Raw genomic sequence first — 144179 nt, forward strand, 5'->3', positions numbered from 1 at the left:
GTGTGTGTACACACTGAACCTGACCCACAATGCCATTTAGTCAGACGTCATTGGACTCCTCATGGACTTTCAATATTGAACGTGTGATGTCAGAACCAGGAAACACGACAGCTTGGATAAGACTCGGATTAAACAACTGAGAATACCGATGAACTACTACATGTGTGTCGAGTTTCATCAAGGGTTGTTGCTGATGTGATGCCTGGTTGCTGAGATGTAATGGAGGATGATGTCTATGAGTAGAACGCATGTATTTCGACATCCAGTGAAAAATGTTAGATATGTTGTATGTATGCCAGCCACAATAAGGATGCTGCTAATATGCTGTTTGTATCTGACATCCAGATAGTTCGTTAGTGTGCCTGATAGTATCCAGATAGACCGTTACTGTGCCCGCTAGTATCCAGATAGACCGTTACTGTGCCTGAAGGGATCCAGATGGTTCGTTATTGTGCCTGCTGGTATCCAGATGGTTCGTTATTATGCCTGGTCATCGCCAGATGGTTCGTTATTGTGCCTGGACAGACCCAGATAGTTCGTTATTGTGCCTGGTCATACCCAGATAGTTCGTTATTGTGCCTGGTCATACCCAGATAGTTCGTTATTGTGCCTGGTCATACCCAGATAGTTCGTTATTGTGCCTGGTCATACCCAGATGGTTCGTTATTGTGCCTGGTCAGACCCAGATGGTTCGTGTGCCTGGTCAGACCCAGATGGTTCGTTATTGTGCCTGGTCAGACCCAGATGGTTCAGATGGTCAGACCCAGATATTGTTGCCTGGTCATACCCAGATGGTTCGTTATTGTGCCTGGTCATACCCAGATGGTTCGTTATTGTGCCTGGTCATACCCAGATGGTTCGTTATTGTGCCTGGTCAGACCCAGATGGTTCGTTATTGTGCCTGGTCATACCCAGATAGTTCGCTATTGTGCCTGGTCATACCCAGATAGTTCGCTATTGTGCCTGGTCATACCCAGATGGTTCGCTATTGTGCCTTGTCTGACCCAGGTGGTTCGCTATTGTGCCTGGTCAGACCCAGATAGTTCGTTATTGTGCCTGGTCAGACCTAGATAGTTCGCTATTCAATTGTTCATTTGTTTCATTGTTGTTCATATTGAGGACGTTTGTTCGTTTGTACTAAATGAAGGAAGTACAAATGTTAGGTGTTTTATACATATGCTAGTTCTACCAAGCACTTTGCCTGTGCACATGGAACAATTTCATCTGGTGAACGTCTGTGCGGTGGTTCTTGTCTTATAGTGTAAGGGCTACGTTGGCCAACCGGAAGTCTATCTGCGCCCAAGTTGCCGTCAGCAGAGTTGTAATTCAGTTGGACAAAGGCATACACTGCATATGAAACATGGTGATGGGAATGGAGAAAGAACCGACAGAATACTAACCTCTGCATCACGATACAGATTTCATTTTCATACTCTCACTTCTGAGACACGAAATACATACATTAAAATAATAGAAAAATGGTTCAAACCATCATCACATGGTGATGTTACAACATGAGAACAACTCTAATACTTTCCTTACACTGAGCCATACATGATACCGGGGCCATTAGCTGAACTACATGCTTCATTAGCTTCCGGCACAACGCTTCAGTGATTTAGTCAAACTACTTGAGGATTTTGTAATCCAGATTTAGTTAACTAATTGCTGAGTGCGACATTAACCAACAAACAAGCCTTCTACATGCATTACATTACCAATTGTTACTGAACATAAACAGTGCGGATCTGTTTAATCAATATGGGTTTCACGTATATGTACATCTGTACTGTCAACCCGGGCCTAGACAGTCGAAGCTCTCTTAGTGTTATTGTTAACAAAGTCGTAAGTGCCATAGATTAACATTAACTTATGACTATCTTAGCGCTAAGAGAGCTTCGAAAATCCAGGTCCTGGACAGAAACTCTCCTGTAGTCCCCGCCGTAAACACAATAACACAACTGTGAAATCCTATGACATCCCAGCTGTTGAAGTTTCAGGTGACTGCACATCACACAACTAGTTCTACAAGTGGCAGGCGCAGTCCCCGGAGTCTGGCTTTGTTGTTTATACATACAAATACAACATGTTTATTAGGTCAATATGTCTCAATAGGGACCAGCTGTCATCAACGTCTCATTGACCTCCAGGTCCTTTCACTCTCATATCAAACGTTGATTGGTTAATATTCCCGACGAGTTGATGACGTCAGACTCCGTTGTCCCCATTCACTCATATCCATAACATCATGTGATACAATCTGTACACATGCACTATGAGCTATTCCGTCTGTACAGTTGTCACGTGATACACATTACAGCGCAAGTACAATGAAGGTCTTGGAATACCGGTAGTAGCATCTGACGTGTGGTAGTTGCTTGTCAGGTTGATGGAGCAGATGCAGCGCTGTAGATGCTGGCGGGGAGCTTGTCCTAGCGTTATATGGGCGGGAGGTGCGGGGGAGGAACTGCACCCACGGGCGGAGTCGGGGGACACATAGCTGCAACAGAGAACATTCATTATAATGCAGTCTGGGAAGGTGATGTGTTGTGATGTACGCGATATTTATTTATCACTGCTTCAAACAAATCTGAAACATTCTATCTCACAACATAGTTCTACAGGACAACCAGAACGTGCTACTAATAATGTTTGGTTGGAAAGCATATATTATTAAGCATAATAAAGCATAAAAATTAAATTTGAATGCAAAAAATCCCATCTATCCAATGTTATCAACACGTTGGTAAGTTTCATAACTTACGGTGCGAATGTAAGGTCCAAAAAAGCCTGTTCAATTATAAAATGTAAGTGTAGCATCAAACGATGTTCATAAGGGGTGAAAATGACGACAATCTGTACATAATTGAATCTGGACCAGTGACCAACATCGAGCATCGATCTACGCAATTGGGATACAATAACATGTGTCAACTAAGTCAGTAAGCCAAACCACCCGATCCCGTTAGTCGCCTTTTCGGCAAGTATGGGTTGCTGAAGACCAATTCTAACCCGGATCTTCACGGATCTGCTGGTCTGCTTTGTGATAATTGGCCAAACGATGCACAAAAGATGATGGACATGTATCTCAACATAGAGGAGGACGGGTACAGCAACTGAACTGAATTCATCCTATTTATCTGCATCTCTGAATTTATCTGATCTCTGAATTCATCCTATTTATCTGAATTTTATCTGCATCTCTGAATTCATCCTATTTATCTGTATCTCTGAATTCATCCTATTTATCTGCATCTCTGAATTCATCCTATTTATCTGCATCTCTGAATTCATCCTATTTATCTGCATCTCTGAATTCATCCTATTTATCTGCATCTCTGAATTCATCCTATTTATCTGCATCTCTGAATTCATCCTATTTATCTGCATCTCTGAATTCATCCTATTTATCTGCATCTCTGAATTCATCCTATTTATCTGCATCTCTGAATTCATCGTATTTATCTGCATCTCTGAATTCATCCTATTTATTTGCATCTCTGAATTCATCCTATTTATCTGCATCTCTGAATTCATCCTATTTATCTGAATCTCTGTCAGTGTTACCCGTGAAACATACCTCGTACACATCACAAGGAAACAAGGGTGGTTGTCTTCATCACCTGATGTCATGTGCCAGTATAGGGCCCGTAAGTAGGCCACGGTACTTTGCGAGACTTTAGTACTTCCGGTGACAAACAATGTTTTACGGCAATGACAATAGCGCTGTTACAAGGGGCATGTCCTGGCTAAATCACACCCTGCACACGCTGTCTGACTCAGAAAACTATAACATACAACAGGCTACAAAACCACTTGGGCTATGTTGCATGAATAGCACGTGTATATCTGTCAACAGCTGTGCAGCCAAGCGTGGTTGTACACTTAGTCCAGTCTAGTGAAGTTATATTCTGCGTCGAGCAAATTTGGAAGCAAAACTGACTCTTGAATACATGTATGTCACCGGAAATCTATTACTGTAAGTAGAGAGTTACAGGTCCTATTATTCCGTGTGTTGTATTTGTACAACATGGTTTCAGATTGAGCAGTGGGCAGTGATATCTAGACTGGAAGACAAAGAGTAATCTGGAACCCTCTGGGACAGCCTGAATAATCCAGCTACGTTCTGGAAACTTATCCTATGTTTAAAGAAATGGGCTTAACACAATGTAACCCTGTAGTGAATCGAACCCGGGTCTTCCGCGTAACGAGCGAACGCTTTTACCGCTGGGCCACCTCACCGCCAAACCCGGTAAAGAGCACACCTAATCCTCACCTGTAACTGCTTGCCCTGTAGGACTCACGGTCACGCCACTCAGATCCAGGTCGTCTTTCCCTGCAAGAGATCGGTGTCTGATTACCCTGTGCACAGTAATTACCAACCCCCTCAAGTAACAACATCCATTTCAGTAAGATGTTTTCTTCATACGAGCTATCATGTAACCTACCGACGCAGTGAAACAGATACTATCATCGCGCTGGAACTCTACGTCTGTAAATGATTGAATCAGAGCGATGAATACCCTGGGTTAATACTGGACGGATATCTAACCACAGCAGAAGACACCATTTATGTCTGATCACGCGAAAACTTGACATGTTCCGTGTTATATCTCATTTGAATGTAGAATGTGACGTGTGATCTGGATCTTAGTTGTATGAACAGTGTTTGGTACGATCTTTGTTAGGTAATGCTGTGTGAATACTTTAGGCGATCGCGTGTGTTATCGCTTGAGTTGAGATCTCAGTTGTTGAGTTGAGTTGAGTTGAGTTGAGCGTGACAGCTCTTGGATGAGATATCGACGATCTCAATATATATTTAGGTGAGATCTGTGCTGTCTGAAGATTCTGAGGTAAGATGTGTGAACAACTTTAGGTGAGATCTGAGTCTTGGTAATAGCTTTAGGTGCAATCCCATCATTATGAAGAGATTTTGGCAAGATCCGAAAATATGTGAATTGCTTTAGGCGAGACCTTTACTATGAGTGGTACAAGAGACCCGATGGCTCGTCTGTCTAATCAGCTTGAAATGTTGTTCATTGCGAGTGCAATGTAAAATTCATTAGATGTGATTTAGTGGTGATCTCTACCATTTGAGTGAGGGAGTGAGTGAATATAGTTTTACGCCGCTTTTATCAATATTCCAGCAATATCACGGCGGGGGACACCAGAAATGGGCTTCACACATTGTACCCATGTGGGCTCTACCATTTCAACATCCTTAGGTGCAGTTGTCATGTAAACTTGATGAACGGCTCACGATCGAACACAGACTGGATGAACTGATACAGGAAAGATATCAACAGGGTGAAAGAATGACTCACCTGATCTCTCCACGATGTCATCTCGACTGATTCGATAATTTTTGGCAGCTTCTGAAAATATAGAGCATTAGCAAAATGTGTATACTAGAGTCAACACAATCAGCCAGCGTGTTAGATTTAGCTTATCATGTATTATCTTGCTAGTCAGCCTTTGAAATGAAATCAAACAACAAGGGGACAACAGAATGTAGTTCTGGCATGGCGGGTTACGTTTCATTTAAGTTTTTCAGTATTCTTTTCAGATGAAATCAAATCAAATCAAAATAAAATAACCACATGATATAAATATTTATACTTACTAACTTGCTGGATGCGCTCAACAGAAACTGAGCTTTGTGGTCGTGTTGAGCTTTGTGGTCGTGTTTGTTTCTCTCGTCTACCTAGAAAAAGTAGTAGCGAGGTATAAAAGTTCTATAGCATACATAAACAAGTAAAGAAGTGATGGGCTTGTGTTGCCCATGTTATACGCCCACCATCATGTGATAGTTAACCATTATATAGCATTGTTGTAATGATGTCTCATGATCAGGCGACAATCATGATCTCTACAATAGTATGTCATGGCCAGTGTCTTTTAAGTAACGACCCGTGAAGATCTGGTGTAGAATTGGTCTTCAGTAACCCATGCTAGTCGTAATAGGCGACTAACGGGATCGGGTCGTCAGGCTCGCTGACTTTGTTGACACATGTCATCGGTTCCCAATTGCGCAGATCGATGCTCATGTTGTTGATCACTGGATTGTCTGGTCCAGATTCGATTATTTACAGACCGCCGCCATATAGCTGGAATATTGCTGAGTGCGGTGTAAAACTAAACTCTCTCACTCACTCAAACAAATCTGAAACATTCTATCTCAAATCATGGTTCATACTTTCATGGTTGGAAAGCATATTTTATCAGACATAATAAAGCATTAAAATTAAATTAGAATCCAAAAACTTTATGTAGCTGGAATATTGCTGTGTGCGGCGTCTAATCTCAAATCAATGAACTTTTAAGTAACACGCAGAGGAATCTGCATCGATATCTTAACACTCAAGAGAATGTTTTTTACAAAAACCATATGTACATAATTATATAACGGGAGGTGCCCCTGAAGCATGGCACAGAATGGGAGTTACTATCTATGTTAAACAGGTCATGGCCGGTGACGTCGCCAAATCTCACTTAAAGGACAATGCTGCAGAGATGTTGAACACTTTGGGGATCTAGATCTAGTCCGTACAATTCTAGGAATAAAACCATGTCCTTTGTATCCGCAGGATGAGAGAGTTTCAGTAAACGACTCGACGTAGGCCCCCATATATAAATACATTGACGGCATTTACAAAGATTCTCCGTCATACCTGTTAAATAAATAGTTCAAGGGCATTGAACATTTTGTCGAAATACAAATGTCTGAAGGCGAAGCTGGTGGTGAAGGTGGTGTCTGACAGAACGGAAATCAGTGTAAACATGAATGCAAACAAATTAATAATGGCAGGTGGGGTAAACGTTCTCATGCCAGCATCTCTTTCTAGAGCGGGGTGGGGTGGGGGTGGGGTGGGGGATGTGACTGTTAATAGTGATAAACCTTAGGGACCCTAGCGAGCGCTCTGACCAGTATGGAAATGTTTTTGATTGGCGGTTAGAGATTCCATGTGATGTGCTGAGAGTTATAGCATTGCCATGTAATACACATTTGTGAAGAGAATGTTCACTTCTTCACCAGAATAATATTGTACATAACTGGTAATCTACCTTCTGGGGTATAGCATTGCCCTGAAATCTCAGATTCAAAAATGACATTTTTTATCGTTACCTGCAGTTTACAACTATTGTAAACAATGGATGTGAATATTTTGCAGAGTGAACTATGCTCTTCGCAAGATTATCTACTAGCGGAACAATCTTTAGATAAAGAGCGCCGCCATATAGCTGAATAGTGCTGAATACGGCGCTAAACAACAACCCGTCATAGGAAGAGCAGCATGCACCTGCAAATTGTGAATCACAACTATAAGTCGATGAGCTGTCTTTATGAACATGCACCTGCAAATTGTGAATCACAACTTTAAGTCGATGAGCTGTCTTTGTGAACATGCACCTGCAAATTGTGAATCACCACTATAAGTCGAGGAGCTGTCTTTGTGAACATGTACCTGCAAATTGTGAATCACAACTTTAAGTCGATGAGCTGTCTTTGTGAACATGCACCTGCAAATTGTGAATCACAACTTTAAGTCGATGAGCTGTCTTTGTGAACATGTACCTGCAAATTGTGAATCACAACTTTAAGTCGATGAGCTGTCTTTGTGAACATGTACCTGCAAATTGTGAATCACAACTATAAGTCGATGAGCTGTCTTTGTGAACATGCACCTGCATATTGTGAATCACAACTATAAGTCGATGAGCTGTCTTTGTGAACATGTACCTGCAAATTGTGAATCACAACTTTAAGTCGATGAACTGTCTTCATGACCATGCACCTGCAAATTGTGAATCACGACTATAAGTCGATGAGCTGTCTTCATGACCATGCACCTGCAAATTGTGAATCACAACTATAAGTCGATGAACTGTCTTCATGACCATGCACCTGCAAATTGTGAATCACGACTATAAGTTGATGAACTGTCTTCATGACCATGCACCTGCAAATTGTGAATCACAACTATAAGTCGATGAGCTGTCTTCATGACCATGCACCTGCATATTGTGAATCACAACTTTAAGTCGATGAACTGTCTTCATGACCATGCACCTGCAAATTGTCAATCACGACTATAAGTTGATGAACTGTCTTCATGACCATGCACCTGCAAATTGTGAATCACAACTATAAGTTGATGAACTGTCTTCATGACCATGCACCTGCAAATTGTGAATCACGACTATAAGTCGATGAGCTGTCTTCATGACCATGCACCTGCATATTGTGAATCACGACTATAAGTCGATGAGCTGTCTTCATGACCATGCACCTGCAAATTGTGACTCACGACTATAAGTCGATGAGCTGTCTTCATGACCATGCACCTGCAAATTGTGACTCACGACTATAAGTTGATGAACTGTCTTCATGACCATGCACCTGCATATTGTGAATCACGACTATAAGTCGATGAGCTGTCTTCATGACCATGCACCTGCAAATTGTGACTCACGACTATAAGTCGATGAGCTGTCTTCATGACCATGCACCTGCAAATTGTGAATCACAACTTTAAGTCGATGAACTGTCTTCATGACCATGCACCTGCATATTGTGAATCACAACTATAAGTCGATGAGCTGTCTTCATGACCATGCACCTGCAAATTGTGAATCACAACTTTAAGTCGATGAACTGTCTTCATGACCATGCACCTGCATATTGTGAATCACGACTATAAGTCGATGAGCTGTCTTCATGAACACGCACCTGCAAATTGTGAATCACGACTTTAAGTCGATGAGCTGTCTTCATGACCATGCACCTGCAAATTGTGAATCACGACTATAAGTCGATGAGCTGTCTTCATGAACACGCACCTGCAAATTGTGAATCACGACTTTAAGTCGATGAACTGTCTTCATGAACACGCACCTGCAAATTGTGAATCACGACTTTAAGTCGATGAGCTGTCTTCATGACCATGCACCTGCAAATTGTGAATCACAACTTTAAGTCGATGAACTGTCTTCATGAACACGCACCTGCAAATTGTGAATCACGACTTTAAGTCGATGAGCTGTCTTCATGACCATGCACCTGCAAATTGTGAATCACGACTTTAAGTCGATGAGCTGTCTTCATGACCATGCACCTGCAAATTGTGAATCACCACTATAAGTCGATGAGCTGTCTTCATGACCATGCACCTGCAAATTGTGAATCACAACTATAAGTCGATGAGCTGTCTTCATGAACACGCACCTGCAAATTGTGAATCACAACTTTAAGTCGATGAGCTGTCTTCATGACCATGCACCTGCATATTGTGAATCACAACTTTAAGTCGATGAGCTGTCTTCATGACCATGCACCTGCAAATTGTGAATCACAACTTTAAGTCGATGAGCTGTCTTCTTGAACATGCACCTGCAAATTGTGAATCACAACTTTAAGTCGATGAGCTGTCTTCATGACCATGCACCTGCATATTGTGAATCACAACTATAAGTCGATGAGCTGTCTTCTTGAACATGCACCTGCATATTGTGAATCACGACTATAAGTCGATGAACTGTCTTCATGAACACGCACCTGCATATTGTGAATCACGACTATAAGTCGATGAGCTGTCTTCATGACCATGCACCTGCATATTGTGAATCACAACTATAAGTTGATGAACTGTCTTCATGACCATGCACCTGCAAATTGTGAATCACGACTATAAGCCGATGAGCTGTCTTCTTGAACATGCACCTGCATATTGTGAATCACGACTATAAGTCGATGAGCTGTCTTCATGACCATGCACCTGCAAATTGTGAATCACGACTATAAGTCGATGAACTGTCTTCATGACCATGCACCTGCAAATTGTGAATCACGACTTTAAGTCGATGAGCTGTCTTCTTGAACATGCACCTGCAAATTGTGAATCACAACTTTAAGTCGATGAGCTGTCTTCATGACCATGCACCTGCATATTGTGAATCACAACTATAAGTCGATGAGCTGTCTTCTTGAACATGCACCTGCATATTGTGAATCACGACTATAAGTCGATGAACTGTCTTCATGAACACGCACCTGCAAATTGTGAATCACGACTATAAGTTGATGAGCTGTCATCATGAACATGCATTGAACGTTGGGTGGGTTTTTAATTTCAGAATACATGTATATATTAGACCTTAAATGAAGAACAATTTCATTTTCCGGTAGTACACACAGGAGAAATATCATTTTATGCAAGATAGCGGGGAAAGGATTACCATCATGAACAAAAACATTGATTATGACAACAAACTGTCTCGAAGACATCAGGTTGTTGACAATTTCCATCTGGTACTGGGGTCTTGTCATTGGGTAGATATACAATGTCTGACAGACCTGAAGATCTGATAGTAGCTGGTTTACAGAGTTCATCCAGTAGGAATACCACGTTACTGGACATATATGATAGTCCTGCTTGATATCAGTCTATATATGATGATGTTTAGAAGTGGTATTTTAGGTCATTTGTAATGTTATTTTAGATTCAAGAAAATGATGAACATTAGTTATGTTTTCCCCAGAAAAATATAAGGTCATTTCTGGCAATTTCCTACCTTTTAACGTATTTTCATGTGTATTTTTTCAAGTTCTTATTCCCACCAGAGCTGTAAACTGTTTAGTTTTGGGGTAAGGATAGCACTGGACTGGGGGTACGAATATGACTGTACTCGGGGTAAGGATATCACTGTAATGGGGTAAGGATATATCACTGGACTGGGGGTAAGGACATCACTGGACTGGGGGTAAGGATATATCACTGGACTGGGGGTAAGGATATCACTGTACTAGGGGTAAGGGTATCACTGTACGGGGGGTAAGGGTATCACTGTACTGGGGGTAAGAATATCACTGTACTGGGGGTAAGGGTATCACTGTACTGGGGGTAAGGGTATCACTGTACTGGGGGTAAGAATATCACTGGACTGGGGGTAAGGATATATCACTGGACTGGGGGTAAGGGTATCACTGTACGGGGGTAAGGGTATCACTGTACTGGGGGTAAGGATATATCACTGTAATGGATGTAAGGATATATCACTGTACTGGGGTAAGAATATCACTGGACTGGGGGTGAGGATATATCACTGGACTGGGGGTAAGGATATCACTGTACTAGGGGTAAGGGTATCACTGTACTGGGGGTAAGAATATCACTGTACTGGGGGTAAGGGTATCACTGTACTGGGGGTACGGGTATCACTGTACGGGGGATAAGGGTATCACTGTACTGGGGGTATGAATATCACTGGACTGGGGGTAAGGGTATCACTGGACTGGGGGTAAGAATATCACTGTACTGGGGGTAAGGGCATCACTGTACTGGGGGTAAGGATATCACTGTACTGGGGGTAAGGGTATCACTGTACTGGGGGTAAGGGTATCACTGTACTGGGGGTAAGGATATCACTGTACTGGGGGTAAGGGTATCACTGTACTGGGGGTAAGGATATATCACTGTAATGGGTGTAAGGTTATATCACTGTAATGGGATAAGGATATCACTAGACTGGGGGTAAAGGTATCACTGGACTGGGGGTAAGGGTCTCACTGTAATTGGATAAGGATATCACTGTAATGGGGTAAGGATATATCACTGGATTGGGGGTAAGGATATCACTAGACTGGGGGTAAGGGTATCACTGGACTGGGGGTAAGGGTATCACTGTAATGGGATAAGGATATCATTGTACTCGGGGTATGGATATCACTGGACTGGGGGTAAGGATATATCACTGGATTGGGGGTAAAGGTATCACTGGACTGGGGGTAAGGATATCACTGTACTGGGGGTAAGGATATATCACTGGATTGGGGGTAAAAGTATCACTGGACTGTGGGTAAGGGTATCACTGTACTGGGGGTAAGAATATCACTGTACTTGGGATAAGGATATCACTGTAATGGGGTAAGGATATATCACTGACTGGGGTAAGGATATCACTGTAATGGGGTAAGGGTATCACTGTACGGGGGATAAGGGTATCACTGTACTGGGGGTAAGAATATCACTGTACTGGGGGTAAGGGTATCACTGGACTGGGGGTAAGATCACTGTACTGGGGGTAAGGATATCACTGTACTGGGGTGAAGGATATATCACTGGACTGGGGGTAAGGATATATCACGGGGGTAAGAATATCACTGTACTGGGGGTAAGGATATCACTGTACTGGGGGTACGGGTATCACTGTACTGGGGGTAAAGGGTATCACTGTACTGGGGGGTAAGAATATCACTGTACTGGGGGTAAGGGTATCACTGGACTGGGGGTAAGAATATCACTGTACTGGGGGTAAGGGCATCACTGTACTGGGGTAAGGATATCACTGTACTGGGGGTAAAGGGTATCACTGTACTGGGGGTAAGGGTATCACTGTACTGGGGGTAAGGATATCACTGTACTGGGGGTAAGGGTATCACTGTAAGGATATCACTAGACTGGGGGTAAAGGTATCACTGTACTGGGGGGTAAAAGAATTATCACTGTATGCGTGGATAAGGATATCACTGTAATGGGGTAAGGATATATCACTGGACCGGGGGATAAGGATATCACTAGACTGGGGGTAAGGGGTATCACTGGACTGGGGGTAAGGGTATCACTGTAATGGGATAAGGATATCACTGTGTACCAGGGTAAGGATATCACTGGACTGGGGGTAAGGATATATCACTGGATTGGGGTAAAGGTATCACTGGACTGGGGGTAAGGATATCACTGTACTGGGGGTAAGGATATATCACTGGACTGGGGGTAAAAAGTATCACTGGACTGTGGGTAAGGGGTATCACTGTACTGGGGTAAGAATATCACCGTACTTGGGGTAAGGATATCACTGTAATGGGGTAAGGATATATCACTGACTGGGGTAAGGATATCACCGTAATGGGGGTAAGGGTATCACTGTACTGGGGTAAGGGTATCGCTGGGGTATCATAAGGATCAATTGTACTGGGGGTAAGGGTATCACTGTACTGGGGGTAGGGGTATCACTGTACTGGGGGTAAGGATATCACTGTACTGGGGGTAAGGGTATCACTGTACTGGGGGTAAGGATATATCACTGTAATGGGTGTAAGGTTATATCACTGGACTGGGGATAAGGATATCACTAGACTGGGGGTAAAGGTATCACTGGACTGGGGGTAAGGGTATCACTGTAATGGGATAAGGATATCACTGTACTCGGGGTATGGATATCACTGGACTGGGGGTAAGGATATATCACTGGATTGGGGGTAAAGGTATCACTGGACTGGGGGTAAGGATATCACTGTACTGGGGGTAAGGATATATCACTGGATTGGGGGTAAAAGTATCACTGGACTGTGGGTAAGGGTATCACTGTACTGGGGGTAAGAATATCACTGTACTTGGGATAAGGATATCACTGTAATGGGGTAAGGATATATCACTGACTGGGGTAAGGATATCACTGTAATGGGGTAAGGGTATCACTGTACTGGGGGTAAGGATATCACTGGACTGGGGGTAAGGATATCACTGTACTGGGGGTAAGGCTAATGGTAGTACCATGTTCAAAGATGTACATTTTTCACAGAAAACTAATGAAGAGTGATTTTTATGATAATTAGTATCTCACCCTCGTGTCTTCTGAAATCAAATATATCAACACCCTTTGATAAAAGTAAAACTATTTGTAACTTTATCAACTCGTGGTGATATATTTGATATCAAAAGACACTGGAGTGAGATTCTCTATATAACATACATAAAGTCAGTACTTACGAACACCCCCCCTCCGACGTCTGATGACCACCGCCACGACGACAAGGACGACGATGATGGTGATGACAACTACGGCCACACATACCGCTATAGCTATGACGTATTTCCCCTCCATGTTTCTCTTAAGGTTCTGTTAAGAAGAGACAGCTTCTGCAAGTATTCCACAAGACATGCAGTAGAAACTGTACAACACTCGAAGTCAGTCTAAAGCAACAACGCCAGGTCAGCCTGATCGGATCCTCCTCCACCGACATAAAGACACACACACACACACACGCACGCACGCACGCACACACACACACACACACACACACACACACACACACACACACACCGAACAGAGGTGCACTGGGAAACTAAAACATCAACAACCAGTCACACTTACGCTTTCACAACCTACCTGTCTACCTGTAGGTGTTGCATGGGAAAGTACCCGAATGCAAAGATCCTACCCGGAAGTACTTAATATCTTTGTCGGTGAGAAACACAAATATGTTTTCGGATATGACGAACCCAATTTGTTCGTCGTCTTGGTGTGACGTCACATGTGGCGCTCCAGGCCTTGGGCGATCTGCAATGTTGCACAAGGGTCTTCAGACAGTGTATTGGTAGACGACTACAGCCCAGGGTTCGTGCAACTGCGGGAACGGACTAGCATTAAGACTGCCCACGGTACGCTCATGAAGCATGCTCGCACTTGTATTACATTTTTGAAAGAGTTTTCCTGTTTAGCAAAGTCTGTGTGCCTGCATTCCAAATGCATGTGTGTTGTGCACACATGTTGTTCCCTAAAACCTACAATGGTCATTGAAATCATGAATATCCGTGTTCATGAGAGAAGTAGTGCGTACGAAACACGTATGACGTGGTCACATAAGCTCCGCCCACTCATGTTTATTTATGATTAATGTGCACTGAAGACCATTGTAGGTTTTAGGGCACTACACACGTGCGCCTTAAGGTGACTCACTGCAGGTGATTGAAGTGTTTTGTGCTTTTTCAATGATTAATATGAAATCGGTCGTCAAGACCATGTTCAAACAGTTTACCTATCATGTTGTCATCGTATCACTGGATTGTCTGGTCCAGACTCAATTATTTACAGACCTCCCCCATATAGCTTGAATATTGATGAGTGTTGGGTTAAACAAACAAACCACGTCATGCATGGCACAACAAGGAACTTAACAGAATAACCCCTAACAGTTGGACGCAATGTTAAAAGGTCCCCATATACATTCTGTGATATGCCCAATTTGAATGTAATAATATTTCTCGCTGTTTATTTCGTAGATATAATAATTGCTACTTAATAAAGACCTGGCGCCATGCATATTCCTGCAAAGCACTTTATGCAAAGGAACCCGTTATCGCTATGCAGGTTAAACATAGACCATAGCTCTACAGGCACGTCATATATATTAATAGAGTACTCTGTACTCGCGTTTTGATTATAGAGTACTATGCTTAACCTTGATAGCGATAACGGGTTCATGTGACTTCATGACAGTCCTCGCCGTCATTCCAGTTTACGTTAAAGAATTTCGTAATCCGAATTTGGAGATAACAAATATCACTCATGCTTCACACTGTCGTTATCGGGGGACATGACTGGTCCTCATGGTAGGCTAAATGTGGGTTGGGTCACTGGACATGTTCCGTGCACGGACTGTATGGGTCAGTACTCCAAGTTTCTATCTCTCATGTTTCTGCTCCAGACTTGCCCTTCTCCAGGATTTATGTTGCTGACTATGGCGCTAACGAACATTCACTCACGAACTCACTTGAGGTTTTGTCTATAAACATACGTAATTCGATCGAGATAATATATAGAGAATCTCACCCAAGTGTCTACTGATATCAATTATATCAACACGAGTTGATAAAGTTACAAATATCCGAGGCTTGCCGAGGATATTTTTACCTTTATCAACGAGTGTTGATATAATTGATATCAGTAGACACGAGGGTGAGATTCTATTTATCATCAAAAATCATTCTTCATTAATTTTCAATGAAAAATGTACAACTCTCAACACTGTACTACCATTAGACTTGCAGTGCAGTGATGTCATAGCATTGTGACGCAGGGCATTGTACAAAATCTACTGTCAAAACGATATCTCCTAGGAGATATCATATGATCTCACACAAGCGATATCTCCTGTGGAACACAGTTTTGGATAATATATTGTTTTAACGGATTTATTTATGGCTGCTAATAGGATCGTTTTCAAAGAGCTATTCTATTTTTCGTATCGATAATATAAAGTGAAATAGTCGATCACGAATCTTGAACTGGTCCTATTATAGGTTCTTCATGTGAATTCAGTAGCGAAGCAGTAGGACCAGGCGCGATGCTTAGATACAGTACGATATCCTGTTACAGAAACAAACAGGATGACGACAGCAAACTGTATATCAATCATTCAGAACAATCAATAGTCATGACGATCTTACATGACACGTGGAACACGATATGCGTGCACCTGAAGTTTCTGGTATGTTACAAACACTCATCAAGCGCCCTATCCTGTAATCCTGCGGCCCATACGATGGATGATAAACAGCAAAATGCAATATCTAACCAGGAAGTGAAAAGTTGAGTTCCCATTCACCGACGATACTGAATAGAGAGTTACGGATACGTGAAGCCTATTGTGAGACCTCTGCAGACTGGGTGGACGCGTGTAGACATATCGATGTATTCAGAATCTGACACAAGGTTAATAAAGTCTACAAACTGATGGTATCAACCCATATTGCTCTAGGACTGACAGTGTGTTTGTTATTAGAAAACACGAAACACCTTCTGTAAATACCATATCCGGTCTCACACCTACATCTGCCCCATGAATACATACTTTCCCTACTATAACGTGTCACCCACCACACGTGTTCCACTGTAGCGTTTCATCAACGGTCCACACTATAGCATGTCGCCCCACCAATATTGCCCACACAAACGTGTCACCCACCCCATGTGTCCTACACACACGTGTCACCCATCCCACGTGGCCTACACACAAGTGTCACCCACCCCGCGTTTCATCAACGTTCCTCACTATAGCATGTCGCCCCACCAATATTACCCTCACACACGTGTCACCCACCTCATGTGTCCTACACACACGTGTCACCCACCCCATGTGTCCTACACTCACGTGTCACCCACCCCATGTGTCCAACTATAGCGTTTCATCAACGTCCCTCACTATAGCATGTCGCCCCACCAATATTACCCACACAAACGTGTCATCCACCCCATGTGTCCTACACACACGTGTCACCCACCCCATGTGTCCTACACTCACGTGTCACCCACCCCACGTGTCCAACTATAGCGTTTCATCAACGTTCCTCACTATAGCATGTCGCCCCACCAATATTACCCTCATACACGTGTCACCCACCCCACGTGTCCAACTATAGCGTTTCATCAACGTTCCTCACTATAGCATGTCGCCCCACCAATATTACCTACACAAACGTGTCATCCACCCCATGTGTCCCACTGAAGCGTTTCATCAACGGTCCACACTATAGCATGTCGCCCCACCAATATTGCCCACACAAACGTGTCACCCACCCCATGTGTCCTACACACACGTGTCACTCTGCCCACGTGGCCTACACACAAGTGTCACCCACCCCGCGTTTCATCAACGTTCCTCACTATAGCATGTCGCCCCACCAATATTACCCTCACACACGTGTCACCCACCTCATGTGTCCCCCACAAACGTGTCACCCACCCTACGTGTCCAACTATAGCGTTTCATCAACGTTCCTCACTATAGCATGTCGCCCCATCAATATTACCCTCACACACGTGTCACCCATCTCATGTGTACCCCACACACGTGTCACCCACCCTACGTGTCCAACTATAGCGTTTCATCAACATTCCTCACTATAGCATGTCGCCCCACCAATGTTACCCACACAAACGTGTCATCCACCCCATGTGTCCAACTATAGCGTTTCATCAACGGTCCAAACTATAGCATGTCGCCCCACCAATATTACCCACACAAACGTGTCATCCACTCCACGTGTCCCACTGTAGCGTTTCATCAACGTTCCACACTGTAGCATGTCGCCCCACCAATATTATCCTCATACACGTGTCATCCACCACACGTGTCCCAGAATAGCGTTTGTCACCGTTCCTCACTATAGCATGTCGCCCCACCATGTTACCAACACAAACGTCTCCCCAACTCCACGTGTCCCACTATAGCGTTTCATCAACGGTCCACACTATAGCATGTCGACCCACCCATGTTACCCACCCAAACGTGTCCCCCCCTCACGTGTACCACTATAGCGTTTCATCAACGGTCCACACTATAGCATGTCGCCCCACCCATGTAACCCACCCAAACGTGTCCCCCACCTCACGTGAACCACTATAGCGCTTCATCAACGTTCCTCACTTAGCATGTCGCACCACCCATATTACCCACACCAGCGTGTCACCAACCCCACGTTCCTCACTCTAACATGTCTCCCATCCCACTGCCTCCAGGACATAATCTCACCTACCTCACCCCAAACACCACATTCTATATCCATCATAATATGCCAAAAGAAGCACCATATCCCTCTAGACAATAGCAATGAATTCCTTTAGACGATAGCAATATATCCCTTTAGACAATAGCAATGTACCCCTTTAGACAATAGTAATGCATCCCTTTAGACAATAGTAATGTATCCATTTATACAATAGTAATGTATCCATTTAGACAATAGCAATGTATTCTTTTAGACAATAGTAATGTATCCCTTTAGACAATAGCAATGTACCCCTTTAGACAATAGTAATGCATCCCTTTAGACAATAGTAATGTATCCATTTAGACAATAGCAATAAATCCCTTTAGATAATAGCAATGTATCCCTTTAGACAATAGCAATATATCCCTTTAGACAATAGTAATGTATCCCTTTAGACAATAGCAATGCATCCTTTTAGACAATAGTAATGTATCCTTTTAGACAATAGCAATGTATCCTGTTAGACAATAGCAATGCATCACTTTAGACAATAGCAATGTATCCCTTTAGACAATAGCAATGCATCCTTTTAGACAATAGTAATGCATCCCTTTAGACAATAGCAATGTATTCTTTTAGACAATAGAAATGTATCCTTTTAGACAATAACAATGCATTCCTTTAGACAATAGCAATGTATTCTTTTAGACAATAGCAATGTATTCTTTTAGACAATAGCAATACATCCCTTTAGACAATAGCAATGTATTCTTTTAGACAATAGCAATGTATTATTTTAGACAATAGCAATGTATTCTTTTAGACAATAGCAATGTATCCTTTTATACAATAGCGATGTATTCTTTTATACAATAGCAATGTATTCTTTTAGACAATAGCAATGTATCCTTTTATACAATAGCAATGTATTCTTTTAGACAATAGCAATGTATTCTTTTAGACAACAGCAATGTATCCTTTTATACAATAGCAATGTATTCTTTTATACAATAGCAATGTATTCTTTTAGACAATAGCAATGTATCCTTTTATACAATAGCAATGTATTCTTTTATACAATAGCAATGTGTCCTTTTAGACAATGGCAATGTATCCTTTTATACAATAGCAATGTATTCTTTAAGACAATAGCAATGTATTCTTTTAGACAATAGCAATGTATTCTATTCTTTTAGACAATAGCAATGTATTCTTTTAGACAATAGCAATGTATTCTTTTAGACAATAGCAATGTATTCTTTTAGACAATAGCAATGTATCCTTTTAGACAATAGCAATGTATTATTTTAGACAATAGCAATGCATCCCTTTAGACAATAGCAATGTATTCTTTTAGACAATAGCAATGTATTCTTTTAGACAATAGCAATGCATCCCTTTAGACAAAGTAATGTATCCTTTTAGACAACAGCAACGTTGGGCGTAATAACCCAACTCACTCACTCACGAATTGACTGGCATTTCGTGCAATGAAAAGGATGATCAATTTCAAGTTGTTGGAGTATTTGTCAATAACCGGATTTTAAAACAAAAAATCTGAAACATATACCAGGACCTTCAATACAAGGTATTTGAGTTGTTCGCCTTGACTTTCAATACCAGTTTATGATTTTGAAATATATTGTTTCCAGGAACTGTATAATGCATACCCCGGCCATCTGTAATCGAGACAGTCACGAAGAGGAAACACTGGTCTACAGATTCTATTGATCGAAATAAATTTGATCTTATTGTACACAGAGAGTAGCATGAAGATATATACAACAGAAAGATACTCTACACAAAACGAAACGGAAAGGTAGAAAAATTAAATACTTGACTGAATAACAAGTCGAAAAATTAAATACTTGACTGACTCGTTGCAGCCCTATATATATTTTTTATCACGAGAGTCTGGACCAGAGAATCATGCTATCAACAGTATGAACATCAATCTACGCAACAGGGATACGAGGACATGTGTCAACCAAGTCAGCGAGCCTGACCACCCGATCCCGTTAGTCGCCTCTACGACAAGCATGGGCTACTGAAGATCAATTCTAACCCGGATAGAATCAGCTCACACGAGTGAAAAAATAACAGTGAAGACATATTCATGCACAACAGACCACAAGGAAAAGTTTTGGTTATATTACAAAGCGAACTGTGAACTCGGGCACATATTTACCGATGAGGAATGTTTTATTCAACAACATGATATCTGATAAGCAAATTTGACAGTGAAATCAGAATACAGTCCGACATGAGGGGCAGTCGTGTCAGTCTCCAGCTAAACAAACATCCTACTTGCAGCTCGCTGGCGTCAAGCAGTTGACAATACACTGATAACTGGAGGCCAGCCCTGATTAGTTGTTCGTTGTTACATATGTATACATATACATGCATATGGTTGTCATTTGCAGGTTTTTATAAATTTGGATAAGTAAAATACTTGATAAGTAAACAATTTTGGCGAGTCCCTTGAAGTTTTACTTATCAGGTTTCCACTGTATGTTATATTTGCCAGGAAGTGAGATCGGACATTTTTTAAAATTTATTTGTGAAATCAGTGTTGAGCAATTTCCTTCTTCCTCGATGGTGCAAATCGAGTTTGTCGATTGCTGGTGTTCCGCCCGCAGAGCGACATAGCCATCTGAGATCAATGATGCTGTGTATAAAACATACTTCCATAACAGGGGAATTACATAACAGGTTATAGATAGTGTTGAGTACAGAATGTTCAAGCTCACCCGAGCCAGTCATAACATGCGCACGTAAAATCTCTTACTGAGACGCCATTCAAAGTCACAATAAACCAGAGTCTTTTCAGGCAAACGGGCAGACTTACAGGAGAAGTAGTATCAAGTCATTTTAAGATTAAATTAACAGGCATTTAGATTTGTCAGATGTATATTTATAATATTGTCCATTTGAGGGATTTTATCACGTAAAACAATACTTATGTACGTGTCTACATGTCTTAACCTGGAGCACATATCTGATTCAACGGTCAAAAAGAAAAAAAAAAAAGGAAAAATACAAGAAAAAAACAACAACCCGAAACCAAACCAAACAAAACAAAACGACAACACGGAAACGATCTCTTAGAGGTATTTTTATGCAGTATTTACAAACTGACTGACTGACTGAGTTTAGTTTTACGCCGCTTTTAGCAATATTCCAGCAATATCACGGCGGGGGACACCAGAAATGGGCTTAACACATTGTGCCCATGTGGGGAATCGAACCCGGGTCTTCGGCGTGACGAGCCAACGCTTTAACCACTAGGCTACCCCACCGCCCCGTATTTACAAACACATATGCTCATCTCTTCGTGCTATTCCAATACAACGAAGTGAAATCCTTTCGGAAGTTAAGGATAAGGTGCAGGTAACTGGACATTCGCTACACTTTATTATACAAGTCAACGTACCCTGCTAGCGAGAATCATCATTTGTAACGAATGTCCACTAAAGCCTTCCCCAAAGCTGCAAATATACTGCGAATCAAATTCAAAATATTGTAACTTAAAATATATCAATGAATACATATAAATGAGTGGATCACAAACATTTTGAATATAATAAATTTCATATTTTTTATTACGTGTTGAAATGTGTGTTCCTTTCTTTTTGTTGTCATTTTTGATATTCCTTTTATACTTTTCATTTCTTGCTGCTGTTATTTCTTTTAGGGGAGGGTCATTCTCCGGAAGAAAGGGGCTTTAACTGAGTTCCTATGCAGTTAAGCCTCTGGCGTTGGGTTGGGTGGGGTGGTTCGAGGGTGTAGTAGGTGTCCCGAACCAGGCCTCTAAAGGCTATTTCGTCTGGCTGCAGTGAATTGGAGAATCAGTGCTCTTTTTATGCCGCAGTCCGAAATAATGTCGATAACCATCATGGCGGCCTGTATGTTTTATCAGGCCTTGAAGCCATTTCTGGTGTCCCCCGCCGTGATGTTGCTGGAATATCGCTAAAAGCGGCGTAAAACAAAACTCAGTCAGTCAGTCAATAGCATGTGGAAGCGACCATGTCAGTTAAATACAATGTCACAAATATTCAGCCAGCCATCTCTTTTGATCTTGGAAACAAGCATAGCATATGCATGGTGTCATGAATTATATTAATGTACAAATGGCAATAAACTGATCTATATTTGTCCAGCATTGTGGCGGCAGGGGTGCCAGGAATGGAAATGACACGTTCTATGCATTTTGGGAATCGAACCCGTGCCTTCGGCGTGATCAGCGAACGTTTACACATTGACATCTATTTATATGATCAGGATTTGTCTGCTCTGGAAAAGAGGGGAATTGTGAATAAAACTTCGTACTTAGATAATCTTGGCGGTAATGTACAATCAATTTGAAAAAATAGAAGACCTCTTTCCGTTTTAGAATTATTACTTTTTGTTTCATATTTTATATTTAACCGTCCTCTCGCTGTTTCTCGGGAGGCTCGTGACGAGATACAAGCATGGCGTCCGCCGTGAAGTTGAATGATATGACCGAGGGTTGGAATAAATGGCAGGTTGGATTAGTTGTAGGTGTTGGAGCTCTGGGGGTCGCCGGACTTTGGTATTACATGAGAAGGAAAGGAGAGGTCAAAGTCGATAAACTGGACATTGTCGATTCTAACCAAAATGCCAACAACAAGGCGTCTGCTAAACCGAAGGTAAAACGGGAATGGCGTAAATCCCCATGTTTATAAATAACCCCTTGGTTAATTTCAGATAATTTTATCTGAATGCGTGTTGCAATCAACTTGTACAGGCACTTACCAGTCATCTGTCCGACCCTATTCATATTTAGTATAGTACATGTACACCCTACAGTGAAACTACTGGAGACGAGTATCACATAGGATATCGTCTCAACATAAGTAATACATCTTCCCTTCCCTCACAATTTGGATGACAGTCACTGGGTATCCTAGTACATTTACTTGATAACACGATGCGACTAGTAATGCTACCTAATAAAGTTGGGATTGATAATCGGAAATATCGTCATGGTCTCTGATGTGAAGAATTATCAATGATTAACGTTATGACATTTGTGTCATTGATACTCATGTACATTAACTGTTGTGATGAAATGTAGTGCTAATTTACCTACACAATACAAAGCTATGTCTTCATTTCTGGACACTTTCTACATCATATTCAGGGTGCTCTTTAGTTCATAGTCCATGCATAAATATATCACCACTCACCAGTGATGTGGGGTAGCCTAGTGGTTAAAACGTTTGCTCATCACGCCGAAGACCTGGGTTCGATTCCCCACATGGGCTTCGATTCCTCACTCACTCACCAGTGATGTAAAAAATATGAGGATTTCGTACATACTTTGGGGGCAGTTTTGCTTAAAGATATTTTCTGAAATTCCTCGATAATCAATCAATATTTAGTTAATGATTTTGATCTCTTTAATCTATATCCATAGCAAGCCCTTCTAATTAACTCTCACTCACTGATCTCCCAGTCTCATCGGTGCTTAGCTTGGCTTTCATGATGATAAGGCAACTACCTGGTTCGGGTGGTCAGGCTTGCTGACTTGGTTGACACATCGTATACCAATTGCATAGATAGCTTATGCTATTGATCACTGGATCCACACTCAATTATTTACAGGCAACCACCATATAGCTGGAATATTGCTGAGTGTGGTGTTCAACAACAAATAAACAATCATAAAGATTAAAGTTTGGTGGTATATTGTTATTGTGATGATTGTGTGTTGCAGTCGAGGTGGTATATGGTTATATTAAGATGCTTCGTTTAAAGAACAAATAAACTTTGTTTTTTTGTACTCTTTTAACTATTACATATGAAAGATTTGTGGTTAGACTTATGCGGAACACCAAATTCATTCTTAAAAAACTTGTGGTTAATTAATACCGAGCGATTAAAAGTTGCCAAAAAGTCGCCTGCTTCACTCTCGCCCGCCAACGAAACCACAGACAGGTTACGTAACTCTGTCGCCAGAGCACTGCAGTGACGTCATATGAGGACTGATTTTCAGTTAGTTGTATAGAAAGTGTGTAGCACGCTCATCATTTTGATGATTTCTTGACATCAACGACGACATGCAGAATCGTTGCTTTGTCGTCAATTGCTCCGAGGGGTCGGGCGATGGTGTCACCATGCACAGATTTCCACAGGATCCCGCAGTTCGTGCTAAATGGGTTATGTTTGTGAGTGCGAAGCGAGCGTTGTGGAAGCCGGAAACCATATCTTACTTGTGTTCAGATCGCTTCACGGAAGTTAAAGAATCAAAACTACTTACTAGTTGTTGTAAAATATGTATATGATTGATGACCATAGTGATTTTCCATGACACAACTTGTAACATAACAATTTCTTCCTCGGAAGCGAGGTTGTGGTCGAAGTAACAATAATATTGTAAGTAGTATTATATTGACACCCACCTCGCTGCCACGAGAGAAATTGTTATGTCATGTCATGCAAAATCCTATTGGCCATCAATCAAATACATATTTTACTACTTGTAGAAAGTAGTTTTGATTTTGTAACTCGGTGAAAACAAACCTAAATAGCATTTATCCTCAGACTGGCGGATGTTCGCGACAGGGCGCCGCCATTTTTGAAAATCGTAAAGTGACGGGCTAAAGTCTGTTAGAATTAATGAGATTATGGTTTGTTTTCATCAAATTAGAAAATCAAAACTACTTTCTACCCGTAGTTAAATATGTATCGGAATCATAACTAAAAGGATTTTGCATGACACAACTTATAACATAGCGATGTCTTCCACGGAAGCGAGGTGGGGGTCGAAGTCACAAAACTGCGCGATACATTTCTTGCTACATTCACGGGGGCCGTGGGGTAGCCTAGTGGTTAAAGCGTTGGCTCGTCACGGCGAAGACCCGGGTTCGATTCCCCACATGGGCACAATGTGTTAAGCCCATTTCTGGTGTCCCCCGCCGTGATATTGCTGGAATATTGCTAAAAGCGGCGTAAAACTAAACTCAGGCAGTCAGTCAGTGCTACATTCACGTGGTTAATGTCCACTCACCAGTATGTAGATACTAGTCAATGTGCGTCTTTATATTTGGTCTTATAATCTTAATTAGTTTATTATCATACTTGTATGCATTTTGAAACTAAATAAAAAGCAGACGATCTGCTGATACTTATAGTGAATTTATAACAGAACTGTAATATCTAGACATTTTATAGTTTGCCAATGTGAATCATAATTCGCACACACACCCTAGTGTATGTTGTCTGTCTCATTACACTTCACGGCGAAAACAATGATTCTGTTGAATGCTACGACAAATGAATAAAAACAAAATGCAAATATTAAAATTAAAACAGATTAAAGTTATAGGAACACTGTCAGGCTATTACCTTGTTCGAGGAATGTATCCATCAATATCCACACAAACGGGTGATATGCCATTCATCTGCAGCTGTTCTAAATGATGTGTCTTTTAACAGTTTAATATACGAAAAAGTGATAAATCTTTTCAGGTATTTCACATTGGTGTATAGTCTCATTGGTCACCCAAGATAGCACACCTGGCAACTAATTGCATAATGTCCGCCTTTCTTTAAAAACAGTAATTTAGTTAGCCAATAATGGGCAATCAATTAATGTATTACCGGTTAATCCTTTGAAAGAAGGAAGTTGTTTTTATGCAAACACCGACACGACAGAGTGTATTCAGTATAGATTAGTAAATCTACATACATAAACACTATACCTTTTGACAAATCCGCTGTGTAAGATAAAAGTAATTAATCAATCAGCGTGTTATCAGTTTATCCTTTGATAGATGTTTACAATGTTGAATATTTACTCCAGACACAAGAAATGCCAAATGGGAACCTTTGTCGGGTAATCTAAGTGTGTTACCACTAATTATACCTGTTATAAATTCATTAATTGACCATCAAGTGAATGATGACAAATAACGTGTAGGTTTATACCACCTAACATGGGTTACAACAAGGGAGTATTAATTGCTGTATTGCATGTGAAAACTTATGGGCCGCACTGTTTTGAGAATACAAACAGATTTTTATATGACATGATTAAATATCGAGGTAAAAAAACACAGAAATGGGATCAATTTGGATCATTCATTATACAAATAAGGCCTAACGACACCAAGCGATTTTGACAGAATCGTCTATGAAAACAAGTTGTAACTCGGAAACTAGGCAAAGCAGGAGACAAAATTAATGACAGTAGATTGTGAGAACATATAGCTTTCATTTTCCACAACAGTTGTCATGATTTCAGGTTTATACAAACCTGTAAACAAGATAATTTACCCCCTCAAATGTAGATGAATTCTGCATCGGCTCTCTTATCTATTCCTCATATGACGTCACAGAGACGCCCCGCTCTGATTGGTTGAAATTTCGTTCGCGGGTGAGAATTGTGCACTGTTGTCAAAAAGGTCGATTTAAGTTAATTAAAGACCGGAGTGAGTAGTTTTAATGACGGGGTTTCATTTATAGCTATGCCAGTTAGTGATTTATGTATTTGTACCCCCCTAGAGTATATGTGATCTTTAAAGATCAAAGGAATCAACAGTATTTTGTCAGGTGCCATTCTAGCCCTTCCCCCTTGTAATCAATCATACCCTTGGTAACTGACATCACAATGCATGACAGTTGTCCAGTCACCTACAGTACTACTAACTCCATAGCACCCCATTTCTTGGTTTGCAGTTGCTTCAGTCGGCAAGTATCAGTGATGGAAGAATTATTTTCAACTTTTTTTATGGAAAATGTTGCATGACATTCAGGTTCATGTGGGTGTATTGGTCTAACCTTATATTGGAAATAGAAATGCAATGTTCATATTGAGTGATATGGTTTATGTTTATCTCAGATTCAGTTAGAAAAATATAGAGAAGATGGTTAACCCAAACATAAAACTTCTTCAAACTGTATGTCATTTGTTTAGAAAGGAACGTTATTGCTGGAATGTTGCTATAAGTGGTGTAAAAGTAAACTCACTCGTGTTAACATGCACATCAGTTAGTGAGTTAGCCCTGAACGAGGATTGTTAATTCAAGTCACCGACACTGTCGCTTTTCTGTTTGTTTTCTGCCTCACATCAATGGTTGGTAGGTATTGAATTCGGAATCTTAGTAAAGAAATACAGTTTGTTCTATCTCCATGTATAGTTATCGAACTGTATTTCCAAATTATGATGATTGTGTTTTGCCGTAAGTATGGTATAATGTTGTAATGATGATTGTGTTTTGCCGTAAGTATGGTATAATGTTGTTATGATGATTGTGTGTTGCCGTAAGTATGGTGTAATGTTGTTATGATGATCGTGTGTTGCCGTAAGTATGGTATAATGTTGTTATGATGATTGTGTGTTGCCGTAAGTATGGTGTAATGTTGTTATGATGATTGTGTTTTGCCGTAAGTATGGTATAATGTTGTTATGATGATTGTGTGTTGCCGTATGTATGGTATAATGTTGTTATGATGATCGTGTGTTGCCGTAAGTATGTTGTTATGATGATTGTGTGTTGCCGTAAGTATGGTGTAATGTTGTTATGATGATTGTGTTTTGCCGTAAGTATGGTATAATGTTGTTATGATGATTGTGTGTTGCCGTAAGTATGGTGTAATGTTGTTATGATGATTGTGTGTTGCCGTAAGTATGGTGTAATGTTGTTATGATGATTGTGTGTTGCCGTAAGTATGGTGTAATGTTGTTGTTGATGATGATTGTGTGTGTGTTGCCGTAAGTATGGTATAATGTTGTTATGATGATTGTGTGTTGCCGTAAGTATGGTATAATGTTGTTATGATGATTGTGTGTTGCCGTAATTGTTGTAATGGTATGGTGTAATGTTGTTATGATGATTGTGTGTTGCCGTAAGTATGGTATAATGTTGTTATGATGATTGTGTGTTGCCGTAAGTATGGTATAATGTTGTTATGATGATTGTGTGTTGCCGTAAGTATGGTATAATGTTGTTATGATGATTGTGTTTTGCCGTAAGTATGGTATAATGTTGTTATGGTGATTGTGTTTTGCCGTAAGTATGGTATAATGTTGTTATGATGATTGTGTGTTGCCGTAAGTATGGTATAATGTTGTTATGATGATTGTGTTTTGCCGTAAGTATGGTATAATGTTGTTATGATGATTGTGTTTTGCCGTAAGTATGGTATGATGTTGTTATGATGATTATGTGTTGCCGTAAGTATGGTATAATGTTGTTATGGTGATTGTGTGTTGCCGTAAGTATGGTATAATGTTGTTATGATGATTGTGTGTTGCCGTATGTATGGTATAATGTTGTTATGATGATTGTGTGTTGCCGTTAGTATGGTATAATGTTGTTATGGTGATTATGTGTTGCCGTAAGTATGGTATAATGTTGTTATGATGATTGCGTGTTTCAGTCACTGCAAGAACAAGCTCAGGAATCCAAGAAGGAAGGTAATGTTTTCTTCAAGAATGGCCAATACCCAGCTGCTATCTCCTGCTACACACAGGCCATCAAGATGTGTCCACAGGAACATTCTGGAGATATCGCCACATTCTACCAAAACCGTGCAGCAGCCTTTGAACAACTGGTAGGTTTTGTAATCTACTGATTATACTGATGGAAATATTTACCATGTTCAGAGAATTCCGAAATAGTTGGCATTGTTTGGACTATTTACATTGATCTTCAAATGGTTTCAGTTTAGGTGATTGTTACAAAAGAATTCAAGATAGTCCCAGATAAGCTGCGAATCCTGGTAAAATACGCATATAAAATTTCCAATTACGCATTGAAAAATAATTGTTGCATACCAATTACGCATTTAAAATGTATAAAAATCGCTTGTGTAATGAAAGACATCGATTGCTATCAAGTTGCACTGTTAGTATAGGACAAGTGTTGTACTGTCAGTATAGGATGAGTGATTTTTTATTAAATAATTTCCATTATATTTAAGTTGGTTTTCATTAGGTAAGACATAAGGCAGAACATACCTGTTTAGTAAACTTACTCAATGACATAATACCTAGGTGAGTAAAATGACTGAAATACGCACATATTCGAAAGTAGTGGGTAACGGAAAATGAAATACCCACTCAACATTCATAATACCCACTCCCCCAAAATGCAGTGGGTACAGTACCCACATGAGCTAAATCTTATCTGGAGCTCTGATATTATTATCACAAAGTTTGTTCAGGCTTGAATGTGTTGAAAAGGCTTTGAATTTAGCTGTTCAGCTTTGAAGAATTTGCCTTCAAAATGCCTTGAAGTTGTTAACACATGTGTTGTTAAATTTACAATTACTGTAAAGTGGCAAATTGAATGCCATGACATTATAAAGAATTGCTAACAATAGCACCAACTGTGGCGTTCTTCAAGGAGGAAGCGGGGTTATGAAATGGTAACTCTGTGTCAGTCAGTGGTTTTTAAACTATGGATTAAAATAAAAGTTTCTGATTTACACTTACAGTCTCTTTTTGTCAAATCTTGGTAAGATTATTCCAGAACTGAACACTGATTTGATGCCTTCATTTGAGCATTGAACAAAAGAAACACAAGTAAACCAGTTGAAAAGGATACAATGCATTATTGTCTTTATATTAACAAAAAGAAGCAATTCAAGTGTATAAGTACACAAGGAACAAAATATTAAGTAGCTAGTCATGATTTATTTTGCACATTTTACATATATATGTGACCCGTGAAGGTCCGGGTCTATTAGAATAGCCCTTCAGCAACCCATGCTTGCTTTAAAAGGCGACTATGCTTGTCGTAAAAGGCGACTAACGGGATCGGGTGGTCAGGCTCGCTGACTTGGTTGACACGTCATCGGTTCTCCATTGTGCAGATCGATGCTCATGCTGTTGATCACTGGATTGTCTAGTCCAGACTCGATTATTTACAGACCGCTGCCATATAGCTGGAATATTGCTGAGTGCGGCGTAAAACTCAACTCACTCACTCACTCACATATATATGCAGCTGATCTGGAGATCTGTACCTTTAATGTTTATGTTTCTTAGGGAGAGAAAAACAATGTCCTTGAAGACCTGAATCAGGCAATATCCCTCAACAAACGCTACCCCAAAGCACTTGCTCGTCGGGCCAGGGCTCACGAGATTGCAGAAAACTATGCATTGGCCCTAGAAGGTAAGATGTTACTTGACTGTAGGGCCAAATATCACTGATAACTGTCTGATTCATGTTTACGTTGACTGTACAATGTCTTTATGTACTAGACTTTGTCAGCGTGCATTTACAGTTCTTCACATTGTCATGGTTGACATGGGCAGATTGACATATTCACTGCCTAACATAACCAGTCACACATATACACTGTCTGACATGTCTTGTCTCACATGTACATGCTCTGACATGACTAGTCTCACATGCATACTGTCTGACATGACTAGTCTCACATGTATACTGTCTGACATGACTAGTCTCACATGTATACTGTCTGACATGACTAGTCTCACATGTATACTGTCTGACATGACTCGTCTCACATGTACACTGTCTGACATGACCAGTCTCATATGTACACTGTCTGAAATGACTAAAGTACTGTCGGAAATGCTTGAAAAATGCTTTTTGACTTATATTTAAAATTCAGAGGTATTACAGTTACTTAAATAACAAATATCACTTCAAGAAACATCTACCTAATGTAGACCGAGGGAATAAATTTTGAGATATGCTCTAAAATGTGTTTTTACTGATGAAAATACCAAAAACTTAGAAAAATAAGGGGTAGTGGGACCTTATTTGAAACAAACATTAACTGCCTGTGTTACGTCATCAGCATGCGCGCTTTCGACAGGTGAAATTGACACCTGAGCACACGCCCGGGCGAGGGGTCATCTCAATAGATGTTTTCTGCAAAATGTTGAATATGTGCATTATAGTATAATGACATCAGTTATGTAAGGGATCATTTGTGTTTGTGTGTTTGTTTTGAAATAAACATACGAATTACTGTACATTGAAAAGAATCCTATCACTTGTGTTATCTTATCGATTGATTGTAGAAATGTGCAACGTTTTAATAAATGTTTTGCATGTCAACAGATTATTTCAATGAAAAAATATGGATGTAATTCGGTCAGTTTAATCTAGTTGTGAACATTGGCCACAGATTTAAAGTCACTGGTGTAGCTTCTTTAGAATATATATATTTTTCTTCTCATAAAGTTTGTAGACCGCCCGTCTAAGCACTCCCTTGTCAAAGTTGTCAAGGATGGTTTTACGTCCCTGTTTTGCATTTGGGACAGTCCCTGTCTTGTCTGATTTGTTTACAATATTGTAAACTTGTTGGTTAGACATGCCAACAGCTCTACACGTTCTGTAATTAACCCTTTCTAAACTAATGAAAGGTTTACCTCTGTCTTTTTTAAGCAGAAAAAAACTGTAAACCTTTGCAACAATCGACTGCAAATCGTTGGCCATAGTGGATGCTGTGATAAAGATGTGCATGCATGACGGGAAACTTATTTATCAAGACTTAACATTTATATTAATATTTCTTCAATAAAGAAAACGATAATTAAGTAAAGTAACACAAACATTCAACATTTATTTGTTTAGGAAAAACGTTAATTCATATTTTTACACCACCTGTATTATTAGCATAAATGTAAAGACTATTTCAGATTTCTGTTGTTGAACTCTTAAGTTGCTGTTTTGGTACCAAATTCTATCCTGTAAACTACCCTTTAAATGCATCGGAATGTTAAATCGATTGAAATAAAAATTAGGTAGACAATAGGCGAGTTGATATATTGACAACATAGTACATGTATCACCTTTATAAAGATATTAAGGCTATAAAGCATTTTTCTAGCATTTCCGACAGTACTTTAGTCTCACATGTACACTGTCTGACATGACTAGTCTCATATGTACACTGTCTGACATGACCAGTCTCATATGTACACTGTCTAACATGACCAGTCTCACATGTACACTGTCTAACATGACCAGTCTCACATGTACACTGTCTGACATGACCAGTCTCATATGTACACTGTCTAACATGACTAGTCTCACATGTACACTGTCTGACATGACTAGTCTCATATGTACACTGTCTGACATGACCAGTCTCATATGTACACTGTCTGACATGACCAGTCTCACATGTACACTGTCTAACGTGACTAGTCTCACATGTACACTGTCTGACATGACTAGTCTCACATGTACACTGTCTAACATGACCAGTCTCACATGTACACTGTCTGACATGACCAGTCTCATATGTACACTGTCTAACATGACTAGTCTCACATGTACACTGTCTGACATGACTAGTCTCATATGTACACTGTCTGACATGACTAGTCTCACATGTACACAGTCTGACGTGACTAGTCTCATATGTACACTGTCTGACATGACCAGTCTCATATGTACACTGTCTGACATGACCAGCCTCACATGTACACTGTCTGACATTACCAGTCTCACATGCATATAAGTGTACACAACAAACGTGTCTCAAGAGACTTACATATGCAAGATCTCACTGGCCTAATGTCTCTCCCATCTCACACATTTCTCTCTCCAGACATCACAGCATGCTGTTTGTTGGAGGGCTTCCAGAACCAGCAGAGTCTGGTCGTGGCTGACCGTGTCCTCAAACTACTCGGCAAGAGCAAGGCCCGTGAAACATATTCTGTAAGTGTTATACTGTAAATTATCCACAATAATCATAGATTTCCAGTCACAGTGTTGGTAGTCAACAATGCTATGTTATAATTCCCACTAAGAGGATACAGGTTGATGTGAACCTTTGATTGGAGCTCACTAATTGTCTCCTCAGACACTGTTAGTAAGAAACACTTTTTGGAAATATTGTTGTGAAATACAAGTTTTGAAAATTGGTGAAGATCTTTTTGGGTTCCAAACCTTGCTTGTTCTCAATTCTGAACTTCATGAACCGTTTGCAGATAACCATGGTAACAGGAATGTAGTGGTGTTCCAATTAATTGAAATAATGGAATATTGTGACCAAACGACCAAACTCAGTCAGATTATCTAATAATCGGACACAAACTGTTTTAGTGTTTGAAATACTTGACAACTTGACAACAGAACATATCTTAGAAGTTGTCAGGGCCTGAGAACGTGTTATGTTCTTAGAAAACTCTCCACTCACTGAAAAGTCATGACTGAATATTTCTTGAAGACTCCAGGAAGTTTATGTTCATGATATTTTAGTCATCACTTTAAAGTAGCAAGTTGCATCATTTTACACTGGATGGACAATTTGCAAATGCAATTTGTAGTTTCCAAGTTTGAGTGTGGACTAAAGACTCAGTTGTCTTTGTTTATAAAGGTAAAACTTTCAGAAACTGCCATAAAGCAATTTTCACTGACTTTGTTCCTCAGAGTCGCACACCATCACTGCCATCACAGTTCTTCATGAAGAATTACTTTGCTGGCTTCTGTCACGACCCCATCTTCAAAACATCCAGTGCTGGGAAGGCTGAACCCCTGACGAAGCCGGAGGAAGGGGAGACAACTGAGGAACCTGTGCTTAATGGAGAAGCAGAGGGCACTACAAAAGAAGAAAGGTGAGGAAAATTCAATTCAGCCAATGGCCAAGATATTAAAATACCTGTGCTCCCATGGAATGTACTATCATTGGCTGATACATACTCACTCCCTATGGCTAGGAGAGTGATGATGTTTGGGGAGGGGAGGGGAGAGAAGAAAAGAAGAGTGTGTCACCCATTTTGTTCCTGGGGGATGTGTGTGTGCTGGTGTCATCAATTTTGTACACATGCAGTAGGGTGTGGTCAGCAGTTTTGTACATGACATGAAGGGAGGGGAGGGTCACTGTGCTGACACTATCTCTTCCAAATGAAATTCCTGGCCATAAAAAAAACCCCCACTCTTATCCAGGCCCCAACTACAGTAGATGGTTTGACAGGTTTCTGTGACAGTTGAATATGCCTGGTTAGCAGAATGTGGAAGGAAGACAACTAAATCAAATTTTTGCTGATGAATATTGTTCTAACATGGTATCCCTTTCACCAAGCCAAATAGCACGGTTCGCATGTTTTTGGATTAAATAGAAGATCGATATGAAGAAAATATTCATAGTGGCTGGTTGGTTGTTTCTTGTTTTACATTGCACTCAGCAATATTCCAGCAGTATAGCGGTGGTCTGTAAATAATCAAGTCTGGACCAGACACTCCCGTGATCAACAGCATGAGCATCAATCAATGCAATTGGGATACGATGACATGTGTCAACCGAGTCAGCGAGTCTGACCACCTGATCCTATTAGTCACCTCTTAAGATAAGCATGGGTTACTGAAGATCAATTCTAACCCATATCTACACGGTTTAGTCATAGTGAATAGTGTGGAGATTTATGGGTTTCAAATCCGGGCAGTGGGGTAGTCAGTGGTTAAAGTGAATAGAATCCCCGCATGGGTGTGAAGATTTGATGTTGCTGGAATATTTAAAACCAAACTCAATCAGTCAGTCAGTCAAATCCCTCTTAAATTTTTTTTACAACTAATGACTTTGCTGCACTCTCCTATTCATATTACAGTTTTGCTTATAGCATGTTATTCACATGAATACTGTTCAGCTTGTTTGTAACAGTGAATGGAATTATCTCCCTTTACTGTTGTTGCTTAGACAGCAGTTCGTGACAGTCATGATTGCATTGTGAGAGTGGTACTACCAATCCCATGGCTACCGATCTCTTGACAACCACAAGTTGGGTCCAATTTTAGTAAAATTCCTCCACTGCACCACTGTGAACAACTGACAACACAAATGTATATGATCTGTTATTTAACAACTGATCATATCCCTCCTCAGCCTCTTTGAGCAGGCCCAGCAACAGGTCAACCAGCAGCAGTATGGGCAGCTCATCGAACTGTGTACCAAGGAGCTGGAGCTGAAGGACACCCCCCACCGCCACAAGGCCCTACTGATGAGGGGTACCATGTATGTCCTGTACGGCCAGGGCGAGGAGGCCATGAAGGATCTGTCCACTTTGTTGGAGATGGAAGGAGTGGACACAAAGGTTAGTATGGTCAGGTTGACTCTGTGAATGATCTGTCCACTTTGTTGGAGATGGAAGGAGTGGACACAAAGGTTAGTATGGTCAGGTTGACTCTGTGAATGATCTGTCCACTTTGTTGGAGATGGAAGGAGTGGACACAAAGGTTAGTATGGTCAGGTTGACTCTGTGAATGATCTGTCCACTTTGTTGGAGATGGAAGGAGTGGACACAAAGGTTAGTATGGTCAGGTTGACTCTGTGAATGATCTGTCCATTTTGTTGGAGATGGAAGGAGTGGACACAAAGGTTAGTATGGTCAGGTTGACTCTGTGAAGGATCTGTCCACTTTGTTGGAGATGGGAGGAGTGGACACAAAGATTAGTATGGTCAGGTTGACTCTGTGAATGATCTGTCCACTTTGTTGGAGATGGAAGGAGTGGACACAAAGGTTAGTATGGTCAGGTTGACTCTGTGAATGATCTGTCCACTTTGTTGGAGATGGAAGGAGTGGACACAAAGGTTAGTATGGTCAGGTTGACTCTGTGAATGATCTGTCCACTTTGTTGGAGATGGAAGGAGTGGACACAAGATTAGTATGGTCAGGTTGACTCTGTGAATGATCTGTCCACTTTGTTGGAGATGGAAGGAGTGGACACAAAGGTTAGTATGGTCAGGTTGACTCTGTGAATGATCTGTCCACTTTGTTGGAGATGGAAGGAGTGGACACAAAGATTAGTATGGTCAGGTTGACTCTGTGAATGATCTGTCCACTTTGTTGGAGATGGGAGGAGTGGACACAAAGATTAGTATGGTCAGGTTGACTCTGTGAATGATCTGTCCACTTTGTTGGAGATGGAAGGAGTGGACACAAAGGTTAGTATGGTCAGGTTGACTCTGTGAATGATCTGTCCACTTTGTTGGAGATGGAAGGAGTGGACACAAAGGTTAGTATGGTCAGGTTGACTCTGTGAAGGATCTGTCCACTTTGTTGGAGATAGACCCTGTGGAGTTGATGGTCAGTCCTAGCATTCTGTGGTATTTTTGTTCAGGTGTTGTATACAATACCAAGCATAAAGACACATTGCAGCAGAGTTACAACTGATTATTGTTTTTGAAAGTACAATTTGTCATCAAGCCTAGTTAAGAGATTTAATACAAATATTAGATGCCTCTGAAAACAGTAGATGACACGATGGAAGGTTTGTAAGCTTTTTGGTGTTTTTCAGGTGCGAGTGAATGCCCTGGTCAAGATGGGGAGTCTGGTGATGCAGGCTGACAACGCACAGGAGGCTCTGGTGTGTTTCTCCACTGCTGAGAAGGAGGACAACAAGAACTCAGACGTGTTCCATCATCGTGGACAGGTCAGCCCATGTTTTGTCATTAAACAGATCATAGGTACCACCTCTGTCCTTTTAGGACCTTGTGTTTTTCACTGATACAGACTAAACTTTGAGTAAACCAGTTCCTGATCTTCCAATGAAGGTCACCTATTTAGATTCAAGAGCTGATAACAGTACACAGTGTTTGCCAAAACTGTTTGCTCTAACCAGGATTAACGGGTCACAGTGTTTGACGTGGATTGTCTTTTGTTATAGCACAAATGAGTGAGTGAGTTTAGTTTTACGCCGCACTCAGCAATATTCCAGCTATATGGCGGCGGTCTGTAAATAATCGAGCCTGGACAAGACAATCCAGTGATCAACAGCATGAGCATCAATCTGCGCAATTGGGAACCGATGACATGTGTCAATCAAGTCAGCGAGTCTGACCACCTGATCCCGTAAGTCACCTCTTACAACAAGCATGGGTTACTGAAGGTTCATTCTAACCCGGATCTTCACGGTTTGTCATAGCGCAACAACATGGGCCAAACATTTCATGTTATCAAAACTAGTGTGCGGACCACAGTCAAGATCTGGTGACATCGCTGAAGTATAACACATTGTCATTCATTGAGAATTACCACATGTCATGTTGCTGTGATATATCATTTGTGATGTTGCACGATATTACCGAGTTCATCACAAAGTGAACACAATTTCTTCTTATTTGATGTTACTGTGATCATGGTGATGGTGATGTTACAGTGTTGCAAATGATGTTGCCTTTCATTCCATTGAGGAGAATGAAAATTTTCATTGCCTGCCATTTGAATGATGACAGCTTGGCCATATTTTGATATCATTGAAATATAAAATTTGAGTTGGCTTTGACTTTTTTTAACCTAGCTCAATCTAAAATGTACAATAGTTGCTTATACAGTGTGCAGAGAAACACCATGATTTTAGTTCCTCTGACATTGTTTAACATCATGCCGTGTTTGTAAGTGCATGATTTGGAGTTCTGATGAAGTGACAATTCAAACAAGTTCACATTGATTTGGTATTGTGAAACTTTATTTGTTTTATTAGACTGGGATTAATTCTAAAACATCTTTCTGGAATTACTATGTTTGCATCTTTGAATATTAAATATACAAGTGACACAATGGATCAGCTAAAAATACAGTCTGTCCCAAGCAATGTTGCTGGGGATGATGCTGTGTTTTTGTGATGTTACTTTTTTGTTACTGATATAGAAGCAACACAGACATATTTAGTATGTTTCAAATGGAATGTTCTTTTCAGCAACTGCTTTTGGTGGAGAAACTAGATGATGCCATCAAGGACTTTGACATGAGCATCAGCCTGTCTCCAGACTTTGCCACATCCTATGTCCAGAGAGCCTATGCAGGTATGCAGCTACATATGCTTAGTCCTATTTCATATGCTGTTACTTAATGTAAAACCTGGCTTGCCTTGTCGGTGCTGGTTAGCCCAACCTGGATAATCATGGATCAAACATTGGTGACCGAAACATTAAACAACATACACTCATGTAATGATGGCTCAAGACACAAGCAGATATTACAGTTGTATGTATTTTTGGCTTAGAGTAAAGCTTTGTGTTTACTTTGATTTGTTACTTTCTTTAAGTTACAGTTAATTGTGATGTTACAGAGCACAGATCTGCGGTCACGCAGCAGAGTCCAATGAAACTGATGAAGGCCGACGCCAGCTTCAAGCAGGCTCTAGAGAAGTTCCCCAACTGCTCAGACATCTACTTGCTGTATGGACAGGTATGTCAAAGTCAGGGAAAGATGTTTATTGTAAGTTATACTGCAGACAGGGTCCCAGTACACCATTTCTGACAGTGTAGGTCCTCTGTACACCATGGGACCGCCTCCGTGGTGTAGTGGTTATAGCATCAGTCCGGAGAACGGAAGGTCGCGGGTTCGATCCCCGTCCGCGCCATACCAAAAGACGTTAAAATGTGGTGCTTGTTGGCCCCTGCCTGGCGCTCTGCATTAATGGGTACAACAAGGACTGGTCGGCTCTTAGTTGGTATACTGTGTCTGAGTGGGGTATTCATGCTTCACTGCGGCATGGTGTCTCAGTGGGCTAGCGTTATAAAACCAGCTTCAGTCTGGGCTAGTACAAGCAGCCTCACATACACACGCATGCACATCGTCATATGAGCGAAATATTCTCAAGTACGACGTTAAACCCCATTTCACCTCACTTTACCTGTATATCATGTCTGACAGTGTAGGTCCAATGTACACCATGTCTACAGTGTAGGTCCCATGTACACCATGTCTGACAGTGTAGGTCCCCTGTACACCATGTCTGACAGTGTAGGTCCCCTGTACACCATGTCTACAGTGTAGGTCCCATGTACACCATGTCTGACAGTGTAGGTCCCCTGTACACCATGTCTGACGGTGTAGGTCCCCTGTACACCATGTCTGACAGTGTAGGGTCCCCTGTACACCATGTCTACAGTGTAGGTCCCTGTACACCATGTCTGACAGTGTAGGTCCCCTGTACACCATGTCTGACAGTGTAGGTCCCCTGTACACCATGTCTGACAGTGTAGGTCCCCTGTACACCATGTCTACAGTGTAGGTCCCCTGTACACCATGTCTGACAGTGTAGGTCCCCTGTACACCATGTCTACAGTGTAGGTCCCCTGTACACCATGTCTGACAGTGTAGGTCCCTATACACAATGTATACAAAGTACAATGTAGGTCCCCTGTACACCATGTCTGACAGCGTAGGTCCCCTGTACACCATGTTTGACAATGTAGGTCCCTATACACCATGTATACAAAGTACAATGTAGGTCCCCTGTACACCATGTCTGACAGTATAGGTCCCCTGTACACCATGTACACCATGTCTGACAGTGTAGGTCCCTGCACACCATGTCTGACAATGTAGGTCCCTGTAACCATGTCTGACAGTGTAGGTCCCTATAAACCATGTATACAAATGTACAATGTAGGTCCCCTGTACACCATGTCTGACAGTGTAGGTCCCCTGTACACCATGTCTGACAATGTAGGTCCCTATACACCATGTCTGACAATGTAGGTCCCTGTACACCATGTCTGACAGTGTAGGTCCCTATAAACCATGTATACTGTACAAATTACAATGTAGGTCCCCTGTACACCATGTCTGACAGTGTAGGTCCCCTATACACCATGTCTGACAATGTAGGTCCCCTATACACCATGTATACAAAATACAATGTAGGTCCCCTGTACACCATGTCTGGCAGTGTAGGTCCCCTGTACACCCATGTCTGACAGTGTAGGTCCCTATACACCATGTATACAAAGTACAATGTAGGTCCCCCTGTACACCATGTCTGACAGTGTAGGTCCCTGTACACCATGTCTGACAGTGTAGGTCCCCTGTACACCATGTCTGACAGTGTAGGTCCCCTGTACACCATGTCTGACAGTGTAGGTCCCCTGTACACCATGTCTGACAGTATAGGTCCCCTGTACACCATGTCTGACAGTGTAGGTCCCCTGTACACCATGCACCATGTTGGTCTGACAGTGAAGGTAGGTCCCCTGTGCACCATGTCTGACATGTCTGAATAGGTACCCTGTACACTCTGTCAACCAGGATAGATTAAATGTTATGTTTTGCACTAGCTGTTGAGCAGCACATGAGGTTGTACCACCCCCAGTAAATGCTTGTGTTTGACAGGCCCAGTGTGATCAGGGAGACTTCACCCGTGCTGAGGAACTGTTCACCAGGGCCGAGAGCCTGGAGCCTGACAATGCCAACATCCTGGTGCATCGTGGGTAAGCAGTGCCATACTGGGATGATGACGACAAGTCGATTCAAGGGAGACAACTCAGCCAGTCAATCAATATTTCTTACTTATGGGTGTTGACTGAATGTGGAAAATTTGTCACTTACTTTAATTTGTTTGTACTTACATTCTGTACAAAACTATTTTATAAATGAAAGTACATATTGTGTATCTGAGAAATGTAATGCTCTATTAATTAGGCAGGTGGTATTCAAACTTGTCGATTCTACATTTTGGCTAGTGTGTATATTCTATGTTCATCAAGCCATGCTGGCTATTGTACCGTCAAGGATAAGTGAATCAATCAGATCAGCATTTGCTGAGTACGGTTTGTTCAGTCAGTACATGCAGTCGTCTGAGCAGTGACCGTTTCTTACCCAAGTTTCACACTTCACAGTGAGAATGGCACAATAGTGTGACTTGGACCTAACTCACATGTTATTACAAGCTTTTATTGAAGAGCATTATTTCAAATTGTTGTCAAGACTGTAGAAGACTAATATCAAATTTCTTAAACTGACCAATCAGATATGAAGACAGTTTAAAACATGGAAAGTTATTCAGAGCGAGACTAAATCTTACAATACTGTTACCTCACGGTTATAAATAATACAAATTGTATATTTGTCCCCAGGACCACCAGATTAAACTAAACCTCTCTCATTTACTGATTGTCCTTATCTAGTTTGGATACAAAGTTTATGCTCTTTGTCTGGTGTACATAGTTGCAAGGAATGGTATTTAATGACATTTGGCTGTGTATAATTACGTATCATGGATGTTTGAATCCCATCACATTTTCTTTCGGTCCCGTGGGATGCCGGTTTTCACAGGTTTCACTGTACTGATGGAAGAAAATCACTCAATCAATGACTTCCTAGAGTGTGGAGATATCTGAGTATGATATCAATGACTTCCTAGAGTGTGGAGATATGAGTATGATAGCAATGACTTCCTAGAGTGTGGAGATATCTGAGTATGATATCAATGACTTCCTAGAGTGTGGAGATATCTGAGTATGATATCAATGACTTCCCTGGAGAGTGAGTGGAGATATCTGAGTGGAGATATGATATCAATGACTTCCTAGAGTGTGGAGATATCGGAGTATGATAGCAATGACTTCCTAGAGTGTGGAGATATCTGAGTATGATATCAATGACTTCCTAGAGTGTGGAGATATCTCAGTATGATATCAATGACTTCCTAGAGTGTGGCCGCCAGATATCAGCCAATGACTTCCTAGAGCGTGGAGATAGCTGGAATATTGCTGAGTGCGGCGTAAAACTAAACTCACTCACTCACTCCTAGAGTGTGGAGATATCTGAGTATGATATCAATGACTTCCTAGAGTGTGGAGATATCGGAGTATGATATCAGGAAGAAGTAGGTTATGCTCTCTTATTGTTGTGTTGCTGGTGTCAGTCTCAGTGTCTGCTCCTCCAGGTTGCTGTGTCTGCAGACTAGCAAGGATCCGAACCAGGCCCTTGCCATCATCCGGCGAGCAGTGGAGGTCGACCCGCTCTGTGAATATGCACATGAAATCATTGGCACTATTGAGGTTCAGAGGTAAGGTTTTGAGCTGTAGTCCCTGACACTCAGTTGCTTGTTGTAAGATATACACCTGGATTAGTGATTCTACTGTGTAGGACATTTCTCTCTGGTGCAGGGGCTGTAGGGGCGGTGGGGTAGCCTAGTGGTTAAAGCATTCGCTTTCCCTCATGGGTACAATGTGTGAAGCCCAATTCTGGTGTCCCCCGCCATGATATTGCTGGAATATTGCTAGAAGCCGTGTAAAACTCAACTCACTCACTGGCTCATTCCCCCACTCTCTCTGGTGCACATCTGAATTTTACAGGCATATTTGAATTTGTAAGACTGCCCTATTTGAGTAGTCCCTGAACACAACAGCTGAGTATCAAGAGCTTCTGAACTTTCACCATGGTGGCACTGTAGTCCTCATGAGACTCAAACAACAAAGTTGACACAATTCAGTCAACAACACTGTTTCCATTGGATTGCCCTAAAGCCAGTGTTCATTACCCCAGATTCAAATATTGTGGAACCAAACCTCAATTGACAATGAATTCCCTGAAGTTCAACCTTTTGAGGATTCAGTGTTGGTAAATGTCCCAAGAAAACTATGCTGGTTTAAAGAGTCAACTCGATGAAGAGTTCTGGTGAATGTGTTACTTGTGTGTCATCATAACCTTACCATGCCATTTGTTGCTCCCCATATCAATCACTGGATCATCAAATTGTCAATTCATTTACAAGTTACTGTCAGATGGCGTTGGTTTGTGATAAGGGCATATGCCAAAATAACAAGCAAAATTGAAATGTATATAATTTTCGTGTTTCTCACAGAACCAACATGACGGCTGCTGAATACCACTTCAACAAGGCAATAGAGCTGTCTAAGTCCGAGGCCGAGATGGCGCACCTGTTCTCCCTGCTCCACGCCTCCCAGATACAGACCCGTGTCGCACAGAAGCTGGGCATCGAGGTCCCAACATTCGGACCCTAAACCATCTTGTTATACAGGTAAACAGGGCTTGTCATCTACCATAGGTATTCCATACAAGTTAGATAAACGTAATAATGGTTTTAATATTGTGAAAATATTTTGAAGGTATGGACTTACGGTCATTTTTGTTTATTAGAACAAGAATGATCTGATGTAATGTAGGGGAAGTAAGTGAATGGAATTTCATAGTGAAAGACTTTTACCAGGAGGTCTATGAATAATTTAGTTTTATGTGTGCATGATGTGAGCACCATATAATGTTATTAGTTTTGTTTGGATTAGAAGTGAGAAACATATAGAGATTATTACATGAGCAAGTGTGTCATAGGACTTATACGAAATGAGTGTGAAATGTTGTATTACACAATTTTGCACGAGTTTCGTATAAGTCGTGTGGCACACATGCGAGTGTAATAATTTCTTTATCATCCATTATATTCATGTACTTTTGTACAGTAAAACATGCTAAGCCATTGTGACTGTCCTGTTCATTGATGTCATGTTCAATTGTTTAATGACGTCGCAGACGACGAAATACAGAAGAAATGGTTGCTAGGCAAAAGTGATATATGCACATGTGCACATATGATATATATATTATATGACACTAGTTATGTTTCACCATATGGATAATAAATATTATTACGACAACCCTGTTTACTGAAGTACTGAATATTACTGTGTGATTGAATGTTAGAATTATTACTTTATAAGATAAGTTAAGAAAATGTAAGAAATGTTGTTGAACCATTCCAATGCATCAGATTAACCATTTTCTGATTATGTCTTGGAATTATATTAATTATGTAGAGAGAAGCACTTTGATTGGTAAATATCCTTATGCTGGTAGATAGGACCGAATTGAATTGTGATAGAAGCATGATTCAAGATGACTGGCTGTTGATGTAGATAGTTGACTTGCACTTGTAAATTATGGCTTGTTTTGTACCACTTTTATTACATTATGACAGTACTATCCGGGAGAGAATGACACAGTTGGAACTGTGACAGTGCTTGGTGGGATGTAAGCAGATGTCTGTGTCTGTGTCAGAATCCGCTTCTACAGATCCTCACCCATCCTCGATAATCTCCACGGTATACGTTCTGATAAATCTCCACTAGTACCCTGGATGCATATACTTCTTATATCTATTACTAATTGTATTAGCTTCCTTCGCTGGCTCCACCTTCTCACAGTAGCCAATCAGATAAACCATTACAACCAAGTTTACCAGTATCAACAAGGATGGTGGCTGCAGCCGCAAGTGTTTGCTCGCTGTGCGACTCAGGTTTAGGGAAAAAATAATACAGACAAACTGACAGGTCTGAAACCTTAAAAAAGTATATGCAAGAACTCCTCCTACCTCTTTCGGGGTATCTCTGCAACAATTGTGTTGCCAAGTTTAAATAAAAGAAGCGGAAGTGAGTTATGATAGAAGCCTTGTGATTGGTATGCTGAGCTTGCCAGCGTAGACACCTGATTGGATAAAATGCCAGCAAAGGGAGGTAAAAGCCAGCAAAGGGAGGTAATACAATTATGGGGTCATGTCGTAGATGCATCCAGGGTACTAGTGGAGAGTTATCAGAACGTATACCCTGGAGATTATCCAGGACGAACCTCTCCAAGACGTGAAACAATGTTTGTGTGTGTGTGACCATTTCAATATATATGCTTCATGATAATATGCCTAAGATAGAGGATGGTGCTTGCAATTAGTCATTTCAGAGAATCTTTGCATACATATATACATGCTAGGAGGAGGTAAGTTCGACTTAATATTTTGTCAACTTTATTCAGTTAGAAGGGTACACTGAGGTACAAGTAACTGTGATTATATAAATTAATTGACACCTGAAATTTATTAATGTGATGATATCCATCTATTTTCAACACCTGTCAGTACAGTTCAGAAGAGTAAAGAACACAAATATTACTAGACTGAAATTGCTGAAATAATGTTTTGCTTGTTCCTTTGAGTATGTACTGTGCACCCAGTCCAACTTGGCGGCGTCATCTTATGGATATATTTGTGTGTTATGTCTGGTTCTGTTGCCATGGTTTCTATGGATGGAGTGTGAAGATTAAAGTGTTATACCCCTATGTACACTTATATCACATTAATATATCAGCTAATTCCATTGATTTATGTTTGGTGTTGTTTTGAGTGTGGAGGCGATTATTGTTATTATACTTCATCATTGAGTGAGATAGTTCTTAGTCGATGGTGTGTTAGAGATACTGTGGTGTGTGAAACTGCAGGGTGATGTGAGGAGTTGCATGACTGGGTGAGAGAGTTGGTCATTACATACTATTAGAAACATGGGAATCAGTTTGTATGGTTAAGTGAAAACAAGGGAGACAACCCATGTTTGAATTTTAGAATGTGAGGACATGGAAATTAGGGACATTACTGACATTTAAACTGGTAATGAAAAGGTAGATAAATGTTTAGAAGAATTATTTGTAATTTGACAACATAAGACAACATGTCAAGATTGGTGCAAGGCAACTAATCAGGTCATGGGAAATGGTATCCAGTTTGACATGTTGATAATGACAGTGGACAGTCTGACACTTGGCTCATACATATACTAGTCAGTATTCAAATATAGACATTATTACATGGTTCAGGGTGTATGTCTTGTAAGGCATATTAGTCAACAATCATAGGGTCCTACAGCTCCTTATTATCAGTTTATATTTACTGTTTACCATGTCTGTGTGGCTGATATTTCCTGCAAATAATTTCTTTTTTTTTGTAATGTATTTCTTAGTGCTTGGTTATGTAAAGGATATGTGTATCCCATGTGACTGCCCCTAAACGTAAACAGGCAAACATCACCATCATGCTACGTGGTACATGCGAACAAAGATCAATCAGCTCACATTGAGCAATGGACAAAAACCATAGAGGACACACACTCTGACAAAGGGGCAAAACACCCATTTGGAAAAATGCCACAAACCATGCGGGAAACACACGGACAAATGCACAAAAGACCTTGAGGACATTCTCTGAGAATGAGGCACAAACCCTGGAGAACACACATTGAGACAGGGGTACAACCCCTAGAGGATACACACATTTAAAAAAGGGACACACGCTCTAGAGAACACAGATTGAGAAAGGAACAAGCGCCACAGAGAACACACATTGAGAAAAGGACACAAACCCTTGGAAGAACGCACTCAGGAAAAAGAATGTGCACAATTTTCTCGCTAGTTGACTCGCTTGTTGTGTGGCAAAACTCCACAACTGATTCAGTAGTTTGCATGTTGTGTGGCTTATATTTCAGTGATATTGCTGGAATATTGCTAAAAGCAGCGTAAAACCATATTCACTCACTGACTCCATGATGAACGTGGCTGTTATGCAGCATAACATTAAGTGTTGCGGTACTCTGTGTTGAGTCATGAACTCCCCTGTTGTGCAGTAGACCTGTAGGTGTGGCTTTACTTGTAATCAATTTGCCTGTTGTGTGGCAGTTTCCATAGTTTTGTCCTTATCGTGTGGCTGAACTGTAAGTGTGGCATTTTGTAATAAGTTTGCGAATAATTTGCCTGTTGTGTTGTAGAGCTGTACGTAGCTACATTCCATATTTGCCTGAACTTATGTGTAGTGTATGTGTAGATACATCATTGATGCCTGGTGTTAGGTGAGGTGAAATTGGATTTAACGTTGTGCTTGAGAATATTTCGCTCATATGCCGACGTGTATGCATGAGTATATGTATGTGTATGTGCGGCTGCTTGTACTAACCCAGACTTAAGCTGGTTTTATAGTGCTAGCTCACTGAGACACATTATACTGACTCCGAGCCGACCAGTCCTTGTTGTACTCATTAATGCCGAGCGCCAGACAGGACCAACAAGTACCCTATTTTAACGTCTTTTGGTATGACGCGGTCGGGGATCGAACCCGCGACCTTCTGCTCTCCAGGCGGACGCTCTAACCACTACACCACGGAGGCGGTCTGGTATGAGATATATGGTTTTCAATGTGTTTGTAATGCTATACTTGCATTTGTACCTTGTTTAGTACCATGTTTAATATGGTACCTTCAACTTATCAAACTTATGTGTCAAGTGTCAAACTCCCACTACCAAACTGAAACCAAGCATCCTGCCTTCTTGAACAGAAGAGTGAGTGGTAGAGTGTCATTCATGATCTCGTCTGGATCATCTGGCCATTTAGTTATGAAGTTGTCATCCAACATCTTGCCTACAGTATCAGAACATTTAATGATACAGCTCTCATTCAGCATCTGACTTCATTATCCGATCATTCAGTGGTAAAGTTGTCATCCAACATCTGCCTTTCTTCACCAGATGATTCAGTGGTAAATTTGTCAGTAAATGTGTTGTTGCCCTTATTTCTCAGACATTTCAAAATGACCGTTGTCATTCAACTTCTTGCCTACCTTTCAAACCCTACAAGCACATAATCTTCCCAGTCATTTATACAGTGAATGTGAATGGGTTTGTCAGTGCATGTGAACATCTAGCCCAACCATTCCTATTATGTGTATGTGAATGAATGTATGGATGAATGCAATCAGCTTGTGCTTCTGTGTGAGTGATGTCATTTTTTCAAATGCGACTTGTATTGTTCTTATGATTTTCCATAACATGTTGTTGCTATCTACCTTTAACTGTGGACATAGCTTGCAGAGACCTATACCCATGTTGTACACTGGGTTGTAACCTAGTGTCACAGACTTGTAACCAAGACTGTAACCTATTGTTGTACAGCATTGTCAACAGAGCGTAACCTATTGCTGTACAGAGCTGTTCAGCATTGTTAACCTAACTGGATCCTAATGTTGTACAGTGTTGTACAGCATTGTTAACCTGACTGGATCCTAATGTTGTACAGTGTTGTACAGCATTGTTAACCTGACTGGATCCTAATTCTGTACAGTGCTGTACAGCATTGTTAACCTGACTGGATTCTAATTTGTACAGTGTTGTACAGCATTGTTAACCTGACTGATTCTAACGTACAGTGTTGTACAGCATTGTTAACCTGACTGATTCTAATGTTGTACAGCAGCATTGTTAACCAGCTGTAACCTATTGCTGTACAAAGCTGTACAGCATTATTAGCCAGACTGGATCCTAATGTTGTACAGTTTTGTACAGCATTGTCAACCAGACTGTAACCTATTGCTGTACAAAGCTGTACAACATTATTAGCCAGACTGGATCCTAATGTTGTACAGTTTTATACAGCATTGTCAACCAGAGTAACTATTGTTGTACAACCTATGTTGTACAGAGCTGTTCAGCACAGAGCTGTTCAGCACTTACAACCAGACTGTAACCCATTGTTGTACAGAGCTGTACAGCACTGTCAACCAGACTGTAACCTAGAATGTTGTACAGCACTGTCAACCTGATAGTAACCTACTGTTGGAAAGTGTTGTACGCTAGTCTGTAACCTAATATACGGATTTGACTCCTAGCTGTGCACTCATCATGTTCTGCAAACATAATATTAAAAGTTGCACAGAGAATTACGTAACTGTCTGATACTAGATCATGCAATCCTCAGCTGGGAATGTTTAGAACAAACACATGACACATTCATCATAACCATACTCTATATTCCCGCCCATCTAAGATTAGTGGCCATGTTTGCTAACTAAAACATGGTATTCCATTCATCCATGTCAGTGAATATCATGTTCCTTGATCCTGTTGGAAGCAGGATATGTATCCAGTTGCCGACAGATATTCCAAATGTTACATTTGTCTAATAGTCAATGTGTTTCCAAAGCATGTTTGTAGTCAGTTCAGATATGCCAACCCTTACACTTTGGGCATAATTATTACCATTTTGACCATGCAATTGCGCCATTACACTTAATCTGCGGAAATTACGCTTTTCTACTCGTTTTAAGAAAATCCATAAAGTGGGAAAAAATTCACATTGAAGTGTTTCGTAACGTACCGGTACAGGGGTTCAGAAATGGTCTTACTCTTAGCATTGCGCTCATTCCAATTAACTTGTAAGGAATTAAAGTAGTTTGTGTCACCTGACCAACAATTTTCGATGTATGGAGCTTCATAATGATTGTTCATTGTGTATTTCTGTCTAGAATATTTCCTATTCATGTGAATAAACCTACTTACAAGTAATTTTAAAAAGTTATCACCTTTCAACTAAGTATATTTTTTTTAAGTATTACACTTTTTAGGTCCAAATTACACTTTTTGACCTCCAGTATTACACTTCGGCCCAAAATAGGGTTGGCATCTCTGTCAGTTCTAGATTTTTATTCTTTCTTTCTATTATTCCCGCTTGTGGACCTTCATCTATTAATATTTATAATCTGTGAGAATTAGATTTTGATATTTACAATGTAGTAAACTTTGGATGTTATCCGACTTTCTAAATGAATGTTGTATCTAATAGTTTCTTTGCATTCATATTGGGATAAGACTATATTTTACCAACTTTAAATCAACCATATTCAGTGATGAAACGATGGTTGTTTTGTTTGTATTGAAATAGTGTTTAGAGGCCATCATGTCTTGTCATCTGTACGGCCTGTACGCTGAGAGAGTGCAGACACCACCCCTGGCTGTAGTGCAGCATGGTGGGCGATGTGTATACGTGTATACAGTATGTGAGAGTCATCTGTGTAAATAGAATCATGTCACATGGAATAAACCACCCATGTGAACTGCAGTCTCAGTGTGTATCGTGTTATTTGTTATTTTTACAGATTCATTTATACTTTATCAGCTCATTGACCTGATAATTATATACATACTGACAGTGCACCACCCCACACCCTAACATGCGCAGAGTCGTCAATGAGTGTGATATCAAATTGGCTTTCTCTGCTGCTTGGAGAGAGGACAACCCAAGCTGCTTAATGAGGGCCTGGGTTAACAGTCACATTACCTTGTCATCCTAAACGGTACCGATGGGTACATCCTACTGTGTACCAAAGTCTCTGTCCGATGAGACACATGGAAGATATTACAGTGAGGGACTTGACCAAAGCTCTATTAGCAAGCATTTATGTGTGGATATGGCACAAAGGTGCATGTCTGTTATCGATTTTCATTAACTCTCGGGAGCCAAGCTTGCAAAACACTGTCACCAATCAATCCACTCTGAACTGCCAACGTGATTATAATTTTTATTTATTATAGGATATTTATATAGCACACATATCCATGTAACTAGTACATGCTCAAGGCACTGGTATTTTTTCCCTTGATCATTGGATGTCAATCTCAACGGCACATCGTATTATCAATCTCAACTCCTTGGGGGGATCATAAACTTTTTTCAGCCACTAGGCGCACCATGTTATTGCGGCTTTCCCATCCTTCCCTTTGGAACATTGCAAGATTTGTGGTCTGTGTGTTGTATATGTGGCCACAAGCTGCCAGAGTTATGGATTGAAAGACCAACATTAGAACATGGATACAGAGTTGTTAACGTTAACAGTCCAGTCACATCATGACAGCTGACAATAAGCTAGGTCACACTGTGGCGATAGGATCATCAGTCACAATAAGCTAGGTCACACTGTGACGATAGGATCATCAGTCACAATAAGCTAGGTCACACTGTGGCGATAGGATCATCAGTCACAATAAGCTAGGTCACACTGTGGCGATAGGATCATCATGACAGTTGACAATAAGCTAGGTCACACTGTGACGATAGGATCATCATGACAGTTGACAATAAGCTAGGTCACACTGTGGCGATAGGATCATCAGTCACAAGAAGCTAGGTCACACTGTGGCGATAGGATCATCATGACAGTTGACAATAAGCTAGGTCACACTGTGACGATAGGATCATCAGTCACAATAAGCTAGGTCACACTGTGGCGATAGGATCATCATGACAGTTGACAATAAGCTAGGTCACACTGTGACGATAGGATCATCATGACAGTTGACAATAAGCTAGGTCACACTGTGGCGATAGGATCATCAGTCACAAGAAGCTAGGTCACACTGTGGCGATAGGATCATCATGACAGTTGACAATAAGCTAGGTCACACTGTGGCGATAGGATCATCATGACAGTTGACAATAAGCTAGGTCACACTGTGGCGATAGGATCATCAGTCACAAGAAGCTAGGTCACACTGTGGCGATAGGATCATCATGACAGTTGACAATAAGCTAGGTCACACTGTGGCGATAGGATCATCATGACAGTTGACAATAAGCTAGGTCACACTGTGGCGATAGGATCATCATGACAGTTGACAATAAGCTAGGTCACACTGTGGCGATAGGATCATCATGACAGTTGACAATAAGCTAGGTCACACTGTGGCGATAGGATCATCATGACAGTTGACAATAAGCTAGGTCACACTGTGGCGATAGGATCATCAGTCACAAGAAGCTAGGGTCACACTGTGTATGATAGGATCATCATGACAGTTGACAATAAGCTAGGTCACACTGTGGCGATAGGATCATCATGACAGTTGACAATAAGCTAGGTCACACTGTGGCGATAGGATCATCAGTCACAAGAAGCTAGGTCACACTGTGACGATAGGATCATCATGACAGTTGACAATAAGCTAGGTCGCACTGTGGCGATAGGATCATCATGACAGTTGACAATAAGCTAGGTCACACTGTGGCGATAGGATCATCATGACAGTTGACAATAAGCTAGGTCACACTGTGGCGATAGGATCATCATGACAGTTGACAATAAGCTAGGTCACACTGTGGCGATAGGATCATCATGACAGTTGACAATAAGCTAGGTCACACTGTGGCGATAGGATCATCATGACAGTTGACAATAAGCTAGGTCACACTGTGGCGATAGGATCATCAGTCACAAGAAGCGTGGAGTACTGTGAACACCTACACAACTGTCTTATGGAATAAATACTGACTGTACAGTTCCAAGGTGGAGATGATTAACTTGTCACTTGTTAAATCAAAGAAAACTGAATGTTATTTTAATGCTTTTATTGAAAAACAGATCAATGTTTCATCATAAATGTGTGGTAAGTACACAGCTTCTATTTACAAAGTATTGCAACAATAACAGAAAACAGACATCGAAGAATTAACCAGCTACAACAACACATCATTTCAGCCCAAGGAATAAAATCTTTCAAACTAATTCCCCCTATAAAGTACAACAGTAGCAGTGTTTGAAACTAAACACGAAAACCAAGGACTCATGACACTAATATTGATACTAACTCTGTGATTACATCTATATAAACGCAGAAGGAGGCAGCATCAGGGAGATTGATACTAACTCTGTGATTACATCTATATAAACACAGAAGGAGGCAGCATCAGGGAGATTGATACTAACTCTGTGATTACATCTATATAAACACAGAAGGAGGCAGCATCAGGGAGATTGATACTAACTCTGTGATTACATCTATATAAACACAGAAGGAGGCAGCATCAGGGAGATTGATACTAACTCTGTGATTACATCTATATAAACACATAAGGAGGCAGCATCAGGGAGATTGATACTAACTCTGTGATTACATCTATATAAACGCAGAAGGAGGCAGCATCAGGGAGATTGATACTAACTCTGTGATTACATCTATATAAACACAGAAGGAGGCAGCATCAGGGAGATTGATACATTGTGTGTGTCAGTATGTGTATATTGAGTTGGGTTATTTCTACTCGTAACAACATTCCAGCTTTAGCACTGTGGGGGACACACTATATACAATTCACACTGTGTATCATGCATGACAAGTGAAAACTTTCACCACAAGATGGAGGTACTGTGTCACAGAATGCCTGTTACCTCCTCTTACACAGATCTGGGTTCTGAGTGCAAGGGAGCTTTCCGAGTTTTAAAATACTTTTCACATTAAATGCAAAAGATAACCAAAGGATTTGGAGATATGTTTTCAACAGCCAATAAAACACAAATCATGACTAACACTGACACAATTATTGACTAATATTTAGCTTCCTAATGCAAATTGCGTCCTGAATTATTTGCATTAAAAATCTGTTCATTTTATATGCACAACCATATCCAAATGCTGTCCATACAAGGTGTCACTGTTAGTTGATAGAGGTACAACATCCTGCAGGTTTAGCACCAAAGGAGACAAGCTGAGGACACACGACTCCATATTGTTCACCCATCACAGGAAGTGTTCATCAGAACATCACTCTCCTTCCTTGTCTTTATCAGTTGTGAAAGGTGGTTGTGAAGGAGGAAATATTTCATCTCTTGGAAGGCACAATGTTACATCTGAAACAGAGACGCAAGAAGAAAATATCTCTACTGTCTGATACATAAACATAAACATTTTCCTAAAAGTGGGAGGCTTGGCAAAATATACTACGGTGGTGACCCATCTCATCACCCCGAGCCCCACTCTTAACCCCACCCCTTCCCACCCTGTGAAATATTTACCAGTCCCTCATCTCCACCATTACCTTGTAACGTCTCACTTGTCCAACCCACTGATATTACTTACCCCAGTAAACCTCGCCCACTCCATGTTTTAGGAGTGACACTCAAGCGCAGGACCTGACCCTTCCTTCTGACTGACACACTCAAGGCTTTCTGAAACCACAAACAAATCTTGTCACAAACAAAAGACTGACTGACTGAGTTTGGTTTTACGCCGCTTTAAGCAATATTCCAGCAACATCACGGCGGGGAACACCAGAAATAGGCTTCACACAATGTACCCTTGTGGGGATTTGAACCCGGGTCTTCGGCGTGACGAGCCAACGCTTTAACCACTAGGCTACCCCACCGCCCCAGAAACAAGAGAAAGAGAGATATGTGTAATTAGATCCTATTTCATTTGTCACTGAATAAAATTACAAATAACTATTACCATTCTATTTTCATATTTTATCTGATTCAATGGGTCTATCTCTCCTCGCTGATATAGGCGGTATTGTCAATAATGTTGTCCACCCTTCAGTGAGTGAGTATTCCTCGACACCACATCATCAGTTTTGCAGATGCTTAGTGAGCATGTTACATTGTTATTTAAGAAATACAGTTCGCTCTACCACCATGTATAGTGTAATAAAACACACTTTTGCCCTGAACTATTATGACGTTAAAGCACTCGGACGCAAGCGTCCTCGTGCTTTAACTATAATAGTTCAGGGCAAAAGTGTGTTTTATTACACTATACATGGTGGTAGATTTAACTGTATTTCTTTTCTAAGATGCCAAATTTAATACTTTCTAAGGATAATTATGATTAATTTAAGGCAGAAAACAAACGACGGTGTCGGTGACCTAAATTAAGAATCCTCGCACAGGGCTAACTGGCGCGCTGTTCTATTGATGTGTCTGCCCACCTACGTTAAGACGAACATTACCAGAAAAACAAATGATAAACAGTTTCATGACGGTTTACGTTCGGATTAAATATCTTCTCTAAAGTATTTTAATTACATCTGTGATTAACGTAACCCATGTGAACGTCGCATTTCTACTACCAACGTAAGTTTAGATCAGTACATCCAGACGAAGCTGAGTAGTCAAGCGACAATTCCACGATTGCATTGTGGGAATGTAAACATTGTGAACGTTACTGTGTCGCTGAAAACTTGCGGTCGAATTGTCAGAAAACATAACCGTATTGTTTCCACCAGTGATGTTAGGTGAGTGAAGCAACTGCAAACCAAGAAACTGGATGCATCGGTGTAGTTTACTGTAGGAGGCCGTACGAGGCGATGACAACTGACATGCATCATGACGTCGTTTACATTGTGACGTAATGTAAAATGGTTCGATTACGAGGGGGCACACTAGAATGGCGCAGTGAGGGATAACGTCATTCAATTGTTACGTCATCAAAAAACTATACCTTTATTGTCTGATAATGTTTGTTTTTTTTATTGTTCTAAGCGCTAAGTATCTTAGAATGCAAGATCATTGATACAAAGAGGGCACTCACATCCTTGCTATGCTGTACTAGGGAGCCGATACTCTGCAGACCGGTGAAGTTGTCAGCCGTCACTGAGCCAAACATTACCACCTCATCCTCAACCTCAACACCCTGAAACACAGAAATATCCCCATGATACATCATCTACACAGTCCACCTCTCACTGACCAGCTGGCTTGTGGGTAGCCACCTTGGTTGATGAGTGAATAGATTTAGCTTAAACTTTAGGTGTAGACTGATGTGGTCTCACACCCTGATGTATTTGTGCAGAATGAGGTGTTTTACCAGAATTAGGTACTTGAGTCAACTGGTGTGTTTGAGCAGACAGAGCGTTTCAGTCGACTGAAGTGTTTGCGCAGTCTGGAGTGTTTGAGGAGTATGGGATTCACATCTCAGTAAGTCTATGTTCTCCTTACCCCCTGAGCTGCTGGAGAGTTGACCTCCACTCGGTCGATCTTGGCAAAAGCAATCCAAGGTTTCTCCTCCGGCTTCTCCTTGTCCACCTCCATGTCCTCCTCCCTGCTGCCGAGATGCTGTCTGGCCTGGGCGTGGATGTTGACCAGCTCCTCCTCGATCTCCCTCATCACTTCCTTGTGGTCGTTCTGCAGACCTGTAACGTGACCACAACAGTCAACATAAGCTTAAGGTACAAACACAAATAGAGTGGAGGTGAACTGATACCACTTGGATATAGTAGCAGCGTTCGAAATACCTGTCTGCTCGACTGCCCTGGACGGGTTATTTTCAACACGGACTGCCAGATTCTCAAATTCACCTGCCCGACGGTCGGGTTAAAATTTAGACATGTATTAATGAAGATATTTTGTGGGCAGGTAAGTTTTGGCCAGGGCTGTGGTTTGGCTGAAATTTTTGGGAGTTTCATACCCTGATAGTAGTGTCAACACAATACTGAAGGTTCCAGTTTACTGTGATCCATAAAACATAATATACACACTATCAGTCCATTTCACTTTTTTCAAACCCAAACTTGATTGCCATATCTACTTTAAACATTTTGGTAATTGCAAACATATATTTTGTACCTTATAGCTGTATATGTTACTTTCTAAAAATGCCCACTGACAATGACTGAGACTGATGCAATTTTCTATAAATGATGACCTCCAATATTTGATGTTGAATGAGAAGACAGAGTTCCTTCTGATTGGCTCCAAACATCAGCTCATAGAGTCGAAGACATCACCCTCACTTCGTATTGGTGACACAGACATCCTCCCATCAGAAAGTGCCAGGAATCTTGGTGTCATCCTCGATTCCAACATGTCAGTGGATGCACACATCACCTCCATCAGTAGGGCCTGCTATTACAACATCCCTAATAATAGTAATATCAGCAAGGTACGCCACTACCTGGATACTGACACTTGTAAACTTTTGATGCACTGTCTTGTCACTTCCAAACTCGACTACTGTAATTCACTATATGCCAACCTCTCTGCTACATCACTCCAGAAACTACAAAGAATCCAAAATTGTGCTGCAAGATGTATCACCACACACTCATCGTCATGACCATATCACCCCAGTACTACAGTCTCTGCACGGGCTCGCCATCTCTGCAAGAATTACCTTCAAAATCCTCATTCTGACTCATGACTGCCTCTACAACGATAACTTTCTTGTCTATCTGAAACATCTCGTCTCCGTGTATGTACCTGAGCGAGTCTCCGATCCTCCTCTGACTCTCTCCACACCCAACACAGATCTCCAAACCAATTGTCTGACCGAGCCTTCTCCTTTGCCAGCCCTAAACTGTGGAACTGGCTTCCAAAGGAAATCAGGAACACTTCATCGAAAGAAACTTTTAAATCTCTGCTAAAGACCCATCTGTTCACTGCTGCCTTTCTGTTAAGTTATATGAACTATTTCCTTCCCCAGTATTGTCACAGCATCACTGAGCATCTCTATGGTGGATATTAGGCGCTTTATAAATACATTATTATTATTTATAAATATTAGCATCTGCCGTGAAGTACAAGTTGTCGACCATTTCAATCAGAGGTGGCTGTTCTGATATCATATGTGATTGACCAATCATAATGGAGTAAATTCCAAGTTCAAGGTAGAATCTGCAATCCAAAAGGTCAAAATGACTTGTTTTAGGTTTGATAATGTGACAGAAATCTTATCAAATGTTTATACAACCAGGAACATATTCCAATACCACCGTTTGTCTGGCAAATCTACTGATATCTTACATTTCTCCCTCTATCGGGCCACAGCCCTGAGATGAAGGACACTGCACCTTCGAGCACCTGCTGGTCAAGAGTTCAGATTGATGGTTAGTTGACATCTGGCACAATAAATGTTTCGTTCATGCAGTTTGACACTTTTCAAACTTCACAAATTGAATTTTCAGATGATAAGTGTCGATATTACGGTAGTGTCGATCTCATGATATCCTGCGGCATTTTTCCATGGTATCAAAATGTCTGAAGCTGACCCAGCAGCACTTCTCTGCTGCGTGATACTATGTGAAGCTGACCCAGCAGCACTTCTCTGCTGCATGATACTATATGAAGCTGACCCAGCAGCACTTCTCTGCTGCGTGATACTATGTGAAGCTGACCCAGCAGCACTTCTCTGCTGCGTGATACTATATGAAGCTGACCCAGCAGCACTTCTCTGCTGCATGATACTATGTGAAGCTGACCCAGCAGCACTTCTCTGCTGCGTGATACTATATGAAGCTGACCCAGCAGCACTTCTCTGCTGCATGATACTATGTGAAGCTGACCCAGCAGCACTTCTCTGCTGCATGATACTATCTGAAGCTGACCCAGCAGCACTTCTCTGCTGCATGATACTATGTGAAGCTGACCCAGCAGCACTTCTCTGCTGCATGATACTATGTGAAGCTGACCCAGCAGCACTTCTCTGCTGCGTGATACTATCTGAAGCTGACCCAGCAGTACTTCTCTGCTGCGTGATACTATGTGAAGCTGACCCAGCAGCACTTCTCTGCTGCATGATACTATATGAAGCTGACCCAGCAGCACTTCTCTGCTGCATGATACTATATGAAGCTGACCCAGCAGCACTTCTCTGCTGCATGATACTATGTGAAGCTGACCCAGCAGCACTTCTCTGCTGCATGATACTATATGAAGCTGACCCAGCAGCACTTCTCTGCTGCATGATACTATGTGAAGCTGACCCAGCAGCACTTCTCTGCTGCATGATACTATGTGAAGCTGACCCAGCAGCACTTCTCTGCTGCGTGATACTATGTGAAGCTGACCCAGCAGCACTTCTCTGCTGCATGATACTATGTGAAGCTGACCCAGCAGCACTTCTCTGCTGCGTGATACTATGTGAAGCTGACCCAGCAGCACTTCTCTGCTGCATGATACTATATGAAGCTGACCCAGCAGCACTTCTCTGCTGCGTGATACTATATGAAGCTGACCCAGCAGCACTTCTCTGCTGCATGATACTATGTGAAGCTGACCCAGCAGCACTTCTCTGCTGCATGATACTATATGAAGCTGACCCAGCAGCACTTCTGCTGCATGATACTATATGAAGCTGACCCAGCAGCACTTCTGCCGCATGATACTATGTGAAGCTGACCCAGCAGCACTTCTCTGCTGCATGATACTATGTGAAGCTGACCCAGCAGCACTTTCTGCTGCATGATACTATGTGAAGCTGACCCAGCAGCACTTCTCTGCTGCATGATACTATGTGAAGCTGACCCAGCAGCACTTCTCTGCTGCATGATACTATGTGAAGCTGACCCAGCAGCACTTCTCTGCTGCATGATACTATATGAAGCTGACCCAGCAGCACTTCTCTGCTGCATGATACTATATGAAGCTGACCCAGCAGCACTTCTCTGCTGCATGATACTATGTGAAGCTGACCCAGCAGCACTTCTCTGCTGCATGATACTATGTGAAGCTGACCCAGCAGCACTTCTCTGCTGCATGATACCATGTGAAGCTGACCCAGCAGCACTTCTCTGCTGCATGATACTATGTGAAGCTGACCCAGCAGCACTTCTCTGCCGCGCGCATGATACTATGTGAAGCTGACCCAGCAGCACTTCTCTGCTGCATGATACTATGTGAAGCTGACCCAGCAGCACTTCTCTGCTGCATGATACTATGTGAAGCTGACCCAGCAGCACTTCTCTGCTGCATGATACTATGTGAAGCTGACCCAGCAGCACTTCTCTGCTGCATGATACTATGTGAAGCTGACCCAGCAGCACTTCTCTGCTGCATGATACTATGTGAAGCTGACCCAGCAGCACTTCTCTGCTGCATGATACTATGTGAAGCTGACCCAGCAGCACTTCTCTGCTGCATGATACTATGTGAAGCTGACCCAGCAGCACTTCTCTGCTGCATGATACTATCTGAAGCTGACCCAGCAGCACTTCTCTGCTGCATGATACTATCTGAAGCTGACCCAGCAGCACTTCTCGCTGCATGATACTATCTGAAGCTGACCCAGCAGCACTTCTCTCTGCTGCATGATACTATGTGAAGCTGACCCAGCAGCACTTCTCTGCTGCATGATACTATATGAAGCTGACCCAGCAGCACTTCTCTGCTGCATGATACTATGTGAAGCTGACCCAGCAGCACTTTCTCTGAAGCTGACCCAGCAGATACTGATACTATGTGAAGCTGACCCAGCAGCACTTCTCTGCTGCATGATACTATCTGAAGCTGACCCAGCAGCACTTCTCTGCTGCATGATACTATCTGAAGCTGACCCAGCAGCACTTCTCTGCTGCATGATACTATCTGAAGATGACCCAGCAGCACTTCTCTGCTGCATGATACTATGTGAAGCTGACCCAGCAGCACTTCTCTGCTGCATGATACTATGTGAAGCTGACCCAGCAGCACTTCTCTGCTGCGTGATACTATATGAAGCTGACCCAGCAGTACTTCTCTGCTGCGTGATACTATTTGAAGAAAATGGCAATACCAAAGCAAAGAAAAAGAGATGTGGTTGGACAATAGATTGGATTCTCCGTCGCCACATGCCAGAGCATACAACCATCTCATTAAAGAACTTGAAATTGAAGATAAACAACTGTGAAAAATCGAGGCGTGGTTTCGTGGATGTTTGGAAACATTTAGCACATGACACCAAAATGCAATTTGATTGGCCACGCCACATCCAACTTGCCGAAAAACTAGAACAGGTTTGAGCGGCCGATTTGTACCATTTGTTAAATTCGATTAATCACTCAGACGATACAACTTGGTTGAATTCAGCATATCAATTCAACAGGTCGACTCATGTGAGTCCACCTGAAGAGTCAACCAATAGCAGCCTATGAATACACAAACCCCATACAAAGTATGAGTAATGTTCAAGAGTAAGGTCATGCTGACATACAGGAAAAGGTGGCTACACCTTTCAAACTTATACTAGACAAGTTGTTTACAAACTCAAGCTTTTTGTGAGAACATTGTGCATACCAGATTGTACAGACTGACATATGGTTGGTGGGAAATGGAATTGCTCTCTTTTCTCAACAACATTTTGACCACTGCAGTGTTTCTTTCCTGCTACAGAATGATTTCGGTATTCATGAAAAATGAATATTTTTTTAGTTTGCCAGTGAGTCTTCATAAAGTTACATAAAACCCCACCTAAATGTAAGAGCGAGCGAGTTTAGTTTTACGCCGGACTCAGCAATATTCCAGCTGTATGGCGATGGTCTGTAATCGAGTCTGGACCAGACAATCCAGTGATTAACAACATGAGCATCGATCTGCGCAATTGGGAACCGATGACATGTGTCAACCAAGTCAGCGAGCCTGACCACCCGATCCTGTTAGTCGCCTCTTATGACAAGCATGGGTTACTGAAGATCAACATTCTAACCCGGACCTTCACGGGTCCTAAATACAAGACGTGATAACCGGACAACCATGGGGTTCTAGGAGGCCGTTACTGAATCTAGTCTACAATGTACACAGCGTATGAAATAAGGCCCGTCCGACAGCCTGAGACGGGCTAGATTTCTGACGGACGGACTAAATATACAGCTAGCCAGTCCGACAGTCTGGTAATTGTTTTTTTTTATGTTCCATACATCTGAGTAAATTCACCATATCTTGGTGTCTGGTCTGGTTAAATCCATTTTGGACTGGTAACATTTTTAAGTTACAATTTGGTAACATTTTTAAGTTACCAGCCCTGATGTCTGGCTGGGTTTTTGGCGTATTTCATACACTGATGTACATCATTGAAGGGTACAAGTGAACATACAAAACTCAACACTCACAGGCAATCTGGTGTCGGGCATGTCGGACTGAGTACACATCAATGTCAGATCGGGGAAAACCTTCCGTGTCAATGAGAGGGCCATCTGTTCCCACACTCTTCTGCTGTATAACAGAAAGATTAACAATAGTTTCAATAATAACAAAGTCACAAGGCACATACAGCGTAATTTAACAGTAAACGCAACATGACTAACTTCCTAAGACAGTTGCCTTCAAACAAACACTGGGTTACAGCCCAAACAGTACCTTAGTAACATGTCACAGCACTAGTGGTCATATACGCAACATAACCTCCAAGCAAATACGGCTCCTACTGACAGGTGGAAGAGGCACTTTATTAAACTGTTTTGTACTTTGGTTTTAACAACAGACAATGGGTGCTGGAAGGGTACCCGACTTTTCAAGCATCAACATTTCCACATCATATTAAAATTGTTCTAATAATTGTTTTATTTTATGAACATTTGCATCATATTCAAGTGAAAACTGATGATGATAAAACATGCATATTACGTATCTACCCTGGGAGAAATCAAACCGGCTAAAAAAAAAATCAGTATTCTCTCTGCCGATTCAAAGCGTACGCAGAAAAGCATATATGAGCAGGGGTGGAAATAACTTTAAAATTGCTAGTGAACTCCAGTACAGTGGCACATGTAAAATCACTTGCCCTGATAATTTTTCCACTTTACCGGCCGTTTTCTTGTTCAATTTTTTAAGTTAACAACATAATTAACATTGGAAAGTCAACTGGACACCGGTACAGTGTGATATACAAATTTGCTTGCCCGACAGAAAAAACACTGGACTTGGACGTCGGGCAATGGGTTATTTCCACCCTGATGAGTACATAGAAATTTACATGATCGAAAACATATGTACACACATGTGAAGACAAGTGGCTGATGATGATTGTTATGTAGAAGCATGCACAATGTGAATGACCCCCTTCCCCAACACCCTAAAAATTTAGGTACACAAGTGAACCCCCTGCATGTCATGTACAAAATCATCCCCCTCCTTCCCCATAATCATTAAGCATAATATTCTAATTCAACTTAGTATGTAACATGAGTTCTGATTGGTCAATGATATAAATTTCCGACCGTATAATCAGCATATATGGTTGCAATTTGAAAAACGATTCACCAAAACCTTTGTATCCCTACTCTATTGGGGTAACGCTGTTTTGCAGGACATTGTCATTTGCAGAAGCCATTGGTCAATTAACTCCCCTATCCAGCTAAAATCGGTGGAATTTGTGTTAAAAAAGACAAAACAGTATCATAAATTTAATTTTAAGTTCAAAGAACTTACTCGCAACGGGCTGTTGACCCAACACTGTTAGATCATGAAACAAGATTTATGACGTCATTATGGAGCGTGATGTCACCTGCTGTGACGTCATTTGACAACAGAACTGATAATGGCCCGTAGTTGAGGAATCAGCAGGCCGCTTATTTCTGTAACTAGAGGGCGGTTTCATCATAATTCTGTCCATTTTCTCTCTATAATACCATGATCTATTCATCATTGTCAGATTTAGTCTGTGTGCACACAATAAATGTGTGTAGTTTGAAAAGGGAACTACTTTTTCTGGCGATGGTGTAAGTTCAAGGAGTGATATGATTAACCTTTGACCTAGAGGAGCTTTGACCTGGTTCAAATAATGGATTTCTTTCACGAAAAAACAACGTAAAACGAGTTGAATTTGAATGGGGATAACTGTACTGTACTCTGTGTGTTTGTACGCTTACGCGTCGCCGATATAACTAAATTTGCGGCTATATAACCACCGGTATACGTCCCCAATTCGTCAAACACAGTACAGTTATCCCCTAATTTAAAAAAAATTGCTATGTACAAAATTGATGACCTCGCCAGTATAGGTCCGTCTCCTATTCTCGCGGTAAATACGTTTTCTGCTGAAATCGCTGATGCGTGACACTTAGCGGTTGTTTACATCATTGACTGGTAACTAAGAAGTGGACCAAGTCGGTGAATGATCAAAATCTTGCAGTGTCACAAATATTGGGGAGTTTATACCAACTTGGACATATTATTACTTTTTCTCGCCCTTTCCGACAGGATTGATCTTACATACACTCAATAACGTTAGTTCCTGGTAATACCGCGAGAATGGGAGAAGCCTCGTTTTGTCAATGGCGGATGGCATTGTTTATCACCGGGCTCACGAGTGGTAATTCACCTGATGGATCTGGCAGCTGATAGATGCAGATGTTAGAGGAGAAGGCCCTTCATTTAATAACAACAAGCAATCATACGATAAGAATTGTTTGTGTTATTTTTTCAGCCGATATCCGTAAGTACCGCAAGAATAGGAAACGTCTTCCTACATGTCATGTGCACAAAATTCGAACTAACCTGTAGAGGTTTAAGATTCTTTGAATATATTCCTCCTTTGGGTACTTATAAGCATTTAAATGTCCATTTAAATTCCCTATGACAGTTGTAACAATATTTGAATAAAATATTTACAAAACAAAAACTACGTTTTGTCTTGTGAGACCACCCTTACAGGGCCTTCCGGCCCCCTACAGCCAAGAGCAGGTAACTCTAGACCGTAACCTCGTACCTCACTTTCCATGCTGAACGAAGTCAGACAGAATGCGGGGAGGGGATGGTATTACTCAAGGAGGAACATATTCAAAGAATCTTAAACCTCTACAGGTTAGTTCGATTCTTTATATATTCCTCCTTGGGGTACTTTATAAGCATAAGACAGACTCCTAAAGACGGATCTCAGGAGCGGCATTCTGTCTGCTTAAAAACACCCGACAAGAAGTGGAATTTCCCAAGCTAATTATAGCAGAAAAGGCACACTTACCCGGTCGCGTGTCCACCAAAGCCAATCAGGCGGGGCATGAGCCAGGGTCAGGGTTAAACGTGATGCAAATTTGTCCAGCTTAAACCTCGCTAATGCAAGCTAACGAGACACACCCTCCCTCCTTCCCGTGATCTACTTCACTCGAAGTGAAGATAAGGGTCCTGCAATAAACCCAGAAAGCGAAATGCCGAATATGAACAGCAAAGTTTCCAAGGGCAGTTTAGTCTAGAGCTTCTCGGTTAGAAAGCAAGAGACATGGGAATAAAAACAGCACCACATAAAACCCATCACCACGGGAAAAATGTAACAAGATTTGTAAAACCCAACACCAGTGTTAAAAATTTGCAGATAATGGTTCACACAATAAAACCCTCAAAGCTCAATCGGCTAGAGAGGTGGAACCATGCCCACTGGAGAGAACTGACTGACCGAACCGAGCACGCTCACTGGAGAGTCTGTCAAGTTGGTAATGACGGATGAACGTACTCGGACGGCTCCAAATAGCCGCGGAGCAGATCTCCTCAATGGGCAGGGCTGCAGCGTAAGCTGTCGATGTAGCTACTGCCCTAACCGAATGAGCTTTTCAACCCAACAGGCGGGATCGCCCTGTTTGAGTATAACTCATATGTATGGCAGAGACAAGCCACCGAGAAATGGTCTGCTTGGTGGCCGGAAGACCAGCCTGAACCCGCCATAACAACAAAACAATTGGTTACCCTTACGGGTACCCCTTGTTCGTTTGATATAAGCCTGAAGTGTCTTTACGGACATCTAAGACGTGAGCACGCCAGAGAGAGGTACCGGACAGGGAAGGCTGAGTGAAAGCTGGGAGCTCAATAGGCCGTCACATGGAAGGGACTATCCTTCTTAGGACGGTAAGTCTCAGGCAGCGAATGCTAACTCTGTCTTTGTGAAAACAGTAAGCGGGGATCGGCCGACATTGCGTGAATATCGCCAACCCGCCTCGCCAGAAGTCACCGCCACAAGAAACGCCGTCTTCCACGCCAACAGCTGGAGGGAAAGAGCCGACAGATTGTGAAACAGTGGACCGGACAGCCAATCAAGAACGATTGACAAGTCCCATCGGGACTAATCCGGCCGGACAACGGACGGATTCTGTCCACACCTGCTAAAAGCTGTATAAGAGGGTGCTGCCCCAAGAGAGCACCGTCAACAGGAATATGAAACGCGAGAAATAGCCGTGAGAATATCCCCGAACAGTGGAAGCCGCTAGACCGGCTTCCAACCGAGACTGGAGGAATTCTAACACACAGACTAAATCTGTAGAAAGGGATCAAGAATCCACCTGTTGACACACCAGCGAATTACAGGCCCATCTATCCTCATATTGAGCGTTTGTCGAATCCTCCAGGAAGCCAGAATTGTGTCTGCAACTGGTGCAGGAATTCCGCCGCATGGAGGCGATCCCTGATAGCGCCAAGCCACCCACTGAATCCTGGGATTCGGTGGGGCGCTCCGTTCTGGGATAGGAGGTCCGGGTCGAAAAGGTAATAGAACAGGAGGCTGAGCCAGAAACCTGAGAATTACCGGAAACCAGCTTGTGCCGACCAAAGGGTGCCAGAAGCACAAGTAGCGAGCTGGTTGTGCGGTCAGCTGCGACAGGACCCTGGAAATCAGTGGTATCGGGAAGGCATACAGTACCCTGTCCGTCCAATCTAGCTGAAAAGCGTGCGTTGGCTAACGCATCCGGATCCGAATCGGGAGCAAAACACAGGAATCTGGTTAAATCACCCCAGGCGCAAAACAGATCCACCTGGAACGACCGAACAACTGGGAGATAATCCCGATTATCTCCGGTCGAAAGCATCCACTCGTGTGGGGCTAGTATACGCCCGAGAGAGCATCTGCACGGACGTTGTCTACCCCGGAGATAAACAGGCAAAACCGAATGTTGAACTGATCGCACCACAGTAGAAACTGCCACGCCTCCCTGAAGGAGGCGACAGAGACACTGTGCCGCCTTGCTTGAGAATGTAAAGACATGGCCGTTTGATTGTCCATTTCTAGGCGAACCACACGGCCCTGCACCAACACCGGAAGCACTCGAACACCTTGCGGACTGCTCTCAGTTCTAACACATTGATGTGTAGGCTGACCTCCCGCTCCGACCAGAGGCGGAGGCTGAGTGCTCGCCAGGACCCCCAACCTGTGAGGGGAGGCGTCCGTCTGAACTGAGAGGGAAGGTGTCGGGTGTCGAGGGGATCCCCTGGACAAATTCCGGCGTCCGGCCCACCATCGCAAGTGAGGGATTAACCACTCTGGCGTTATGAGCATAATCTCAGTAGCCCTGCGAGTGGGACCACAGCTGAGCTAATGCTTGCTGAATTGGTCGCGATCCTCAAACGCAAGACGCCAAACCACGCCCACTGTCGCCGCCATGTTGCCGAGCAACCCGGCCATGTTCGGGCTGGCGCGAACGGGGACTGGAGGAACTGTAACACAGTCCTCCGGACTTTGACGATGCGGTCCGAGCAAGGAAACAATCCCTAAGCGCCGTGTTGAATCTGGCTCCCAAGAATATCAGATCCTGCGTCGGAACGAGGTCTGATTTCTTGATATGGATAATCCAGCCCAGTGACACCAGAGTATCCAGCACGCACAGTGTGGAGGCTCTGCTTAACTGAGGCCCTAAGGCCCGTAGAAGCCAATCGCCCAGGATGCGGGTGACAACACCTGCCCTGAGACCTGGCTAACTGAGCTGGGATTAGCATAAGTTTGGTGAACACCCTTGGCGCCCGTGGAGATACCGGGGAGCACGCGAATCTGGTAGCACGCCCCGGCCGAAGGAGAACCGGAGGTACTTCTTGAATTCGGGGTGCATTGGAACATGGAGGTTTGCGTCTTTGAGATCGATTGACGTAATCCCCTGTCTCGACGGAGGAGATCACTGACCTGAGTGTCTCCATCCTGAAAGACGGCACCTCCAGTAATTTGTTCAGCCCTCTGAGATTCAGAATGGGTCTGAACCCTCCGTCTTTTTTGGTCACGAGGAAGTAGGTGGAATAAAACCCCTCTTCTCGCTGACTCACAGGAACCACCTCGATGGCCGCCTTGGTCAGTAAAGACTGAACCTCGGCACGGAGGACATCCGCCTTGTCGCGGGGGGTCGGCACAGGCGTGTGCCGAACCCCGGAGAAGGACGGAGGATCGCGCCTCCACTGTGGCAAATGGCCATCCCTGAGCGTGGACAGGACCCAGGGATTTGAGGTGGCTGCCTCCCACTCCCGGAGGAATAGGGACAGCCGGCCGCCGACAGGGACGTGTGGCAAGAGGCAGTGCACCCCCACCGTCGGCAAGTCTCTGCTTGCGTGAGTGGGGGGCAACAAGGGCTCTGGGGAATGAATCAGTGGGAAGCCGGGGCTGGCTTCCCCTTGCCCCGAAAAGACTGCTGCGCTGGAGCAGGCTTGCCCCTGCCTCTCGTGCGCCTGCTCCGCTTGGACTGCAAAGGGGCAGCCCACTTAACAACATCCTTCGCCGAGGCAGAAGGGTAAGCGGACGCAAGCGGGGAGGACCGATGGCGAGGACCGGAGGGCTGCTCTAACAAAGGCTTTGAGTCCTTAAAGGTAGAGACAGCCTCCGCGGCCTCCCTTACCACCTGCAAGGCCCCAGGGAACAGGGAAGATCCCATGGTATAGGGCAATGACAGTAGAGCTTGCTGTGTGGCCGGCGAATACCGCGCCACAGACAGCCACAGGCGTCGCAAGCCCATGACGGCACCCATCATCTGGCTGGCACAGCACCGAATGCTGTCCCGAGCCAGATGCGAGTGCACGTCCGTTAACTGCCGCGCGAGCACCGACTCCGATGAATCGGCACCGCAAGCGCTGTGGGCCACCAGCTGTCCCTGCAACGCAGACAGGTAGGCTGAATGGATGGCTACTTTAAGTTGCTGGGCCGCGCACCGGTAACATTCTTCGAATGACCGGTAGGCAGACTTCAGCGGCAGTGACGTACTAGCCGGAAAAGGGGGGAGGCGCCTGCCCTGCCTGGCCGAGGCCAGGGAGGACGAAGACGACCCTCCTAACGTGACTGAGGCAAAGACGCACTCGTCCACCACTGGTGGTTCGAAGAGCGTCTCCTCACCTAACTGGTACCGCCTGCCGACGTCAGGCAAATCAAAACGCGAGCGAGTACCAGCCAGGAGCGGATTCACCACCTCACTGACCAGTGATGGGAGAATGCGTAGGCGTGCCTCTGCGACCCGGTTAGGTGCGAACGCCTCCCCCGGGAGCCGAAACTCCGCGGGGTCGGGTGCCGTGACGGGAACAGCCACCTGCGGCAGGACTTCGGCGATCTTATCCCGAACCTGCCGCAGTGACGAGGCAAAGGAGTACGGCACACCCGCCTTCCGATTCCACCGTCCCTTCCTCCTCCTCCATATCGACCTCGGCAGAATCCTCGGCCGCCATAATCTCAGACTCCTGAGAGAACGCCGAGGAGACGCCAGAGGCAGGACCAGAAAAACTCATAAGGTCAAGAGGAGCCAGGGGAAAAACATCGCCCTGCCGGGAGGAACCCGCGCCAGGTCGCCGAGTCGCCCGAGAGGAACCTGCAGCAACAGGCTTCCCGGGCAACCCAGACTGGCTGCCAGGCGCCGAGGTATCCCCGAACTGGTCGGCGCCTAGGCGACCGCCAGTCGGGACACCAGGCAATGACGGGGGCAAACCTGTATCGCCGGCACCAGGCACCTGTGACAGACCAGCGCATAAAGCCAGGTCGCCACCAGACGCCGAGGGCATGCCATCACCAGGGCCGAAGCCAGGATCAAGACGCCCGGGGGGAGGCGCGTTCTCCGAGCCGAGGCTCGGGCCGCAGCCAACCCCCCCAGATGTGTCAGCCCCACCTCGACGACCGGGCGCTGAGCTCCTTACGGAACCCCGCTAACGCCAGTATCAATCAGGGACTTGACTGACGACATCTGCTCCTGGAAAAACGGTTAACGAATCAACAGGAACACTTTTACAGGTGCTGAATCAAGAGGGGGGGCGGTACAGAGACGGAAGCAGTAGGAGATGCAGAAGGGGCATGAGTGCGTGAAGACGAAGCCGCCTTTGGTCGCCTTTAGCTTTTTGGGAGCCGGCTCGGCGTGGGGAAGCGGCTCCATGGACCCCTTTTTACTATGGGGAGCTTGGACGGGGATCCTGTGCCCAGAGATCACCCCCCACCGGAAGCAGGTTGCCGTAAAAACAGCGCAGTCTATCCGCCCGCCCGAATGGTTTGGGGAGAACATGGCACATGCTGCACACACCTCTTCCTCATGTTCCTTCTGCACTAAACAGCGTAAAGCAGACCTCGTGGGTATCCCGTGACGGGAATTGCAGCAAGGCACGGTACAGGGTTTAAACTGCAACAAGTAAAAACCTGTGCAGCAATCTACCCGATACCCACATACAAATACATGTAAAAGACGATGGGCTTATTACACAACTAATGCGACAAACGTAGCATGCAGTTGACAACCTAGTACACACTGCAGCATAACTAACAATTACGCTTTTTTAGCGTAATATAGAAAATGCGAGCAGTAGACATACGCCCTACTGCGCATAAAGATACAAATAAAACCACTAAAACCACCTGTAACATTGAAAACCACATGGGAAACCAATGAACAGGAAGGCTAGCGAAGGGACCTGTCCGCCATCTTGACACGCACTAGCGAGCCGATCGCGACAGGTACCAAGTTACAACGAAATTATGAATGAAAAATTCAGAAAAAACCTCCAACCGCCCATGCAGGGAAAAAAGAGAACCATACATACAGTTGCAGTTTCTGAAACACTCATAACTCTCTTAGTCGCAAGGAAAAACCTTCTGGTATGGACCCACGTCTTGTCGGTACAACGACAGCATGGAAAGTGAGGTACGAGGTTACGGTCTAGAGTTACCTGCTCTTGGCTGTAGGGGGCCGGAAGGCCCTGTAAGGGTGGTCTCACAAGACAAAACGTAGTTTTTGTTTTGTAAATATTTTATTCAAATATTGTTACAACTGTCGTAGGGAATTTAAATGGACATTTAAATGCTTATAAGTACCCCAAGGAGGAATATATAAAAAAGAATGATAACCCCCCTTACCTCCCCAGAACAAAATGGGTGACACCCCCTTAACCCCCTGGATGCCACAGGGACATATATGTCCTTCCCCATCAACCCTTAATGTCAAGTCCAATAAAAATCAAAATATCCCACGCACACAAATACACTTCACAGTTTCGAATTCTGCGGGAAATTTCCTGTTTCTTGACACCATCCACTATTATTTTAGACAAAGCTCAAGTGCTGAAAATGACCTTCCACAATAGGCTTCATCGAAAATGTCGCCATTTTTGACACAGTACGAAATCGCGATTCACAGCGTTATTTGCTGTATGTTTTGAAATGTGAAAATCGGATAATTCCTGGGAGTACTGAATTTAAAGAATAACATATTCGTGATCACTGATATCAGTTTTACATGAAATCGCTAATTATAATTCTGAAACGTTGCCGATGAATCTAGAATCGGTTGGGATGTTTTCGAAAATGCACTTACACGAACACCGTAGAGCGCTTTCCGCCATATTGGATAGTGTTTACAAAATCACGTTTCGTGAAGGCCGGTATTGAGACGCCTATTACATCACGTATATTTCATATTCAGCTTCGAAAAATGCATCACTGAATTCCCCATACATTTTAGAATCCCATTGCAACTGGTCTGTGTCACCAATACCAACTGTCTAGATAAAATGAGACGAAACATATTGGGTGTGAAAACGAACGCTGTGCTTGAAAGACTGTGCTGGTTCGAAATGTAAACAAAGACAAATTCTGATTTTACACTGCGTAGCATTTTCTGAAATTTTCCAACATTCATCCGTCTATTCATAGCTTGCAATGGCTCAATACCTTTTGAATATGCATGGAAAGAGTATCGTAGTAAGAAATAGGAAATTATAAATAGATACAATGCAATGATTTGATAATTGATAGGAAATTGTCAAAGTTTCCGTTCAGCGTAACGCCATGACTGACGCAAAATCACGCAGAACGACAACTGTAATTATCAGCATTTCTGGCTTCTTCTCTTACTTACAGTGAAAACGATAGAAACATATAACAATACACAGTTAGTCAGAATCATTCTGATTACTTACATGTCATATTTATGTACAAACGATCCCTGAATCAATGGAAGGGTCCTCGCAAAATCCTGTGTATCCTTGTCAGCCATTTGTAAGAAATAGGTCATCGGTAGTGATGTCATACGTCAACATTGTTGTACATATTAGGCAATTTCTTTGAGGTGAAGGTCGGTTGAACAAGAGTTAACACAATCGCCCAATCCTTCCGATGACACTGTCAGTATTATGATGTATATTTTGCGGATAGTTCAGATACTTTTTCATGAAACTGACCTCAGTATCTACATTTAGCCTTGTCCAATATCATATCATACGTGCATATAGGGCTTACGGTGTTTCATTCTTTGAAAGTTTTTGATTGTTTGAATAATATTTACATAAGAAATTGACACATTTAGTGCAGTACACCATATTCTAAACCTTTACACAAGTGTTAGAAGATCAAACGTAGCCATAACTGCAATTACTTTAGTTCCTATGATGTACAATATTCAATGCTAATATTGCAGTTTCACATGAACAGGTTAATGAACGGCGATTTGATTAAACCTTATAAGTAAAACTGATAATATTTAATGAAAATGATTTATGTATGTTATGAAATGTATATGCAAACACATTTAAAGGAATTGTCTTGTTCATTGCACATTTTTGTGTTGTTTTATAGAGAAAACAATGATGTAAATTGATTGGCCAGGTGCGCGTTTGTCGGAAACGTTTTATGATTCACTATCATTGTTTTCGATGATATAATCAATTCATATTCGATTTAAAAATATTGTGATGACAGGATATCAAACTCTAACTATATTTATACGAAAATTGTTTAAAAATGTATAAAGCATGCCATGTCTTAATTTGGACAAATCTTACATCCATATCCTAATATATATAATGCGTACTAGTTCCATATATAAAAGCTATCTTTTTTGCATCTTCCATTGCATACATATGAAGAGAAATAGCTACATAATCATAAATAAATAAAATTCCTATCCTAAACAAAATATTCAGGTGTTGTAAAATGTTATTTTTCATTTACGTTAAATTGATGCCAAACAGGTGCGCGTGTTGCTCATGATAAGATACACAGTCAAACTGTCTAATTGTTGATATATTCAGGACACTATTTAAAATGGAAAAAACAGTCATTTTATGTTTTGTCTAAAGAGTGTTAATTCTGACAAAGGAGCCGAGACCTTTCACACAATTAATGGAAATTAAGTGAGATATATACTAATCAGCATGCCAATGTCGTCTTTTTCCGACGTCGCAATATGCATAAAACAAGCAATGACGTCAACTAAAATGTTGTATTATTTTCAGCAATTTCATTACATTTGAAGATATGGCTAGTATTCTGGTAATAACGATGCAAAACTAGTCAAAATACATCTACACAAACAGGAGAATATGGGAATCTAAGAACTAACTTATATATCGGATAGGGCCATCCAAATCGCTATTACGTGCTTTCACATGTAGTACGTTGTCATCTTTTCTTATAAATTGTGAAACTACCAAAGCGTATCTGCTCACATTGGAGAACTTTGAATTGAAATAGTTTAGTTCACCGTGAACAAAAAATAACGAAAATATAGCGTCCGTATCCACAAAAAATACTCTCCATGTGATCTGAGTTACATTGACCTAGTGTTAAGCATAACGGAGTTATGCCCCCTTATCATTATACGTGTATGACCTCTCTGTCGCCGTTTGACGTCGTAGAAGAAATTCCATTTTTGACATTTATTGCGAGTCATTTTTAATGTTGAGCGTATAATGTTATGCATAAGCACATATCCATTTCATATACACTTATGTCGTTCAGATATCAGGCTGTATTTTCTTCGCTCACACTTTCCGTAAAGATGCGAAAATAAAAAATTCGTAGCACAGTGCTTTTATCCGTGCGCGATAAAAAGCGGAGAAATTTACTGTTTTTTAATGCATAACAAAAATTTGGACAACATTTAGTCTATTTCTCAAACCGCCGAGGTAGTTGCACTTACATTTATACCAACGGATAGGAAATTTAATATTCTACATTTCTGTGTAATTTTATAGCCGTACGTAGATCCAGGACGACGTGAGCGTAAATCTCGCACAACGTTCACTTTTCAAACCGTATGAAAATGTGCGCCTGAAAAAAACCTCGGCATCAAGGGGGTTAAACTCATCATCATCCCCATAGACAGAAATTATGAATGGTCCCTTAGGAAAGGAATAGTGTTCCAGTTATCTTAGGACTACGATTCACCATGGACCACGAAAACACGGTCTCTCGATTCATGATAGCGTTCATGTATGTTACTGTGAGCGCTATGTATCTTACTCTTACTCTTAGCTAGATTCAAGACACACTGACAGGCAAGGCTGTTCGTGATTACACCATTGGAAGCTGTTAAACCACGCATCTTTGTGTAAGCGATATTGCTGTCTATTATCATGTCGACACACAGATACGGACTTTTCCATAGTGTTTATTCTCTTATCATGTTTATGGCTTATAGCATCAAAATGCCATGTCATGCTAAGTTTGGAAAGAGTGCTGCCATTATTTTGACAGTGACATTTTAAGATTCATTACAAATCCACACACGCATCTCATAGTCTTACTAATTCTTACCGAGTCAAGCAAGGCGTGAAGTTCCTTAACCTGAGATTCGAGATCGTCTTTCCTTTTCATCAGTGTTTTCATTCGCTCAGTGGTGGCTGCCATCTTGTTTGTTTACTTATTACAAAAGTCACGCCGGCTTTTACAACGAAAATTGATTCTTCTTAAAACTTCTTCAGTAACCCCCTTCCGGAATTCATAGGAGCGAACCTTAGATTACTAGAATGAAAGAGTTGAAACGCAGAGACCATGAACAATATTCAATAGTAAATTTTGTATGATGACTGTTACTTTCGAGAGTTATGGCTGTTTATAGCTGAAGTTCCACAATGAGAAAATTATGTATGTTTCATATGTTTGGAGTTTGTTGTTAATGAATTGACAAAATCAGCGTTCCCATGATCAAGTATGCCTAAAGTATACTAAAATATACCTAAAGTATACATATTTTAGCAGGGATTGGGAAAAAGACTTTGACAATGAACCATTTTCAGGATTATTAGCCATTTTCTGAATTTAGAATGGGCCACTGCCCTTGTATCAATAGTAAACTTCAAAATTTTAATGGGCCATTTTTTTTCTAATGTGCAAAATGGCCCATGGACCCTGCCTTTCCCAATCCCTTTTCAAACCCACTCAGTCTTCGAGGCCTCCTCCACAACTCTCTGATTGATTGGTTTAACGCCGCACTCAGCAATATCCCAGCTATATGGCGGCGGTTTGTAAATAATCGAATCTGGACCAGACGATCCAGTGATCAACAGTATGAACATCGATCTACGTAATTGGGGTATGATGACATGTGTCAACCAAGTCAGCGAGCCTGACAACCCGATCCCTTTAGTCGCCTCTTACGACAACCATGGGTTGCTGAAGACTGAGATGAACAGGGATATGATGACATTCATCAAACACGTTAGTCGCCAATTCTAAGCTGGATCTTCTTGGTTTACAAAGATTATATACACCCGATGTCCATAAATACAACTCCGTTATATCATTCACTATCCTAAATGTACAAAAGAGTCTTGAATAGTGAAGGCTTATATGGTGACCATGTGACCATGCACTAATACCCATACACTGTCTGACCTTTGCATTTTTACCGTGCTCTCAATGTACCTTTGGTATTTTCCTTCTCAGGGGGTCATCTTGTCCTTTCTCAAATCTTTGTTATAGTATTGTGTTGAAAATTTAATTCAAATTCTGAAGAACCACAAGGGAAATTTCAATCTCAGAAGAATGATAGTAGCTATAATAATACTCCATACTGTCCAAGAATCATATGCTCAAGGTCAAAAGTCATTGACATGGAATGTTTTCATTTGCTTATCTTGTGAAACACCATTTGGCACTTATGGTTTTCAGAAAAAACATTTAAATAATAGACCATCCCCAAAGGTGCCGTTCACTAGTAAAGACCGTACGTGAAGACAGATGGATTCGAAACACGCCTCTCCGACATATGTACCAACCAGCAACCTTCACAGCCCGTACCATACTTGGCAACAGAGATGTATCTGCGAGAAGAGTTCGACGGCGTCTACGGCATCTGTCCACGACGCCACGCACGGTGACCAAATCCGACCTCAGAACATCGCCTTTGAAGTCTCCAGTCGAGAAGACAACACTTGCGATAGGGAGCACTTTAGTGGAGAACAGTTCTCTTCACCGACAAGCCATGTTTTCTTCTTTACTGCGCCAACGGTTGGTTGGTTGTTGTTTAACGCTTCACTCACCTATATTCCAGCTATATGGCGGTTGTCTGTAAATTATCGAATCTGGACCAGACAATCCAGTGATCAGAAGCATGAACATCGATCACTGCGCCGACGGCAGGTTGTATATAGCTCTACAGGCGCACAGGTGAACGTTAGATAGGCCATGCGTTCTGGACGGGGATCGTTATCAGAAGGGGGCGTTATGATCTTGTGTTGGATAACAGCTGTGATTGAGGGAAACTTGAATTATGTGAGGTATAAAGACTTTGTAAATGGATGCATGCTGTACCGAGTTGACAACAGATAGGCTCTGGAATGACGGTTCAACACGATGACGCAAGGCCTTACGTTGGTAGAGTTGTACAGCAGAGTTTATATCAGAACAAAGTTGTGTACCCTGGCCCGCAAGATGCAATGATCTGTCACTCATTGAACACGTTTGGGATGAAACAGGGCGACGTTTACGGCATCATCGGAGTCCTCCAACGTTGCAAGAACTTTGTAAGTCAAATCTTTCCGCTCGTATATGGAATGATCGTCCCCAGGACTACCATCGAGGTTTAGTGGCCAAAATGGCGAGGACGCCAGTCCTCCAACAACCCACAAGGTTGCTCCTGGAGGTGTGAACCTCCTCGTGTGTGGTGGCTCATAACCATACCTTTAACATGCGTCTCTCCACGTGATAACATTACACTCTCGGCAGTAAACATTGAACACAGATTCTTTGACTCGTGTGTCACTAGGTGTATTTGGTGATGTGGGCAATGTGGCGAATATGAGGTCGAATTTTTGTTGCACCGGTTTCGTTATTACGGTTTATTTTCATCACTACCATGAGCTCCTTTGCTGACATCAGAAGCATCAGGGCTGTTCTCAGATGAGTGCAGTGATGAGGACGTATTGAGCGTGGTAATGACCTGTCTACTTGCTGCTGAATGCTTACTTGCTTAACACACTATTTATTGAGTGAGTATGGTTTTACACCCCTTTAAGCAATATTACAGCAACATAGGCGGATCCAGATGGGGGTGCAGGGGTGCCCCTCTCTTGTGCTGAAAGTTTGTTAAATGACCATTGAAACTCGGGTGAAAATGACGGGTGCACCCCTCCTTTTCTCCATCGTGTGCATCCCCCCTTTCTCAAAAAGCTGTTTCCGGCCCTGAGCAATGTCACTAACGGGGACACCAGAAATTGGCTTCAAATCATTGTACCCATTTAGTGAATTGACCTGGGTCTTTGATGTGACGACTGGATGCTTTAATCACTAGTCTATCCCAAATTATTGAGAAAATTCTTTGGTTTATCCGGGAAAGACTAGGGCGATGGAGTTTTTTAGAGGTCGAAACACATAACTTACTCAGCGCAATATTTTGATCGTGTGGGAAAACTCTATTCATGTGAGGCTCAACACGTCTTCAGAACAGATTCAAAGTCTTATAAATGCCTGTATGCACATCTACTAACGGCGCTATGAACGTTTTGAGATGCTGGTCGGACAAACATTAAAGTCCTGCATTGTCAGTTTTGAATATCAGAGCATAGTACTACAGAATCTGTTCTCTGGGTATCAGTCACATAGGATTCTATAGTGACATAAGAAGTAATAAATCAGGAAAATACATCTTCATCTTTATTATTTTCTTAGTTTTGTTCCAGCACAAACAAATACATATCAATACTAGTATGTATTTCTCTGTCAAATATTTCATTAATATACAACAATGGTAACAAGTAGATAGGTAGGACATGTACCTGCGATATACAAGAAGACAATTACAGGCAAATTCACACTCCACAACATGGATGATGACTGGTATCAAGTTACCAAACGTCTGTTAATAACCTTCTATGAGGCAAAATATTTATTTCAACTTTATGTACAAACTGTTCTTTCAATATCAGAGGAAGACAGATCCTGCATTGGTCATAATAATGACTGTGATGAAATGATGACCATGATGAAACAATGACTGTGATGTAATGATTACTGCAATGTAATGATGGTGAAGATACAAATGATGACGGTGCTGTCAGAAAGTGATGTGATGACTGAGATGATTGAGATAGTGACTGTGGTGTCTTCAATTTTCTTCTACATGTTCTAACACCAGCAGCTTGTGTCCATCAGTATCTCTGTTGTACATGAATCTGTTGGTGAGATGAGCCCGCCAGATAACAAGAGTTATCTCCCCTTGATATAGGTGCCCCTTTTGTGAAGGGCCTGTGAGGTCACTTGGGAGCATATGGCTGTTGTTAAGGGTCTATTTGTCAACAAGGATGACAAGCTTCTTGAAGAGGTTGGTCACTTGAAGTCTTCTGAGCATATAAGGCTGTACTTAAGCCAACAGGGATCTCAGTCTGGTTGAATAAGGTTGGTCAGAGGTCCCTTCTGAGCAAACATGAAGGTAGTGGACTCAGATGGTTGGGGCTGTTCTACAATCACTTCTGAGCATACATGGCTGTAGTGAAGGGCCCACTAGTCAACAGGGACCTCAGACTGGTTGAAGGTTCCAGATGAGCAGAGGCAGAGATGGTCTGTGCTTTAGCTCCTGAAACAACAGAATGATCATTATTTATATGTAACAGCTCATATGATTCACATTTACTGGGCAACCACTGGCATGTTTAACAAATATTTACTGTAAATGTATTTGTGAGATAAACCCAAACTCATTTATGTGATGTTTACAATATGCTTAAATAAATTAGCAAACACTACTACAGAATGTGACACTGTTTTGATATTTCAGCAAACATGGATTTGACCATAATAGATATGTAAGTGCACATGGATTTGAACAGATAACTTCAACCATGTTAGTGTGAGGCCACTGATATAGTGGACTGCAACTCTATCACTATTTGTACAGTGGGATATAAAAGTACAAGTAACACAGAAAATACCCTGCTTCCATTTGTATGGTAGAATTATCATCAACCCTTGAAATCAAGTATCTCAGCATTTCATAAACAAACAAATGGATTTCACCAGTGAAAATTGGTTGAAAATGGAAGTTACATTTCATTTCCCTGGTGGATTAAAACATGCAAAGGAATAAAATCAGACTGGCAGAATGGAGTCTGGTAAAATGCATTACTGCAAATAATCGAATCTTTATAATTTTCCATATAAACAGTCATTTACATGCCAGTCAGTGTTAAGGTATTGGGGACTTATAAAGATCCCAAATAGAATTGATCTGCAGTAACCCAAGCATGTCACACAAGGCACCTAACAGGGTCGGGTGGTCAGACGTGCTGGCTTGGTTGATGCATGCCGTTGTAAATATCGTTGATCATCATATCATTCCTTGGATCGACCATGGTCATATAGCAGGGTTATTGCTGAATGTAGCATTAAACAATGAAAAAGAAGAAAGAATTTTTCAAAACTGAGATAAGGAGTAGTGGGTAAGATCATCTTGGTGCTACCATAGATTTCAGAAACAGGACCCAAACACCTGTTTTACATCTTGATCTTTGTGCTTCACCTATGCTGAGCATATGTTAAATTATGAACTCACTGACTAATAATCCCATGTAGCACACGACACTATAAACCAGCAGGACATAATGAATCACTATGACGACGTCACAACCTACCTGAAGCTGCCACCAGTTTCCGCAGTGCATCATAGTTGACCATTGGATCATTCTTACAGTGAACGATGTTGTCGATTACCTCCCCTTTGTTGACCTCGAACTTGTGCCACTTGTAGCCGGAACACTTCCTGGCCCCTGGCAGAGACTGTGTGAGGTTCTGGACAATGGGGTGGGTCAACCCAAAGAAATCCACCCCGCTAGTGGCTGTCGGGGTCAGTTCCACACCCCTGCAGCATGAAAAGGCATGGTTATGTAACATTATTCTAGTTTACTTATAGGACTGACCATTTAAAACACGTAATTATGTAATTTTTAAAGATATATACTTATCCTGACTCATGATTATTTGCTTTCTCATTCTCTTTTCCAACCATCAAGTGGAAACTTGAATCCTTCCAATTCCCTTGAAGCGAACGTACATTGACTCACCCTCAATTACCTCCTTTGGTTTCCCGCCAACACCGGCACGTGACCTTGCCATGCTTTGGTCCTCACTCTCTCCGATATATGCCCCACACAGGTCTACAGGGAAACCCGTGTGGTGAGAGGGGACGGTTGGGAGGGCTTCATCTCATGAGTCAGGATAAGTATAAAATATTAATTTTATCATAAAAATTACATGTTTTTCCTTATCCTGACTCATGATTATTTGCTTACTGAATCCGACGGAAAGGTGGTGGGTAAGCCACCTACGGGATTCCCTGCATGATTGTATTCACGTCAGCGTTCGCTTGATTTACCCCCTGGGAATTTTCTTCTTCTGCGGCTAACTTCAATATCTTCTTAATGCTAATTGGGGGACCACCTTCTTATACATACATATTAGAAGTAAACCTAGGTTTTGTGGATTTAGTATACTAGACGCCTTGTTGTCTAGATATTCTGCAACGACCCAATATGTTTGCGGTAAGAACATCACCGAAACTGGTATCGCGACCCATCTGTTAAGGCAAGAACATTACCATAACTGAGTCTGTGTATCACTCATGCGCTGTCTTATCTCTTAAGACAGGGGAACATGCACTCTCAGCTGGTGGCAATGGAACAGTTGCCTGGCATCAACGAGTCTGCGTGACAAGGGTGAGATTCTTCATCGTCTGGCCGGCATAGTGAGTTGCTGCACTATGACTAGAGGGCCGAATTGATGTATTCCAGATACATCTTCCGTGGAGATGTCTCTCAGGTAGTGGTTAGCGAAGACAGGGTCTGACTTCCAAAAAGCAGCCTTTCATTGTAGATGATATTGAGCAATTTCCATGTAGGGCCAGTGCTCTTGGAGGCTCTAACCCTGCTGCTTTGTAGGCTCTTAGGATCACCGCTCTGATCCAAAAGGAGACTGTAGTACGGGAAACTTCCACCGTCGTAGCGGGAGATAGCGGGATAAATATACGCTTGAACTTCCTCCTTCTCGTAGCAGATCTCTGCAAGTAGATTTTCAGCGCTCTGACCGGGCATAATGATAGATCTTCAGTGTCCTGTGGACCCAGGATGGTTGATAATGCCAGAACGTAGAATTGACGATCCGGTTGTCCCGGTAGCTGGTTCTTGGTTATAAAGTCCCATCTAAGGCCTAGATGGACTGCTTCCCTTCTTCCCGTGTCGAATCTCATACGGTTGAAGTTAAGGGAGTGTATCTCTGACATCCGAGCTGCAGTAGCCAAGGCGAGGAGGAATATCGTCTTTTGAGTTAATAACTCAATTGTCGTCTGTGTCAGCAGCTCATATACCTCACTGATGAGGTGATGTTGTACTATGTTGAGGTCCCAAGCTGGTGCCCTGAACCTCTGTTGTTGATCTTCTAACTTGAAAGATCTCAGCAGGGCTACAAGTTCAGGCACCTTGGTCAACTTCACCCCTGTCTTCATGGTGATGACCGAGCTGATTGCCGCAAGGTAGACAATGTGGAACCCTTCAGATGTAGACAAGGTAGACAAAGTGGAACCCTTCAGATGTCTAGTGGACCTCAAATGACACAAGTAATCTGCTACTTGTGGATTAGTCACTCTTCTGGCCGCGAACCCTTGTCAAACAGCATACTGTTCAAAGCTTCTCCACTTGTCATCATACAGGTTACGTGTAGATCTACGTAGAGCCAAGGTTACTGCCTTGGCTGCTCTAGTGGAGTATCCTCGACCCTTCAAGCAGTATGTGATATGCTCCATACGTGTAACTGGAAAACTTTTGGGTTGCCGTGATGCTGCTTGGTGTGAGGATGGACGAGTAGATTCGGCCAGTCTAGGAAGTCGTAGTACTGGTTCGCCGTGAAGATCTATGAGGTCTGGCAACCATAGTCTCGCTGGCCAGTAAGGCGCTACCAAAGTCAGTTGTAGGACCCTTGTCCGGCTGATTTTGCGTAGTACTTGTGGTAGCAGGATCAGTGGAGGGAAGGCATAAGCCTTCATTCCTTCCCATGATATGGCTAAGGTGTCGCCAACCCATGCCAGCTGGTCTGGCACTGGCAAGACGAATGTTGTCACCTGATTGTTGAAACGGGGTCGTAAACAGTTCGATGAGAGGACGGCCGAGTTGGGCTGTTATCCACTGGAATGCCTCCGGATGTAACTTCTACTCTGTGGGATACGGCCGTACTGTTCTGGATAGAGCGTCTGCTAGGACGTTCTACGGCCCTGGGATGTGGCAAGCCCTCATCTTCAGGTTGATTTCGTCTGCGATGTCGAACAGCTGGAACATCAGTTGAAGCAGAGGCGCTGATCTCGTGGACCCTTGCAGATTTATGTAAAAGACCACCGTGGAGTTGTCTGTGTGTATCATCAGTACCTGATCTTTTAACTGTGCCACCCAATGTAGTACTGCTTCTATTACTGCTTTCAGTTCTAGCTGATTGATGTGCAGACCCATCTCTGTTTGTGACCACAGCCCTGCTGTAACTTTGTCGTTGAGATGTGCCCCCCCAGCCTTGGAGGGACGCATCCACATAGAGATGACTCTTGTAATTTGGCTCTCTCAAATAGGTTCCGCCGCAGACATTTGACCTTACTGTCCACCAAAGCAGGAATTGCTTTAGATGTTGTGGGATGGCGAACTTCTGGACATTGTCTAGATGAGATATCAGGAACCTCTGTAGCGGACGAAGTTGCAATCTTCCTCTGCGGGTGAGAGCCTGTGCCTGGATGTATTGGTATATGTAGATAGGCATCTTGCAGATCTATGCTGGCCATGAAGTCGTTGGGTCGGATAAGATGTCTCAGCTGAGGTAGATGTAACATCTTGAACTTCTCTGGTCTCAACAGGTAATCTCTGTTGAAGCTCTTCATATTGAAGATAAGTCGGAACTTCTCTTGGGAGTTCTTCTTGGGCACTAGGAAGATTGGAGAGTAATATCCGAGCTTGAGTCTGCGTTGATCGACGACCTCTACAGCACCTTTTGCCACCAACATCTCGATAACCTTGGTGAGCTTGCCTCGCTGTAGCTGAGGATACTTGAAGACCCACGGTTGATCTGTCAACGGTGGCGTCGACTGTAACTGGATGCTGTATCCCTCTCGTAAGACTTCTGTGACATAGTTGTCCTGTAGAACTCTCCAAATTTCCCAGTATAGACCCAGACGTCCACCCACAGATGACGGTTTTACAGGAACGGCTGGGGTTGGAAGCGACCAGTCGCTCCGAACCTGCCCTTCAGTAACTTCTAGTATTACTGGGACGACGAAAGGATCCCGTGTTGCCACCACGTGTAGCTGGGAACTTCTTCTCTTTGGCTCTCTGAATACCAGAGAAGCGGGATCTTAGTTGACTGTGCTGAGTCGATTGACGCACCATGGTGTTCATCGTCTGGTCGGACTTGATCAACATCAAGTTTTTGGAGTCTTGAGATACTTCATGTGACAACTGCCGGATGCCGCCGTCAAACAGAGTAGGCACTGCCCAAGGCTTCCTTAGTAGAGGCTTGGTGTAGACATCTGGCCACGTACAGGAACTCAGCAACCCTTGACGACGTAGAAGAATGATGCCCGCTGATGTAGATGCCAAGTGATTGGAGATAAACTCCTGATCCTTGCGCTGGACAACTAGTGTAGACCGGATCATCTTTTCTTCCTCCGTCTTAGGATTCTTGAAAGCGTACATCAGCGCCTTGTTGATGGCTCTAGACCTCGCTAACCTGTAAAAGGCACTACGGGTTGTCATATCAAGCTGTGCCAATCTCTTGTCTTCTACCTTGTAACTGCGAGACTTCGAGTCTGTGACCAGGTAGAAATTTTCATCAATCTCAGGTGCCATGTCGAACTGACTCATGTTGTGATGCCGGAACCATCTAGGGTTAAACTGTGGAGTATGTTGCCCTTGTGTCTTTGAAGCCTTCTCAAAGGCTGCTTTCAGGTTGTCTGCTACCTGGGCAATGGGCTTCATCGGCGGGATAGTAATCGATTCGTAGTCATCTCCCTTCATACAGTACGTCTTGGCAGGATTAGCGTCTTTGGACGGGGACGATAACGGGAGACCATCAGCCACCCACGCCAGCACCTCAGCTTCAGTGAAGACGAATCCATCATCTTCTTCAGTATGCTGCCCCTTATCATCTGCCAGTCCGTGATGTGAGATGTCTACGTTGACTGCTGACGACGTAGTAAAAAGACCAGTCTGCACTGTGTGCTGTCATCTCGCAGGAAACCAAGGGAGGTAATTGAGGGTGAGTGATTGTACGTTCGCTTCAAGGGAATTGAAAGGATTCAAGTTTCCACTTGACCGTTCAGAAGACTGACTGACTGAGTTTTAGTTTTACGCCGCTTTTAGCAATATTCCAGCAACATCACGGCGGGGGACACCAGAAATGGGCTTCACACATTGTGCCCATGTGGGGATTCGAACCCGGGTCTTCGGCGTGACGAGCCGACGCTTTAACCATTAGGCTACCCCACCGTCCCCCCGTTCGGGAAGAGAGGATGAGAAAGCAAATTATCATGAGTCAGGATAAGTATAAAATAAATAAAATTGGTTTGTTTTTGTGGATTATAGAACAACAAAATATCAAAGCAACATGAAATAAGCATCTAAAAACAACTACATAATCAAAAGATGAAATGATCATGTCCATGCTTTTCTTTGATTCATTTACATCTCATATTTAGTATATATGTGTGCAATGCATTACCACATTCCCACAGTGCAGTCTGTTTATACTATAACCTGATTATAACCTGCGTCAGTGCAGCCTGGTCATTGTCACCCCTCCCCCTGCCCCACCCTCTTCCTTCTCCCTTCTAAAGTCAGGACTATCTGAACAACCTGTATATAAATGTCACGAGAGGCGTGTCCTACTCACTTGGCCTTGAAAATGGCTCGCTGTAGCATGCTGTGACACTCTGCTGGGGACTTGGCCTTCCACACCTTGTCAGGGCAGTCGTCAGGGGCGATCTCAAACTAGTGTAAGGATGAAGTGAGATGGGTTTAATGACATCTGGAGCAATACGCCAGCAACATCATAAGGGAGCATCACGAATGGGTAAGGCTTAGGACATTTTGAGCAATAGTCTAGCAATAACATGACATGGGGGACATCAGAAATAGTTAAGGAGTAGGTTTTCCACATCTTCCCCTTTACAAGATTCCACTAATATGACACCAAAAATGGGCTTCAGTATATTCCTGAATTGATCAAGATCTAGAAACTCTAATTTCTTGATAATTATTGTTGAATTGAACTAAACTTCATTCCCTTAAGATGCAGGGTTTAATCAAATCACAACACATCTCTGGTACTACTGCTATTACTACTACTAGGCAAGCACAAGCAGAACTGACTTTTTGAGTGTCTTATTTTTATATGTTTGGTGGTACTTGAACATTATTAAATTTGCAGTCAATGCAGTAGACATGAAATACAAACTTTTCAATTCCCATGTGGGACTTTTTACTGACACTTGCTGACATAAAGAGGACCTGACATCCACTCATGAGTGGGTGGAGATAAACCCCTGTTTTGGAAAACCTCCTCCACCCTGTCAGTGTCACTCACCACTGGGCTGGAGCCGGAGTCGGATATCTTGCATGTGTACAGACAGCGAACTTCAGTGTTCGTCACGTTGCCGTAGACGCGGGTGCTGCAGAAGCCGACGGGGTAGATGGCTTCAGCAGAGTGGAAACAGGAGCGATCTGGGTTCAGCTAAAAGTATGCACAATGTGATTGTAATGCGGGAAGAAAGTCATACACAAGGTGATTGTCAAAAAATGGCACCGTCATACACAATGTGATCGTCGTGAACAAAGTGATTGTCATACAAAAAGTGATTGTCATACACAAAGAGCATGATTGTCATACACAATGTATTGTCATACACAAAGTGATTGTCATACACAAAGTGATTGTCATACACAAAGAGCATGATTGTCATACACAAAGTATTGGCATACACAAAGTGACTGTCATACACAAAGTGATTGTGGTTGTCAGACATGAAGGTGTAGAGGCAAGATGGTGTGGTTGTGTAAGGTGGTAAGGTGGTAAGCAGTTACCTCCCCCTAGGCTGTGGACAGTCAGGTCCCCAAGGACAAGAGGGAAGACTGGGCGGCCGGTTGGGTCAAGGGGGATCAGGGGAATAGCTATCCTGCGATTGGCTCCAGCTGATTTACTCTTCTTAGGCTTCGGCTGGACAGACTCTGAAAACATTGAATATGGGAAACGGATCCATCAAGGTGGTGCCACACACAACACCATTCTCTTGTCAAGGTGCAAACAAAGAACAGTTATCTGGTTTGCTTCTTAATTAATCTTGTGATTTAATCTTAGTTTATACACGTCCCCTAACTTTACAACAGAAGAAACGGAGACACAGGTTCATAACACAGAGCTTGGAACAAGTTGAATATGACCTATGGCCTTTACATTATAAATATAGGCAAAACACAGCAATGACTTTTCAATAGTGTATATCTTGAGGATTATGCACATTATTTCTCTTGGAAAATAAAATTAAAAACAATACTCTGGTGAAGAAATTCACCATTACTGGAGAATGTCCCATGTCAGTGTAGGCTACATAGACGGAGATGAACACACTCAGGTATGAGGAGGCTCACCGATAAGCTCCTTGCTAGCAGAACTCTTCTTCTTGTCTGTGGAAGTGGGTGGGGCCTTCTTCTTTGCTGACTTGGACTTGCTGGGGATGGGTGTGGTTGTCTCTTGCATCGTCGTCTCGGATGCTGGTGAAGCCAGCACAACTGGACTTTTTGTTGTCTTGACCGATGGTGTGGTCACTTCCTGTTTGACCGGCGGTGTTGGTGCCTCACTTAGAGACTGGTACTGCAGCAGCTTCCTCAGGAGAAACCTGCATCAGTTATGTCCATCAGTGAAATCAATATGCTGATAGTTCACATTGCAAGAAAACAGTATAATTTCCTGACCCTGACAATGTGATACCCACATCCACTGACTATGAACAGACCTTCCCCCAAACCATAGTCTGACACAACATCAGACTGCACACATATCTCCTTTCCTTACCCTGATACAGTCTAAGATAGGAGACATATCTCATCTCCTTATGCTTACACAACCCCTCAGACAGCAGACATATCTCATCACCTTATGCTTACACAACCCCTCAGACAGAAGACATATCTCATCTCCTTATGCTTACACAACCCCACAGACAGTTGACATATCTCATCTCCTTATGCTTACATAACCCCTCAGACAGCAGACATATCTCATCTCCTTATGCTTACACAACCCCTCAGACAGCAGACATATCTCATCTCCTTATGCTTACACAACCCCTCAGACAGCAGACATATCTCATCTCCTTATGCTTACACAACCCCTCAGACAGCAGACATATCTCATCTCCTTATGCTTACACAACCCCTCAGACAGCAGACATATCTCATCTCCTTATGCTTACACAACGCCTCAGACATGAGACATATCTCTCTCTCCTCACCCTGACGCAGCCCCACAGACTGCTGACATATCTCCTCTCCTCACCCTGACACAACCCCACAGACAGCTGACATATCCCCTCTCCTCACCCTGACACAACCCCACAGACAGCTGACATATCCCCTCTCCTCACCCTGACACAACCCCACAGACAGCAGACATATCCCCTCTCCTCACCCTGACACAACCCCACAGACAGTTGACATATCCCTCTCCTCACCCTGACACAACCCCACAGACAGCTGACATATCCCTCTCCTCACCCTGACACAACCCCACAGACAGTTGACATATCCCCTCTCCTCACCCTGACAAAACCCCACAGACAGTTGACATATCCCTCTCCTCACCCTGACACAACCCCACAGACAGTTGACATATCCCTCTCCTCACCCTGACACAACCCCACAGACAGTTGACATATCCCTCTCCTCACCCTGACACACAGCCCCACAGACAGCCGACATATCCCTCTCCTCACCCTGACACAACCCCACAGACAGCAGACATACCACTCTCCTCACCCTGACACAACCCCACAGACAGCAGACATATCCCCTCTCCTCACCCTGACACAACCCCACAGACAGCCGACATATCCCCTCTCCTCACCCTGACACAACCCCACAGACAGTTGACATATCCCTCTCCTCACCCTGACACAACCCCACAGACAGCCGACATATCCCCTCTCCTCACCCTGACACAACCCCAGAGACAGCTGACATATCCCCTCTCCTTACCCTGACACAACCCCACAGACAGTTGACATATCCCCTCTCCTCACCCTGACACAACCCCACAGACAGTCGACATATCCCCTCTCCTCACCCTGACACAACCCCACAGACAGTTGGCATATCCCCTCTCCTCACCCTGACACAACCCCACAGACAGTTGACATATCCCCTCTCCTCATCATGACACAACCCCACAGACAGTTGACATATCCCCTCTCCTCATCCTGACACAACCCCACAGACAGCTGACATATCTCATCTCCTTATGCTTACACAACACCTCAGACAGCAGACATATCTCATCTCCTTATGCTTACACAACCCCTCAGACAGCAGACATATCTCATCTCCTTATGCTTACACAACCCCTCAGACAGCAGACATATCTCATCTCCTTATGCTTACACAACCCCTCAGACAGCAGACATATCTCATCTCCTTATGCTTACACAACGCCTCAGACATGAGTCATATCTTCTCTCCTCACCCTGATGCAGCCCCACAAACTGCTGACATATCTCCTCTCTTCATCCTGACGCAACCCCACAGACAGTTGACTTATCCCCTCTCCTCATCCTAACACAACCCCACAGACAGTTGATATATCTCCTCTCCTCATCCTGATGCAACCCCACAGACAGCTGACATATCTCCTCTCCTCATCCTGACGCAACCCCACAGACTGCTGATATATCTCCTCTCCTCATCCTGACACAACCCCACAGACATATCCCCTCTCCTCACCCTGACACAACCCCACAGACTGCTGACATATCCCCTCTCCTCACCCTGACACAACCCCACAGACAGTTGACATATCCCCTCTCCTCACCCTGACACAACCCCACAGACAGCAGACATATCCCCTCTCCTCACCCTGACACAACCCCACAGACAGCAGACATATCCCCTCTCCTCACCCTGACACAACCCCACAGACAGTTGACATATCCCCTCTCCTCATCCTGACACAACCCCACAGACAGTTGACATATCCCCTCTCCTCACCCTGACACAACCCCACAGACAGTTGACATATCCCCTCTCCTCATCCTGACACAACCCCACAGACAGTTGACATATCCCCTCTCCTCACCCTGACACAACCCCACAGACAGCAGACATATCCCCTCTCCTCACCCTAACACAACCCCTCAGAAAGCCGACATATCCCCTCTCCTCATCCTGACACAACCCCACAGACAGTTGACATATCCCCTCTCCTCACCCTGACACAACCCCACAGACAGCTGACATATCCCCTCACCTCACCCTGACACAACCCCATAGACAGCAGACATATCCCCTCTCCTCACCCTGACACAACCCCACAGACAGCCGACATATCCCTCTCCTCACCCTGACACAACCCCACAGACAGCAGAGATATATCCCTCTCCTCACCCTGACACAACCCCACAGACAGCAGACATATATCCCTCTCCTCACCCTGACACAACCCCACAGACAGCAGACTTATCCCCTCTCCTCACCCTGACACAACCCTACAGACAGTTGACATATCCCCTCTCCTCACCCTGACACAACCCCACAGACAGCCGACATATCCCCTCTCCTCACCCTGACACAACCCCACAGACAGTTGACATATCCCCTCTCCTCACCCTGACACAACCCCACAGACAGTTGACATATCCCCTCTCCTCACCCTGACACAACCCCACAGACAGCCGACATATCCCCTCTCCTCACCCTGACACAACCCCACAGACAGTTGATATATCCCTCTCCTCACCACCCTGACACAACCCCACAGACAGCAGACATATCCCCTCTCCTCATCCTGACACAACCCCACAGACAGTTGACATATCCCCTCTCCTCACCCTGACACAACCCCACACACAGCTGACATATCCCCTCACCTCACCCTGACACAACCCCACAGACAGCTGACATATCCCCTCTCCTCACCCTGACACAACCCCACAGACAGCTGACATATCCCCTCACCTCACCCTGACACAACCCCACAGACAGCATACCTACCTCCTCTCCTCCTTGGACCGGGCCAGCTTCTCTTCTATGCGGATCACCTCGTCACACACGGACCCGTTGATCTACAATGTCAGCAAAATATAGTGATTATTGCTTCTTGACTGGACTCTGCGCGGAATCTAAAATTGCTGCTTATGATAACAAAATCATATTTACTGAAAGTTTTTTTCTGTGAAAAGAATGCAATTTCCCAGATATTTTTTACAAATAGAAATCTGCCCTTTTATTTGTTCCCCTTTGATTGGTTATTTGAGGTTAGAAAAAGCAAAGTTTTCATTTATTGTCCTCATTTCACTCAAATGGCAACTATTTACACAAAAAACTTATAACGACTGACAGTAATTGTGAAGAAAAGCCAATAAAGAATTCCCAGATGATTTACAGAAGGAAGGCACAATGGAACCCTTACTAGCCTACTGTAATATTGGTTCAATGTAAAGTTGAACGCCCGACACTGACACGAGATGAGATAGGTAACTTACAAACACAGTGTCCTTGATGAGCTTCTTGAGGCGTCGCCACTTCCGGTAGTAGTAATCCTGGGGGTGAGTCGCCCGGGCAGCTGAACTCCTCACACCAAACCTGCCAGCTAAATTCCTTGCAGGGTTTGCCTTGGGGAAACTGCTCAACAAACTCTGACCTGGCTGGACTCTGCAATCAGACAACTGACCTGCAGTGTCTCCTCTTTACCATCAGCAATTACTTTGGAAACATAAGACAAGCATATGCTGTGGGGATAATCTATAAATTGAAATATTTTAGGAACATTATAGTAGTGAACACAAGAGATGGTATTCTCATGTTTACCTGTTAAAGGAATCAAACTTGCATCTTCTGCATGAGGCAGCCCTTTAATGATTTAGCTACCTGTGATGATTGTCAGAACAAAGAAATAGCATTCTTGATCCCTAATTGGTCTTCAGTAACCCATGCTTGTCTTAAGAGGCGACTAACAGGATCAGGTGGTCAGGCTCGATGATTCGGTTGACACGTCATTGTATCCCAATTGCATAGATTGATGCTCATGCTGTTGATCACTTGATTGTCTGGTGCAGACTAAATTATTTACACGCTGCCACCATATACAGCGTGCGAAATAGTTTACAAATAATGCAAGCCAGTTGGGCTAGCTATGCCTGGAAGATACTAGACCACAGAATAATTCACTAGTTCGAAATTTGAATGTAGGCAGGGGTTTCATCATCAAACTGCTAATATGATGATCATTTTTATCAGGCCATAATCTTGCATGCTTTAAAAGTGTGTTATAACTTAACAAGTCAGAGAGAATGATTCATCTACAAAATGACTCCATGAAAATTCACTAGCCAGTCGGGCCAGTGGCTATGTAGCACACTGGCCATATAGCTGGAATATTGATGAATGAGTTGTAAAACAACAAACCAAACCAAAAACCAAAACCTGAGTGAGTGAGTGAGTGAGTATGGTTTTACACTGCTTTCAGAATATTCCAGCAATATCACAGCAGGGGACACCAGAAATGGGTTACCATGTGGGGAATCGAACCCGGGTCTTCAGCGTGACGAGCGGACACTTTAACCATTAGGCTTCCCTATCACCCCTGATGATCCTTCAGGGTTTGCACAGATTTAATAATCATATTGGCATATTTATTTAGCATTTTAAGCATAAGGTGACATTGGCACCATTTGTGAGTTGTGAGAATATTTACTACATTGAGTATCGAATGAGTTATCTACCCTGTTAAGTGCTGAATGAGATATAGTATGACCAGAAATTATTGAGAATTATAGGAATATGATTAATTGGATTTCTAGTATAAACAACCTTGACTAGCTATCAAGTGCTTGGTTTCATTCAAGAGAGACAACTCCATTAATCCTTTTTCATTAGTTTGTGAAAAGTTATCCCCCTTTGCTTACTTGCTACCAGACGACATTTTCAGTGATCCTCAGTATGGATGATTTAGAGAAGAGGAAGTTGATGTTAGAGTATTATAACAAGGACATCAGATCAGCTAAAGTGATTTCAAGTAGAACAGGCATCCCTTTGTCCACTGTTTATCGTGTTTTGAAAAATATTGCAAATGGATATGGCATTGAGCACTAGGGAGGCGCAGGTAAGCCCAGAAAATTGACTGTCGGTGACAGGAGGCGGCTTGGTATTCTTGTTTCTAAAATCAAACGAAGGAGTTTAGAAAACTTAAGGCTGGATATGATTGATAGAGGAATTGTGGCTGTCTGTAAGGAGACAATTAGAACTGAGCTGCATGCAATGGGTTGGCAGAAAATTCCATCACCGATCATGAAACCTGAACAAAAGGAGCGAAGGTTGAACTTGTGCTTACAGCATAGAAATTTAAACTGGGACAATGTGATTTTCTCAGATGAAAGTTCTGTGTAGCTGTTTCCTAATACACTGAAATTCTGGACCAAACAAACTGAAAAACCTTTGCATCAGCGCCCAAAGTACAGTCCGAAATTTAATGTGTGGGGTGGCATATCTGTGTTAGGGGCAACGTCCCTCTGTGTATTTGAAGGGAATGTGAACAGTGAGCGGTACACAGATATTCTCGAGGGACATTTACTTCCATCTGCTCACGTGTTCTATGGAAATTTTTTCATTTCCAGCAGGACAACGACCCAAAACATCGTTCAAAGCATTCACAGGCCTGGTTTCGGACCCAAAATATGACATTATTAGATTGGCCAAGCTATAGCCCTGACCTAAATCCAATAGAAAATGTTTGGAGACTTAGGAAGGAAAGTGTCAATAAGAAAAATCCGACAAATATTGCTGAAATGAAAGAAGAGGTGGTCCAATATTGGGACAGCATAGACCATGACTTTCTAACTTCTTTGATCTGTAGTATGCCCCGCCGCATTGAAGTCTGCATTGCTGCCCATGGTGACTTGACAAAATACTAACTGTTCACCTGTCTTTGAATCTGGAGTTATGTTCTGCTAATATTCACATTTAATATACATAAAAAAATTACAATCTTTAAATTCTCAATAATTTCTGGTTGTACTGTATATAGCATGTTAAGTGCTGAATGGGTTATCTACCCTGTTAAGTGCTGAATGGGTTATCTACCCTGTTGAGTGCTGAATGAGTAATCTACCCTGTTAAATGCTGAATGAGTTATCTACCCTGTTAAGTGCTGAATGAGATATATACCCTGTTAAAAGCTGAATGAGTAATCTACCCTGTTAAGTGCTGAATGAGTTATCTACCCTGTTAAGTGCTGAATGAGATATATACCCTGTTAAAAGCTGAATGAGTTATCTACCCTGTTAAGTGCTGAATGAGTTATCTACCCTGTTAAAAGCTGAATGAGTTATCTACCATGTTAAGTGCTGAATGAGTTATCTACCCTGTTGAGTGCTGAATGAGTTATCTACCCTGTTGAGTGCTGAATGAGTTATCTACCCTGTTAAGTGCTGAATGAGTTATCTACCCTGTTAAGTGCTGAATGAGTTATCTACCCTGTTGAGTGCTGAATGAGATATATACCCTGCTACGTGTTGCATGACTTATATACCCTGTTGAGTACTGAATGAGATATATACCCTGTTAAGTGCTGAATGAGATATATACCCTGCTGAGTGCTGAATGAGTTATCTACCCTGTTAAGTGCTGAATGAGATATATACCATCTTAAGTGCTGTATGAGATATATACCATGTTAAGTGCTGAATGAGTTATCTACTCTGTTGAGTGCTGAATGAGATATATACCATGTTAAGTGCTGAATGAGATATATACCCTGCTGAGTGCTGAATGAGTTATCTACCCTGTTAAGTGCTGAATGAGATATATACCATCTTAAGTGCTGTATGAGATATATACCATGTTAAGTGCTGAATGAGTTATCTACCCTGTTGAGTGCTGAATGAGTTATCTACCCTGTTAAGTGCTGTATGAGATATATAACATGTTAAGTGCTGAATGAGTTATCTATCTTGTTGAGTGCTGAATGAGTTATCTACCCTGTTAAGTGCTGAATGAGATATATACCATGTTAAGTGCTGAATGAGATATATACCCTGAGTGCTGAATGTGATATATACCCTGTTAAGTGCTGAATGTGGCAGGTATATACCGTTAAAGTGCTGAATGAGTTATCTACCCTGCTGAATGCTGAATGGAGTTATCTACCCTGTTGAGTGCTGAATGAGTTATCTACCCTGCTGAGTGCTGCATGACATGCCCTGATATGTTGAGTGCTGGAATGACATACTACCCGCTTCGTTGAGTGCTGAATGAGTTATCTACCCTGTTGAGTGCTGCATGAGCTATATATACCCTGTTGGAGTGCTGAATGACATATATATACCCGTTAAGTGCTGAATGAGATATATACCCTGTTGAGTGCTGAATGAGTTATCTACCCTGCTGGAGTGCTGCATGACATATATACCCTGTTGAGTGCTGAATGAGATATATACCACTGTTAAGTGCTGAATGAGTTATCTACCCTGCTGAGTGCTGCATGACATATATACCCTGTTGAGTGCATGAGATATATACCACGTTAAGTGCTGAACGGATTATCTACCCTGTTGAGTGCTGAATGAGTTATCTACCCTGTTAAGTGCTGTATGAGATATATAACATGTTAAGTGCTGAATGAGTAATCTATCTTGTTGAGTGCTGAATGAGTTATCTACCATGTTAAGTGCTGAATGAGATATATACCATGTTAAGTGTTGTATGAGATATATACCACGCTATGCTGAATGAGTTATCTACCCTGTTGAGTGCTGGAATGAGTTATCTACCCTGTTAGTGCTGTATCAGATATATAACATGTTAAGTGCTGAATGAGTTATCTATCTTGTTGAGTGCTAAATGAGTTATCTACCATGTTGAGTGCTGAATGAGTTATCTACCCTGTTGAGTGCTGAATGAGTTATCTACCCTGTTGAGTGCTGAATGAGTTATCTACCCTGTTAAGTGCTGTATGAGTTATCTACCCTGTTGAGTGCTGAATGAGATATATACCATGTTAAGTGCTGAATGAGATATATACCCTGTTGAGTGCTGAATGAGATATATACCATGTTGAGTGCTGAATGTGATCTATACCATGTTAAGTGCTGAATGAGTTATCTACCCTGTTAAGTGCTGAATGTGATATATACTCTGTTGAGTGCTGAATGAGATATATACCACGTTAAGTGCTGAATGAGATATATACCATGTTAAGTGCTGAATGAGTTATCTACCCTGTTAAGTGCTGAATGAGATATATACCCTGTTAAGTGCTGAATGAGTTATATACCATGTTAAGTGCTGAATGAGATATATACCCTGTTGAGTGCTGAATGAGATATATACCATGTTAAGTGCTGAATGAGATATATACCCTGAGTGCTGAATGTGATATATACCCTGTTAAGTGCTGAATGAGTTATCTACCCTGAGTGCTGAATGAGTTATCTACCCTGTCCAATGCTGAATTAGTTATCTACCCTGTTGAGTGCAGAAAGAGTTACCTGCATCAATTAGTACTGAGGAATGAGTTATATACCCCAATTAGTGCTAAATGAGTTACCTGCCCTGCAAAGAACTGAAGAGTTGCCTCCCCTGCCAAGGATTTAAATGAGTTACCTACCCTGCTGTGCTTTGTAGATTGAGCTGTTGGAGAGCTGCTGCATGGCTCCCTGCTGCAGGGGGTGATGCAAGTTGTGACACCAACGACATGCCTGACAGTGGATATGCAGTTGACCCCTGAAGAAACAGATCAGCATGTACATCATATCACACCAGAGACAGCAAATATCTAAATGGTGTTAGCTGTGACCTGAATGACACTCAAACATTCAGTTTAAGCCTAGTCTTACATCAGTTAGTTATAAGGTATTAAAAGGCAGAGTTATTAAGGAATGTATGTATAATGAGGAAGTCAGTGTCAGCTTGTTGAAGACATTAATCACTGTGGTGAAAACCATGAGCACTGGATGGGTGAGGTCAGAGAATCAGCCCTTGAAACAAACAATCTCCAGATCCTGCAAAGGCAGAGTATACAAGACCACTATCCCTCAACCTGCTTGACAGGTTTGATGAAATGGACTGTTGCAAAACAAACCTAAAAATTAGCATGCAAATAGAACACTCTAGAAAGTGAAACAGTCATTCATTTCTGCCTTTCTTTTCTACAAGAGAGTATCTACAGTACAGTTATACAATAGTGCTACATGATGACTTCTGTCTGGAAATACTGATGAAAGTATTGATGTCTATGACCAACAGGACAAAATTGTGACCCACCAGCAAAGTTAATATATTTTTCAAGCAAACACTGTTTGTATGTTCAAGCAAAAGATCATTGAGGTCAAACAGTAAGTGATATAGTTCCTTGTCCAAGCATATCCATCCTGATCAGTGTTGAAAATTAACCATTCAACTCAAGATGTCCTTGTCATACCTTGTAATGTAAAAGTTTGGGGGTCCTTGGGTTGAAATGCTAACAAACCCTGGAAATAGCCACTGGCCTGCTAGCCTGTGGCTAGTAAACATCCAGTTGGGCCAGTAAATCTCGTCACTGGCCCGACTGGCTAGTGAATTTACATATGGTCATTTTGTAAATATATCTCTCTCTCTGACTTGTTAAGTTATAATACAGTTTTAAATCATGCAAGATCATGACCTGATAAAAATGTTCATCATATTAGCAGCTAATGATGAAAACTGTGTCATGCCGACAATATCTTATTCTCATCTATTTTTGTAATCTTTTGCATAGTTTCTACATTCAAATTTCGGGCTAGTGAACTATTTTGGGGGCTAGTAACTTTCAGGCATAGTTAGCCCGACTTCCTATCAAAATTTGGAAACTATTTTGCAAACGGCCTGGTCCATCCTTAAATTTCAGCTTTGGCACATTCCTTGGTGTGTTCTTCAAAAATCTTTCTGGTTGTCTTTTTGACAATGAAACTACCACGGATGAATAAGAGCTGTCTCAGATTAACCCCTTAAGGCTAAGCTTTCATAACTTTCATTATTCGTGGAATTCAAAAAGTGGTTGCTCAATGAAAAAGTTGTTTGATTACTGGACAAAGATTTTTTTCTTGTTATAAAGATTATACTCTTGTAATACTGTCTGCATATGATCATGGAACAGGGATTTGGATTCCCTTCTGACTGCCCAGTCGGCAAATATAGCAAATCTCCAGTTAATTTAGATTGTATAAAATTTCATCCTTTGGAGCTAGAACTGAGAAGAGTGAACATTATACAAGTCAGAAAGAGGTATTCCTCATCCCTAGTCAGTATTTTTTTCTAAGGTCCATCAAATATTTTAAACACAGGTATCAAACTTAAACAAGGCTATTTTGTCCATATTAATATATTCCATCTGAGGTAAGGCAGAAAAATTGCATTACGCCTTATAAATATGTAGTGTATTTGACAAAGTGGATTATAATTTATGGTTTTACATCTCTCTGCTGTAACTAGTGCCACAGTGCCACCTACCGGCATGTTTGGGATCTGCTGGGCCTGAGTGGGTGAAGAGAAGGGGGAGACCACTCTGTGCAGTGTTTTGACTTTTTCCGTCTGCTTCAGGGCTCAGTAGTCCTGATCTCTGGAGACCACGAATGTTCATGGACTCTGTCACTGGGATGCTGGGATATGTGATACTTCCTGAAACTTATAAGCATTTGTAAACTAATTATCATTGTAACTGCAAGAACAGGTGAATGATGTATCAGTTGCAAAGTCCACACAATTCATTCAGTTTAAATGCACATCAAATGAACATCTATATTGTCCAATGCTGCAGTCTTGCATCAAAGGCCAGGACTAATGTATCACTGATCACATCACTCTTAATCACTGTAATGTTCCCATTCGTGTTCTGTAGCCTAAATTCATGCAAATATTTTATCACAATGGCTTGAAAAGACTTTCTTGGTGAATGAGTTGATGATAGCAATGTACAAGTATGTTAGCTCTGAGATCAGTATAACATGCTACCCGAGTTATTACACCAAACTTGGTGTTTTTATATCCAACCAGATGAATGACAACAACATATTTTGAATATTTCAGCCTTGAAGCACACCCTAGTGTCAGTTTTACAATGATCACTGGTCATGGATAAAATATTTCCAGGAAACATTCATGTCATGATGAAAAGATCCTCCTATGTATGAGTGTGCAACAAGTATAGTTGTCATCAAAGACTAATTGTGCATCTATTCAAAGAGTGCAAGCAAAGATATCACATTCTTTATGTTGGACTCTGATCAGGGTAAAAAAATAGAGTGAGTGAGTGAGTTTAGTTTTACGCTGCACTCAGCAATATTCCAGCTATATGGCGGCGGTCTGTAAATAATCGAGTCTGGACCAGACAATCCAGTGATCAACAGCATGAGCATCGATCTGCGCAATTGGGAACCGATGACATGTGTCAACCAAGTCAGCGAAACTGACCACCCGATCCGGTTAGTCGCCTCTTACGACAAGATAGTTGCCTTTTTATGGCAAGCACATGGGTTGCTGAAGACCTATTCTACCCCGGATCTTCACGGGTCGTAAAAAATAGAAGTACCAGGGGCATAACATTTCGGAATTCGGGAACCTGTATTGACAATTACAAGCTTATTGTTACTCATCTGAATGACCTGTCACTGTCTTTCGATGATCAGTATAAGTTGGTTGCTTGCTTTGTAAAGACATTATGACATCATAGTGTTTGATGTGATATCATTCTGGTTCTTACATGCCTCGTTACATTTGATCCAGCTTGCACTAATTTGAGTTACCTTACTGAAAGTCCCAGTTGCAGCACAATGTAGATCAAGTAAATCTAAATGACACACAAATATATTTCGCAAACATTTCTCTTTATAACTTCATAACTCATAATGCCTTGGTATCACAAGCCGTGGCATTGTAAATGCTTATGGTTGTGTTTCTAAGTACCACAATTTTATGTTATTTGTAAAAGATGTGACATTTCGTGCAATTAAGAAGAATCAGGTTCAAGGTGAACCGGAGTAGCTACCAGGATTTCCAGTACCCTCACGTAATGGGTTTCCGTGGTATTAAGAAATTTACAACTACGAATATGATCGCTCATATTGCCAAGTCAGATAAACATAACATAGTGTTAGACGACATACATTTGTATCATTTAATGTCAATAAAACACTTTTGTCATTCTGAAGTTCATTGTTGTCCGTATCGGACGAGAGGCGGCCATTGTGCACAAACTCTGTTGACGTCATATGTTTACGTGGTATTTCCTACAGATCAAATTACGGGTGCATAGCGCATGTCACAATCTCACAAGTTGTCAACAGCCAATCCGGAAGTGTCAATATAGGTTTTCAGTAATAACGAAGTTGATAAATTGTAATACAGTAAACGATTTTGTAGAATTAACACAATAGTCACATTTTTTCAGCATAAATTTCCATTTCATAAAATATGTAGAGTTGATCAACGGGATACGTGAAATGAAAAGTGAAAAAAAACAACTTAAGAGCTGACCCTATCGGGCTTCCATAGTTTAAAAAATAGAGCTGGGATACCCCCCTTAGGTCACGTGATTGTTTTTATTGATGACATCAGCTAGCAGACGAGCAATGTTTGGAAAATTTTGAAGCTGAATAAGTTTATAGAAAATGTTTGTAAAGATCGCACAAAAAGTGCATTACGTACTAGACATAAAGTTGCATTAGTTTTTAATAGTAGATGACTGTACGTACGCAACGCAAATTGATGAAAGTCTGAACATATATCGACTGATGAACGTAAACAATCGATAGGTGGCGCGATTTGGTGAGTGGCTCGTGAGAAATTATGTCATTAGAAAATACCAGGGTAACATAAGTACCACTGAATCATATGACGGCATGATATTCCAAGCCCACACGAATTTACTCCCATGGGCTTAAAAACTAAAAAGATGTGACATTTCATGCAATTAAGAAGGATGAAGTCGAAGGTGAACCGGAGGAGATACCAGGATTTCCTGTATTCAAGTCCACTCGAATTTACTCCCATGGGCTTAAAAACTAAATATTAAGGCCCATGGGCCTAAATGAATATTTATATTTTTATTGTTTAGCGTGACGTCTCTTTGCGAAGCATGTGGCAAACGTCAGCATACACATAACGTTTAGAGTGCAGTTAGAGGTTTTCACTTATACAGATCGGTTTGGAATCCCAAGAGAGATCAGACTTGGCTTTCAGTCTGATCTGGAGAAAATTGAATGATGAAGGCCGGAAGGTTCCGTTTGACCAGAGATCATATAATAGATCTATTATCTATATGGTCTCTGGTTTGACGAGCAGCTTGAACTTGAGTATGAGACCGGTTCAACACAGTGACGCACACTTAAACAGACAATTTTTTATAACTGAAAGTTTCAGAAGTTTATAACTTTGCGTCCCTTAATAATTGTTTATGGTTCAGGTGTTCTGTATTATTCCGTCTGTGTTTCAAGTTCATTCCATTTTATCGTGACTTAGAATCATTTCCCATTTTGTTTTTTTATTTGTTAACGAGAGGGGTCACTTTCCGTTAATAAGCCCAGGGCTTAAATACGGGAAGTCTCGGTACTACAGAAATCTTGATACCAGTACTTTTGTGAATCACAATCCGAAAGCAGCGTCAAAGCGAATTTGGTACTAACAAATACGCTTGTCGGTCTCCTCCTCTCTGTAGTCAGTCTGGAGAGTTTGGGGGCGACAGTGCAACTATTATATCGAAACCATAAACTACTATTTACTGTATTGAACATTTATTTCTGCCTTACCCTTTCACGCTCTGCTGAAACTCAAGTTTAGATCTATTGTCTTGTAGAGTAGCCTCCCTTACATGTTTGTGTAAAGGTGTAGCTAAGAATAAAACGAACAATAATATATTTTTAACTGAACATAATTTGTAAAGTTACTATTTTGCACAAAACATAACAAAATTAGTACTGCACGTGTACTATCAATGCTACATGTAGTGTGCTTACCAGTATGTAGAATTATACTGTAACGCCTATTCGTATGAATAGGAAGTATACTTTTCTACAACATTCCAAGAAAATGGCGGCGAAAACAAAAACATTTGCGTCTGCTGGGATGAAAGCGATGATGAAGCCCGTGATCAGCACAGATGTGATGGGAAATCGGAATGTTGAAATCAGGCCCGTCGGTGCCTGGGTTCAGCCAGCTACTGAACAGATAATCAACAGTCATCCCAACGCAATAGTTAGTAGTGTCACATCGAGTTCTAAACAAGTTCGATCATGTTTTGATGTCTTTTGGAAAATAGGAAGACTACCATACTTCCTGCTTGATAGATGTTTACCCATAAATAAACAATGCTGACCTTTGTGCCTTTTGAATTTGAACACCTTTGAACATTATTTAGTCGATATAATAACTGCACAATCCACAATCGGGATATTTCCGAAATCATATCTCTTCTCTGACCCCACTTCACAGAACCTCTGTTATCCTGTGACAGAGCTACAGATAACTTTTTAGGTCATTGAGTTATGTACCCAATTGTGTTCATATCAATTGGGTATCCTAATTTTCCTTTGAGTAATCAAATAAATTGTAACATAAATAGAAAGGATCAATCCAAAATAATCTGAAGTTTGGGGGCTTTCATGTGTGTATAAAGGTCAGGTACCAGCAAATGTGTGCATGAACTCTTTATGTCACATTGTTTTGTGTATTGGCTGATAGATAGATAAGTCATTAACTCAATAATAATATAACAGGAAGAAAAGAAGCTAATAATATCACTATCATGTAATGTCGTTCTTTCAATAATCTATTATGTGGCCATGGTAGTCCTATGAGACGTGTCTGGTGTTGCAGGAAGCAGCGGTGGAGGAGGAGAATCGGATGTATCAAATGCAACGTGAGAAAGAGGACCGTCTGAGACGCTTCCAGGAGGAGGTGAAGAAAAGAGTTCGGCAGCTAGATAGGCTAAAGAAACAACAGCAGGCACAGTCGATGGTTACCGCTGTAAGTGTGATGGATTGACAGATAAAGAGTTGCCAAATACATTTGGAGCAATGTTGATGTACTATCTGGAGATTAGGTCTGTTATTTATGTGTGATTGTTTCAGATTGAGCGAGAACGGCTAATAGTTAGGCAGAGTACATTATCAGCTCAGCGTCTGTCAGCCCGAAAAGACAGCTGCTCAGTGAGATCACACCAGGGCTTGAGCATTAAGTCCAGAGCAACACCAAATACACAAGGTATGGAAGGGACTGCATGTACAATAACACTGATGGCTACTGTGCAATGTCTTTATAACACTGATGGCTAATGTAAGGCATCTATAACGATGATGACTAATGTTTAATGTCTATAACAATGGTGACTAATATACAATGTCTATAACACTGGTGTGGAATATTGCTGAGTGTGGCGTAAAACTAACCTCACTCGCTCACTATAACACTAGTGACTAATGTACAATGTCTATAACAATAGTGACTAATGTACAATGTCTATAACAATAGTGACTAATGTACAATGTCTATAACAATGGTGACTAATGTACAATGTCTATAACAATGGTGACTAATGTACAATGTCTATAACAATGGTGACTAATGTACAATGTCTATAACAATGGTGACTAATGTACAATGTCTATAACAATGGTGACTAATGTACAATTTCTATAACACTGGTGACTAATGTACAATGTCTATAACAATGGTGACTAATGTATAATTTCTATAACAATGGTGACTAATGTACAATTTCTATAACAATGGTGACTAATGTACAATGACTATAATGATGGTGACTAATGTACAATGTCTATAATGATGGTGACTAATGTACAATGTCTATAATGATGGTGACTAATGTACAATGTCTATAACACTGGTGACTAATGTTCAATGTCTATAATGATGGTGACTAATGTACAATGTCTATAATGATGGTGACTAATGTACAATGCCTATAATGATGGTGACTAATGTACAATATCTATAACACTGGTGACTAATGTACAATGTCTATAATGATGGTGACTAATGTACAATGTCTATAACACTGGTGACTAATGTACAATGTCTATAATGATGGTGACTAATGTACAATGTCTATAATGATGGTGACTAATGTACAATGTCTATAACACTGGTGACTAATGTACAATGTCTATAATGATGGTGACTAATGTACAATGTCTATAACACTGGTGACTAATGTACAATGCCTATAATGATGGTGACTAATGTACAATGTCTATAACACTGGTGACTAATGTACAATGTCTATAATGATGGTGACTAATGTACAATGTCTATAACACTGGTGACTAATGTACAATGTCTATAATGATGGTGACTAATGTACAATGTCTATAATGATGGTGACTAATGTACAATGCCTATAATGATGGTGACTAATGTACAATGTCTATAACACTGGTGACTAATGTTCAATGTCTATAATGATGGTGACTAATGTACAATGTCTATAATGATGGTGACTAATGTACAATGCCTATAATGATGGTGACTAATGTACAATGTCTATAATGATGGTGACTAATGTACAATGCCTATAACACTGGTGACTAATGTACAATGCCTATAACACTGGTGACTAATGTACAATGCCTATAATGATGGTGACTAATGTACAATGCCTATAATGATGGTGACTAATGTACAATGTCTATAATGATGGTGACTAATGTACAATGCCTATAACACTGGTGACTAATGTACAATGCCTATAACACTGGTGACTAATGTACAATGTCTATAATGATGGTGACTAATGTACAATGCCTATAACACTGGTGACTAATGTACAATGCCTATAATGATGGTGACTAATGTACAATGCCTATAATGATGGTGACTAATGTACAATGTCTATAATGATGGTGACTAATGTACAATGCCTATAACACTGGTGACTAATGTACAATGCCTATAACACTGGTGACTAATGTACAATGCCTATAATGATGGTGACTAATGTACAATGTCTATAATGATGGTGACTAATGTACAATGTCTATAATGATGGTGACTAATGTACAATGCCTATAACACTGGTGACTAATGTACAATGCCTATAATGATGGTGACTAATGTACAATGCCTATAATGATGGTGACTAATGTACAATGTCTATAATGATGGTGACTAATGTACAATGCCTATAACACTGGTGACTAATGTACAATGCCTATAACACTGGTGACTAATGTACAATGCCTATAATGATGGTGACTAATGTACAATGTCTATAATGATGGTGACTAATGTACAATGTCTATAATGATGGTGACTAATGTACAATGTCTATAATGATGGTGACTAATGTACAATGCCTATAATGATGGTGACTAATGTACAATGTCTATAATGATGGTGACTAATGTACAATGCCTATAACACTGGTGACTAATGTACAATGCCTATAACACTGGTGACTAATGTACAATGCCTATAATGATGGTGACTAATGTACAATGCCTATAATGATGGTGACTAATGTACAATGTCTATAATGATGGTGACTAATGTACAATGCCTATAATGATGGTGACTAATGTACAATGTCTATAATGATGGTGACTAATGTACAATGTCTATAACACTGGTGACTAATGTACAATGTCTACAGCGATGGTGACTAATGTAAGTATTTCTGTGCAGGAGGCGTGGCACACAGTGAACCGTCAACCACGACACACGCCTTCTCGGACCAGACAGACCAGGTGGGTGCTTCCATACTGATGTCTCTATAGCTCATACAATCTAACTTAGTCCGTCTGAGCCTATGCAAAGTTTGTCCATGTTTATGTATCCTAACGTTGTACAACGTACCTGATTTCATAGTTGTTGACACTCTCTATGTATACATGTTTACTTTAGAATAGACTTGAACAGGTGCTTGTGAACATCCAGCTTCTATCAATAATAAATGTCTTGGAATATCACTAGTCGGTCATTTGCAAATTTAGAAATGCCAAATCGCTTCAAGCCATGATGTCTCAACTAGGGGTCACTATTGAGGGAGAAACAACTATTGCGATAGCAATAGTCTATTGCAGGTTACTATTGCGATAGCGATAGTCTATTGCGACCAACTATTGCAATACTATTGCCATAGTTTTTTCTCTCCTTGAATTGTCTCATTTGAAGTCATTTCCCCGAAGGAATGTATAGTTTATATGAAATACTAACAAGTTGAAGTAGATAACTGACAAGATATTTCAAACCCAGATGAAGTTTGTTTGAGAGGTAACAGGGGCGGATTACTCTAGGAAAGAGTTCCTTACGTACCCCCGCCTATTTTATAAGGTACTTTTCATTACTTGTATATCTTTGTATTTTTAAAAAAACATTAGGTGGGGGGTACGTAAGGAATTCTTACCTAACTCTAAATCAAAGAGAACGAATCTGGTAATTCCTGTATTTTGCGCTGCGCATTTATCAACGGAAGTCAATTACATGTACTAAACTATCGACAGTCACACATACTATCGATGCATCAATAGTTTTTCGTTTCTACCATCAATTAATTGCTATCAGAGACTCAACAATTGCAATCGAGGATTGAATAATTCGATGCATCGTTACACCCCTAGTCTCAACGCTGCAGAGGTATGCCTGACCATCCCCCTTGATCAGTGTTTTAAGTGACTTCTTGTTCCCAGATGTATGTGGTTGTTTTAGGTGCATGAGTTCACGAGTGAGGCAAGGCGCAAGCTTGGGGGCAGACAGATATTGACGGACAACTTCATCAGTGATGATCTGCCTGGAGGTGTGTGGAGGGTGTCCCATACAAGAGATGTGAGTTCTTGTTATATTCCCTCAGATGTAAGTCGTTGTACCGTGATATGATTGAAGTACGTTTGTATGAATCTTGTATGCGGAAGGTCACATGAGTCTGTGTGTCAAGAAAGATAAATGAGTCAGGAAGTGCATATGTAGAGACTGTAATTTAGTGTGTATGTGTAGAGATGTGATTCAGTGTGTGTGGGTAGAGATGTGATTCAATGTGTATGGGTAGAGATGTGATTCAATGTGTATGGGTAGATATCCAATTCAGTGTGTGTGGGTAGAGATGTGATTCAGTGTGTGTGGATAGAGATGAGATTCAGTGTGTGTGGGTAGAGATTTGATTCAGTGTGTGTGGGTAGAGATATGATTCAGTGTGTGTGGGTAGAGATTTGATTCAGTGTGTGTGGGTAGAGATATGATTCAATGTGTATGGGTAGATATGCTATTCAGTGTGTATGGGTAGATATGCTATTCAGTGTGTATGGGTAGAGGTATGATTCAGTGTGTATGGGTAGAGATGTAATTCAGTGTGTATGGGTAGAGATGTGATTCAGTGTGTGTGGGTAGAGATGTGATTCAGTGTGTATGGGTAGAGATGTGATTCAGTGTCTGAGGGTAGAGATATGATTCAGTGTGTATGGGTAGAGATGTGATTCAGTGTGTGGGTACAGATGTGGTTCAGACATAGGGTGATAGAAACTCGGAAAATGGGTCGGAGCGTTGTATGTGATCTACCCTCTACATTGTAGCACCCATCATCTCGACACATGAGAGATGGAGATGTCCTTGACCTTGACAGTGACAACAGCAATACTGAGGACACCGAGGACAGAGACGATGATGTTGATGAAGAGAAGTACACACATGGTATGAATGTGTTTGAACTACCAAGACATCAGCCCTGGAGTGGCTGAAAAGTTCTGACCCCAACACTGATGGATTGGGAAGATGGACTTGGTCCTTGAGAGTGTTCTAAACAATTTTGTACATTTCAAAAACACACTATACTTTTTTATCCCCGTCCGTGCGTCCGTGCGTTGTGCACATTTGTCTTTTCTGGAGCAGAACTTTAAAACCAGTCAATATTTCTTCACCAAATTTGGCACATGGATAGATCTGGTGGTGTAATGGTGCCTTTTGGTAGTTTTGGTATTCTGAATTAAATATTTTTGGCGTTTCCATGGCAACAAGTTTTACTTAAACTGAAATTGGTGATAGTGCTCTTTTTCCGGAGCAGAACTCTAAAACCGTTCAACGTTTCTTCACCAAACTTGGCACATAGATTGGTCTGGTGGTGTGCTGGTGCCTTTTGGTAGTTTTGGAATTCTGAAGAAAATATTTTTGGCATTTCCATGGCAACAAATGTGACTTAGATTGAAATTGGTGATAGTGCTCTTTTTCCGGAGCAGAACTCTATAAAAAAAACCGTTCAATGTTTTTTCACCAAACTTGGTACATACATACATCTGGTGGTGTACTGGTGCCTTTTGGTAGTTTTGGAATTCTGAATAAAATATCTTTGCATATCTGGAGCAGAACTTTAAAAACCTTTCAGTACTCTCCTTCCACTTTTCTATATACTCACCAAAACATTTGACTTAATCATAACTCGTAGACATTTTCATGAAGAATATTTTGCCATTGAGGGGGATATTGATGACTTTGTCTTCTTGTCTGATACTGGAATGATGAATTGTCATTAAGTTATGAAAGTCTTTCATACTCTTCTGTTTTGATTAGTGCTGGATTGGTGATAAGATGTAGGTTGGTGAATTCTGTATTAGCTGTTGACTGAACTTTTCATTATTTTTTTTGTTATTAAATTGAGATTTATTTATTTCAACTCCAAACTGTTCCTGTCAGATGAGAATGAGGAGGAAAGTGAAAATCGATGGCGGCGACAGATGAAGAGTGTACACTTCGATCTTTCACCCCCACAGGCAGAGACAAGACAAGAGAGGATCCAGCGACGCAGTGGTGATTGTCATAGAATTATCTCCCTTGGGTTGTTGTAAACATAGTTAACAAGGCTAGGTACACTGTTAAGCTAAATACACTGTTAACATGGCTAGATATGCAGTGTTAAAGCGGCTAGAGACACGGTTGAAAAGGGTGGATACACTTTAATAACAAGGCTAAATATACTGTTAACATGGCTAGATACGCAGTGTTAAAGCGGCTAGAGACACGGTTGAAAAGGGTGGATACACTTTAATAACAAGGCTAAATACACTGCAAACATGGCTAGATACGCAGTGTTAAAGCGGCTAGAGACACTGTTAACAAGGGTGGATACACTTTAATAACAAGGCTAAATATACTGTTAACATGGCTAGATGCAGTGTTAAAGCGGCTAGAGACACTGTTAACAAGGGTGGATACACTTTAATAACAAGGCTAAATATACTGTTTACATGGCTAGATGCAGTGTTAAAGCGGCTAGAGACACGGTTGAAAAGGGTGGATACACTTTAATAACAAGGCTAAATATACTGTTAACATGGCTAGATACGCAGTGTTAAAGCGGCTAGAGACACTGTTAACATGGCTAGATGCAGTGTTAAAGCGGCTAGAGACACGGTTGAAAAGGGTGGATACACTTTAATAACAAGGCTAAATACACTGTTAACATGGCTAGATGCAGTGTTAAAGCGGCTAGAGACACTGTTAACAAGGCAAGATCTACTGGGTTAATGAGGCTAAATTGTTTGCATAAATGACTCAATAAATCCCAGTGTCACCAATGACAGGCACAGAGCTGCACCGCCTCCATCCTCCCTGTCCCCAACATCTACACAGGGTGATGATGGTGGAGAATATGTGTACAAACATTCAATAACAACCTGTCCCACACATGCATGTATATCTTACAGTGCCAACAATGACAGGCACAGAGCTGCACCGCCCAGCCCCAGTCGTGTCTGTCCCTGACATCTACTCGGGGGTGACGATGGAAGAGAACCGACGCCGACAGCGGAGTCAGACCGCTCTCTACCGCCGACTTTTCATGGACCAGGAGCGTGAGCAAGTAAAGGAGAATCTTCGTCGACAGGAACATCGGAAACGGATTCAGAAGTAATTGTACTTGTCTATGTAGCTGATTTTGGACAGACGGAGTAATTAACATTAACAAATGATTTTAGTTGTTCGGATGTGGTAGGTGGTGAGTGTTTATTCACGACTTGTTCTAACTTGTGTGTGATGCTGTCAGTCTTGCCTGATCTGTGTCTAACTATGTATGAGCCCATCCGACCTGTGACTACTTAGGGTATGTTTGTGTCTGTCAGACTGAAGCAAGACAAGGAGGAGGCTCGTCAGGAGGAGGAGGAGTTGGCATTACGCTTGGTGCAGCCTCGAGACCCGATGACCGGGGAGACATCGGATGAAGCATTCCTCCGGGACCAGCTGGAGCAGTCTCACATCCGGGACACCTTGCAACAACATGAGCACACCCGGCGGAGACACAAGGAAATGGAGAGGTAAACCGCTGACTGCTTATGACCTATTAAGGGCCCTGTCTATCAAAGTGATCTCGGTGCTATGGCAATCATAACTCACTGTAATGACTGGAAATAAGATTGGAAGTAAGCAAGTACGGGATAGGTATACAAATGTAAAAAATATGTCATGTGTTGTCTAATTTTATAGTTGTTATCCAAGTAGTTGATGATTACCATTTGTAGGAATACCTGACTGAACATGACCTTGACATTGGGGTATTGGGAAATACACTGTCATCAACATTCTCTTCCCACAGAGGTTACTCAAGTCATATCTTCCTATGTACCTCTGTTCTAATATGGCCATATTTCCTGGTTCTCATAAAATCCCCTAGCAGCAAAAACTTGCGATTATCTCCCTTCTTTCTATCCATACAGAACATGTGTTACATTGACTTAGATCCAATATGGCAGCCACCATGGAGTTAGTTGATCAACATGCGAAGGATAGATTTCCTATTTCATGTTTAACTGAAAATCAGAAACTAGCAATAGAGAGTGCAGGAATAAATCGACAAGATGTTTTTGTTGTCTCTCGCAAGACATTTGATTATGGCAGGAGGTGTATTTTTTCTGTGTTGCTATTTCAGATATGTAGAGGCATTACGCCATAACCTCCGTGAGAAGATAGTGAAGAAAGGGGTACAGTTACCTCCCTTGTGTTGCTGTGGCGACTCGCTGTGGGACACGAACCCTGACACCTGTGCCAACAACTGTTTCTTCTATAAGAACCCTAAAGGTCAGTCCTTGTGCCCACATATGATCAGCCACAGTGCTGCCATCTACCTGATAGTAAAAGGAAATGTCACTAATCCTGAATTTTACCAGTATTGGACGAGCAGACAGGGTAATTTCTATTCCTGGAGAAACCTACCAACATATACTGTAGAACTAATGTGGTTGTCTGGTATAGCTAGATTAGTTAAGGAGCTGAGGTCATGCATGGCCCAGTTATCTAAGGCACTGTGCAGAGTTGCTTCCCTTGGGTATGCATGATCATAGGTTCGAAATCCCAATTTGCCCTTACACATGCTTGTGAGTTACACAAAAGTGCTGTATGTGAGGAATTTGCATCACTTACGGCTTAGCTGCACATCAAGCTGATACATCATGCTATAACTACAATACCATAGTTACTGGACTTCATTTTCACAAATAAAGGGAAGCATGCTACCAGTATGCTAAGAACACTGCAAAGGAGCAACCGTGTAGGAAAGTGGAAAGAACAAATTTTTCCTTATCCTGACTCATGTTTATTTGCTTGTCTTCTTCTTCTGGCGAACCTAGTGGAACACTTGTATCTCCCAATTGAAGTTCCCTTCAATAAAAAATCACTCATTAGTACTGACCACGAGTTACCTCCCTTCCACAAGCGCGTGAACGAGGGCGCCACCTGAACCCATGTGCCTCACTCTCTCCTTCTTCGCCCAGTGAGCAAGACGTGAGAGCACCTGTGTCTCCCTGCACACTATATCCTTTATTTATATTTAGTTTGTTACCTCTTATATTCATCTATAGAGGTGTAACTAGTATCATTATTCAACATGCATTGATAATTATTCGTGTTTCTGCTGCTTGATTCACGGTTCGCCGTGTTGCTCAGCAGTTTGCGTTAATAAAAATCTGCACTGTTTGTAAATTACGTTACTCTGCTACCGATCCACATTTAAAATGCCCTAGTTGCATTACTCCATGTTCTATTGTTTCTCGTTGTAAATTATATATTAATTTACCAATTTCTGCCTTTTGATAAATATTTATGTTCCGCTTTTGAGACGGAAGGCAGATAAATCTCGAAACAATCTTCAGTCATGGCTAATAGATCGAGTCAGATATATCCTGAGTTTCCTTCGGGGATAAGCGTGGGACGAGTCCGCTATATCTAGAAGCGACCTGCTTCCCAGGACGCTCCTTCATCACAGTATAAAACTAGAAGAACTTCCACGTCGTCTCAACGTATGCTCCGAGCCCCCAGGTCTACAGCCTCGTCGAAGGGAAATCCACGAAGACTACTAAAAAAACAAAACAAAAAAACCAAAAACTTTGCTTCTGATATTCAGAATTATGTTTATATGATGATGACATTTCGTTTATCATTCCAGATGTATGTCATAAGAAGTGACCAGTACGGCTACCGTCACTTCAGCGCAGATCAACATGCAATCAGAGATGCCTACGTTGACGCCGGAGATTATAACTGTGGGTCCCGTCACTATCACAGAGAGGACACCCTCAACGCCAGCGCAGACCATCCCAGACGACCTGGTCAACCAAATCATGAGGCTGATGGAAGACCGTTACGGCTTACAGAGGCCTCAGAGCCACGGGCCCCAGAGCCCACCCCATACTAAGTCATACAGGGCCCCAGAGCCCGCCTTGACTTCGCCTAGGGCCCCTGAGCCCATAGACGCGCCTCCGCGAAGGGCAACCCTGCCTGAGTGAGCTCTTTGCATAAGGTATCCCAGGCGCCTCAGAGAAGGAGCTAGAGTCTGACCTTTGCAAGAGGCTTCATGGGAGAAGGAGGTGCTTTCGCCAGCACGCACCTTGTCATGTACGGAAGGGTGTTCGCAGCAAGCACTCATATGTCGGATCGGGACACTGACTCCAGACATTCGCGCAAGACGCGAAGGCTAAGTGGTTCTTCAACGCCTAGAAGACGTTCGCGCAGCCCTCAAAGTTCGAGAAGCCCAGAGCGTCGGCGAAGCCATCACCGTTCTCGAAGCCCACAGTTTCCGCGAAGGATGTCTTCTCCAAGGTCTACATACACTAGCCAATCGTCAGTCCGTTCTCCTCAGTCCTCACATAGATCTTCTTACAGATCGAGGTCTCCGACATACGACCATACGTCAGAGGAAGACGATGGTATCATTAAGATCCGACTCTAGACACTTCGCTAGGAAGTCCCAGGCCGCCTCCGCGAAGGAGCTACAGCCTCACCAGTTGAGAGGGACATCGCGGAGAAGGAGCGCTTCGCCGAGCCCACACCCTGTAGAACACAGAGGTCGTTCGTGAAGCAAGCGCTCATATATTGATCGGACTCTGACTCGATACTTTCGCGAAGGTCGCGAAGGCTAAGTGGCTCCAAGTCTATTTCACCCAGAAGATCTAGAAGCGCTATTTCGAGATCTTCGCTAAGTCCCCGGCGTCACGAGGAAGTCTCCTCCAAGGTCTCCATATACTAGCCACTTTCGTCATATATAGCCACTCGCCAGTCCGTTCAAGACATCACATGAGTTGCTTATCAACTGTAAGCCATATGTCCGCCTACAAGCCTACGCGAAGACAATTGCACAGGCTATTTACAACACACAACGCCGCTGTATTAATTTATCAACGGACTAAGAGCCTAATTAGGGATCTTCGCCGACTACCTACTACGATACAATTATCTACATGCGACCATTACGCAGATCTGCAGACAATTCAAAACGAAATTGAACAGCAGTCTTGTTACGGCGAAGTAAAACTCATAATCGCCAACCATTTCCTCAGAAGTAATATGTACAACAAGTTCAGCTTTAACAGTCTACAAGCTGACAACTTGCAAGGTTATTGAACCTTATATAAGGAAGTCGGAATTATCTTCAAGACTGAAGTTACTTTCACGACAGCCTGGAAAATAACTTATCCAGCATTAATATTACAGAGCGAGGTATTTTTACCGGAGGTTTTCAAGCGTTTACCATCAACCCTCGAAACACGTGGTCACTCGGGTAACCGGGGAAGTTACGGTGAAGACCGACGATTGTTCTAATATCAACGACGGCACTATATTATACAAGGTTCCTTTCCTGATACACCGGTGACGCCACAGCTGGTACTCTACAGAATCAAAATGCCTTGTTCTGATTGGACAGAGATGGACAACGCCTCACGCAGAGGTCGCATCATAGTTCACAGTTCAACACATAGGTTGCAAGTGACAACAAAATATCAGTGAACGAGCAAGCCTCCTTACAGTCCAGCTAATCTAAACCTTCATGATTGGGCTGCCTTCTTGAGGTTAGAGACCTCCCTGTCAAGTAAGGACGAGGACACGGCAGTCAGACGATTTTTTACATAAGTTCAACGATGGCAGTCACCCCTGGTTATGCATCTACATCGCCAAGCACTTCGAGTTTAAGTTACCTCGACGACGGGATACAAATGGATCCAAATCCATAGCGTCTCAGACTACACTTGAATTCATCATCAAGCTACTAACACAACTAGATGGTTAGTAAACCTACTTAAGTTGGACCTAGAACCTTCGCAAGATCTACTATTCTAGGTTTTTGATTTGTAATGGCGCAGAATCTTATAATTGTACCGGAGGACCATGGATCAAGATCCAACAGTCATTTCCACAAGCCTTACTATCTCCGCTACCACTACGACAGTGACAGAGTCTGTTGGGGTTACGCACTTCAGCTCAGCTCAAGACATGACAGACAGAGGCAGACTACAATTACATCCGCTACAAGTCATCAACAACCGCATCTAGACTAATCTCTACCGCTCAATCATCGGTTCAGGGTCAAACCTCATCTACTATGATGCACCAAGAGATCGAATGTTTGAATAGGCTGCCTCGTTAATAGAGCTGGAATCGATAACACTTTCTCGTAGATGTGTCACTATAAGGTTGGGGAGCCCATCTTGCCAACAGGACGGCATCAGGGCTATGAGCAATCAAGAGAGCAATTACACATAAATCTGCTAGAGATGCAAGCAGTAATAAACGCCTTAATACACTGGAGCAACTTACTACAGTATACCCAGTGGATGATTCACACAGTCAATTCGACAGTGGCGTTTTATGTGAACAAACTAAGCTCAACCAGGTCCCCGAACATATCGACTCTGTTTTCAATTGTTCGATTTAATCAACAATCTCAACATACATGTCAGAGCATATCACATTCCAGGAGCAAAGAATGTGATAGCAGACGCTCTCTCTCTCGCCCACACACCACCATCGCCGACAGAATGAATGCTCCATACAGAGATATTCACTCAAATTATCAAGGAAATAGGAACTACACTAATAGACCTATTTACCATTCGATTCAACAAACAACTGACAACATTCGTATCGCCAGTTCCAGACCCACTAGCATTGGCAACAGACGCACTAAGCATATCGTGGGAAGGTCTCAACGCGTACACTTTTCCGCCACCAGCGTTAATCTCACAAGTTTACTCTAAATCAGTCCAAAGCAGAGCCTCCATCTGATTTTGGTCACGGGCCTACTGACCAGCGAGGAAGTGGTTTCCAACTCTTATTCAAGAAATCGGACAACCAATACTACACCTTACAGAGTGCTCGAATCTGTTAATACATCCGCACACCAAACAAGCGCACGGAAAGCCAGATATATTCCAACTTCACGTATGGATTGTATCAAGGCGTGTCTGAATAACAAGTTATTCAGCCAGAGCGGCAAAGCAGTCTAACTTGCCCTGCGTAACTCAACTGGCAACTTATACGATGACAAATGGCACAGTGTTGTCAATTATGCTGCAAAGGAAGGATTTACAGCTAGATATGCTACTCATCCTCAAGTGGCGGACTACTTATGTTATCTACGTCAGACTAAGATTTTATAAGGCTCAACTTGTCCACCTATCTTGCAGCAATAGCTCTATCATAACTGAGAACGGGCCAAGTTCTAACCCAGTTACCGCCTTTGCTACTTGAGCTTTCTGATTGGAGGATTAAAACGTAAGTTTCACGCTCCAACTTGGGATCTGAATATAGTGCTCCAACACCTCACAAGTGAGGTTTATGAACACGCTTTGATGATATACTTGGACCCCATGATACGATGAATCTATCACGATGGCCAGTAAGAGCACTGAAAATATATCTCCACCGAGCCAAACAGGAGGGAAAATGCAAGGGATTATTTCCTCTATCAAGCTACGCAGACGGAAGTCTCAATACTATCTCCTTTGGATCAGAACTGTCATACTACGTGCCTACAAGACTGCAGGATCGACCCTCCATGAGCTTCTAATCCTCATGATATTAGAGCTAACATATACAATGCTATTGAAATATGGAGGGTTATTTCTGGAGATCCGATATGGTGTTTGCCAACCACTATCTGAGAGATATCACCACCGAGGACGCCTCAGGTAGCCACCAATTCGGGTCCCATGGTCCTCGCGACAACAGTTGACAGTTCTCGGAGAAGATAAGTCAATCTTACAGATTTTTACTTATCTTATAACAGTACTAAATAGCTACATGCTATATATATTTTGCTTAAGTTCTTTTATTATCTTAAGCTCAGTACTATGGTTATTATATCATACAATATATAAGCTAACAACTATACGGAGTTTGTTATTATATATTTAGCTTAAGTTAATCATATCTTAAGCTCAGTACTATGGTTACATTATAAATGTATTAGCTAACAAACTCTACAGAGTTTGTTTTTGCTATTATATATGTAGCTTAAGTTCATTATATCTTAAACATAGTACTATACTCATATCATAAAAATATATTAGCTAACAAACTCTACGGAGTTTTTTTTGCTATTATATATGTAGCTTAAGTTTCATCATATCTTAAGCATTATGGTTACATTATAACATGTATTAGCTAACAAACTCTACGGAGTTTTTGCTATTATATATGTAGCTTAAGTTTATTCATATCTTAAAGCTCAGTACCGTGTTTATATCATATAAGTATATTAGCTAACAAACTCTAAAGAGTTTTTACTATCATATACTTAGCTTAAGTTTCATCATATTTTAAGCATTATGGTTACATTATAAAATGTAATAGCTAACAAACTCTACGGAGTTGTTTTGGCTATTTAGGTTGCTTAAGTTAATTATATCTTAAGCACAGTTCTATAATCATACTATATATATGCCTACAACTCTTAGGAGTTCTACTATTATATATATATGTTCAGCTTAAGTTTCAATTCTTAAGCTCAGTCATATGTTCATTTCATAACATGTATTAGTTAACAAACTCTCAGTAGTTGGTTACTATTATACAGCTTAAAGTATCATTATACCTTAAGCACAATTCTGTTATAACTTACATATATGCATATTGTAAGCTTACTACTTTGGTTCTATAAAAGTATTCATTATAAACTATCAACAGTTTATACTATCACATTAATAGCTTTAGCTTAATTAATGTTCTATATACTTTTATTATATTCAGTAAATTGTAATGACCCTTCTATGGCAACTGATAAGTTAACAGCAGGAATTCAGTTCAGTGCCTTCATGAAGTTCCCTTAGGGTTATTACAATTATCTCAGTTCAAATCACTAATTAGTAAAATCCAAAGTATTTATAATCCCACCTCCTATTCCGTAGGATTCTACAAGCAAATAAACATGAGTCAGGATAAGGAAAAATATGAAATTTTTAGAGTAAAATTACTATTTTTATACTTATCCTGACTCATGAGGTAAGCCCTCCCGTCCTCCCCACTTAACACTTTGGATTTCCCTGGAAATTCATTTGTTGGGCTCAGTATATGAGGAGAGAGTGAGGCACATGGGTTCAGGTGGCGCCCTCGTTCCCGCGCTTGTGGAAGGGAGGTAACTCGTGGTCAGTACTAATGAGTGATTTTTTATTGAAGGGAACTTCAATTGGGAGATACAAGTGTTCCACTAGGTTCGCCAGAAGAAGAAGACAAGCAAATAAACATGAGTCAGGATAAGTATAAAAATATTAATTTTACTCTAAAAATTTCATTTTTGGCAATGAAAGATGAAGATTTACCTTTGCAATTAGTCAATGGTTTTGCTGTTTGTGAAAATATGTGGGTAATTGGTATTGAAGACTCATTAAATAATGGTATGGTACAGGATTGAGTGCTGTTAAATTGAAAACCTTGAGGCTATAGAATCCCAGTGCCACACAATAGGGGTATGTAGTCAGGAAGAAACATTAGACACTCACACACCCTCTCTATGTCACATAGAACAAATCTCTGCATGCCCACCATGTTAAATCCTCTCATGTTTCAGCGTACGCCAAGGCGCTGCAGTCTCTCCTGGTGTCCTGTGAAGTTGTCTGACCCATGCTTCCTCCTAAAAACACTACAGCCGTCAACCACCATGACTGCAGTCACTGACCTGTGAAGTTGTCTGACCCATGCTTCCTCCTAAAAACACTACAGCCATCAAGCACCATGACTGCAGTCACTTATCTGTGAAGTTGTCTGACCCTCGTTTCCTCTACAGAACAGTATGTGCATCAACCTCCATGACTGCGGTCACTGATCTGTGAAGTTGTCTGACTCTCGATTTGACTACACAAGAGTATGTCCATCAAGCAGCACCATGACTGTCTGACTTTCACTCTCTCCAGCAGAACAGTATGTTCATCAACCGCCAGCAACCATGTCATTATCAACAGTCTCTCCTGGTGTCCTGTGAACTTGTCTGACCCATGCAGACCAGTATGTCCATCAGTTACCACTCATCTCTGTCAGTGAAAGTTGCTTCAATGAACTAAACATTTAGATGACAGAGCATTTTGCAGAGGAGATCTGATGCTGTTGATTTACATCTGGTGTGTTCCTGACATGGTTGATCTGACCATCAGGCTAATTCTGAACAGGTGCCCAATATCACTTTTGGGTTGGACAATCAGTGTTGTCCTGGGTGGTTGCCAGACCATCAGTTCTACTCTGTTCAGTGATATGAACGTCGCTTATATCATTAAACCTGAAAACATCACTGAAACGGTATAGTTTCACTACTTCAGCAATTCATTAGAGTGAGGGAGTGTATGTTGTTTTATTATTTATGTTGTGAATAATCTCGAAACAGGCAATCAAGAGAATGGCAATCAAGTCAGGGCGGCCATGTGCTCTGCTAGGTATTTAACAAAGTCAGGGCGGCCATGTGCTCTGCTAGGTATTTAACAAAGTCAGGGCGACCATGTGCTCTGCTAGGTATTTAACAAAGTCAGGGCGGCCATGTGCTCTGCTAGGTATTTAACAAAGTCAGGGCGGCCATGTGCTCTGCTAGGTATTTAACAAAGTCAGGGCTGCCATGTGCTCTGCTAGGTATTTAACAAAGTCAGGGCGGCCATGTGCTCTGCTAGGTATTTAACAAAGTCAGGGCGGCCATGTGCTCTGCTAGGTATTTAACAAAGTCTGGGCGGCCATGTGCTCTGCTAGGTATTTAACAAAGTCAGGGGCCATGTGCTCTGCTAGGTATTTAACAAAGTCAGGGCGTGCCATGTGCTCTGCTAGGTATTTAACAAAGTCCAGTGCCATGTGCTCTGCTAGGTATTTAACAAAGTCAGGGCGCCATGTGCTCTGCTAGGTATTTAACAAAGTCAGGCTGCCATGTGCTCTGCTAGGTATTTAACAAAGTCAGGGCTGCCATGTGCTCTGCTAGGTATTTAACAAAGTCAGGGCGGCCATGTGCTCTGCTAGGTATTTAACAAAGTCAGGGCGGCCATGTGCTCTGCTAGGTATTTAACAAAGTCAGGGCGGCCATGTGCTCTGCTAGGTATTTAACAAAGTCAGGGCTGCCATGTGCTCTGCTAGGTATTTACAAAAGATTGTGACTGGTCATTGAGAATTGTAACCTGAATTCAACTGTTATCTTTTAGAAAGAGCTCTAAACTTATTATTGATACACTTTTCCAAGCTTCAGTGCTGAGCAGGACCTGCAGCATTCTCCTGTGTACACAATCAATCATGCTTCTATATTACATGCTCAGCCTCCTACAGTGATAAAGTGCAAAGGAACTGTCTGATTATTTTAACTGTATATATTGTATATACTCATGATGCAGATGAACATATTGTTGCTACTAGGACAGATCAAATACCAACATTTGAACAATAAAACTCTAAATATTCCTTCTGCTGATTGATTTTTGTTTTAAAATGACTAAAAGAGTAACTGTCAACTGCCTTGTCATGCAAGTTACACATACATTGGCAGTGTGCGCTTAAACACAAGGGATTACAAGATCTGCTGCCATGTGACACATCTGTTATGAATTATTGTCACGATTTATTTTTCTAAGCAGTGATTATTATTATAAACATAAGGTCCTTGTCATCCCATGCTTGCCATAAGGTGACCAACTAGATTGGATGGTCAGGGAAGAAGGCTACCTGTCATCATCTCAATTGTGTGGATGGCTGCTCGTGATATCATATTGGCTTATTTAGAGAATGACCTCATATAGCTGGGATATTGTTTAGAGTGTCATTAAACACCAAACATTGTGATGTGAAAGATCCAGTTTGCTGGTGAGTGAGTCACTTCATCAGTAGTTGTGAGTGAGTTTAGTTTATGCTGCACTCAGCAATATTCCAACTATATGGCAGCTTTCTGTAAATAATAGAGTTTGCACCAAACAATCCAGTGATCAACAGTATGAACATAGATATACGCAATTGGGAACCGATGACATGTGTCAACCAAGCCAGAGAGCCTGACCACCCGATCCCGTTAGTAGCCTCTTGGGACAAGCATGGGTTACTGAAGATCAAGTCTGACCCGAATCTTCACAGGTAAGTAGTTGTTGCACACACTGTCACTTGGTTCAGGTGGGTTGTCAGTGTGGGCGCCCATTTCTGGTGTCCCCGGCCATGATATTGCTGGAATATTGCTAAAAGCGGCCTAAAACCAAACTCAGTCAATCAGTCACTCACTGTCACTTGGTTCAGGTGGGTTGTCAGTGTGGGTGCCCATTTCTGGTGTCCCCCGCCGTGATATTGCTGGAATATTGTTAAAAGCGGTGTAAAACCATACTCACTCAACTGATGTTCTCCTGCCTACATCTGACCTTTTTTCAGGGTTACTGTAAAATCGATTGGGTTCATTGATACAGATGCTGTATCAAAGGCAATGGATCGTTCAGGTGTGTGTTTTTCTCTTCTAGTGCGACCAGATACACTGGGCAAACTTATAAATGGATACTGACAATCCGCTGTTCGGGAAGAAGTTACCTTTCATAAAGTGTTTTTAATACATAAGAGATTTTTACCGATGAATAGCCACAGGAATTTTGTGGTAACTCCTCGCTCATTCGCGAAATCTTTGTGGAACCACAATAAAACCTTATCTAATCAGTGTTAACGTGGAGACTGTTGAACTTAATGGAATAATTTGTGGTTTGCAGACAGGTATCACATCAGTGTTTGGTAAGCAGATAAGTTGCAAGTCTTCATGACTGTCACAAATAGATACAGGAAACCTTTAATAAAGTGTCACATCTTTCACGCCTGCTATGTTTCTCAACAACCAAGGAAGGCAACTCTTAAGTGGAATTTTAATTTATACTCTGGCCTCTGCATTGCCATTTGATTTTTAGTATCTTAGACTGAATGACCAGATTCACAGGGCGTTGTAACTCGAAAAAAACCAATGTGTAAACTCTACGTGGATTCAAACAGTTTGCCTGTCGGTTTTCCGATTCATATTTCAACGAACTGAAACAAGTAAAAGTCCATCGTTAATCATTAAGGTGACGGTAATATGTTTTGACGGGTATTGCAATTGGTATTGCAATTGGCCACTTGCATTTCGGGTGTATACAGAGCAATGCAATCACATATATAAAGGAAAGGATATGGTAAGTGCATACGGAAACCATGCAGGTTTGAATACTATCTAGCAGGTGCATTTTTTTAACTATGACAATAAATTATGAGGGAAGTGAGATCTATAGGAGATAAAGAATGTTAGGACGCCGTCCAGTTGAACTCCCGTCTGAGGGAAATAAACGTATGATCTCGAACGGATGGTGGAGAATCCTGAGTTTGCTGTTGCACCCACTACCATGGCATTTTTCCAAGACCACCACTGATCACAAGATTTTTTCCCTCTGACGGTAGCTCGATGTAAGGAAAGAAGACAAAATTCAAGGAGTGTTTATTGTTCACGGAATAAGGGTTGAAATGCTTTGTGTTGATAGTAATCAGGTGACAGAATATCGGACCGAGTGGTATTCAGTTCAGTTTCCCCTACTTTTCTTAGAAGAGTATACTATAATATGTAACAAAACCCCACAATACCTTGATTACCCAAAATGAACCCAAAGAACCCCAATTAGTTTAAAGATGACAATTTAACAATGAGTCACTGTTCATATTAAGGTATATACCAGTTCGCGGGTACACTTATGTCGCTGGACAGCCCCGTAACACCAGGAAGTCATACACTGCACAGTGTCCTGAACTCATTGCTGTCATGGCTGCTGTGTTCCTGTCGTTGTCCCTGGCGTTTATGTTAGTCATGTTCAGTGACAGGATGTGCTTCAACATCCTCAGACGTCAAGGAGGCCATGTGTAGTATGGTTTTACCACTGTTATCCACAGAGGAAATTCGACAACCTTTACTCACAAGTAGATCCACCATTCTTCTGTGTCCATGATACGCTGCTCTCATCAACGGTGTCCTTCCGTGCCTTCCACGACTGTTAATATTCACTATGTTCCGGGAAAGGATGTGCTTTACCATGTTGATGTTGTTCCCAAGTATGGCCAAATGAAGTATGTTGTCACCGTCGTCATCCACCAGTGATACATTAGCTCCCAAACGTACAAGAAATTGAAACACGTTTCTGTGTCCATTAAATACAGTCTTCATCAGTGGAGTTGTTCCGGGCTTTGTTCTACTGTTGATATAGACATTGTATTGTTTGAGTACATGTTCCACCATGTCCACATGCCCCCTGTGCAGGCCCAGTGCAGGATGTTGTAACCATAATAATCCAATAGTGAAGCATTAGCTCCTTGTCTTATAAGAAAGTCAATGATCACCCCGTGTCCCTTCCATGCTGCCACCATGAGTGGTGTCCACCCTTTCTCTTTACTTCTGCTGTCGACGTCAGTCACATTGTGGGCCAGGATGCGTCTTACTTGCTCCAGGTCCCCCTTTCTACATGCATCATGAAGTGGGTTGTTGTTCAGTTTCTTTCGATGGTCAATGCTTTGTGGTGGAGATTTCTTGGGATAGTCCAGCTTACCATCTGTTGATTAATATATTATCATAGAATAGTGACATTGATTTGTTAACATTAAGAGAAAAATCTTGTTTGAAAACAGTTTTTTAGAATTGCAGATTGGAACTGCTAGTGATTCGTTACACGTGAGCATTGGTTAAGCACCGCTCGACTACATGGGCAATACAAAAATGTATTGGTCTAAACAGGCGATCACGTGATCTCAAAAGCTATGGGTCGCACGTTCACGTGCTGCGAAGGCGCTAGGGCACATTGGGTATACATTTCCTGACTGCAGTATGTGCTCGGCAGGTTTCTGAACTGATGTAAAGACAACAGAATACACAGTAGCAAGTTATTGGCATGCACGAAGAGCACGTGGCTGCTGTTGAAGTAGAGGATCATCCAAGACCTTGAAGATCAATGACCACGATAACCAAGTCCAAATTCGTCTGGCAGCACGTAGTCCTATGACCCACTGAACTGGTCCGACAATGGATATTGGGAGTCCGACTCTCCACCAGTACCAGCATAAGGGGGCTGCAGGTCGGAGGGCAATTCCTGCCTGCGGTAGCTATATTTCATAACGTTTGAGTTACACCCAAGGCTGCCCAGTTTTACAAAGATTTGAAAGAACGTCAACAAGACCATCATGCTCATGATGTGTTAGAATTCTCTATTCAAGGTTTCAGTAAAACCATCAAAACGTTTCATGGTACACATGTAGATCACATTTAAAAAATTGCCGAATTTTAAAATGTCTAATGCAATTAACTATTTTACTTGTATCATGTGTACCTTTTTCTTGTGAACATTTGACCTGGCTTTGCGTGTGTTTACGATGGGTGCCACCGGTGGAGGAGGCAAACACCAGGTATATGTCATCATCCCTTGACAGTGATATGTACACACATGCTCACTGTTTTGTCAAGAAACCCGAACGTGATTTCAGCAGTGATTTTCAGCATTTAATGGTTTTGAAAAGTATTAATACACAGCAGCAGCATTTAAGTTGTCATTAACGGTATTAACTTGAAATGGTGTTGCAAATGTACGTCTGTTGAGAATACACGTATCTTCCTTGATGTTGGCCTCACAAAGTAAACGTGAAAATGAACAGCCGTTACCTTGTACACAAACAGCTTTTCCAGATCGAGCCTCCAAACATCTAGACCCGAGACTGTAAGTCTTGGATGCACAGGGACCAGCCGGGACCTTCAAACAGTAGCACGATGCAAATATACCTGTTCCCCTATAAGATTATATCCTTGTCCATGTATTTATGCTTATGTATACCTCATGTATATTTAAGTATTTTTTGAGTGAGTGAGTGAGTGAGAGAGAGTAATTAACGTCCACGCCGCCATTATTTCAGCGATATCGTGAGGAGAGAAAATCATACGGTCAAAGCTACAACTATTTTATAGCATTATATTTACTACTAGCTAGAGACCTTGTGAAATATTAAACTGCCATTTATAACGCAATAAAAGACAGGGCTAGAAGTCGCTAGTCACCATACTAGGGATCGTGGGGACGTGCAGTACTTCTGCTTCCTGCACGGTTCCCCAGCTGGCTGTATACCATCAATCACCTGCTAGCGAGTGTACGTAAAGATAATCATTTATCTAAACTGCACAAATACACTACGATTAGAAACGGTAAGAACTTTCCCTCGAATGATGTGGGCTTATGTACCCTCTCACTAGTGTCAGGAGGACAGTAGTTTTACAGTACTCCAGCCCCATCAAGGGTACAGGTACCAACAATCTTAGTTTTTATTCTACCTGTATATAAAATAATGTCAAAATGTATCAATTCATTCAATTTCCTTTACAAAACAAATATTGTCTGTTAAATAAGTCTGTTAAAAAGACTATGGTCCTTCATAGAAGATGATTTGACATATTTGCCCTTTGTGATGGAAACATCAATACAGTCAAGCAGGACATGCATGACCGTGATTCATTCTGACATCATTGTAGCTGTACTGTTTGAGAGGCATTCTAGAAGTTGTAAGCAATAGGAATGACAAGCCTGTCTTAATGGATGATCAACTTCTTTATTGTACAATGGCGACGTTTCAAGCATGAAAACGGTATAAATATCTATTCCGAAACGTCGCCATTGTACAATAAAGAAGTTGTTCATCCATAAAAATGCAGACTTGTCATTCCTATCATTGTAGCTGTCTTTCGACAGTATTCATATTTTTGCCACGACATGAAATGTTAAAATCATTCACAAAGAGCGCTCCATCAATTGAATCATTTCTTACCTTAGATAGGCTATATATTTTAATACTAAACAATGTGACAGGTAAAATGCTGCCTTGTGGGACACTATATGTTCCTGCTCATTGGATGGTTGCTAACCTGCAGAGTAACATAAACTAAAATAAATGTTAGTTTATGTTATAAATTTACTTCATCACACTTGGTGAAACTTGCATGGTGGACATGTGTAGGTCATTTTCAAATTTGACGGAACAGTAATCAAAATGATATCCGATACAGTATCCGATTTTCCTGTCGTATTAAAGTTTTCCCGCAGTTGACTTGCCCTTGCGCGTGTGTGCGTGTGAATGCGTGCGTGCGTGCGTGCGTGCGTGCTTGTTTTACCAGAGCCATGTGTGGGTCGGACTACACTCTTTGATAGTGATTGATACACCCGTGCTTAAGGTAAAGTCGAACTGGAAGACATGAATTTACTTTTAGCAGAGATTTCGTGTGACTTCAGAAAAGGTTTTGCCAATTTTACTTACACTGGAATGATTCTTTGTCAGACTTTTGTATCCAGCCATCTTCCCAGTCTTGTTTGATTCATCCCTCGATAAGCGACAAGTTAGAGTCTCAATATTATATTCATACTTCAAACATGCTCCATGTTCAGTACATTTTAGCTGACACATCTTCACGCCAATGTTCCTGATAGTCACAGAACCATCGACCACAGACTTAGTGGACTTATCTTCACATTGTCTTGTGTTTGATGTGGAAAATACAAACAGCAAAATAACAGATACTCTCAGGATTTGTTTCATGTCTGTTAAATATTTTGGTGTCATCTTCCAGTATGCACGGACCATCACCTGACGTAGTATGTTGTTGAACGACTACAACGGCGTTTAATGTTCACGTTCAGGTAAATGTCGAACACAAGACTTTACTTTATCACAAAACGCGATCACAGCGACTACTATCACTAATTTACAGCAACAAATCACTCGGAATTCTTCCTGACTTTCAGCTGACACCACGTGAAACCATACGTAGGAAGTATGTTCCAGCACAGGAAGTGAAGATATACACATCCATCATTGCCCAAGGGCTGACTGAGTTGGACAAATATTGGCATCTTTTTTCGGAAATTGTCATTATTTCAACTCTTTACTGCGTTATTTTAATAAAAGACGTGGAAAAGCTAACAGTCAAGAACCTGGGCAGCTCCGCTTACCCTGAAATCCCACAATAATCATTTCATTTCAGCCTATTTCAATCCTGATTATGGAGTTCAAAATGGCTCAGAAACGAAACTGCTATCTCATTTGTTACCTCCCATCTGATCTGTGAGGAACCCGCTACTGGGCTACTGATATTTCAGGCTAATGAGCTATCCTACTCAGCTACCCACACTAATGACCACTGAGCTACCCAGACCTGTGATCACAGAGTGAGTGAATGAGTTCATACTGAACGTCACGATAGCAGGGATCTGCTCACTTTGCCACCACCTATTGTTCACAATGTGTGATGCAGTCAAGCCTGGTGATTAGCATAACAATAGGAGTCACCGGCGGTCATCTGAAAATTTTATTGAAATATCTACAACATCAAACATAAAACTGTATGACATAAAATTCAATTCACATGCCTTTTCATTCAGTATCAGTAAATGCACATAAACGTTATTGTTTAAGATTTTATAAGATTTCAGTTCCTGCCTGTCTTGAAATTGCCTGACCACCCGATCCCGTTAGTCGCCTCTTACGACAAGCATGGATTACTGAGGATCAATTCTAACCTGGACCGGGGCGGTGGGGTAGTCTAGTGGTTAAAGCGTTGGCTCGTCACGCCTCAGTCAGTCAGTCTAACCTGGACCTTCACGGGTCCTATACCTAAATAAGTCATAAACATAAGTCGTTCAATCTTAGCCAAATACACCATATATGTGGTGATTGTAATGGTCAGTCTCCATATATCAGCAGCGTCATACACTGCCAGATACCCTCGACTTCTTTCGATAAAACACGACTAACAACAACGTGAAATCATCAGTCATCACCGTGTCCAACAACATGGCTTCCCTATGTCCAACTGCGTCCCTGGTATTACAGTTATGATCTGTGATAGAATCTCCAGACGTCCGTGAAGAGATGCCAGATGATGTCTGTTGTAACCATTAGTATGCGTGAGGGAACCGATACCACATTTACTCCAAAAACAGTTCAAACAAATCCGTGTTCACAGTTATCATTTATGGCGTCATGTCGTACTTTCCTCTATCGTCAGTGTTCATTATGTCCTGGGACAGGATATGTTTAACCATCTTCAGTTGTACCCTTATGTTGGCCACATGTGGGATTTTGTTACCGTCACCGCCCACCAGAAACACTTTGGCTTCCGCACAAGCAAGATAATATACAAGTCTATGTGTCCATATACAGCCTCTTCAGGGGAGTTGCCCCGTAAGGTATTTGTGTACATACTTCTCCATCTCTGTACGTCCCCCTCTCTTGGCCCAGTACAGGATGTTTCGTCCCAAATTGTCCACTTGTGATACATTAGCTCCCTTACTCACGAGAAATTCAAACACGTTTTTGTGTCCTTTATATGCAGCATTCATCAAGGGTGTTCTTCCGGATTCCAGTCTACTGTTGATATCAAGAGAGGTTTGTGTGACAACGTGTTTCACCATGTCCATGTCCCCTGTCATGCAGGCCCTATGCAGGATGTTGTTGCCGTAATCATCCACTAGTGAAGAATTTGCCCCCTTTTTTATAAGAAGGTCAAAGATTTGTATGCGTCCCGTCTGAGCTGCAATCATGAGTGGTGTCATTCCCCGTACGTCTCTACCGTTGACGTCTACTACACTCCGGGACAGGATGCACCTCACTCGTCCCAGGTCCCCCTTTCTACAGGCATCGTGAAGTGAGTTGTCCTCTGTGTCCTGATTGTCAGTGTTGGGTGTTGGAGATATATCAGGGTAGTTCAGCTTGCCACCTGTAGGTTGATATATTATAATTTTAACGCGACATCAGTGTAATAGATCTGTTCATTGCATTGAGATGCTATCAGTAATATAATCCACTCATAATGTGACGCTGTTATATATCATATGTCCACAAAGGTAATGTGTATATCGTAATTAAAATAGAAGTTATAATCAGAAATAGTACAAAGACAGAGGAACTTGCGTTTTAGGCTCTTGTTTACCTGACATAAAAAGGCGACTATCTTGTCGTAAGAGGCGACTAACGGGATCGGGTGGTCAGGCTCGCTGACTTGGTTGACACATGTCATCGGTTCCCAATTGCGCAGATCGATGCTCATGCTGTTGATCACTGGATTGTCTGGTCCAGACTCGATTATTTACAGACCGCCGCCATATAGCTAGAATATTGCTGAGTGCGGCGTAAAACTAAACTCACTCACTCACTCACTCTTGTTTGCCTGAAGAGTGTTTCACTCTTTCACATTGCTTGGCAACTAGCAAACAGATGAAACCATCCAAAACATGACTAGATGCTTTAATAGCTGGAAGTTTGAAGGTGATATGTGTCTGCGAGTGAGTGAGTGAGTCGGTGAGTGAGTGAGTTAGTGTGTCTACATGCGCGTGCTTGCGTGTGGTAGCCTTGTGGCTACACCACGCCGAAGCCAAGGCTACGATTCCCCACATGGATACAATGTGTGACGCCCATTTCTGGTGCACTCCCCGTGATATTGCTGGAATATTATCAAAAGCCACGTGTAAATTTACACCTTCTAGTCAGCAAGGTAAAAACAGTGGTTATTACTTAGAATGTCACTTCAATGTAGATTGTGTATTGATATTTGTCTAACAAGCTCTGAAAGTACATTGTAGAATACAAGACAAATCTTATGGATAACAAAACTTCTTCATTTCATTCTCACGACGTTTCTGGGCTAGTTCTTGCCCAGCCGAGAAACGTCGTGAGAAACAAATAAAGAAGCTGTTATCCATGAGACTTGTCTTGCCTTCAGGGGCAAGATCTAGCCCAGAAACGTCGCGAGAAAGAAATGAAGAAGTTGTTATCCATAAGATTTGTCTTGTATTATTACTACATCAACTTCTAAATGCCTTTGAAGAATTACATTATAGAAAACGTGAAAAAGACCATGCGTTACCTCGTACACAGACAGCTTTTCCAGATCGTGTCTCCAAACATCGTAGCCCGAGTTTGCAAGTTTGGGATGCACAGGCACAACCCGGGACCTTCAAACAGCAGAAATATGGACTATTGGCGATACATTCTACATTGTCATGTGCCAGTGTTGTTCATTGTATAACGGTGTTGTATTGGGATTGCATTGATTCTGATCAGATTCAGATTTAAATCATTTGACAAAAAAAAACACTGCTTGGATTTTAAAGAAATATTATTGCTTTCAGAACAAGGAGAGAGAAACCATGAAGAAAGAGGAAAGCTAAAAATGAAGAAAGAGAATTTCGGATTAGACAATAAATAAATTTAACCAAGGAGAAGACAACGTTTTAATTTCCAGTTCAGTGGAAAATAGAGATCGCTTTTCAGTACCTCAATAGGTGATAGATCGTTTGATCTTATAAAGATTAACCTATTGATAGGTTGTTATGGTTGCAGTTTTAAAGGGTAATCAATTGGTCCCCGAGGCGTCTGGGCCAAAATCCAAATCTGCTTCGAAAAGGGCTTGCTCTACTTTTGTTGAAATTGCAAGGGAGAAGGAAAATGTAATGTGCCTCTATACAGCTCAGATGGTGTTGATAGTGTGAGACAGTTGGTTTTACAGGGATATGTTACATTGTGTGTGTTTAGGGACGTTAGGCGAAGGCCTAATGCTGCCACTTTTGTAACATCAAATATACTGAACTTTTCTGAATTGATATTTTTTGAGTGGATAATAACAGATGGACGACTGACAAAAATAACACAGAAAAGACGCTCATTCATTGAATGAGGAAGGATCAAACACACGTGGGGTCAAATCGAAAAGTCAACATCGCGTGTGACCGCCATTTGCATTGACACATGCAGTTCAACGTCTCCTCATTGAGTCAATAAGAGTCCGAATAGAGTTCTTGAGGATGGCATTCCACTTCTGCAGTAGTGCAGGCTCAAGTTCCCGGATGTTTCGTATCTGATGTCGCCGCGAAAGACTTTGACAAATTTCGTCCCACAAGTGCTCCATGGGGGATACATCTGGCGAGAGTGCTGGCCAATGAATAACCTGGATGTGTTGCTGGGCCAGATACTGCATGGAAAGTCTTGTTGTGTGTGCCCGTGCGTTGTCCTGTTGAAAAGTATGGACATCTTGGTGGTGATTGAAGACAGATACGATGTGATTCTGAAGAATCTGCTCACGGTAATAAAGGGCATTAACTCTCCCTTGACAGACATGAAGGCAGTCCTGTGATTGTAATTTATTCCACCTCAGACCATGACACTCCTATCACCCAAAGGTCTGTCTAAACCACACACTCATCAGCATAACGTTCACCACGTCTACGCCAAAAACGTAATCGGCCGTCAGCATTACGTAGATGAAGACGTGACTCGTCAGTGACTACCATTGTTCTCACCTTTACTGAAAATGCATGCTAGCCCATTGAATACGCTCATTACAGTGTTTGTCAGTCAGAACTGGTCCAACGTAAGGACGTCGAGCATGGAGCGATGTAGCGTGTAGACGGCGCCTCATGGAGTCAGCGCTGATGACCCCAACGTCAACCTTGAACTAGTGCAGCAGTCCTGGCAGTCGGCAGTGTTCAATCACTGATATAGACAAGGTCAATATGGCGATCCTGATGGAGCGTCGTAACACGTTGTTGCCAAGGTCATTGAAGGTCACGGATGCTGCCTGTCTACTGATGTCGTCTATGAAGCCTAACGATGGTGGAGTGGCCAAGTCCAAGTTGTCGAGCAATATCCCTGCTGCTGGTGCCAACCTGACTCATGCCTAGTGCACGTTCTCTTTCGTGAGGTGTTAACCTCGGCATCTCTGTCCTCGTTTCACAATCGTTAGTGAAACAATGAGAATCGGTTCTCATACACCTGCTTTTAATGTCACAGTCAGTATGATTTCAGAATGAAATTCGCGCTTTTATCATGGCGTGGCTGCATGTTGATGCATTTTTGAATTAAGAGTCATACTGTGGACAGGAATTTGTTTCTAAAGCATGTTTTCAACTGGACATGCCCTTCGACTTCATGTTAGTTATATTCATTGATCATTGTCATGCTGAAATTCATCTTGATGAAAATATGGACAATTTTAGACTGGTGCGTTTTCAGTGATGTTCAGTATTTCATTCATCGTAAGGTCTCGTTGCTTCGAATATTTTATAATTGTTCTGATTATTTTCGCTTTGCGTCAAATATTTTCTCGTTGTTTCACATATTTTTTCATTGCTTCGAGTATTTTCTCGTTACTTCAAGTTTCTGTAAAAAACTTGAAATTTCGAGCATTTACTTGTAACGTCGAGTATTTTCTCGTTACTTCAATTATAATTTCGTTATTTTGTTTTTTTATTCATTGCTTTGAATATCTTCTCGCTGCTGAATATTTTTCAAATTCTTGAAATTTCAAGAAATGTCTCGTTGCTTCAAGATTCTTTCCAAAGTCTTTACTCATTGCTTTAAGTTTTTTCTCGTTACTTCGATTATGTAGAGGGTAATGTCCGAGTAACTCTCCATTCCTTATAAAATAATGGAGCCGAGGACAATTATTTTAAGTTAAGAAATGGAGAGTTACGAGGATATTACCTCACTTAAATTACATTCAAAGTATTGGTAATATCTCTGTTATCAAAATATGTCAAAATGAAAAAATGTGAAGTCTTAAATTTGAAATTGGTACATTTCTGAAAAGTAATGGAGCAAACAGACAATGAAATGACGTCACCAATGTAATTTAATTTCGTTACACTGATTATTTTCTTTTTGCTTTGAATATTTTCTAGCTGTTTTAATTTGTTTTCGAAACTTGAAATTTCAAATATTGTCTTGTTGCTTCAAGTTTCTTTCCAAAAGGTTAGGGAGTCCAAAGGTTAGGGAGAAATCCGCCCCTGTACAATGTGTGACTCCCATTTCTGGTGTCCCCTACCGTGATGTTGCAGTAATATTGCAAAAAGCGGCGTATAACTAAAAACTCACTCACTGTCCTAAAAGCTATTATACCGGATGATGATCCACTTTTATCACGGTGGAATATTACGAAGGCCAATTGGTCACGAAATCCTGCAAAAATCTTTTCAGCACGGCTAAAGCGCTCAGTGTCTCTTAAGAAAGAAGTATCATATGGCGCCCAAACTCAAGCATTGATGGTTGCAAGACGTTTTGTATAATGCGTCGATAGCTAATCTGACTGACTGACTGAGTTTGGTTTTTTACGCCGCCTTTAGCAATATCCCAGCAATATCCCGGCGGGGGACACCAGAAATGGGCTTCACTCATTGTACCCATGTGGGGATTCGAACCCGGGTCTTCGGCGTGACGAGCCAACGCTTTAACCACTAGACTACCCCACCGCCCCCGATAGCTAATCACTGTACTTGTACGTAATTTAGGGATGCGATATTTAAGCAAGAATTACTCATTCCCATTCACAAATTGAATTCTACTTACTGATGGTTTCTTTCGTTTTGCATATGAGTCGAAATGTCTTCTCAGAAACATCGAAACAAGATATCATTCTGTAATTTTCAAATTGTCAATTCACCGATCCGAATAAGAAATATATCGGTAACACATATACGTCTTACCATAAAGTGTCTATGTGACAGTAATACTATCATCAAGACTGCATGATAATAGGGTGAATATAAAATGTCCCCCCAAATTTCACACGGTTAGAGCATGCTTTTCCAACAAGGATATCAAGTTGTCCTTAGTTAACTTTCAAAGTGGATATGTCGAGGACATTTTCAAATTGGATGTGTGTCTTTTAGGTGAGCCCATTGTCCCTGGTATGGTAACCAACCTTCAGTTGCTGGTGATCTCCAGCAAATTTTATATATTGTATTGTCTATAAAAGTTTGATTTATTTTACAGTTACATGCTAGTTTTATTCTCTCTCTGTGATAATCTAGCTCTTTTACTGTTCTTCGTTGACAGCTTTTTGTATAATTCAGTTGCGTTTATTATGAATTCATAACTTTTTTAAATCACGATATGGCTGAAATATTGCCAATGTGACTATAAATCTTAACTCACTCATTCACTCAATTTTAGGTGAGCAATTGACTTGCATTTGCATGTGTTTTTGAAAATAACCTGCTTTGACCAGAAAGTAATTTTACTTACATTGGAATGATTCTTTAACAGACTAATGTATCCTTCGTCCTTCCCAGTTTTCTTCGGTTCATCTCTTGATAAACGACAGGTTAAAGTTTCAATGTTGTATTCGAAATTTAAACATGCTCCATGTTCAATACATTTTAGTTGACACATCTTGATGCCAATGTTTCTAATAGTCAGGTAACCATCCATCACAGACTCCGCCATCTCAGGTCGACAGTGCGTTGTACTTGATATGGAAAATACAAACATCAGAATAACAGATACATTTGGGATTTGTTTCATACAGTCGCTTAAACAACTTCGTGTCATCTTTCCGTGTTCACAGACGTGTTGAACGTCAACGACGGGGCTGAATGCTCTATGTACGGAAGCAATAGGTAGAAAATGAACACAGTACCGTGAGCACAAGACCACAAAAGACTAACGACAAATCGATCGGACCACTAACATTAACTGCCACAGATAATCACAAAACGAGACTCAGATCAGATTATATTCCGACTTCCGAAAAGAATTGCAGACACTGCGTGACAGAGAGGAGATACGTTCCAGAACAGAATATAAGGACATAAATCAAGAAACTATTTCTGACTACTTTTGACAAATCGATCGGACAACTTAAATTAACTGCCACAGATAATCACAAAACGAGACCACACCAACTGTTGTCACTAATATCAAGAAAAAAAACACTCAGGTTTTATCCCGACTTTCAAAAAGAATTGCAGACACTACGTGACAGAGAGGAGATACTTTCCAGAACAGAACATAAGGACATAAATCAAGAAACTATTTCTGACTACTTTTGGAAAATATTGCAGCAATGCAGCACTACTTGAAACCTTGTCACTTTAGCTGCTTTCTGCATCCTGATTATACAACCCAAGAGACAGAGAACCGATTTCGTCATATCATAAAGTGAACCTCTCATCTAACCACTGAGAAACAAATGCCTTAGACAGCACGTTAGACCTTTGAACAACAAGCATCTTAGGCCTGTAGGCTACCAACACTTAAAACCGTGGAGTTTCACGGACATTTAAAATAGTTAAGCACCCATTTTATAAATTAAATGTCTCTGCTCGAGTCTAACAGGACCAGCTAAGTGATGTGAAGATTGAATGTGATCTCATGAAGACATAGTGTGCACCCCTCCCTTCATGGGTGCTGTTGTTCCACCCTGCCACCTAATTTTGGCATTTGCTGATACAGACAGACAAATTGTTAATTTCTCTGTTTTGTTGTTTATGAAATAAATACCCATCACATATATCTATTCTTTGTCATCATTTTCTTTCAAATACTGAAAAATTATCTTATTAAAAACAGAACTAGTATGTTTAAGGTACACATTGTATAAATGTATAACCTTTTACAATAATACACCATCAGAATATGATGCTAGCATTATTTTTCTATATGGGGCCCTTTTGACTAAGGGTCTGAGGACCTGTTGACTTTTTGATGCGGCCCTTTTGGCTAGGCGTTTCAGGCACTTTTCACTTTTCCGTTTTGGGGCTCTTTTGACTTTCTTGGGGCCTCTTTGACTTTCCGTTTTGGGGCCCTTTTGTCATGTGGCCCTTTTGACCTGTTCCCGTTATTCTTTAGGTGTATATGCATATACAGGAAGAAAATAGTTAAGCATTCCTGGACATTATTGATAATGAACTATCCCAAAGGACATTCCGTGACAACAAATTCATGAATTGGGCGAATCATGATTAAAATATCAAAACAGGATAACCTGTTTATATTTTCTTATTGTCCAATGCAACTTATTGCAAAAGGCATTATTTACCCGAGTGTGTATCATCAGGGTAGAATATACAGGGGATACTTAACTCTTCCATTTGTGTACAGTTCACCTGTGGATACGAACTCGTGAAATATTTGCATTGTATGTTAAAAAATAAAATCGAGAAAATCTGTATTCAAGTTTTCGACTTTCACCTTTTGCAAACTGACACTGAAAGCTATTCGTCTTATGGGTAGCACTATCGGTATAATCAACAGCGTTCAGTATGTATGGAACTGGCTACCTCACTTCCGCATTAGTACATTTGTCATTGTGAGAAGACAGTACAACCAGTTCAATATTAGTTCGTCAGCCTCTGTCATTTGCAAAGTCATGTATTATGGAACAAACTTTATGGATAACAACTTAACTTGTTTCGAGAGTGGGGTGTTTCGTTACAAATTATTGTACACTTGACGTGGAGTCTGGACCAGACAATCCAGTGATCAACAGCATGAGCATCAATCTACGCAATTTGGATATGATGACATGTCAACAAAATCACCGAGCCTAACCTCCCGATCCGGTTAGACGCCTCTAACGATAAGCAATTCTAACCCAGAACCCGGATCTTCACGGGTCTATAAACCTGGAAAATATTTTCCCATGGTAAGAAACTAAAATAAGATTGAATAAGTTCACATAAAAAAGTAATTTAGATAGTGAATATCATATCAATACATGTGAAGGGATTTGGTAACCGATAGAATTAGCATGCAATTTCTTTTGTTGACTAAATTCCATAAATCAGAGGTGGCTCAGTATATTTTTCAAATATTTTAAAAACATCACATGGTGTTTGCATTATTAATTATTTTTGGGAATTGAAGCTTTGCTGCCCTATGATGAAAGAAAACTATACTTCTTCGTCAATAAAATTTAGGTGCAATCTTTACTCCTTGAGATTTATGTGAAGAACCAAACTTTCCCTTCAGTTGTGTGACAAATGTCACTGCATTTTATTAAACAATATCTTTAAATGTGCTGTAAAGAAATTTATATCATTAAAAAGATCCAAAGGTAATCCATCAGCTCCAGGCGGTCCCTTACTTTTAGAATTTTATATTCCATTTTTGATTTCATCATCACAAATACTTCGGTTATTGGGGTTGGCGCCGATCTTTATCACCTGTTGTTGTTGGTGAGAGTATTCCTGTTACTTAACAGAAGGTATTTGTACACACCTTCGTACTGATCTGTCTCAGGTGCATTCAGGTCTCCGGCCAGAGAGCTAACTGCCCCTCAGATCCTGAGCTACCCACATAAAGGATAACCAATCTGATCATACCTTGCATCAGTTAGCGTACCTTCTATCTTAATGATAACCGGCACGAAGAGGCACCTGGCAAGCTCCTTGTGAGACAGGACATGGGTATCCTTCTCGCGGACACTTTATAAATGTCAACACTCATTATCAGTGATCAGTTTGTAGAATTTTCACTGCCGTTTTCCTGTTCATGTTCAGTGGAATAAGGGATAGTATCTGTCATTGATGTTTAACATTTACACACCTCTGACAGATCCAAAGGCAAACCAGAAGGCTCTTAAGAATCGAGGTACTTTGATAGAAAATAATCCCGAGTACTTGTGATTGTTTAAAAAAATCGAAAATAATATATATCGTCATGCTGACATTATAAAGAAGATAGCTGGCGGAATGTCGTTGCCTAATATGAAGTTTTTAATGATGATAGGAACATAAACGATGCATGATTCAAATACACACGTGTTTCTTTACATAACGACTCTCTTGAGTGTTTTCACTAACAAACCTGCGGGCATGTTTTTGGAGATTTTACGCACGGTTTCCCAAATATTTAGCTATAAATAAGCACGAGATTCCAACGAGAAGTGTACACAGCATGTTTGGGCCCATAAAATTAAGCATTACTATCTTCACTTATTTCGGGGTGCCCATCTATATAACATGACTATTGTAAATTAAAAATTAAGCTTATGGGAGACAAAAACAGGTCATTTTTATTCATTTTGACTTATATTTTACAAATGTTTTGTTGAAAACATGTTGTGTGTTAAATACTAGTCAAATTGGATGAACAGAAGTTTATTAATCTGATTGCCAAATATGTCGTGAATAAATCTCCCCTGAAATGATTTTGTCTAGGGCTTAATTCGTAATTTTGGTAATATTTCTTACAAGTAATAATCTAAAACAAATGTTAGAAAATCAAAGTCTGATTTGGTAAAAAGAATTACGTTACCTACAAATACCATTTAATATGTTGCTGTTTCCACAGAAGAACACATTAGTGAATGAGATCCTAAGTTCAAGTGCAAAGGGCCACAAGGTATACGTGTGCCACATCTGAACATTTTCTGTGCTGTTTTTACGAAGATATCACACAAAAATAACCTGTATTCGTAGGTAAATTTTAACGCCCAAATGTTACCTACACGTACCAACAGCTGATCACATTCAAATAGATTGGTGGAATGACAACACGTGACATGTGTTCCATTTGGAAGTCATCACAGATGAGACCAGACAACATCTTGGTGATAAGTAAGTGTATTTTACATTTTCTGTAAGAATGTTATATAAATAAACCCATGTCACAATAAAATAGGATGCATATGGCACCTGTTACAACTAACCAACTTTAATTTTAGTGAGGTTTTAAGTCTTATTATTGTAAAATAAGCCTCAGACTGCAAGTGGAATTGACATGGGGGCTCAAATTGGTAAGACATGGTGTCCCGCTGGGATTTACCTGGCTGTGGCTAACGGTATTTGTAGACAACATGTATTTGTTGTTAACAAAATGAAATAGAGAACACAATACGCTACTATAACATAATTTATACTGAAGACAATTATTGCAGATCATAAATAAACTGATTAGATACGCAGTACTGCATATTAATAGATTGCAATGGTTCCTTGGAATTTCAAATGGCTACATAACTGAGGGTTCAATAAAAATGTTCTATTCAGGGATGCACTGCAGTTCGTGGTTTAGACTTTATTATAGTGATATATTGAATTGTTTTTGATTGAAATGTCAGACAACAATATGATCTTGGTGATAAAAGTAAAAGTTTGCATGATATCACGCGATAAACGGTAGATTCTTTGGTAGCATGTGTATTCGTTGGTAACATTCCGTAGTTGTAAGTAACATCAGTCAGTTAGTTTGAATTTGTAAGTCTTGTTCAGGGCTGTCACTGATGCACTTGCGAACATAGGAGAATTGAGAGTGTAGTTGAAGTTAGTTGCATGGGTTTAGCAATTAGATTTGGCAAAGATATGTCGTATTCGTAGGTAGCTCGTTTTTGTAGTTGAAACTTTCTGTAAATGTCTGTCTAATAGCAATTGTCATTGCAAAATATGAGTAATTAAAGCAGAGTTATAGTTCAGTAAGACGCATAATGTATTTATTGTTTTAGTGACATGTTCATCTGTACATTTGTGATGTGCGTTCTTTGAATACAAATGTTAGCTGAAACATTTGGTAAATAAAATTTCAGGTGTATTAATTTTAGTTCAATTTCTATACTTCTCTTCACAAGTTTAGACCCACTAGTGTAAATGTAGCCACTTACTTCAGGCGAGTGTTTTAAACTAAATTATGCAAAATATTCCATAATGTTTAAAGGAACTGTTTACACATGAACTGATGGATTGTAAAACAAATTCGTAACGTTGAAAACATTATTGTCATGAGTTTAATATATGATAAAAATCAGTGAAAATTGGCGAATTCTGAACAAAACTTTACACCAAATGCAGCTGTTCACATGTACGATATTTACACATGCTTTTCAGCAATTTGATGCATGGTCCTCGTGCAATCCATCTGCGTAAGGTTTGGAGTTGATTTTCCAACTATATATATATATACATACTCACATATAATGAGTGTTTCTAGTGAGTCTAAACTTTTGATGAGAAGTATATTTCCATCAGTTAAAATGACATTGCTACTTTCCGACATACATGTACACTGAGACAAAACAAAGAGAAAGCCTTAAACCGGTTGTAAACAATCTTTATTCACATTTAAATAAACAATTTTCAAACTGTTCGATGTTCTAATAAACCCGCTATGATATAGTTTGACATATATAAACATTCATGAAATACAAGGAATTATGTGATACATGTATTTGTTACCTACAAGTACATTGTTTTTATCTTCCACCGAAAATTTAGTTTTTGATGCATTTTCAAATTTGTTGTACTTACCGAAAGTTCCACCCGTTGTCTCTCAGATGAATAAGACAGATATGTAATAATGATTTGTTTGTGAAAAGAACACTAAGTGGTGCTATCTCACTTACATCAAGCAAAAGTACCAAAATGTTTCTATTTACGTAAGGCTTGAGGTTATAAAACATGAAAGAAACCATGATATGGCTTCAGAGTTTCTATAGTCATTAACATATTGTGCATGCAGAACAACAGTGAATTTGGATGTTAGGCAACATACAATCCATCTAATCACAGGATATACCAGGTATGATGTTGGTATTTGTGGGTAATTCAGCAAATGAGCCTTCAACTTCACTGATCCACCAACTTATCACTTTTAGAGATAAGTGATGGCAACTGATTTTCATAAGAGGCAAATATGTTGACTTTACATTGGTAAAAAGAATTACAAGGTGCAAGCAATTCTATTTTGGACCCCTTGTACCTAGCTGTGTACACTTTTCGTTGGAATCGACCATATATGTATTAAACTAATCAACTTTAAACTTAAACACTATGCTTACATTTCACTTGACCGGGGATATTTTTGCTGACGTTTCTTGGCGTCCTTCATACTTTTCCCAGCAAACTAATGCAGTAATGCTATACACGCTAGTTCATTTGTGACCAACTCCGAATACCGGCTAGTGCCCCTCTGGAAGGATTTCATATTGGCGCATGAATATAAGAACTACTTCAAACAAGAACGACAACTCTGTTTCTGTTTAACTCTTCAAATCACAACTTCCCCAACATCTTGGATCGTCTGTCGTACGTGACATGCCGGATATAGTCTTCAAATCAGAACAACTCACTCGAATATGGTATCCCACCCACATTCACCAACTATGAAGAGACAGACGAACTTGAAACACATTGCATAATATCTTATTCAATATTTAAAGACATGTATACATGTACTTACATAAGCCATCATTTTTCGATAATCAGTGACAACCAGTACTTTATTTGTTCGTTAGCCTCTGTCATTTGCAGAGTCACGTGTTATAAACAAACAATATGGATAACAACTTCAATTGTTTCGTGAGTGGGACGTTTCGTTACAAATTCTTGCACTGTTGACAATTTCCAAAGTCTGTATTGCCAAAAGTGTATTTCAAATACACATACAACTGATAAATCCTTATCATGATCCCAAACGCCAATAACACATTATGGTACTCCTTGATTACATACAAAGACACCGAATGCCGTTAAAGAGTCGCAAATAGTGTGTGAGTCCCCGTTCAGCTGTATTACAACACAGTTCACAGTTTACAGTTTAAAGCTACACCTATTCTACCAGGCAACCCCGTGACACAAGTAAGTCAGACACTGTACGGTGTCTTGCACGTCTTGCTGACATGGCTGCTGTTTGTCCCTTGTTGTCCCTGGCATTGATGTCTGTCATCTTCTGTGATAGGATATGCTTCACCATTTCCAAATGTCCAGTTAAAGAGGCCAGATGTAGTATGTTTGAACCATAAGTGTCCTTATGGGAACCGCTACCACCTTTACTTGCGAGCAGTTCAAACACTTTCATATTTCCACTGAATGCCGTTATCATCAATGGCGTCCTCCCCAACTTGTTTCTGCTGTTGATGTTCACTACGCCCCGTGACAAGATATGCTTGACCATCTTCAAGTGTCCCCTTAAGCAGGCCAAGTGAAGGATAGTGTTACCATTATCATCCACCAGTGACACATTAGCTCCCATACACAAAAGGTAACCATACACGTCTGTGTGTCCATGATATGCTGCCTTCATCAGTGGGGTTGTTCCGGACTTTGTTTTACCGTTGATATACATACTGTATTGTGTGAGTACATGTTCCACCATGTCCACATGTCCCCCTGTGCAGGCCCAGTGCAGGATGCTGTTGCCATGATAATCTACCAGTGAAGCATTAGCACCTTTACTTATAAGAACGTCATAGATCACTCTGTGTCCCTTACACGCTGACACCATGAGTGGTGTCTTTCCTTGCCTTTTGTCTCTGCTGTTGACGTCAGTCACATCGATGGTCATGATGCGTCTTACTCGTCCCAGGTCCTCTGTTCCACATGCATCGTGAATTGAGATGGCCTCTGAAGTCTCCTGATTGTCAATGTTGGGTGTTGGGGATCTCTGAGGGTAGCTCTGCTTGCCATCTGTGGATTGATATGTTATCATGTTATAATGACATCACTTTGCCAGCTTCATTAACTTCAGAAAACATAGTCGTCTATCTACGCATTATCTTCTTATGCCTTAATCAGTCATTTCTGTCTCTCAATTGCATAGAACAGGTGAGCATGACTAGCGACTGAGTTAGTGCTTGTATCAGATGCATGGTTTTCATGGAGTACCCGATAGTAGGTGAGTGTCTCAGATTCAAGGTCCATTAAAAGGTCATTAATGTCACTTTGATACCGTAGGAGGGTTGCAGAGCAAGACCCGAGAGTACACAGTAGAAAATGTAAAAAATACTGGCCACTACCTTGTGCACAGACAGCATGTCCAGATCGAGTCGACAAACATCTGAGCCCGAGACTGCAAGCCTTGGATGCACAGCGACTAGGCGGGACCTTCAAACAGAAGAAGAAGGACCGTGAGGATACCATGTAGGTCTGTTTGGTTTGTTGTTTAACGCTACACACTGCAATCTTCCACCTATCTGACATCGAGCTGTAAACAATTGAGCCCGGACCAGGCAATCCAGTGATTAATATCATAAGCACCGACCTAAGCAGTAGGCATCGATCCGAAGACAAGCATCAGCAAAGTCAGCGATTCTGACCACCTAATTTCGTTAGTCATCTTTCAACGACAAGACTGATTTGCTGTAGACCAAATCCAACTCCATGTTTCAAGAAGCCTTTGTTCTTGGGACTGTATAATGTATAATGCATTAATATTCATGTATACAATATGCATAACTATATGTGTTTTCGTGTTAATTGGATTTTTGTAATTATCTCTGGAACAACACAAAATAGAATATATATGAGCTATTCAGTTGTGAGTGAGTGAGTTAATATTTAACGTCACATCAGCAGTATTTCAGCCATATCATGACGAGAACAATTTATAAATTAAACCAAAATACATCTATACTTTATAAACCTGTCGGAGGAGGACAGTCAAAATACACGAATATCACAGATTCGGTTTAAAACTAGTATGTTGTAATATAATCTGTTACTACAGAACACAATTCAAAATAACAACAGGCTACCGATCGCCAGCAACTGAAGGTAGATCACCATACCAGGGTCCATGGGGACCTGTAATACTCTTGCTTCCTGCATGGACCCTAGCTGAATTTACACCATACCCTCAGGTGTTGGCGATATTGTAGGAATTTAGCCTTTTGTTAAAAGAACAAATATTCATCTATTAGAACGATGATAGATATAAACATTCTATGAATAAGAAGGGACTGATAAATAGAGGATACTAAAAGACCTTCCGTGTAATACCATATTTATTAAACGAGTTAATGATTTGATGCTAAATCTTTCACGACTTTAATAAAAATGGTATTTCACGGAAACGAGTTTAGTATTCTGTTTATTACTCTCCAACATAAATTGATAGAAACTGCTTACGTAGTGTGATGAGTCTCAGCTTTCCACGAGTCCAACAAGGTCTAATACCATTGTGACCGAGGTATTAACATTGTGACGTCATAACTGTAAACCATTATGACGTCATACGTCAAGCGTTATTAAACTAGTGCAATATTGCTGTAAAAATATTACACTGCAGTATCTTCCACGGGCGAGTAATAAATAAACACCAAAGTGTCTTCGCTCTTTGATAGTGACTGATAAACACGTGCTTATGGTTTCATCTAACTTGATGGAACTATGGACTCCTGTACCAGAGTTGCCTCATGATTATAGAAAGGGTGTTGCCAATTTTACTTACTTTGGAGTGATTCTTTGACAGACTTATGTATCCAGCCTTCTTCTCAGTCTGCTTTGATTCATCCCTCGATAAGCGACAAGTTAGAGTCTCAATATTGTATTCAAAATTCAAACATGCTCCATGTTCAATACATTTTAGCTGACACATCTTGACGCCAATGTTCCTGATAGTGACATAACCATCGACCACGGAATTAGTCGTCTTAGGCCGACACCTCCTTGTGATTGATGTGGAAAATACAAGCAGCAAGATAACAGATACTTTCAGGATTTGTTTCATACCGTCTGTTAAGTATTTTGGTATTATCTTCCAATGTGCACCATCACCTGACGTAGGATGTTGTTGAACGACTACGACGGGGTTGAATGTTCACGTTAAGGTTAACGTCGAACACGAGACTTAAAGCAACAATGAATGGAGGCTATGTCTAGGAAGGAAATGAACACAATATTGTGAACACATGACCACAGAAGACTAAAACTTCTCCAGATTATTAGATACATGCTATCACTAATTTACAGGAACAAATCACTCAGACTTTGTTCTTGACTTGCAAGGGTCAGCAGACATCACGTGACCTCACACGCACGAGGTATGTTGCAGAATAGTAAATGAACATATGGGCATAACTCACGAATCAGAAATCACGTTTCTGACTACTCTTGAAAATTGTTCGTGTCATTATTTTGACATTACCAATATTTCAACTGTTTCCTGCAGTTGTAGTAGATCACCGGCAAACCCAAATAGCAAATAACTCCAAGGATGTCACAAATTCAGCACCTCTTGAAACTCTACAATGTATTTTAGTTCAGTTTATTCACATCCTGATTATGAGTGACTGAGAACCAATTTTACCATCTCATGAAGTAACCCTCCCGCCTGACCAATGAGGAACCCGCACCTTAGATCACTGAGCTAACCGCACATTCAACCATTTAGTTGCCGCATCTGAGACCTATAAATTACCAACACTTAATACCATTGATCTAACCAGTATCATTGAGCCATCCGTGTCTTAGACCACTGGACTACCCACGCCCTATACCCATCATCCGGCCTGTACCTTAGATCACTGATCACTGAACTAACTGTTCCTTAAAACACCTGAGTTACCTGCACCTAAGATCACAGAATCATCCATACATGGACCTTCATTACTACTAAACCACAGGTAAACAAGTTTACAAAATTTATTTATTTCCTTCTAGCTATTTTGATGTGCATATGCATATATACGAAGAATACATTATGCACTCGGGATAATTGTTGATACTGAAATATTCCCATTTGTAACAATCGCAAATTCCATGTTTAATTCTTTAAAATGAAATCCGTGAATCATATTCGAATCACGATTACTATCTCAGGGTAATTCGTTTATGATTTCTTACAGTAGGAAGTGATTTCTTACAAACCACTTTTTCCTCTTTTTCTATCAGGGAAAATATAGCAAGAAACAGTTTATGGCCAAGATTAATGTTCAAAGCCACTTCCTGCTAACTTCAGGTTTTCCACTTTTACCTTTTGCATGTTGACACTGAAAGCCATTTTGTGTTATATCTGTGTAAAATCAACAGCATTCGGTATGTGTGGAACTTCCGCGACAGCGAGGAGCATTAGTCATTATTTCCTTCAAGATAAATTAGACTGTTGTTTTGTTGATAGCCGAAGTATATCACAGGGTAGTACGAATCCATCTTGGTCTCTTCCAAAGGGAAATATAACTGTTTTCAA

General features: G+C 41.6%; 5 protein-coding genes across 8 annotated transcripts; 2 read left to right on the forward strand and 3 right to left on the reverse strand.

Annotated features, from left to right (window-relative positions):
* Nucleotides 1-1401: 1401 nt before the first annotated feature.
* LOC124254626 lies at nucleotides 1402-14621 on the reverse strand. Of its 3 annotated transcripts, none has more exons than XM_046688465.1 (6): nucleotides 14283-14621; nucleotides 13770-13919; nucleotides 5624-5704; nucleotides 5325-5375; nucleotides 4277-4336; nucleotides 1402-2500 (listed from the first exon to the last, which is right to left on the reverse strand). In XM_046688465.1, the coding sequence occupies exons 2-6, from the start codon at nucleotides 13882-13884 to the stop codon at nucleotides 2439-2441; spliced, it is 369 nt and encodes a 122-aa protein (XP_046544421.1). In that variant the 5' UTR covers nucleotides 13885-13919; nucleotides 14283-14621; the 3' UTR covers nucleotides 1402-2438. The 3 variants fall into 3 exon arrangements, with proteins under 3 accessions (XP_046544421.1, XP_046544420.1, XP_046544419.1); XM_046688464.1 differs by having other exon boundaries at nucleotides 13770-13899; nucleotides 14170-14621; XM_046688463.1 differs by lacking the exon at nucleotides 14283-14621 and adding an exon at nucleotides 14170-14276.
* An 8093-nt stretch (nucleotides 14622-22714) lies between these two features.
* Nucleotides 22715-44434, forward strand: LOC124254615 (mitochondrial import receptor subunit TOM70-like). Its single transcript, XM_046688448.1, has 12 exons — nucleotides 22715-22942; nucleotides 28680-28853; nucleotides 30292-30418; nucleotides 32838-32947; nucleotides 33662-33846; nucleotides 35112-35319; nucleotides 36524-36658; nucleotides 37925-38030; nucleotides 38297-38415; nucleotides 40345-40442; nucleotides 41900-42022; nucleotides 42821-44434. The coding sequence occupies exons 1-12, from the start codon at nucleotides 22745-22747 to the stop codon at nucleotides 42978-42980; spliced, it is 1743 nt and encodes a 580-aa protein (XP_046544404.1). The 5' UTR covers nucleotides 22715-22744; the 3' UTR covers nucleotides 42981-44434.
* Nucleotides 44435-51941: 7507 nt separating this feature from the next.
* LOC124254624 (26S proteasome non-ATPase regulatory subunit 9-like) lies at nucleotides 51942-73929 on the reverse strand. Its single transcript, XM_046688460.1, has 6 exons — nucleotides 73807-73929; nucleotides 61184-61286; nucleotides 55323-55516; nucleotides 54916-55017; nucleotides 53467-53555; nucleotides 51942-53237 (listed from the first exon to the last, which is right to left on the reverse strand). Exons 1-6 carry the CDS (start codon nucleotides 73897-73899, stop codon nucleotides 53210-53212), a joined length of 609 nt encoding a protein of 202 aa, XP_046544416.1. The 5' UTR covers nucleotides 73900-73929; the 3' UTR covers nucleotides 51942-53209.
* Nucleotides 73930-77132: 3203 nt separating this feature from the next.
* On the reverse strand, nucleotides 77133-100590 carry LOC124254617 (transforming growth factor beta regulator 1-like). Of its 2 annotated transcripts, none has more exons than XM_046688451.1 (11): nucleotides 100532-100590; nucleotides 97239-97412; nucleotides 95377-95492; nucleotides 90257-90425; nucleotides 89766-89836; nucleotides 86154-86401; nucleotides 85593-85733; nucleotides 85093-85241; nucleotides 84400-84497; nucleotides 79119-79345; nucleotides 77133-78064 (listed from the first exon to the last, which is right to left on the reverse strand). In XM_046688451.1, the coding sequence occupies exons 2-11, from the start codon at nucleotides 97242-97244 to the stop codon at nucleotides 77955-77957; spliced, it is 1335 nt and encodes a 444-aa protein (XP_046544407.1). In that variant the 5' UTR covers nucleotides 97245-97412; nucleotides 100532-100590; the 3' UTR covers nucleotides 77133-77954. The 2 variants fall into 2 exon arrangements, with proteins under 2 accessions (XP_046544407.1, XP_046544408.1); XM_046688452.1 differs by having other exon boundaries at nucleotides 97239-97406; nucleotides 100532-100580.
* A 216-nt stretch (nucleotides 100591-100806) lies between these two features.
* Nucleotides 100807-118142, forward strand: LOC124254616 (coiled-coil domain-containing protein 15-like). Its single transcript, XM_046688449.1, has 11 exons — nucleotides 100807-100976; nucleotides 101598-101747; nucleotides 101852-101984; nucleotides 104424-104485; nucleotides 105447-105563; nucleotides 106304-106421; nucleotides 107418-107531; nucleotides 108428-108629; nucleotides 108842-109033; nucleotides 109645-109793; nucleotides 117052-118142. The coding sequence occupies exons 1-11, from the start codon at nucleotides 100812-100814 to the stop codon at nucleotides 117099-117101; spliced, it is 1452 nt and encodes a 483-aa protein (XP_046544405.1). The 5' UTR covers nucleotides 100807-100811; the 3' UTR covers nucleotides 117102-118142.
* Nucleotides 118143-144179: the final 26037 nt, after the last annotated feature.

The sequence above is a fragment of the Haliotis rubra genome, unplaced genomic scaffold, assembly GCF_003918875.1.
Source record: "Haliotis rubra isolate DU_JTF1 unplaced genomic scaffold, ASM391887v1 Scf578, whole genome shotgun sequence".
NCBI lineage: Eukaryota > Metazoa > Mollusca > Gastropoda > Lepetellida > Haliotidae > Haliotis > Haliotis rubra.

Bases quoted from the DNA above. Each gene is read 5' to 3' on its own strand.
- LOC124254626 (XM_046688465.1), bottom strand. From the start codon at position 13,884: ATGGAGGGGAAATACGTCATAGCTATAGCGGTATGTGTGGCCGTAGTT. The intron at 5,376-5,623 runs GTAAGTATAAAT...CTATATTTTCAG, and splicing joins TGAGCGCATCCAGCAAGTTA to AAGCTGCCAAAAATTATCGA. The intron at 2,501-4,276 runs GTGAGGATTAGG...TCTCTGTTGCAG, and splicing joins TACAGGGCAAGCAGTTACAG to CTATGTGTCCCCCGACTCCG.
- LOC124254615 (XM_046688448.1), top strand. From the start codon at position 22,745: ATGGCGTCCGCCGTGAAGTTGAATGATATGACCGAGGGTTGGAATAAA. The intron at 36,659-37,924 runs GTCAGCCCATGT...TGTTCTTTTCAG, and splicing joins TGTTCCATCATCGTGGACAG to CAACTGCTTTTGGTGGAGAA. The intron at 40,443-41,899 runs GTAAGCAGTGCC...CTGCTCCTCCAG, and splicing joins AACATCCTGGTGCATCGTGG to GTTGCTGTGTCTGCAGACTA.
- LOC124254624 (XM_046688460.1), bottom strand. From the start codon at position 73,899: ATGGCAGCCACCACTGAGCGAATGAAAACACTGATGAAAAGGAAAGAC. The intron at 61,287-73,806 runs GTAAGAATTAGT...TCTGTTATACAG, and splicing joins TTCACGCCTTGCTTGACTCG to CAGAAGAGTGTGGGAACAGA. The intron at 53,238-53,466 runs GTAAGTAATATC...TCTCTGTTTCAG, and splicing joins AGTGGGCGAGGTTTACTGGG to ATGTAACATTGTGCCTTCCA.
- LOC124254617 (XM_046688451.1), bottom strand. The intron at 90,426-95,376 runs GTAGGTAACTCA...GTCTGATTGCAG, and splicing joins AATCTACAAAGCACAGCAGG to AGTCCAGCCAGGTCAGAGTT. The intron at 86,402-89,765 runs GTAGGTATGCTG...TAACTGATGCAG, and splicing joins CGGTCCAAGGAGGAGAGGAG to GTTTCTCCTGAGGAAGCTGC.
- LOC124254616 (XM_046688449.1), top strand. From the start codon at position 100,812: ATGGCGGCGAAAACAAAAACATTTGCGTCTGCTGGGATGAAAGCGATG. The intron at 100,977-101,597 runs GTTAGTAGTGTC...CTGGTGTTGCAG, and splicing joins ACAGTCATCCCAACGCAATA to GAAGCAGCGGTGGAGGAGGA. The intron at 107,532-108,427 runs GTGATTGTCATA...TATATCTTACAG, and splicing joins GAGGATCCAGCGACGCAGTG to TGCCAACAATGACAGGCACA.